Source organism: Cervus elaphus, chromosome 27, assembly GCF_910594005.1.
Source record: "Cervus elaphus chromosome 27, mCerEla1.1, whole genome shotgun sequence".
Taxonomy (NCBI): Eukaryota; Metazoa; Chordata; class Mammalia; order Artiodactyla; family Cervidae; genus Cervus; species Cervus elaphus.
In genome coordinates this window covers 29,272,680-29,406,956 of record NC_057841.1, presented here as the reverse complement: position 1 = coordinate 29,406,956, position 134,277 = coordinate 29,272,680, and the positions used below count along the sequence as shown (strand labels likewise).

The following is a 134,277-nucleotide window of genomic DNA, read 5'->3' as shown; positions in this document are numbered from 1 at the left end:
TGAGCTTGCTGGCCCCAAAGCCTGGAGATGGTCTGCACACCGCTGAGGTGGGCAAGTCCATGCTGCATTGTCTAAAACAACTCCAGTCAACCAATCTCTATGATAATTGAAGGTAGTGTGCATTGCATGGCCCTGCCCTATTTCACTACTTCAGGTGAGGCAGATGGGCTATTTCAGGTTCTAGAGTAGGGCATGCTTTCTCATAGCTGTCACTCTGCCCCACCCTGGCTCCTTAACTGGAAACCCTCTTCCCTCGCTTCATCTGCTCAACTTCTTCCTTCTCATCTCTCAACACCCACTTCAAGCATTGTCACTTCCCAGGAGCATTTCTTGATATCTCTTCCTATTGACCCAACCTACTTGCATGGCTACTTTTCTACTCCCTTCAGCAACTAAGATACTATATTTTTCCTATGCCTGCCAGTCTGTGAGCCCCCTGAGAATAAGGACAATTTTATTATTTCTGTTGGAGAAGGAACTGGCAACCCACTGCAGTATTCCTGCCTGGAGAATCCCATGGACAGAAGAGCCTGGAGCGTTAGAGTCCATGGGATTGCAAAGAGTTGGACACAACTGAGAGACTAGCACACACATCATTTCTGCATCTCCAGCATCAGCAGAATGTCTAGTCTAGCACATGCACACATTACTTTTGGAAGCGAAGAATACAGTCAAGTTCTCTCAAGCACCTATAAGGAAGTGCCTATATTTAATCATAATATATTTCTCAAAAGTGAAAGTTGCTCAGTCGTGTCCAACTCTATGTGACCCTATGGACTATACAGTCCATGGAATTCTCCAGGCCAGAATACTGGAGTGGGTAGCTTTTCCCTTCTCCAGGGGATCTTCCCAACCCAGGGATGGAACCCAGGTCTCCTGCATTGAGGGCAGATTCTTTACCAGCTGAGCCACAAGGGAAGTCCAAGAATACTGGAGTGGGTAGCCTATCGCTTCTCCAGAAGATCTTTCTGACCTAGGAATCAAACCGGAGTCTCCTGCATTGCAGGCGGATTCTTTACCAACTATCAAGGAAGCCCATGTTTCTCAAAACAACCATGAAAACCAAATAAATGAACCCTAAACATTACACCGACTAAACATGTTACACGAAAAAAATCCCATTCCCAGAAAGCCAATACTTCTTGTTCAGCAGTGTTGCCTCCAGACAACAGCCATTTGAATGACCTTTGAAAGGTTTGTGTAAATGCCACCCTTAGCAGGAAGACACAAATATAAACTCACGAAGACAATTACATTTTGGGAGAAATTCGCCATTTTACACAAGAGTAATAAAGTCATTGAAAGCAACCTCATGTGCTTTCTGAAAGGAGTTATGAGACAGATGAATAACATATTAATAAATTCTAATATGTTACAGAGAAGATGTATCTGGGAAATGTATTTCCTTGAAGACCTTAAAAGTGAGTGATGGTGAAGCACACCTGAAAGGTGGCCACCAGGAAACAACTGGTTTTAAAGCAATGACGGCAGACTTGTTTTTTTCTAGAGTATAAAGGTATTCTAGTTTAGCACCATGATTCTGTGATTGTATTCTGAATTTTTCTATTATAGTCCTCTTCTTCAATTTGATTTTCCCACATTATCATGAACATCATTCTTTCAAAATTCCGCAAAATATTCATAAATTTGTAGACACACACTTCTAACCATTCCCTGAATCCCAAAGAACTAAGCTGATTCCAATTTTTGCTGTTAACAAAGCTTCGATGAACATTTACATATATACACATACATACATACACACGTACATAAACACAGGAGCACATACTTATGTTGAAATATTTCTATAGACTAGACTCTTTAAAAAGAGGTTGCCATATCAAAGATACATGCAAATAATTTTTTTAGTTTTCCTAAATTTCCCTCTCAAAAAAGTGTATCAATTTACACTCCTGCCAACAGTTTTTAATAGGACTTCTTAACCACAAACTTAATAATTGCTAATCAGCTGATTTAATCAGTTTTTAAAGTTTTAATAATCTAGCAAGAATTATGATTACCTGATGTATACCCATCATCTGCACACATGCTGACAATCAATAAATATGAGTTCATTGAATCATAGAATGAGCCATTAAATTATTATAAATTACCATACGCTTAGATATATTTCTAGTCTATCCTTTATTACACTGACATATTAGTCAAGTATGCTGATAATCCTGACTATCGTTACAGGTGTATGACATTGTTTTTAGTATGCTTATGATATCTAGGTGTAGTCCCCATCCATTACTTAATTTCTTTTTAATTATTTTGACACTTCTGATGCACTCAATTTCGAAAAAAACAATAAACTTAATGGAATTTTGATTGAAAATAAAATTAAATTGAATTTATAGATGAATAACTTTGAGGCTTTCAAAATTAGCATTAATCTAATGCTTTTGCCTTTTCTGGTGTGATATTTTACATAGGATGAACATTTCAGAAAAAATGTAAAACTTCTGGAAATTTGAGACTGTTAATAATAAGATTACTTTTCATTATTGCCATTGATTGATTGACAGTTTTTATTTTCTTTCAAAACCATTTCTTCTATTTCTTATGTGTAAGTTCAGTAACCAAAAAAAGAAAAGAAAATCATACAGTAGAGGGTAAAATAAAGTTCCCAATAGTAAGATAAAAGTTCTTTACTTGTCATCATAATATATTTCACAAAACAACTATGAAAACCAAACAAACAGACCCTAAACAATACATTGCTAAACATGTTACATGGAAATTCCCAGAAAGCTAACACTTATTGTCACTAAACATGGTAAATTTTCTTGAATGTGACCATGTGTCCATGTATAAGTGGTTGTTGCAATATTTTAAACATGGACTAAATATTAAATACAGATGATGATAATTAATTTGCTCTTTAAATTCTATTTCAGCTTATTTGAAATAAAAATAAGAGCAAAAAAACAGAACTTGTATGAGGAAAGAATTATTGGTGGAGATCTGCCAGAACTTTTATGGATTGTTGTGAAAAGTGAATAAGCAAGAGATTTCATCTTAACATTTTCAAAAAAAATAATAAAATTAAGTGCAGAAAAAATAAAGGAAAAGACAATAAAAGCCAGTCCAATAATGATGCAAATAAAGTCTCCTTTCCAGATAAAGGTTGTGATTGGTACTGAACTGTCGGCATGAAGGTACCAGGTGCTGCTAATACAGAGTGCTTGTCCATTACTCACAGGCAGGCTGAATTGTGCAAAAGAAAAGTAATGCAAGGATACCAGCACACAATGTGGAGAAAGCGAGTCAAATTGAGTGGGAAAAATGAAAGTCGAGGACTACCTGTATTTACTGTTGTTGACACAAAGGATCAACCTTAAGTATTGAAAATGTTTTTCTTAAACAGAAGACCACACTCAGGTTAGAAATCCTACAGCTGAGTTTCCCTGTGATTAGTAAGATAACTGAGTTAAAGGTAAGAGAGATGCTGAGTGTGTGTTTAATAGAGGCAGTGAGTGTGTGTGGTGAGTGATGATGAGGTGTTAGTACAAAAGTCACAGCGTTTACATGTGATCAGCATAAATATTGGTTGACTGGGAAGTCTTGCTTATGTATTTAACAAGGAGGTACTGATAGGGTGGAAACTTTGGTACCAGTGAGGCATAACCACCACGTATGGGAAATCTGAAACCTTTACAACTCGTAGATAAAGAGTTGTAAAGAAAGAAGAGTGAAAGAACAAATATTATGCACCAAGCAGCATGGTAATTACTTTTCAAAAATTTTCTCATTTAATCTACTCTATGATCTTCCTTTTCAAGATGAAGTAAAGTAAGAAAAAGAAAAATGATATGGGAGCCATTGTGACCTATTTCCAATGCTCATTCATTCATTTACTAAAAATGTCTTTTTCTTAGTTGCTCAATCCTATTCAACTGTTTGTGACCCTATGGACTGTAGTCCACCAGGCTCCTCTATCCATGGGATTTCCCAGGCAAGAATACTGAAGTGGGTTGCCATTTCTTTCTCCAGGGGATCTTCCCGATCCAGGGACTGAACCCAGGTCTCCTGCATTGCAGGCAGATTCTTTACCATCTAAGCCACCAGGGAAGCCCTACTCAATCCTTTAGAGGAAACTAATGCTGTGTTACATTTGTATTTATCCCTCTAGTTCTAACTATAACCTGGATCTTCTACATTGCAGGCAGATTCTTTACCATCTAGGCCACCAGGGCCTATGGGCTGAGTGCTAGGAATAGAGAGGTTGAATTAGGGTCTTTGCCATTAAGGCCCTCACAGTCAAATGCAGGAAGTAGTAAGAGTTAAAATACAGTATGACATGGGACTTCCTTGGCCATCCAGTGATTAAGACTTTGACTTCCAATGCAAGGGGTGCAGGTTCAATTCTTGATTGAGGAGCTAAAGATCCCACATGCCTCACGGGCAAAAAAACACAACATAAAACAGAAGTAAGATGGTAAAAAACTCAATAAAGACTTTAAAAATGGTCCACATCCAAAAAAAAAAAAATTAAAGAAAAAAAATAGTATAACAAGTGTTTCATAAGGGGTATGAATGTGAGGACTAAAGGGGAAAGAGAAGGGTGCCAGCTGAGTAGAGTCAAGAAAGGCTTCTCCTAAAAAAAAAAAAAAAAAAAAAGAAAGGCTTCTCCTAAGAAATGACCTTTGAGCTGAGTCTGGCAGGACCACAGGAAATAGCCAAGTAAAGAAATGGGAATGGCATTCCAGGTCAATAGAACAGAATGGGGGAGAGACACGGGGTGGGGTCGGGGTGGGGGACATGAAGAAAGAGACGTGCTTTTTCTGAAACCTGAAACTAGTTTACTAAGGCTGGGAATGAAGGAAGATGCTTGCACAAACGAGAAGTCAGAGGCCTAAATATGTACGACAGCCTAAGGAATTTTAATTTTAATCCGAAAGTCAGAGTGAAGTGAAAGTTGCTCAGTTGAGTCTGACTCTTTGCGACCCATGAACTGTAGCCCACCAGGCTCCTCTCTCCATGGGATTCTCCAGGCAAGAATACTGGAGTGGGTTGCCATTTCCTTCTCCAGGGGATCTTCCCCTCCCATAGATCGAACCCATGTCTCCTGCATTGCAGGCAGACTCTAACGTATGAGCCACCCAGGGCTTTTTCAAGTTAGAAAGTTAAGGAGAAACTTTCTCTAAAGAAAGTTAAAAAGAGCCATTAAAATATTTAAAGAACAGTGACAGTGGAATCACTTGTGGAGTTTGCACTGGAGTAGACGGGAGGACCCACTCCAGTGTTCTTGCCTGGAGAATCCCAGGGACGGCGGAGCCCAGTGGGCTGCCGTCTATGGGGTCACACAGAGTCGGACATGACTGAAGCGACTTAGCGGCAGCAGCAGCAGCAGACAGGAGGAGGAGGAGGCTGTCGGAGAGGGGATAGAGGAAGCTCCTTCAATGAAACAAGGCAGTGAGGGCCTGCTTGGAGCTTCCTCTGCACATCCTGATCCTGGGGCTAGCTGAGTAATTCAAAATCCTATTTGAATTTGTGCATTTCACAACATCAGCCAGGGTGGCAACCAGTTATGCCAGCTCTCCCCCAAAGATGGCACTATAAGCTAAAGACATCGAGCCCATCAAGGCCTTGGAAATGGGGCAGCTCTCCCTGGAGAACCATCTGCAGAAGGAGCAGAACATGGACACAAGACTAAGCCTTTCACCTTGAGAATAACATGTTTTCTACATTTACAAGGAATAGAAATGAAATCAAAGCAAAGTCAGTATTAGGAGTTGAAGCCTTTTTTTTTTTTTTTGCTATTAGTGCACCATTGATTACTTTCCTTACTCTTGTTGTTGTTCAGTAAGCCGTGTCTGTCTGTTTGCAACCCCATGGCCTGCAGCACCCCAGGCTTCCCTGTCCTTCACTGTCTCCTGGAGTTTGCTCAAACTCATGTCCGTTGAGTCCTTGATGCCATCCAACCATCTCATCCTCTGTTGCCCCCTTCTCCTGCTGTCTATAAATAATGTGTTAGCCCTGATCTATTCTATGTACATATAACCCTACAACCAAAGTAATGGGTTACAGTTTTCTAAGAAAGTACCAAATTATCATCTAACAATTTAAACCCTGGAAAACGTCTCTTCCCACAAAAAAGTCACGAGAAAGTCTGAACCGCAATGCGCACCGGCACGCCCAGGTAGCACCTGTGGGCTGACTGACAGAACTAGGTTAGCCATCCATCAGAAAGGATCCTCAGATTTATGTATGTGCTTTAGAGAGAAAAAAAAAATTCCCAATAAAAACAGGACAGACAAGACCTGACATAATGATAGTAAATCCCATCCCATGATGGCACTTATTACTTACCTTTGTTCTGAATTTCAAGAAATTTGAGATTTTTACACCATCCAGAATGCATTAAACCCTGACTAATCTTTCACAATTGGTAGATTTCAAGCAAGTTCTCGCCTATTCCCTGTTACTTTCTATTTCCACAGTTTCAAACCAATGTTTTGCCCTCTCACCCTGCCTCCCTCAACTTAGAGCATTTACATCTTCTGCCTCACCTGCACTGAGATACTGAGAGAAGATACTGTGATAAATAACATTGAAAAATAAAGACAAAATGTTCAGCTCTTGAAGAGAGAGAATGGAAGACCCGGACCCGTGAGCAAACCTGGCCTCTATAGTCATTGCCTTCACAACAGTTACAGGCTGAAGTGCAAACCCCAGACAAGTGTCACAGGCTAACAAGATTCATTAACTGTTTCTGACGGCTGTTTTCTATTCACACAGAGCATAATCTTCATGTTCATACAGAGCAGAATCAAGATGCTTCCAATCAACTGCTAAAATCGAGCAGTACTTTTGGACCAAACCACACAGCAAGCGCTAAAACAGTTAACTGGAATCTTAACACTTTCCCACCCCTTGCAGTTTCATAAAATTTATCAGTGAAAAACAACTGATTATCTATAGAAATGGAAAAAAAAAAAAAAGGTTAAATTCTTTACCATATTCTGGTAATCAACTAGTTTAGGGAGTAAACGCGTTCCTCTCTGTCTTCAGATTTTCTGACGGGAGGCTCTGAGGAGTCATGTTTCCTGCTAAGAGGAAGCAAGCATGAGAAGCAGAGAGAGACCAGGAACTAGAGGGAACAGGACACATACCCTCCACTGACTCCGGCCTCTCCCAGTCTCTCTCTCCAAGTCAACAGTTCCTTTCTGCCTGCACCACAGGCTTCCTCAGACAGGAGGATCCAGGTCAGGAGGGCATCAGACTCCTCCCGAATTCCTCCCTCCATGCTTCTCCCTCCTCTAGAGAGAGAAGAAGGGAGGCAAGCAAAGACCACAGAAAATCCCACTGGCTTAGCAATTATGGTTTCTCGGGAATTGAAAGGGATGTCCTTTCTCTGAAGATAAGGGTGTGTTCAGCTCACTGCATGTTTTGGCAAAGTACTTGACAAGACAGAAAAGTATGTAGCTTAACAGGAAAAGAAGGGCTGAAAAATAGTACCTGAAATTGAAGCCACTAACCTCCATGACAGACTGATTAGCAGGGATAACTTAGAAAACATCCATCATGTTGTCAGCTGGAAAATCTGGGCAAAATGAACATTGCTTTACATTGAGTTTTGAAATCTGGAATAACTGGTGATTCTTAGGGTTGAGTACAATAATTAACAGTGACCATACCTCCTGGATTTCTAAGATGGGTTCATATTTATGACCAGTTCTTTTAGTCTTAACTTAAAATCATATGTCTGTTGCCCCCTTATGTACCCATTCTTTTTAGATAAACTGAGTTTTAGAAAATACAGTCGCTCTTGTAGGCATTCATTAAATATCTGTCAATTTCACATGACCAATTAGTCATGTAAAAACATTCACAGCATGAATTGAATTAGCTCAATTCTTTCCAAGCCTATGGATACACTTTGATCCAAGACTCCACAATTATCTCATTAATCTTTGTATCTCAAGGCTTAAATTGTGCCTGGTACATTAGACTCAATAAATATAAATAAATATATAACACATATGTGGAATGTATACTCATTGACTGAATTATCCTTATTCAGTCAATAAGGATAATTCAGTCAATTCTTAACAATCAAAATTGTGTCTTCTAGTAGCTGTAGGTTATGGGAGGATCTATGTTTCTAAAAGAAAAATCATGAAGAGATATTATTAAATTTCTACATTCCAAGGTTTGCAGCTCTCCTAACAGGTCTGAGAATTCTATTCATATTTGGATTCAGTTCTTGGACAAGTCATTTAAATTTGTCAACATACTTTTCTTATTTTTAAAATTAGAGAATTGGATTAAACCAGTGTTTTTTATAGGGCTTCCCAGGTGGCACTAATGGTAAAGGATCCGCCTGCCAGCACAGGAGACACAAGAGACTCAAGTTCAAGCCCTGGATCGAGAAGATCCCCTGGAGGATGAAATGGCACATACTCCAGTATTCCTGCCTGGAAAATCCCATGGACAAAAGAGCCTGGTGAGCTACAGTCCATGGGGTCGCAAAGAGTCAGACACGACTGAGCACTGACACAGTGTTTTTAATACTGCAGGTCACACTCCCCCAATAAGGAGTCATGACGTCAATTTAGCACACCTGTCTAGACAAATATTTTTATGGAACTAGATAGAACATAAAAGAAAAGGAAATAGGAGAGTATACCACACAGAGCCAGAGTACACATTTATATATCTATGTATTGGTTGTTGACATAACTCTATTTTTGTCCATGGTTAAAAGAAGTTTGAATACCACTAGACTAGATCATCTTAAGCTTCTTTAATTTCAAATGTTTGAATTTTAGGAATAGATTTAAGGAGAAACAAGAAGGGCTTTAGTAGGAGGAATGGGGGAGTAAGAGTGACAGATAGAGGACAATGCCTCTTGGAGCAGAACAAAAGTTGTGTTGGTGAGAGATGCTTCAGTCCCTTTAATATTATTCACATCACCTGAAGATAAGCAGTAGGTAAATCTTTTTATAGAATACCTCTTCCTGGAGAGCACTGGGAAAGTCAAGTCATCAAATCCCTGGAGGACTAGAGTTTGTAAAATGAGGACTCAGCGATCCTCAGTGACCAAAAGCCTATTATAGTGGTTACTAAGGAAAGGTGTGTGCGTCCTGTCTCTTAGTCATCTCTGACTCTGCGACCCCAGGGACTGTAGCCCATGAGTCTCCTGAATATCCTGCATTGGCAGGCGGATTCTTTACCACTGACTGAGCCACCTGGGAAGCCGGAAGAAAGATCATGTATATTCAAAGCTATTGTTTTTCCAGTAGTCATTTAAGAGTTGGTCCATAAAGAAGGCGGAGCACAGAAGAACTGATACTTTTGAATTATGGCGCTGGAGAAGACTCTTGAGAGTCCCTTGAACTGCAAGGAGATCACACCAGTAAATCCTAAAGGAAATCAGTCCTGAATATTCATTGGAAGGACTGTTGCTGAAGCTGAAGTTCCAATATTTTGGCCACCTGATGTGAAGAGCTGACTCACTGGAAAAGACCCTGATGCTGGGGAAGATTGTAGGCAAGAGATGGGAGCGATGGAGGATGAGATGGTTAGATAGTATCACCGACTCAATGGAAATGAGTTTGAGCAAACTCCAGGAGATAGTAGAAGACAGAGGAACGGGTGTGTTGCAGTCCATGGGGTCACAAAGAATCGTACACAACTTAATGAATAAACAACAAGGGAAAGACAGTTCAACTACATGGAAGAAAGAAAGGCTCCATGTAGGTTTTAGGTATATCCTATCTTCATTCATTTAAACTGAACCTAGCAAACCCTACTATGACTATCTTTGCTTTGATCTTCCGCTTTTGGAGTACGATATAGCTTGCCATTTGTAGATGATGAAACAGGTACCCATAAGTCCTGCCCACTGCGGTCCTGTCAACCTTACTTGGATACGGGATTGGTGCCCAGTCTTCACCACTGAGGAACCAGGGAGTGACAGGCGAGTCCCTTGCCTCTCTGGGCTTCACAGGCATCACCTTCAAAATGTCAATTTCCTGGACAACACATATTTCTGGGTATAAAATTGCCCCGATAGCATCTGCTCTCACTTAGCAAGATAATCCCTATAGATACTAAGTCCTTCCCTAAAAGGAGAGTGACCTGAGGCACTCCAGGCACTTGTTCAAGAAGAAACCAGTTTCAGAGAATCCCCTTTGTGAGTAAAGCCCCAGGTATGCAATTTCTAGGGTGTTTTATGGTCAACTGAGAAAATTAGGAATGAAGGCTCTTGGAGAGCAATGAACTGTTGTTCCCGAGGGATAAGTTTTCTGAAAGAAACTTCACAATTCCTTGAGATTTTGTGTTACCCCTCCCCTTTCTGCATGCTCCCCTTCTTAGTGGACCGAAGCGGGGTGGTCAGACTCAGTGCATCCACTTCCACATGCTCACTCCCTCCTCCACACACACAGAAGCTTGCTTTTCCTCAAGTTCTAGCAGAATGGGTTTTAATTAAGTCCCAATAAATACTGAGCAATTTTATTAATTGGATCTTCTTTTAAGAGTGAAAAAAAAATTGGGAGAGGGGGCAATTACATTTTAGAGTGAAAATATAGAACATAAAATTTCCTCTGATAAACAGAGTAACACAAATTTCAGATCTACACTTTGCCCAGAGGTAGTATGAAAAGGGAAAATTAATGGAAAGAAAAGAAAGAATGGGTTGGGGATGGGGCACTGCTGAAGGAGCAGGAAGTAAAAGGATGAGAGGGAGGGAGAGGGAATAATAATTAGGAATGGAAACAGCAAGCTACATCCAGACAGGCAAACTGGAAGGGCGATGTGCCTCGAAAGGCAGTCAGGAGCGGATGCTGGGTTCCCTAGCCCCAAGGAGCCTGCCACACTCTGGAACCTCACACACACACACACACACACACACACACACACACCCCTCCACACAACACACACAAACACACACACACACCTCCCACTCCTCCACCCCAACTTCTCCACCCCCTCACCCCCGGTCCAGCCACGGTGAGATCTCTGACCTCCTCACCAGGAAGCTGACATAGGACAGAGAAGAGATAATCCTTGTTCTAGGATAGACAGTCATTTCCTGGTTTGGAGCTTGTTAAACTGATTAGTTGCCTATTCTTATTCCTAATTTGTACTCCATCTCCATTTTTGTTGTTTTTCTCATCTTAGTCAAAAATGGCAACCTCTTTGACTTTTATTATGACTGCGTCTCCCTTAGACCTGACTGCGAGCATAACAAGAACTTTTTCAGACACTGAAAGGTGCCCACAGTCTGACTGGGAATCTCTGACCCTGGTCTCAGACTTTCTCCCAGGATTCCCGGATCTGTTCTTTCAGAGCAACACTCAGAGGCATGATTCCTAATGCACGTTTTGCTCACACTTTCAATTCAACAAGCACTTATTATCTGTCATGGACAGGTGAGGCATGGGGGCTACAAAGAGGTACCAGCCACAGCTCCACCCTTGCAAATGCTACAGACTAGTAAGAGGGATCAACACGTAAGCAAACATTTCAGGATAATCTTTAAGAAATTCCTACCCATGTGTTTCCCCATTGGCTCAGGGGTAAAGAATCCACTCACCAATGCAGGAGACATGGGTTTGAGAGAGGAGAGATCAGGCAGAGAGGAGAGATCCCTTGGAGAAGGAAATAGCAATCCAATCCAGTATTCCTGCCTGGAGAATCCCATGGAGAGAAGAGCCTATCAGGCTACAGTCCATGGGGTCACAAAAGAGTCAGATACAACTGAGCAACTAAACAACAACAAGCCATGTGTGGGAATGCAGACCCAGAGCACAGGCTAGTTTGGGAGATAGAAGATGGTGTCTGGAGAAGATGAATCCTCAGCTATTAATAGATTATATATATGCATGTATATGTATATGTATATATACTACTCTTCTTTGTCCATTCACCTTTTTTAATATTTATTTTTATTTATTTATTTGGCCATGCCTGGTCTTAGTTGCAGCATGTGGGATCTAGTTCCCTGACCACAGATCGAACCTAGGCCCCCTGCATTGGGAGCAGAGTCTAAGTCCCTATTCATTCATCTTTAATGGACATAGTTTGCCTCCATATGTTGGCAACTGTAAATAACGCTGCTATGTAGCTTTTTGAATCAATGTTTTTGTTTTTGTTTTCAGATAAATACCCAGGAGTGGAATTGCTGGGTCATATGGTAGCTCTATTTTTAGTTTTTTGAGAAACCCCCATACTGTTTTTCACAGTGACTGTACCAAATTATGTTCCAATCAACAGTGTATAAGGGTTCCCTTTTCTCCACATCCTCTCCAACATTTGTTGTGTTCTTTATGAACATAGCCATTCTGACAGGTGTGAGGTGATTATTTCATTGTAATTTTGACTAGCATTTCCCTGATGACTAGTGAAATTGAATATCTTTTCACATACCTGTTGGCCATCCACATGTCCTCTTTGGAAAAATGTCTATTAACATCTTCTGTCCATTTTTTAATTGAGTTGTTTCCTTTGATGCTCAGTTGTATGAACTGTTATATATTCTGGATATTAACCCCTTAGCAAGTATTTTCTCCCATTCAGCGGGTTGTCTTTTTGTTTTGTTGAGGGTTTCCTTTGCTATGCAAAACTTTTTAAGTCTAATGAGGTCTCATTTGTTTATTTTTATTTTATTTCCTTTGCTTTAGGAGATAGACTCCCCAAAATATTGCTTGTGTCCTGGGGTATTCTATGTTTTCTTCTAGGATCTTTATAGTTTCTGGCCCTTCTCTTAGGTCTTCAACCCATTTTTAATTTAGTTTTATATATGGGATGAGAAAATGTTCTAATTTCATTCTTTTACATTATCACGGTCCAGTTTTCCCACAATATTCTTGTTGATCATTCTTAATTGGCTGGTGGGGACATATATTTTTCTTCCATACAGACCTTAAGCTTTTTTTAATCTTTCTCCACCTCCATCATTCACATAGACTTTGGATCAAGTCTGAGAACTGCATTGAGAATTTATCTCTGAGGAATTGAAATAGTAATTCATTTCATCCTGGAACACATTAATATCTTTCTATTTTCTTAAGTCTTATTTTATGCCCTTCATTAATAGTCTTCTAATCATTCATAAGAAAGTTACTGCAAATATTTTACAGTTTTTCACTGAATCTGAATGGATTTTTATCTCACTTTCTAGGTCCTTTTTTACTACTAGGGTAAAAAAAAAATGTTACTAACTTATTATATAAAAATCCACCTTAAAATTTCTAAGATAAGTGCTACATGCAAATGTGTGATAGTCAAAGATGCTAGAAGATATGGATAATTTCCTTGAAAAATATAAATCATTGAAAGGTAGCCCCCAAAACAGAAAACTTCTACAGAGCAACTGACCACAGTGAAACTTGGAGTAACTGGAGATAAATTTCCTAAGCTCAAAATACTTCCTTAAGATGCAGGCTGACCAATCCAAATGAGTATAAACTACATCACTTCAAAGTCTAAAGGAATAAAAAGGTGTTCTGAAAATTTGTCAAACATGACTTCATGCAAAGAACTAAAGATTAATATTGTCACCATGTTGCACAAGTTAATCAACGTGTACAAACATCCATAAAATTGGCCGTGTGTCTAAGGCTTCAAAAATGAAGCCCAAACTGACTCATGAGCATGCTGTAAGAACAAGGGAGATGAGAGGTGGAGTTTTCTCGACTTTAATCTCTCTTGAGGTGTAGCCTTCCAGAAAACCAAATAGGCTCCACCTGTGCCAACACTGGATCAAAAACTATAAAATTACACTATAAATATTGTGCTTTGAGAAATGCTCAGCCTAAGTGAATCCACAGGAATCTTCAGAAGTTTCAATAAAGGAAAGTAAACTGAAATTATGTTCAAAAAAGTTAACATAAAATAATAGAAAACAAAATTCCATAGGCTAAGCAACATTTTCCTGTAAGACATAGATTTATTCCCTATTCAGGTACATAATGGATTCTGATCCTCTTCTTAATGTCAGCAAATAGAATAATGGTGTTTATTCAAAGGAAGGCCAATTAGACATGTCCCAAACTGCAGAAGAAACATGTTCATGTGTTTGAACAGGAAGTTAAGTGCCTTCCTAAGTCTTATGTGACTATAATACTGATCTGTACAATACGAGAATTATCGGGCCCCTGAAAAACACAAGCAACAAAATACACTTGCAATTTTTTTCCTCTCATTAATCTTTTCAGGAGGTTTTGTCACTCCTAGTCAGGACCCCAGTGCTTAAAATGCACAGGATGATCAGTTGTGCAAGTTTTACAGGTTTGCCAAACTTCCTTGCAATTTACTAATCTTAAAAGTATCAGTGTATGATGCCTCACTAGGTAAAATGTCAGCAACCCATGAGTCTTTGTAGAGATTAAACACATCTGTCTTTGACCCAGAGGAATGAAGAGTGATGGACTGCTCATTTTTCAGAAATATCCTTTCTTACTTCATTACAGCTAGTAGTTCTTAACTACAGTCATTACTAAAATCCTTGGAGATCATTTTCTCAAATGTTCCACGCTGTTTTCAGAGCCCATTTGAGGCAGAGCAGGGAGCAGGGAGCTGCTGGAGCAAATGATGCAGTGTATCCACTCCACCAGCAGCCCCGCCTCCTGATGTGTGGTTTGAGAAGCTGGTAGAACATTCCACATGGTATTGCTTCCCACGGGTGGAGTGGTGGCTTCAGCTTTATTTATTTATTTGACTCTGCCAGGTCTTAGTTGCAGCATGTAGGATCTAGTTCCTTGACCAGGGATCGAACCCCCGGTCCCCCTGCATTGGGAGCATGGAACCTTTGCCACTGGACCACCAGGGAAGTCCCTGGGTTGAGCTTTAAATTCTAAAAATTATACAAAAAAATTTTTCCTTCCTTAGAAATTACCAGTAATAATACTGGTACAATTTGACTCCTAGAAAAACATAAGTCATGGCCCTCACGATACTTAAAAATATTTGAGAACTTCTGTGAAATGTGCTCTTTATCATCAAAAGGAATATTAAAAATATACAAATATAGGGATGTAACAATAACTAAGGAGTATAGGAAATTAATACTTGACTTTGCATATTTCATTGTCCTATCTTTTCAAATCGTATCATTTTATCATCTGAGACAGTGAAAAATCATATCATTTTGTCACCTCCCCTAAAAAGGTCAGGATGAGGTTAGATCAAGGAGGGATGCCAGGTTCTTTGGATCGAACCAAGATCCAGAACTTACTTAGTTTTGGCTCCAGTTTCTTAGATTGCTATACTCAGAATCTTAACTTCATTTATTATAATCCAATAAATTATTATTTGCATTTACAGGAACCACATTTAAATCTCTTGAAAGTAGAAGTGAGAGTGTAGCCACTCAGTTGTGTCTGACTCGTTGGGACCCTATGGAAACCCTTCAGTCTCCTCTGTCCATGGAATTCTCCAGGCGAGAATATTGGAGTGGGTAGCCAATCCCTTCTCCAGAGGACGTTCCCCATCCAGGGATACAACTGGGGTCTTCTGTACTGAGGCAGACTCTTTACCACTGAGCCCTCAGGGAAGCCCCCTTTAAATCTCTTACTATAGATAATCCTTTTCTACTTCTTCTATGAGAAAATAGTACTCATATAATAATATATATTCTAGCTCTACTAAGAGAGAGTTTAGCTCTACTAGGAGATTTAAAGCTAAAATCTCTTAGTAGAACTAAAATATATTTTTTATACCAGTACTATTTTCTCATAAAAGAAGTAGAAAACGATTACCTACAATAAATGTTATGTCTCAGGGGGAGGGGGAAGAGGAGAGACAATTTCTTACACTATCAGTGGGAACATAAATTCACAGAGCCTTCTGGGATGATGAGCTATTAAAAATCTGAAGTATATGTGCCTTTTGATCTAGCAGACATACTTGCACAAAATTGTTAAAGATATGTTCATTGACTCACCCTGCAAAGTGCTGGGAATATGCTATTAAGTGAAACAGACATGATCCCTCCTGATAGAGCACAAAGACAAGTGGAGAAAGGTCATATAAGTATTTCAACTAAGAAATAACAATGGACACATGATACTGACCCCCGTGTGTGTGGGCATGTGTGCACTCAGCCACTCAGTCATGTTTGACTCTTTGTGACCCCATGGTCTATAGCCTGCCAGGCTCCTCTGTCCAAGAAATTGTCAAAGCAAGAATACTGGAGTGAGTTGACATTTCCTGCTCCAGGTAATATTCCCTACCCAGGGATCAAACTGGCATCTCTTGTGTCTTCTACATTGGCAGGCAGATTCTTTACCAATGAGCCATCTGAGAAGCCCCATTATGCCCTATACAGGCGGCAAATTGGGACAATGGATAAAATAATGGAGATGAGCAGGCCCATGTTACAGAGGAGGAAGAAAGGACCCCTCTGAGAAGGCCTCAGAAGCCACCACCTGATGAATGAGAAGTAGCCAATCAGGCAGGAGAGAAACTGAGTGATGACCTGAGACAGGAAAAGAGTTGATGATTTTCTAAGAACAAAAGAAGGTGCATGTGGGAAGAAGGGAGTTTGTGATTGTGGCTGGAGAGGAATACAAGGAATGAACCAGGCAGTTCCCTGGAAGCCACAACAGGCGGTTTAGATTCTCTTCCAAGTACACTGCAAGCTGCAATCCTTTTAAAAATAGCAGTCAGGTTGCTGACTGAGAGGCAGATTGGGTGAGAGGCGAGAAAGAAACAGGAACTGAGTCCTAGGCCCCTTGCCTAAGCTATCTTGAGAGATTCCAGGAATCTGGCAAGTGTGGGATGAATTCAAACATAGGTCTTATAAGTAGATTCCACCTTATGGCTTCTATGATAGCTCAGTTGGTAAAGAATCTGCCTGCAATGCAGGAGACCCCGGTTCGATTCCTGGATTGGGAAGATCCACTGGAGAAGGGATAGGCTGCCCACTCCAGTATTCTTGGACTTCCCTTGTGGCTCAGCTGGTTATGAATCCCCCTGCAATGTGGGAGACCTGGGTTCGATCCCTGAGTTGGAAAGATCCCCTGGAGGAGGGAAAGCTACCCACTCCAGTATTCTGGCCTAGAGAATTTTATGGACTGTATAGTACATGGAGTCGCAAAGAGTTGGACATGACTGAGTGACTTTCACTCACTCAAACACAAGAACCAAAGAAAAGTTTTTTCTAAAGAAACTGTTGAAGTGAACATGAGGTTCATTTGGAAAATTCCTCCCTTCTCACTCTTTATTACCTAACAGAAATATTTCCACAAATAAGCAATTGCCTAATCAGACTAAACAAAGCCAAAAGAAGTGGACCCTGGTCCACAACATAAGTGAAAATTTTTAAATGCACGTTCACCTGTATTTACTCTTCTGAAGTTTGGGTTTGAATCAGTATATGATAAAAATTACACAAATCTTTTGAAAAAAAATAATTCCAGGAATCACAGAACCATGGTGACCATGTTGCATACCATCTAATAGAAAATTAGATCAAAGCTCTATTTTCACTGATTTTTACAGTTGTAGGCTGTTCTCTCCAAATGCACGATTATGATGTTCTCTGACATTTCTGGATGCCTTCAAGTGATGATCTTAATGGAAGTGCATGATTCCCATTATCTTGAATAACAAAAAGTGATGCATCACTATGGTGACAGGCCATTTTGGGATGTGTGTAACATTTTGTTAATGCATAATTTGTGGAACCCATACTTTAATTCATGAATTGGTGGACATTCAAGAATATCAATATCAAAAAGTAGTGATGTCTGACATGTTAGATACATTATATACATTTCCAGTCATATCAAGCAAAAACCAATAAAGGCTTGACAGTGAAGGCAGTCTTATTAAGATTCTCTACTTGATGAAAAACAGAACTACTGTAGGAAATTAGGAACACTGGGGACATCATGGGAACCTCTGAAGCCACTGCCACTTAAATAAACACTCATACCTATTGCTTCACTTCTTATTTCACGTTCAGTTTTCAGCAGACTGAAGAACAGTTTCTTCTTTAACCTATGATGTATCTATTGTTCCATTCTTATATTTTTAATACGATGCATCAAATGAAGCACAATACACACGCACAATGAAGCTTCTTTTCCGTGATTATGATTATTATTGTTATGATCCTCATTTTCATTTCAGCTTCTTGAGTAAAAGCTAGCTTCAAGTTGGGGCTTATGTTTCCACAGCCATTATCTGGAGGGTAATAACATAATCTCTCAACAGAAACCACTGGAAAATCCTCCCTTCTTTCCTTTTCACAAACAAAAACAAACAAATTAGCAAGTGAAAACACGCTGAGTCCAGAAGGCAAAGGCACTACCCAGCAGGGGTAACCTCAGTCTCCCTTCCTGTTGCCTTGTAAATGTGGCCCCAATACCAGGATGTTTTATTACCTTATTGAGCTCCCCAGTCCTGCAAAGAAAAAGAAGTGCTAGCTTAAAGCATTATCTAGAGCGCCTAGAAGATTAGGGGAGTCCTGTCTGCCTACCAGTGGACAATGGGATCTGTCCTTCCTTTCCACAACTCTCCTTAACTTAGCCTGCATCAGGCTATGTATGATATATAACTCTCCTACAAGGCTGCCCATACTCTATTTTCACCACCCAACCAAGAATTTAATTACTGGTATTTCAAAATACAAAAAGGAAGTACCAGTTAAATCCTTAACCTGTGTTTAGGTGAGGAAAGAGCAAAGTGATAATTAATATTTTTAAGCCTAATTAATTAAAATTGTCAAAGAACTAGAATTTTAAGAAAGGCAAATCAGGAGGAAAAAAGATGAGCCATATCTAGAATTTAGTCCACAATGCAATTTATGGGTATTCCTAGGAATATCATAATTCACTGCTATCATTTTAAAATCTCTTCTGTCTTTAGCAGAATAACCGTTTTCTAAGTAATGTCTGACTCTTTGCAACCCCATGAACTGTAGTATAACAAGCTTCTTCATCCTCCACTAACTCTGCTTTGAAGAAATTGCAAGATATTATAGAAAAGGAAGCAACTGAAGTTCATTTCTTCTCTTTTTCCCTACCCCAAAGTTTAGAATGTTATACATAAAGACTTTCTGTGCTCATTTTATTTTTAAAGAACTTTCTTTTCTAATTGTAAAGCTAATAAGCTCTCTTTTAAAAAATTTTTTTAAATGTATACAATCATAATGAAAAAAGTTAAATACATTCATAATCACTTCATTCAAAAATAAGTTCTAGTATATTATGGCAGTCCATTCTACTTTACCCATATGCATTTCTTTTCATTATCTTATAAGAAAATGGCCCCAGTACACATACATCTAAACCCAAAGCTCTCACCAATGTTAAACAAATTCAGATGCTAAATTCACAAGTAACCAACATTTCAATTGCTGAATTCTGCATTACACAAATCAGGAATAAGTTCAATAAAGCTCATCTCAGCTTCTATGCTCCTAAATTTGTTAGCTAGTCCTGTCATGGAGAAACCACTTCCTAATTCAAGAAAGACTTTGCCTTGTGCTTCGGTCTTTCCATGTTAGAAAGGATTCAGTATTTGTTCACTTTATGATTCCAATCAAAAAGTGAATAAAATGCACATTATGAAACTCAGAGGGACTTCTACAAAGGATATCAAACCTGATCTTTGGAAAATTTCCAAGTTTTTAAGTTTAAACGATTCATTAATTATTCCTCCATTAGCATCAACACCCAACAGATTTGCCACAAATGCTATTTAAGGTATACAATGTTAGTCATCAGTCATCAAGTGTTTTCTGAAAGTAAATAAATAAAGCCAACATTTCTTATAAATTGGTGGTGGAACTTCAGTCACTAAGTTGTGCCTGACTCTTTGTGACCCCATGATATACCCACCAGGATCCTCTGTCCATGGGGTTTTCCAGGCAAGAATACTGGAGTGGATTGCCATTACTTTCTCCAGGGGATCTTCCCAACCCAGGATCAAACCTGAGTTTCCTGCCTTGAAGGCAGATTCTTTACTGTCTGAGCCACCAAAGAAGCCCATTTCCTATAAGTCAGTATTGAATAGTTTTGGCTTTGCAGCCATACAGTCTCTGTCCAGTTCTCAACTCCCCTCAACTTGGCCCTTTCACCACAAAGGCAGCCATTTACAACACATAAACAAATGGGAGTGGCTGTGTTCCAATAAAACTTTATTTACAAAAACTTTATCACAAAATCAAGATTTTTTTCTGGAAATGGGTGGTAGTGATGGCTGTACAACAATGTGAATACCTTTAATGTCACTCAGCTGTAACTTGAAAATAGTTAAAATAGTAAATTTTATTACATGTACTTTACCAAAATTTTTACAAATACACACACAAAACCCCCAAATGCACAACATCTCCCCTATAAGGTGTTTTTTCCCAACTCCTTGACTATGAAGTCCTTTCTGTCTGAAATACTCTCATTAAATGGTTTTTCTGAAACTAAAAAGCTTCCAAAACCTGATGCATAAATACTTATAAAGATAATATTGTTCTTCTACCAAACCTTTAAAAAAATCTGGAATGCTGGAAGCACAAAGGCGTCCGTACTAGTGGCACACAAGCTTAGTTGCACCACAGCATGTGGGATCTTAGTTCTCCAACCTAGGATTAAACCCACATCCCCTGCACCAGGAGGTGGATTCTTAACCACTGGGCCACCAGGGAAGTCCCTGCAAACTACGTTTTTTAAAATTTATAAATGAAAAGAAATACAGCAGAAAGATGTCAACTGAATATTATCAGATACCTTGATTTTGCAACACACAGTTTATAGATTTCAAATATCCAAGGCACCATTTGTGTTTAGTCTAATTTTATTTCTAATTGTTTTCACTCAAAACCTATCATTAATAACTGCTTGATGTGATGATTTTCTTCTTCAGATCTGCAGTTTCTTTCAAAAAATGTATATATTGCTTAACACCTAAAATATATTTTGCATGTGTGTGCTCAATTGCCTAGTTGTGTCTAACACTTTGAGATCCCCATGGACTGTAGCCCACAAAGCTCCTCTGTTCATGGAATGTTTCAGGCAAGAATACTGGAGTGGATTGCCATTTCCTTCTCCAGGAGATCTTTCCAACTCAGGGATCGAACCAACGTCTCCTGCGCTGGCAGACAGATTCTTTACCACTGTGCCACCTGGGAAGCCCCCCAAATATATTTTGCTCAACTTTAAATCTACTCACACATACTCAAGCTAAAAATAAGGCTCTTCCACAAGTTAGATTGGGGGAATTTTGAAGGTTTTGTTTTACTTTTCAGTTTTAATTGGCACCATGACAGCCAGCCAACTAGATCCTTTTACAGTGTAGTCAAGGCTAGCTTTTGCCCTTCCACACTGTGATTAATTTATTATTCATCTGGTACCTTCCTATTAAAACTGGTTTTTAGCCTGTGAACTTCTCTTTCAGCTTCCAACAAAGGATTTCATTGCTTCAGGAATTGAGGTGTGTCTAAGTTTTTACCTGGGAGCAAAAGTGATGCAAGCGTTTCTGGTGAGACCAATCCTTGGTTTAGGGCGGGGAGGCTCTGCATAACAGGCCATCTGCAGACTCCTGAAGACAGGAGAGACGCTGAGAAAAGGCTTTCCTGAGACAACGTATGCCGACGGTTGGAAGGACTAAAGCGGCAGCTCCCTTCGTTCACCAGGGAAATCAGAAACCATGGCTTGGCTCCCTTTCAGAACCACAGGGGCTCTGGCCATTTTAATGGTAAGTTTTTTTTTTTTTTTCCCTAATAATTGCAAACTTTCCCTCTTTCCCTCCTTGTTAGAAAATGTTAATTTGATTGCTGAATCCCTATTATAAATTCTAAAAAGAGTTCAGTGGAAATAAACATTTTAAAATGAAACTGCAAAGATTACCAATCTCCCCCTTTTGTTGCTTTTTATTTTAGTGCTGTATTTTCACGTGGAAAACTAAGCCAGATAGAAACGAATTTGAAAGTCACCATTTAGCATATTTAGTTGGTGAACTAATTAATCCTGATTGCATGTTTATTTTCCACAGTATCTTCACTTTCTTTAAAGTCATGCTTTTATTCTAGTACACAAAGGAAAATACATAAAAGAGAACGAGGTCTAGTTCCCAAGGTTATATATATCTCTTAAGCACATGGCTAAGAATTGTACATGCCTGGTCTTGATACCTGACATGTTTTTAACTAGTCTAAGACCATTGAATTAAAATCAAAGCAATGTTTGATTCTGGAGAAGTTGGGAGGGTTATTAAGAAAAGCATGTTTATGTTCAGCCATTATGTGCAAAAGATATCTAATCTTTAGGGAGAAAAAAATATTTTATAAGCCAGTTTTCCAGAAAAGTAGAACTTTTACTGACTGGGAAAGTTTTCTATAATATTAGATAAAAGAGGAGTGGAATCTGGAGAGCAAAGAACTAGACTGGATGTTACAGACTAGTGTGCTTTTTACCTGTGCTGTTTTAATGAAGAAAAAAACTGGTCACAATCAGTTCCACATAGATATAAAAATAGTGAAATATACCATAATGAATATTTTTTAAATCCCTAATACTAATTCCTCATTTTATCAACAATAAGTTGGGTTGGCCTAAGCATCAGTTTGCCTTACGTCCTCATCTAAAAAATAGAGATAATTGGACTTCAAGAAGTTACAGGGAGACAGAGCTCACCAAAGAACTTTCTAAAAATTAAATATGCTTAAAATTAGAATAGACCGCCTGTTACCCAGCGTTTCTTAGCCTTCTCTGTCATGGCAATGGTCAAGCAGAAAATTGGTATCACACCCTCCTGTTCGAGTCTGTTTCTATTATGACAGTGTAACTAATGAATGGCAATCTGATGAATTTAATTGACCCAAGAATGTTGTAAAGAGCAATCTGGCAGTTGTATGACTTCCCCGCCTTTCCAGATGGTCATTTCTGAACTAAAGGAACTGCAGGTAGCCTGATAAGCCGTGTGTCCCGACCAATGACCAGCCTGGGAAGCTAGGGGCAGGGATTGCTGGAATAGTGTTGTTGCAGAATCGGACTGCCACACGCTTAGGGGAGTTTCTTTCCCTTCTCTGACGTGTACCCCTCTCAGTTACCCTTCTGGTTCTGGAGTGGCTATAAGATCCTTACACAGAGGGCTGTTTTATTCCTCTTTGCATCCCCAACACCTACCATAATATCTACCTTACAGTGGACACACAGTTGTTCAAAAAAGAATGGGTAAATGAATGATTGAGGCCTCTCTAAACTATAACCCCCACCACAGTGCCTCTATAATGCCAGTCATGGGGGAAGCTCCCTCAGGAAAATTTTACAGGCTCATATACAAAAACACACAAGTTATTTACACAACAATATAGCGTCACATATAATTATTAAACTAAGTGGTCTAGAACTGCTCTGTCCATACAGTAGCCACTAGCCACATGTGGCTATTAACCACACGAAACGTGGTTGATCTGTATTGAGATGTGCTGTTAAGCATAAAGTATACATTTTATTTTGAAGACTCTGTATGAAAAAAAAGAACATGCATGCGTATGTGCTCAATTGCATCCAACTCTTTGCAACCCTATGGACTGCAGCCTGCCAGGCTCCTCTCCATGCAAGAATACTGGAGTGGATTGCCATGCCTTCCTCCAGGGGATCTTCTCGACCCAGGAATTGAACCTGTGTCTCCTGTGTCTCCTGAACTGCAGGCAGATTCTTTACCACTGAGCCACAGGGGAAGCCCAAAAAAGAACATAAAATATGTCATCAATAATCTTTATGTCAACTATATATTGAAATGACAGTATTTTGGGTACATTAAAATACTTGGGTATTCAACGTACTTTGGGTACATTGAAAAAATTAATTTCACCTTTTTAACCTTTTTTAATGTGAATATTAAAAAATTTAAAATTCGATATGTGATTCACATTCGTTACTTTATTTCAACTGGACAGGGCTGGTCTACTCTTAATCCCATTAGTGGAAGGCAGTGTCAGTCAGAAGTGAGCTAGGCAGGGACTTCCCTGGTGGTCCAGTCGTTAAGACTTTGCCTTCCAATGATGGGGGTGTGGGTTCAATCCCAAGTTGGGGAGCTAAGATCCTACATGCCTTGGGGCCAAAAAACCAAAACATAAAAAGTACAGAAACAGTATTGTAACAAATTCAATAAAGATTTAGAAAACAGTGCACATCAAAGAAAATAAAAAAAAAAAAGTGAGGTAGGCAAACCAGGCTCCATGGACCAGGAGAGATTCGGGCTGCTCTCTGATAAACATGATGGGCCATGGGGACATGTATTTCGTTGTCAGCCTAGCGTGAGCAAAGGCAGGCACAACAACAGCGCTTGCCTAGGGGCAAGGGACACACTAGTTTGGCTGCATTGGAGAACCCAGATGTGAGTTAGGATGGCAGATGAGGGTCAGACAGAAAACTGCATTCTGTGAAGGGTAGTGAAATCCTTTTAGAAGTGGGGAGCCACCCAGAATTTCGAAATGGTGTGGTGATGGGAAAAGAACAATGTTCTCAAAAGCATTGTGGGGTTGGACTGTACATCTTTTGTTATTGAAGGGTGGGGTATGAAAGCTGGAAGACCTGTTCGGAGGTTTTGAGTTAATTCCACCAACCTATGACCATACAAAGGTTGCCTAGAGAGGTAATACATAAAAGCTAAGTCACTGACTTCAATCTATGCCTGTACCACTGACTCACTCCAGGTTCTGCTTCCTCAGCTGTCAAATAAGAATAATCATATCCCCCTGACTAATGAGAATGACCATAGTAAAAATAAAACAGCAATGAATGCAAAAAAGTGTTCTGGAAAGTATAAAGTGCTTTGTAAGACTCTACTTCCTATTATTTGTAATATTTTAGTAATAAAGATGAAACTTGATAACGCCTTAATAGTCTGCCTTCCTATTTTAAACAACTACCAACATCAGTTTTAATGTCAAGAAAGAACCTACATTTTTCTTGAGTGAAAGGGCATATCAAAAACAGTTATGAGATTAATTTTTTGAAAATTGACAGAAAAAAATTAAACCTGAATTTTAAATAATTATGATAGTGCGTGTAGGGAAATAACAAAATTTTAAACTTGGAGCATTACCCCAAATTTTAACTGTTTAGTCTTCTAGATTCATTGAGAGGGGACTGTGTGAGGAACACCAGCCTGTTGTAAAATTTAACACTTATCTGTTTCCCATGTTTGCTTGATCTGTTTTACACAATACCAAGTAAACATTTTGGGGAAAGGTTTTGTGATTGAAAAATACTTGTCTTCAAAGATTTAAACTTTTCAAAACAATGTTTGTCTTCAAAGGAGACTACTGGTCAGTATTACAAAAGTCCATTAAATCTGAAACATGGTCTGTCAAATAACACTCCTATAGCATCTGGACAATAAGCCATTTAATTTCATGGTACAGTATTATGATGTAAAGATTTACTCATTACAAAACTAATACAGGCATTTGAAATCCAAAGATGTTTAAAGCAGGATGTTTTAAACAAGTTAATAGTGTTCATGCTGGAAAAAAAAGAAAAGTTTAAATACCAAGTTCTGAGTTAGAATGTGTTCTAAATACAGCAGTGGTGGTGATTTAGTCGCTAAGTCGTGTCCGACTCTTGGGATACCATGGACTGTAGCCTGCCAGGCTCCTCTGTCCATGATCTCCAGGCAAGAAGACTGGAGTGGGTTGCCATTTCTTTCTCCAGAGGATCTTTCCCACCCAGGGATCGAACCAGAGTTTCCTACACTGCAGGCAGATTCTTTACTGACTGAGCTATGAGGGAAGCCCCAAATACAGCAGAACACCCTTCAACCACTTTCTCCACAGAACATCCAGAAAGCAAATTGTTAAGAAAAGAATTGTATGCTAAGTGGCCCAGATTTTTAACAGAAGGAAAATCTTCGACATATCCTTCCTTCTCTTCATTGATGAAGCAATTCAATTTCCAATGCTGGTAAATATATAAAAATTAATTTCCTCCTGAGCCTCTCCAACAGTTAAAATTCTAAAATCAGAATAACCTTGCCAAGCGATTCCAGCCAGCCCTGACTGATGGGCAAACCTTAGGAAAGATGTAATTATTTACTTCCACCAATTACCACTCCCAGTTGCTTAATACTCGAAACCGGTTTTCATTTAGAACTGGAAGACTTGGTGTCCATGATGCTTCTCATAAACCTCTTAGCCTTTGGCTCTTCCTTTCCAGTTGAGAGTCAATCTGATAGCCTAAGGAGAGGGTTTGCTTTGTGAAGTTCATTACGAGAATTAGGGCCGGAGTCGGGCACGACTTGGCAACTAAACCACCAAGGAGACAGCTTGCTTTATGAAGTTCATTACAAGAATTACATAGGCAACTGGTTACTATCCATAATTACACTATGAATAATTGAATCCATGTAATGTGCACATTTTCCTTGTATGACCGCTGCACAGTTGACCAGGCTGTTCACTGCACAATTCCAGACAGCATATTCACATAAACTACAATGTGAACAATGTCCCCTGGAGCTGCATAGGGGGCAAATCACACAACTGGACAGTGGAACACAGGTTCTTATCTCTTTCTGAGGCTCAAGAATGAGTTATATGTGCCTTGACATGAGTAACAATAATAAAAGATCATATCACAGTGGCTCTTTTACATCTTTTTTAAGTCCAAACAGAGGTAATTAACACTTATTAAGCAGTTACTGTAGGCTAGGGTTCATCTATGTGTTTTAGACCTGTTAATTCATTTAATCCTCACAACAAATCTATCAAGTTAGAATTATTATACCTATTTTATAGATGAGGAAACTGAAAAATTAAATAATGTTCCCAAGTTTTTCAGCTAGTACATGAGGAGACTAGGATTTTAATTGAGGGATTCAGGATCCAATGTCCAGTTTTGTATTTCTACACTTAACTGCACCTTTGTTCCTGTTGTTTAGTGACTAGGTTGTGTCTGACTCTTTGTGACCCCATGGACTATGGCCCACAAGGCTCCTCTATCCATAGGATTTCCCAGGCAAGAATATTGGAGTGGGTTGCCATTTCCTTCTCCAGAGGATCTTCCCAACCCAGGGATTGAACCCACATCTCTTACATCTCCTGCATTGGCTGGCAGATTCTTTACCACTGAGCTACCTGGGAAGAAACTGTGTCTTACACAGTACTTAAAATGAGCTCCTGAAAAAGGGCTTAATTTTCTAAATTGAATTTACTCTAAACATCAGTTATTAAAGTGTTGAACTCTCCTAAATTAAATACTTCTTAAGTAATTAAATATAAGCCATTTTCATTCAATTAAGGAATTTTCCTTGATAAACACGAAGCTTATTAAAATACTTCTGGATTTTTTAAATCTTAATTTCAAAAAGTCAATACATATCTTTTGACCTCTTTAATCTGACACATAATCTTGCATCTAACCAATTATAAAAATAGTATCACCAACCTATATATATACATATATTTCAAGAACTTTTCAAAAATAATTATTAGTTTTAAAAATCAAGTTGAAAATTTGTAATGATTCCTTTGAATTACCCAGCTCTTTCTGCAAATTTCCCAGAGAGGAGTGGGTGTGATCTTATCCCATGCAGAGAAAAATGGCCATGCCTTATGCTGGCTAGAACTAGGTTCCTGAAACCAATGCATACTCAAACAGTCTGACCTTCCTTCCCCATGCTGAAGTTTCAGATTACTCTAAACAAAACCTTAGCCAAACTCAGTAAAAAGCAATTGTTATTATATAAGATTTTTAAAAATCCAGTCACCCACATCCTCAAAATATATTTATTACAAACCTACCATACTCAATAGGAATCTTAGTGATATAACTACATACATTTTAGTTAGCAAACAGGGCACATGAATATCAAGCCACTTTATGTCACATGCTTTTTATTAACTTAAAAATCTTATTTGCTTTTAATAAAACATTTCTAATTCTTATGTATACCAAGGCATTTAGACCATGTCGCTGCTTTATAAATCATACAGTCAAAATTATAAAACCATAACCAGGGAACACAGGGAAGAAAGAAAAATAAATTCACAAGATACAGAGTGTTTTCTCCACACTGCTATTTTCTAGACTCTAGGCCACAAAAAAGACAACTTAATTGATTTACATTGTCAAGAAGCTATTGAAATATTTATTAGATATTCAAAACAATTATACGAACAATGACACTAAAACAACTAAGTAGCTGCATGTAAGTACTAATTAACTCAAATAGTAACATTTTTTAAAAAATACTTGGGAATAATGTGAAGCTATGACTATGTGTCTAAATACTTATTTTAAAAGCACTGCATTATTCAAAAGTGTTCTTAGTAACCGTCCCCATATTCCTAAAAACACAACAAAGATTATATTTTCACAATATTTCTTAAAATTGGAAAACATTCCTGGTGGTCTGACTTTGAAAGAGAGGATGGGAAAGAGTAAAGGTTCGGCCGAGCAGCTTCTTTAAGGGTTCTGAGTCAAAGAAATGACTTAACAAGTAAGAAACACCTGTCTGCAATGCTCGTTTTCCACAGTTTAGGGTTTGTCCTTCCTTCACTTCCCAGAAAAACAGAAATCTTAATGTCTATTAGAAGAATCATTCTCCACAGGGCTAGTACAAACGTGATTCATATTTTCAGGATGACTCCAGTTTTCCTGTAAAAGGGATCATACCTGGTCCATCCCTCCCCTCATGTGTGGCTGAGTTGTTCTTAGGAACTGAGAAAGGTGTACAATGACTACATTGCCCTGGCCTTTTCTCCCACGTAATGCATGTGTGAATATGTACTCAGTCATGTCTGCCTCTCTGCGACTCCATGGACTGCAGCCCACTGGGCTCCTCTGTCCATGGAACTTTCCAGGCAAGGATACTGAAGTGGGTTGCCATTTCCTTCCTCAGGGGATCTTCCCAACCCAGGGTTCGAACCTACGTCTCTTGTCTCCTGCATTGGCAGGCAGATTCTTTGCCACTAGCGCCACCTGGGAAGCCCCCAGGTAACTCATGATACTGTTTAAAAAAGAGCAGCAATGCTCTTAAATCATTTTCAGACTTGTTATAACCACAAGTCATGGTTCTTTTCCGTGACAATTTTAACAAACATCCTTTGAAATAGATTTTACTGAAATGTTTAGAATGGAAGGGTCCTCGCATCCTACGTCTGATATCATTTTTCCTTTGGTTCAGACTGGGACTTGCCTCTTTATTATAGCCTTCCAAAATAAGCGATGTAATAAATCTACATTGTTTCAGGATTAACTGCAGCCTTTGCCAGGAAGAAATCTAAATTGACTACCACAAAACTTTGTTTTTATGACTCGTTTTTATTTTATCTTTATCTACACTGACTTAAGAATCTAGTGTAGTGGTGATGTGCACACTTTAGAGTCAGGCTGCAGAGATTCAAATCCGAGGCCTGTTAGTTGGGGCAAACTACTCATTTTCTCATGAGTGTTCTCCTTTTCTTCATCCCTGAGAGAGGGACTACAGCATCCTTCAGATGGCTACTGTGTTAAGTGAGATAGTAAACATAAAGCTCTATGAACAGCATCTGACACATAAAACAATTTCTTTTGTCCTGATTTATTTTTCATAATCTTTTCCCTTCCAGATTGTCTTCAAATCAGTGAGTCAGTGAGTCAGAAAACAGTTTTTAAACATCTGCTAAGGGATCAGTATTGTAAGGATTGCAAAAAACAATAATAATAATATAGAAGCACCGATTTGGAAAGTTTGCAATTCTCTTGGCTCAACACCATATAATGTACATAAAACCATAAGAAATAATAAATCACGGTAAACCATTATGGGCTAAATTGCACAGTACAGAATATGTGTTTTGCAAACTTAGAAAAGGAGACATCAGTAAGGACAGTTTCATGGAGACTTCACGATCTTCAGGGATGAGTAATACAGTATTCAAGTGTGTGAAGGTAAGAAGAATGCATTCCAGGTAGAAAACAACACTGAAAATCACACAGATGAAGGTCCTATATACTCTTGAGGAGGTGAAGACCTAGCCTGGCCTGGCTTCATCTTATCTTTATTTCTTTTAGATCAGTAGGAAAATTAAACTCAAATTTAAATTGAACTAGTAGAGCAGAGATGCACAAATCCACATTCCATAGCAAACAGTGCTTGTGATTGGAATAGCACGTCCCCATCTTTCACATTTCATTCTCTAAATTAGACTAGGTCCTTTCCAGTCTCTCAACTCTTACATGACTAAGAAAATGCCTTACCCTGGAATTGCAACTAACGAAAACAGCATTGCCAAGTCAGTAGAGTAGGTCATGGCTTTTAATAACCTCCTGTGGTACTTTCTGAAGCTTATTATAATAGTGCTCATCATTGTTTCCCAAAGCAGTAGCTTCCACAGCTCCTGGTAAGTGTTTATAGAGCAGACAGGTAAGAAATGTCTGGTTGTTCAACAATTGTTAGAATGTTGAAAAGTCCAATAGATTCTCCTGAACATCATTAAAATTCTATAATCAGATTAACAACTGATGGAACTGTTTACATGAAGACTATTTTTTTTGCTCTTTGAATACTGCTTGTCCAAATCTACTTCTTTCCTGTTTTTATTATTTTCAATTGGAGGATAATGGTTTTACAATGTTGTGCTAGTTTCTGCCACACATCAACATGAGTCAGCCATAGGTATACCTGTGTTCCTTCCCTCCTGAAACAGAAACAACTACAATATGAACAGCAGAATGTAAAAATCAGAATTATTATCTTATGTAATTACTTATTTGAGGAATTCATGTTTAATTTGACTTTATTTAAATGTCTACAGGTGGTTCTGTTGGTTCATGGAGAATTGAGAATACAGGTAAAGTATGAAAAAGTTTTTTGCAATTAAAATAGTTTAGTTAAAAAATTGTACTCAGGAAAAATAAATATTTATTTAATATTTTAAGTTACTAAATAATTTAATTGTGAAAATACAATTCTAACAACTAACCTAGTAATACTTAAATACAAGCATGAATCGATGTCATTTTTGTAATTTACCTCATGCATTCATTTGTCTTATCTTAAAAATATCAACAGGATTTCATTAAACCAGTATCATGTGCCCAGAACAGTCAGATGTTATGTAATATATAAAATATGATTAAATGCTAATATTAAAAAATCATATAGCTCTGTAGCTGTTTTAGTTATTTACTGTTTCTTCTTTGCATGATAGTGTAAGAGAGAGAAAATTGGGTATTTAACCATCTTAAATATCTTGAAACATAGGAGACTCCTCAACCTAGGTGTCTGTAATTAATACTCAAAAAAGCAAAATTTAAAGCAAATATTTCCAACAATGTGCATAATAAAATGTAACCCCTTTTTGAATAAGACAAAAGGACAATACGAAGAATATGAGACAGCAATACAACAAGGCAAAAGGAGATACAAACGTGAGTGGGTGAAATTCGCAAGACCCTGCAGAGAAGGAGAAGACAACTCGTACAGAAATCCAATTGCCAAAGTAAGTCTTATAAGCAGAAGCAATGTGAGTTTTGACAAAAAATGCACTAGGTGTAAATTAGAATAATGCGGAAATTCCAGTTAGCAAAATACAAATTGAGGAGTCCATAGAACAAATAACCTGGTATTTTCAACAACACAAAAAATACAATAATAATAGTATTAATAATATCAATATAAAATAGAAAGATGAAGGAGTTACAGCTTCCAGAGTAATTAAAAATAATTAAGAGCCATTTCAATATATTCAATGGATATGCCTTTTGGGATTCAGATTCTAGCAAACGAATAGAAAAATGTATATGGATAAGTTCTTTGTTTGGGGCAGCAAATTATCCTCAGAGAATGTGACTGTCTTTACCAATAATTTATTTAACATGGGTTCACTGCAGGAGTTAAAACAATTTCACAAGCCAAAAACATATAGGATAATGTCTCTCAATAAACCACAAAATACCATACTCCTAATCAAGTGTAGATTAATCACAGTACTGTTCCAGGCAAGAGAGGTTAAAGGAATAGAGTCCAGATTAAGTTAAAGTGGACCTTTCTACCAGTTGGTTCTTAGGAGAGTCAGTTGAGTCAATCACAAGCTGATGTCTGGCTACCAGTGCAAAAGCAAAAGTCTCTTATCACTAGAGCACGTTGCTAGGGAACAGAGGTAGTGGCAGGCAAGATTAGAGTTTTCACCACTGCCAGGCAAAAGATGCCTTGCCCAGGCAGGAGCGAATGCCCCAAGGTCTTCAGAGAGGCATTTAGATCAGCTAAGAGTTGCCTTGCCCAGACTGAACACTCTCAAGAAGTCCTCACAAACTCTTCCTATTTAAAGCTTAAATGTCTCCCAGCCATAGTGACTTCTCCACACGCTTGTATCAATAAGCCCCCAATGTTGCTCTGCAACAGCTGAGCTGAGTGGATATTGACAGCCACAGATGTCCACAACAACATTCTGACAGCTTCCTCAATGCAAACAACCACACTCTTAAAACAAAGCAACTCTATTCCTAGATAAAAATAAAAAAGTAGATTTGAAATCATAGCAAACCAATATACAGCAATAAGACAATTAAAGATGGTTGAGAGTCAACATTGGATTGGCCATGTATTCAGAACTGTTGAAGTTGGGTGATGAGATATATCAGGTTCATTATACCTTCTAACTTTATATTTGAAATCTTCCCTATTAAAAATTTAAAGATTAATAATAATAAAAGCAATTCATTCTAATATTTTTAATACTTAGTATATTATTCCCTTCCATTTTTTCTCCAGCTCCTCCTATTTAAAACTAAATGTCATTTTTTGTGTGTGTGTTATCTGCTAAGCAAGGAGGCATTCAGTAATAGCCTTGTCAACATTAGGTGTCCTTGACTTTCTCTCAACCTTTTAACATCACTATGGTGACCACAATCTGGGCAAATATTCTAAAGCTGGAAAGGTTAATGCACATTGGTCCATACTGGCCAACAGAGGAAACAATTTGAATTTATTTCATATTCCTAGTAGCTGCTGCTGCTACTGCTGCTAAGTCACTTCAGTCGTGTCCGACTCTGTGCGACCCCATAGACGGCAGCCCAGCAGGCTCCCCAGTCCCTGGGGTTCTCCCAGGCAAGAACACTGGAGTGGGTTGCCGTTTCCTTCTCCAATGCATGAAAGTGAAAAGTGAAACAGAAGTCGCTCAGTTGTGTCCGACTCTCAGCGACCCCATGGACTGCAGCCCATCAGGCTCCTCCGTCCATGGGATTTTCCAGGCTATCAAGGCAAAAAATAAACAACACAGTGTCAGAAAGCATGAATAAAATGAACAGATGACTTGAAAGTGTGGAGGACAGGGGGGAAGGAAGAGGCCTGAGTGATGATCACCTTAACATTTTGGGTATTTTGGGCTGCAGATTACTTCAGACTGCCAAGCAACCCAGAAAATTACCTACCGCATCTCTGGAATAGGAATTGATCAGCCCCCCTTTGGAATCTTTGTCATTGACAAAAACACTGGAGAAATTAACATAACGGCCATAGTTGATCGAGAAGTAACCCCAAGCTTCCAGGTAAGTGTGTCCTTGATATCAGCCACCCTTTCCCTTGTGGCAGTGACTTTAGAAGGTTAATCTAGAAGGATATCAGTGCATGAATCCATTCACCATCAAATAACAAAGAGCCTTCCTTGGACTTCCCTAATGATCCAGTGGTCAGGACTCTGGGCTTCCACTGCAGGGACCGCAGGTTCAACTCCGGGTTGGGAAACTAAAATCCCACAGGCTGCAATGTGCAGCGTAAAAGTAAAAAAATAAAACAAAGAGCTTCTGAAGGTTGTGCCCCTGAAGGAACAACCCAGGAGGGTGTATAAACACTGAACTCCAGCATGCTTCTGGCCAAGACCTTCTGGGTACTAGGAGACACAGTACCAGCCCCCAAGAAGGGGAAACTTGGCCAACTAGTCTACCCAGAGTAGACACTTTCCTACTTTGTCTCCTCTTTGGGAAAAATATTTTTCCTCTTTGCACAAAAGTACTATATATGCTAGGAGAGGCCTTATCTCGACAAGTTTTAATAATAAGCAAGCTGATGTTGTAGAACATTCATTAACATGTCCTCTCCTTTTCTAGATTACATGTCGTGCTCTCAATGCCCTAGGACAAGACGTAGAAAAACCACTTATACTAACAGTCAAAATTTTAGATATAAATGACAATGCTCCAGTATTTTCACAAAGCATATTCCAGGGTGAAATTGAAGAAAATAGTGCTTCAAGTAAGTCTTCTGCAGTAAATACCACTTTTAATTTTTTTTGTTTAACTTTCAGATATAAGCATCATTTATAGTACATCATTTTTACAAGCTAATTTATTCTCTTAGTTTCATCAGCAGTTTTGTAGAAAAATTCATGAAGACAGTCTGGGTCTCCCTTGCTAATATTTGTGATTGAGCTACTCATCCACTGCCACTGTATATCTAGGTTGTGGTTGTGTTATCAAGTCAAAGCTTATTCTAGTCACAAAGGTGAAGAGGTAGCTTTAGACAACCCAGATGCATCAGCTGGGCTTTCTTAGATTATAAGAGACAGAGACACACTCCTTACATGGATAATTGGGGGGAAAGCGAGAAGGGAAGCCATTCAGCAAGGGCAAAAAAATGAAGAGAAAACAGTCTCAAGCTCAACACAACCAACCAAGGCTTAGTGAGAAGTGGAGGATTTTTATGGGAGGCAGCAAGGGTCACCTGATTCAGTCACCTGACTGGGTAAGAGATATTGCATGTGACATGTAGTTTTTTAGCATACAGATAGTTTTAAGATCTTAAAACACAAAGATCAAATTGAAATTGTGTTGAATATTTAATGTGAATATAATGTCAATCTTTATATTGTCTTTAATGAACTTCTGTACTCCTAGACTCACTGGTGATGATCCTAAATGCCACAGATGCAGATGAACCAAACCACTTGAACTCTAAAATTGCCTTCAAAATCATCTCTCAGGAACCTGCAAGCACACCCATGTTCCTCCTAAGCAGACACACAGGGGAAGTCCGCACTTTGACCAATTCACTTGATCGAGAGGTAAAGCAAGGCACTTGGGAGCACTCAATAACTCAGGATTTAGTTGTAAGAAACCCAAGAGAGATGACTCCCTTCTACCTAAGAATGAAAGAGGGAAGGAAGAGGGGTTCCCTGGATTCAACTGACCCAATCAAGGGAAGCTCCTTGCATTCTACTGTGCTTTTGCTGGGGTGGGCTGTGTGTCTGAGACCTGCACAATCGATTGTACCTCAACAAATGAGTATCCCATATCCATGGAAGTTAAACTGAGGGAATAAGAGAAGGCATTGTATCCACAGGCAGAGACTGAACTGGGGCTAATCCCTCATGTGATGGAGGAAAAGGAAATTTCCTAGGGAGAAATTTGTATCTGGAATAAAGCCATCTCTGATGCCGTGCTTTTTCTCCTGACTTCTTTCCATGTTACTCCTGTTTCTAGAACACTAGAGAATCCCCAGGAATGACCTGATGGTCCAGTGGTAGGGCTTCATGCTCTCTCTGCTGAGCAACCCGGATTCAATCCTTGGTTAGGAAACTAAGGTCCCATAAATTACATGGAGCAGCCACAAGGGAAAAAGAAAAAAGAATCCCCTTACCCTCTCTTCTCCATTGTCCTACCAACACATCTCCAACAACACACAAGACCCCATCAGACTCTGTATTACTTTTACATAAATGATTTTCTGAACAGACCAGCAAGGAAGCTCTATAAAGGAGCTTCCCTCAGATAAACAGAGTACCATCCTCATTGTCCATTTTTGCTCTTAGTGCACCTTCCTGCCCTAAGAAGCTCACAAAAGAGAAAACTTGTATCAGCCCCGTAAAGACTTTCCCCAATGTGGGGCATGTGTTCCACATGCCTCATCTATGGTGGACAGTAAAATTGCATGCAGTCCTTCTAGAGAATGAACCATGAATTTAAATATTTTCACTTCCTTCCCATAGGAAGCAAGTAGTTGTCATTCGTATCCATGACACTAGAGATTAATCATTTTTCTTTATTTTTTCCTCCAAATTTAGCAAGTTAGCAGCTATCGCCTGGTTGTGAGTGGTGCAGACAAAGATGGAGAAGGACTATCAGCTCAGTGTGAATGTAGCATTAAAGTGAAAGATGTCAACGACAATTTCCCAACATTCAGAGAATCACAGGTGTGCCTTTTATTCCTTGAAAAATAATTATTTAAAACATAATTATATATATATATTATGTTATACCTTACCACCATAATTCAGGATTTGCTGGCTTGCTGACTTTTAGTTACATTCTCTGCACTTTTCTTTTAAAATAAGCTATTATAGAAATAAGAATTCAGGAACCAGCAAAAAGGCAATACATAATTTGAGAATTAATGATTAATGCCATTCAGAATGAATATAATTTTTCAGATAAAACCTGACATTGAAACTTAAATTCTGCCTTTTTTATTTTTTTAGTATTTAGCACGTATTGAAGAAAACACTTTAAGTTCTGAGTTGCTTCGATTTCAAGTAATAGATTTGGATGAAGAGTTCACTGATAATTGGCTTGCAGAGTTCTTCTTTACCTCTGGAAATGAAGGGAATTGGTTTGAAATACAAACTGATCCCAGAACTAACGAAGGTATCCTGAAAGTAGTTAAGGTAAGGTCTGATTTCCTTTCAGTGGGAAAAACATTCTGTATTAACCAAAACTGTTACTTTATGTTAGCCAAAACTGTCATAAATAAACTTTATTCACTTACAAATAATAATACCATTTCTCTACAGAAAATGTAAAAAACACACAAAAGTAGAGAGAATTTTGAAAACACAGCCCCATTTCCTAAGGAGACTTTTCTTAACACGTTGATTAATAAATCAATTAATAAATCCTTCCAAACTATCATCCTTTTTACAGAAACACAAACACACTAATAGACATATATTTATCAGTGTGCCTGTTTTAAGCACAAGAAAGTAAAACATTTCCTGACTTAAACTCAGGAACAGACAAGAATACATGGAATGGTGGCTTGCGAACTTGTCAACTTACTTTAAATGGATTAGCTACAGTCCTCAGAAGGGAAAGACTGCAACTTTTTCTAGAAAACGGGAATATATAAACTAAGTTTGCAAAATAAACAATTGAGTAAAACTTCCATTTAACAGGCTTGGTTACAGCAGACTCTTCATCTGAAATAACATAAACCTATTTATGTTTGGCTATTGTATAGACTAGAAAAATATTACCACTGTTTTAGGACATTCCTTGGCATAGGACATTGGACTATATGAGCTTCTCTCTTTAATTCCGTGAGTCCAGCAGAATGACAGACCTGTAATATTCCCTTAACAGGGCGATTGCTGCAATTCCGGATTGCTGGAAGCCCCATAAGAGTTCCTATTATTCTGCTTTTCAGAGAGTGAGCTACAGCCCTCCTCAGTTGCAAGGTTTTGTTATAAACTCCCAAGAATACCTGGGACCAGATGTTCCCAGTCTTCTGTATTGGTATCTCCCAGTCTCCCAAACTAGAAACCTGGGCCTTATCTTTCAATTGTGGCATCTTCTCACCACCTAGAGCCAGACATCAAACTCTGCCCTAGAAACCATATTTATAGTCTGCCCTGGCCTTCCTTCCTATGGCCGGTGGGGCCTGGTAATTCCTTCTGGTACACTTCCCCACCCCCACCTCCTGAGTCTACCCCCCCTTCAATCTCTTCTACCACATTTTTCTGAAAACCAGTTTGGACCAATTATTCTCCCTTAAAAACTTTCCTTGTTCTCATTGGCTGTGAAAATGGCCCTCAGTTAAGATTGTCCCGTTGAGTCCCCTGCAGCTCCTCCTAGCCTGTGGGAACACAGGAGCGGTTGGTCCAGTTTGTCTTCAGAGAAGGCTGAGCAGCTTCTCAGGGGGTTCTAATGTGCAGCCAGGGTTGATGACCACCTGCTGGCCTTGGGGATGACCTTCAACCCCCCAGAGTTGTACCCCCGGCCTCTCACGATCACCAGCTCTCTATCACCTTCTGCTAAATCTGGCATTTACTCTGCCTGAATGACTCCTTCTCACCCTGAAACGCTCACACGAAAACCTCTAGGAAGCCTTTCCTGATTTTTCTCAAGTACAAGTCTTCACTTGCCTTCACATAGAGACTCTACCATCTCTTTTGTCACTTAGCCCTTACATTATAATGACCAGTTTGAGCAGCTTTCTCTTCCTCTCCACTAGGAAACACTTGAGTCCCACAAAACCAGTCACTGCCAAATTAAAACTCAAATCTAGATCTCATACCTTATTTTCAGTTATACTCCAATGTAACCAAAATGAACATTTCCTTATCCCATCACCCTTAGAAAATTTACTAGTGAATGAAACAAGCTATCCTGGGATATCCCTGGCCTTGACTTTTGCCACTTCAATGTAAGAGTCAAACAAATAGTGAACACATAAGACCAGGTGAAAATGGTTCTATGAAGAGCTGGTGGGACACCCTCTCAAGGCTTTACAGAAGCCTATGTGCCAACCAAGTTTAGTAAGATAATTTGCCATTTCTGAATTTTTTTAAGTCAGGAAAGAGATTACTGCACATGAATCCACTATATCCACTGCACAGAATTCACTATTCTGTGAGTGGATGTAGCTACCATTTACAGGAATGTATTGTGGGTTGTAATTTGTTCAGTCCTTACAACAATCTGATGAGGTAAGAGGTTTTTTTTCTTTTTCAGAAGTAAATAGTTGACGATCAAAGATGTTAAATATTGTGCCCTGAGTCACACAGCTATTAAGTAGCAGGACCAGGATTCAAACCAAGCAACAACAACAAATTTGGAATTCTTTCCACTGCATCACACAGCCTAAAGAAACTGTAAAGGTGTTTTGTTAGTCTTAAAAGAGATAACTGTGCTTCCTAAGTATCAGTCACCAAACTGAAGTTTCATAAGCGAAGAATTCTGAAGGACCCTCATCAGAGCATTACAATCATCTGTGAAACCGTTTTGCTGTATAGAAATAAAGGATTCATTCATAGAAATAAAGGAGTCATTCATAGCACATAACATAGAGTTCTCTGGTCCTCTTACTTGATCATATTTTTGTGACACTTCTTTCTTTCTATTTTTATTTTTACTCTAGTCTCTAGATTATGAACAAGTACAAAGCATGCAACTTGGTATCGCCGTCAAAAACAAAGCTCAATTTCACCATTCCGTAATCTCTCAATATCGAGTCCAGTCAACCCCACTCATAGTTCAAGTAATAAATGTGAGGGAAGGAATTACATTCCGTCCTTCTTCCAAGACATTTACTGTCCAAAAAGGCATAAGAAGAAACCAGTTGATCAATTACATCCTGGGAACCTATCAAGCCATTGATGAAGACACTGGCAAAGCTGCTTCATTTGTCAGGTGAGAATAATTTTTTTAATATCTCTCTATTCCTTGATGAAATTTCTTTTAATTTTATTGAAGTGTAGTTGGTTTACAATGTTGTGTTTATTTCTGATGTATAGTAAAGTGACTAAGTTATACAGATATAATCTTTTTCATATTCTTCTCCACTTCAGTTTATCACAGGATATTGAATATAATTCCCTGGGCTGGACAGTAGGACCTTGCTGTTTACCTTGACTAGTTCTAATTTATAAACTATTGCAAAATAATATCTAAACTACTCTATGCCAATAATATAAAAGAGATACAGTGCTAACCAACTCAAGGACTTATATAACTCAAGAAGAGATGTGCTATGAGCTAAGGTAGTATAAACACAAGTGGAAGTGGAAATGAAGAATGACAGCCTGTCTAGTGAGATCAAGAAAAAGTTTCATGGAAACTTTCAGTTGAGCCTTAAAAAAGAGTAGAATTTCACCAGAAGATCGTAGTGTAGTCAGACATAGAACAGTACATACAAAGCATGGTGCCTAAAATAAAGCACCATAAAAAGTTACCGCTATAGTATAAAGAACAAGGACACAGTTATTTTACTGAGCAGAGCAGAAAATTTAAAAACCAGGCTAACATATTCTTAAGGCTTATGAAATACTCCTTGTCTAGGCTAATATGCTAATTTTCTGCTGCTTTTTAAAAAGCATGTTTCAGAGTCTTATGAAAATACATTAAACATAAGTCATTTTCATTAAATAGGTATCATCCCATGTTTGGAAAAAAACTTACTGTTTTCTTTTACAAAACAGATATGTCTTGGGACGTAATGATGGTGGTTTGCTAATGATTGATTCAAAAACTGCTGAAATCAAATTTGTCAAAAACATTGAACGAGATGTTACTTTCATAATTAACAAGACAATCACAGCTGAGGTTCTGGCCATAGATGGTAAGAAAAAATATTATTCAAATTGGCATTTCTTCATGAATAGATGCTTTTGATTACTAACATATTACCTTTATCACTGCATGTATATGTGCTAACTCACTTCAGTCGTGTCCAACTCTTTGCAACCCCATGAACTGTAGCCCACCAGGCTCCTCTGTCCATGAGATTTCCCTGGCAAGAATCCTAGAGTGAGTTGCCATTGCCTTCTCCAAGGGATCTTCCTGACCCAGGGATCGAACCCACATCTCCTGCATCTCAGGCAGATTCTTTACCACTGAGACACTAGGGAAGAACCTTTAACTAGATATTAACTAGATAAAGAATTAACTAGATAAAGTTAATTACCTTAGGGGCCTTGGGTGTTAAGTCTGAGGTGGCTAAATCTAGGCATCCTAGCTTCTCACTGGAGTTCGTTGCACCAGTGAATTCTGGGTTTAGTCCTATTGTTTGCTGTGGTTGGAGCAAGAAGTTCTTGATTTGAGAAAGTGGACAAAGATTGATACAGAAAGCCTATCAGGGAAGCTCAGCTCAAATGTGAGGTGCCTTTGTGAGTTATTTACACACAGAGTGAGTTACTTATAGAGACCTTATAAGCATATATCATGGAACAGTAAAAATCTTCTGAAAAATCTTCTAAATAAAGCACCTGGTCAAAGCACATTAACTATGTGCTTCTCTAAGTGTAAAATTAATTTATATGCAAGGCAATTTCAGCAAACATAAAAATAAAATAAAAAATCATATTATCTGGAAAAACAGAAAAAAGCACTAAGGGAAACAATAGAAATAATTCTTAATCTCACCACTGAGAGATCTTATATCTTAGGTAATAAAAATAAATCATAATTTATTCCAAATACTTTGGCTCAAGCTTTAAAAGCAGAAATCTTCCACATAGTCTGGGCTCGTGCAGTAGAATATATTTAAGAAAACTATTATTTTTATGTTGATTTCATTCATAATCAGTGAACTTATCACCTTAAAGGTCTTGGTTCCAATCACATTGAATTAATAGCTGATGCTACTAATTAAGGTGGCTCAGAGGTAAAGAATCCATCTGCTAATGCAGGATTCCATCTGTGGGTTGGGACAATCCCCTGGAGAAGGGAATGGCAACCCACTCCAGTATTCTTGCCCAGAGAGTGCCATGGATGGAGGAGACTGGCAGGCTACAGCCCATGGGGTCGCAAAGAGTCAGACAAGACTCAGTGACTGAACAACAAGAAGCTACTAATTAAAGACAGCAGCCACACTGATAATCAGATTTCCTTTTAACAAGGTACAGAAATTGGGTGATTTTTTTTGTAGGAATAACAGACACAATTTCATGAGCACATACACTAATCTGGTGCATGTGAGATAATTTTTCTCTAATATTTACTTATTTATTTCTTGTTGCACTGGGTCTTCTTTGCTGTATCAGGCCTTCTCTAGTTGCAGCAAGCAGGGGCTACTCTCTAGTTGTGGTGCACAGGATTGTCATTGTGGTGGCTTCCCTTGTTGTGGAGCACAGGCTCTCAGCGTCAGTAGTTGTAGCATGTGGGCTCAGTAGTTGCAACTCACAGACACTAGAGCACAAGCTTAGTAGTTGAGGTGCATGGGCTTAGTTACTCCACAGCATGTGGTGTCTTCCCGGACCAGTGATCAAACCCATGTCCCCTGTGCTGGCAGGTGGATTTTTATCCACTGTGCCACCAGAGAAGTCCATGCATGTGAGAGAAATTTTAAGGGCTTATTTATTTGTTTCTTTATTTTGCACAACTTGCTCTGTATAGTTCTCTAACTCTAAAATGTTATTCTTACAGAAAGCACCGGTAAAACTTCTACAGGCACCATATATGTCCAAGTACCTGATTTTCATGAAAATTGCCCAACCATTGCCCTGGACAAGGAAGAAGTCTGTAGTTCGTCACCTTCCGTGGTTGTCAGAGCTTTACCACTGGAAAAGGATAAATATGCTGGCCCCTATCAATTTTCGGTGGAAGGGCAAAGCGTAAAACTTCCAGTTTCGTGGAGTATCGCAGGAACAGATGGTGAGTAATTGTAAAGCTGCTTCCGCAAATGACAACTGCTGCTTCTTTATATTTCCAGAAAGTTAAGAGAGAGTCCATTTGGGAGCAGGTCCTTTCCAAGAGTAATTTTAAAAATTCTTTGCAATTAAAATGATGTCCTATCCTCATGAATTTCCTCTGTCTTCAGAAAAGGAACAATATAAGATATTAGTACTATTTAAAATTTTCTGTTTTTCTCATGTGGACTCTAATTGGATATGTTTATATTTTCAATTTTTTATCTGTATCTCCTCAGTATACCAAAAATAAATAAATCATGAAAAGATCACAGTCAGGCACCTATTTTACTGCTGAGCTGTTTAGATTTCTAAATACATAAACTTTTCCTAACTAGCCAGGCTGTCAGCAGACATGAAATACTGGAGTGGTCAGCCTGCTCAAGGCTGCCCCTAGTCTGTCACTAGTCAGGAATCTTGAAAGCATGGTAGGCTGAACAGGCCCTGTTCACCCAAAACAACAGGTAGTTCTAAGAGCCAGAGACACCTTGTCCTACTGCTGACGTGTTTGCCGGTCCCCCTACAGCCACGTCCGCGCGCCTCACGGCCCCGCAGCCAGTCTCTCCCGGAGTGTACAGAATCTCCGTCATGGTCACCGACAGCGAGGGCCGGCGGTGCAAGGCACCAGAGAGCTTGACCCTGGAAGTCTGTGAGTGTGACTACAGGGGCGTCTGCCGAAGTGTGTATCCGACCAACGTCCCTGACACCAGAATTGGAGAGCGGTCTGGGAGGATGGGGGCTGCCGCCATCGGCCTGCTGTTCCTCGGGCTTCTGCTGCTTCTGTGTGAGTACCCCAGGGCGCTCTCCGGCCGCCACCGGGATGGTGGCATGTGGGTGGACAAAGCATCTCTGCAGTTGTTTCAGAGGCAGAGCTCACGGGGCGACGTGGGGGCGGGGGGCGCGCTGACATTCTCAGGAAGGACCAGAAATGTTTCAAGTTAACACATGACTTGCCAACAATCTATATTTATAACATAGCAGAGCAAGTCGTGTATGTCAGACATACAGAAACCATCACCAGAGAACCAAAGAAAGCATGGATAGTCTACACACTGCCTGTGATGTTCATGGTCAAAAGAATGACTTTACCCAGGATCGCAGCACTTTCTAAAATGTCTTTTCCCTCTACAAGTCTCATGAAATTCTAAAATACAGTAAAGTCCTGACCAAAAAAATTTAGGAAAAATTCTAAGATAGTATAAGCTTTGAGATTTACAATGCAGATAAATATATCGCACTTAAGAAGTTGTTGCTTAATCAAGAATTTCCTCAAAAGAGCTTTTCATCTGAAAATATACTCCTTTAAGGCTCAAACTTAATATGATGAAGTTTACTGAACACATTTAGGGAATTTACATACATGTATTTTTTTCTCTTTCTTTTTTATATTTTTAAATTATGAAAGTATGATAACACATTTACAGGAGAGAGTTGGAAAATACAAAGTTATTTACAGTTCCACTATATGACAATTATTTTTTAAGTAGGTAAATGAAGATTTTTAGAGTTGCAATATCAAACTCTCAAAAACTAACAGAATGTACAGAAATGTAGAAGGATAGAGTAGACCTGAAAAGTACTATGAACCAATTCAACATAATTAAGATTTATGTAATTTTCACACAATAGTAGGATACAAATTCTATTCAAGTTCCCATAGACTATAAACTAGGAGACACTGGACCATACCCAGGGACATAAGTTCCATTCCGAGAGGGAAAGCTGCTGAGAATATCTGAATAAAAGACCAACATGATCTTATTTGTATTTTAGAAAGATGACACTGACAGCAGTGTGTACTGCAAATTAAAAAGGGAAGAACAGTTAGGAGGTTATTGTAATATTATAGCTCCCATGGGATGATGGAGGCCAGGTTTCGAGTCACAACATAAGACTGGAAAGGAACGAATAGGTATGGGAGGCACAGTTGGAGTAAATGGAGAAGATCTGGAGACTAACGGATAGAATGAATGGACGAAAAGTCCAGTTGAACCACTAAATTCAGTTGCTACTGAAACCATTAAATGAAATTGACAATATCAGAGAAAGTGCAGACATGTAGGGTAGCAATCATAAATCTGATTTTGTAATGTTGAATTTTGAGGTACAGATATATCCTCTAGACTACTGTGCATTTGGGATTGTGGCTCAGGATGGCAGTCAGAGAAAATATACAGTGTTATTCCCACAGTCATATTTGCTTCATGTGATCCTACCATTTTCAAAAGATCATATCTTGAATTTTGTGGACAGAACATAAACATGTTTCTGTGAAAACACAATCAACACTTTGAAAAACTTTCTCTGGATGCATATATAAAAATCGAATACATATTGTACATACAATGATCAACAAGATTTCTAAAAGACTGTTATACTCATCTAAAAATACTGACCATACATATATACATATTCATCACTTTTCAAAACAAATTTGCCCACTTAAAATATTCAACCCTTCCCATATATTTACTTAAGTCATAGAATTGAGAATGGCAATAAAGCAAGCCTTTAGAAGTATCACTTATATGAACATTATGGTAAATTCTGAGAAAATGTGCTTTGTCCAACTTATTTTATTTTATATACTTGGCCTAATTTTTTCATCAAATAATATATATATATGTGTGTGTATGTGTAACTGACCTAATTTGTATAACTGATGTAGCTCATTCAAACAATACTGGGGAGTCCTCACGGCACTCAGTACCATCCTTTATCTCCATTAACTCATAATCCTCACAACAATCTATGATACTATATATTCTCCCATTCTTTGGATAGTTAATGGAGGCAAGAAAAGATGATGTAATTTGTCCAGCTGGTGAATGGTGAAGCCAAAATTCAAACCCTAGAAGACTGACTCCAGCGACTATATACTCTTAAACCCCTCACTAAGCTGCCAGTAAGTGAAAGAATTCAAACTAGGATTTAGTGCCTTCCTTCCTCAGGGCAGGACTTCCCTCACAGCTCAGTAAAGAATCTGCCTGCAATGCAGGAGACCCAGGTTAGATTCCTGGGACGGGAAGATTCTCTAGAGAAGGAAATGGCAACCCACTCCAGTATACTCGCCTGGAGAATCCCATGGACAGAGAAGCCTAGCAGGCTACAGTCCATGGGATCACAAGAATCAGACACGATCAGACTCAGTGGGACATGAACATCCAGCATGCAGGGCAGAGGTGGAGGTGGGGTCATCGACCACCCAGCCTGGGAAGTGTTTCATTTCTCTCTTGGCCTATTAGCCTGAGAATGATGCTAATCTTTATTGCCAAGATGTGACCTATCTGCACAGAAAGAATGATAATTACCCAGGCAGGAAGGCCCCTCCAAGCTAAGGATTCCTAAGTCACCATTAAGAGTGTAATGATACTAGATCATCAGTTGCATAGGGAGTTTGCAGGTTAATGGCTGTTCTATAAAGAGCTGTTTACCAGATTACCATATCATTATAATGCCCACCTAAAATCTTGACTATTCAGGTGTGTATTCACCCAACATCATATACTGAGCTGAAATATGTACAAATAAAAGCAATAATAATAAAAGTATATTATAGAAAATAATTGAGGAAATGAATGACCACTTTTATCATTCATCAAACAGTGCCTCTTTTAAGAAAATATATGGGTCACAAGAATAACCTGATCTGTCTCCTTCAGTTTCATAATTATGTGAAATTTTAGTAAGCTTAATCAAATTTTACCTTGTAGAAATTAATTTTGCTTTCTATTAGATTTTCCATAAGCATTAAAGCTACTGTATTTCTTTGTAATGTTTCCAACAATTGCCCTGTCAAATCATTTCCAAGTGATTCAAATGTTCTGATATTTTATTTTCCTTCATTCTAGTGGCCCTCCTCCTGCTTCTGACCTGTGATTGTGGGGCAGGTACTATTGGGGGAGTGACCGGTGGATTTGTCCCAGTGCCGGATGGTTCAGAAGGAACAATTCACCCGTGGGGAATCGAAGGTGCCCAACCTGAAGACAAGGTGAGGATCCACTTTGTAAAACATTTACTTCACTCATACAGAGCAAATTCGATTTACATACTAGATAGAAAAGGGGGTAATGGGGTATAAAAAATAAGACTCCTGACCATCAAGGACCTATGAGAGTCAGTGCTGAAGTGAATGGAGCCTTTTAAGATCTTAGCTCTTCAGATGTCAAATCATAAAAATGGTTACTCCTGTAAGAATTTGAAATTCTTGTAATGTCTCCATTTAAAAGGGAGCGTATTTCACTTATATTGGTGAAATCTGGTTAATTTTTAAATATATTTTTTGCATATTGTTTGTAGGAAATCACAAATATCTGTGTGCCACCTATAACTGCCAATGGAGTTGATTTCATGGAAAATTCTGGTAAGTGAACATCAAATTTATTTTTGAAAGGAATAATAGGTTAAATAAGAAATATTAAAAACTAAGAAATGTTCTAAATTCTTTTCTTAATAATTTGTGCACATACTGAGAGATGTTACCACTGAAACAGGGTTTCAGTGAATTGGTTTACTGTTAGTATAGCAGTCAATTTTGTGACCTAGTTCTGACTTCAATAAGTTCATTGTCTACTGATATCACCATTTTTACTAGCAGAAGATTTGTTATACTTTTCGAAACTTCAGTAAACTGAAGTATAGCTCTCTGATAGTTGATTACTAATTTTTTAATAAGTTAAGGATTTTACATATATAGAAAAATGTAAAGGAAAATATAAAACACACTATGTACCCAGCATCCAACTCTGCCTGTTAACACTGGTAATATTTGCAGTTAAAGTGTCATGGGTGCCTATCCTAGATCTTGTTGCCCTTCTTTCTTCCCCAGAACAGGAACCTGATTTCAATTCAAATAACCAATTCCTGTATTTAATCATGGGCTTCCCTGGTGGCTCAGTGGTAAAGAATCTGCTTGCCAATGCAGGAGTTGAGGGTTCGATCCCTGGGTCAGGAAGATCCCCTACAGCAGGAAATGGCAACCCACTCAGTATTCTTGCCTGGAAAATCCTATGGACAGAGGAGCCTGGTGGGCTACAGTCCACGGGATCGAAAAAGAATTGGACACCACTGAGCAACTAAACAACAACAATAATATATTTAATCATAATGGGACAAGGATCGCTTGTGTTGTCATATAGGTGAAATTATTTATTTCTGTAGTTTACCAAACGACTATTTCATTCATCTTATCTCAGTGCCACACTAAGGTATAAACTAGAACGCCAAGCATGCTAAGTTATTTCAGTCAAACCCAAATCCCCATGTCTCCTGCATTGGCAGGCTCATTCCTTATCACTAGCACTACCTGGGAAGCCTATAGAACAATAAGATCTAATGCCTAATATTCAAATTGTTCTTAATTCCATGCTTAGCAATAAATTGTTTTTAAATGTCCAGCCTGAAACATCTACATAAGATCGCCCCCAAAATGTAACTATCTGTCTTTATCAGTTACCTTAATCCTTATTTGCTTCTCCCATTACAATTACATCACTAAAACAATATTTTGAATTCTCTAGGAAAAATAGCTTTCCATGAAAATGCATTGTAAAGGTAACAGGCAGAATAGTCACAGCTCATTAAATTTTCATTAGGCACTAAGACACCTAATTAGCATTTGCTAATTTGCATGATTACATTATGTATGTTTCCTCTTCGGTTTCCATATTGAGCCAATATGACAGCTAAATTACAACTTCTTTTTTCTTGAAAACAAGCATCGCATTAGCAGCTTTCCATGGCTGTGTGCTGAATATTTCGTTCATACTTTTCCATTTCTGGCTGTTGTCACTGAAAATCTACTTTTTTTTTTAATTGGTAAGTTTTCAGAGCTATTTCATCTGTTAATACCCTCTGTTACTCCCTCACCTCCTCTGTTACTCTCACATTACAGACTGTGGGGTGTTCTCACCTTGAGTCATAAAATCATATTTTCTCCCACAAGCTGGCTTTACTTGGCGGGTGCTCTCAGATATCAAAGATCAGTAAAAACCAAAACAAAACAAATCACAGCATGAGATGTCACGGCACTTTCTCCCCTGTTTTTAGAAGTCTGTACGAATACATATGCTGGAGGGACGGTGGTAGAAGGAGCTTCGGGAATGGAACTGACCACCAAGCTTGGAGCAGCTGCAGGATCTGGGGGAGCCGCGGGGTTCGCAGCAACCACTGGTCTGAGCAACTTTTCCATGGGGCAGTCCGGGACGATGAGAACAAGGCATTCCACGGGAGGAACCAACAAGGACTTTGGGGAAGGGGCAATAAACATGAAATTCCTGGACTCCTACTTTTCTCAGGTAATCTGGTGGAAAACGCTGTGGCTTTGTTATCTTGTTTACATTAGAGATCTTTCTACTTGACTGTACTTCAGTTTTACAGTTCGGTTCTTTTGCAACTTGGTAAGACAAGAAAAAAGAGGTAAAAGCTCCTTGTTAAAATAACAAGGATAACCTAAGGTGGCTGCCAAAATCCGGCTACTGGTCAAAAGAAAGAAGGGATGGGTAGACACAAAATCAGAGAATATGGCACCTCCTTCCTCCCACTGGGATAACAACAGAAAGCAAAACTCTTTGCTTTTCAGATCAGTGGCATCCTCTTTAGACATACAAAGCAGTTTATTTCTCATTTCCTGTACCATGAAGTATGTCAGAATACATCAGCATACATTTTTCCGAGAGGGTTATAGTATTCTTCACATTGTCAAGGAGTCCATGTCCAAAAATGCTGAAGAAACATTAATGACCCAAACATGAAAGGGGAAACAAGGATGTGGTCCAAGATGAGGTGAAGTGTCAAGAAGCAGAGAATCTACAAAAGGACAGGGATGCAAGGACAGAGAGGACGCTGGGAGGCAGGTAGCTTGCCTCCTGGTTGGTGCATCACCAGAACGGATCTCACCTACAGCTGCGCTATCAGAGCCGTAAGTGATGGCATTTGGCCTGGTGGCCACGCAGATGAAGGCTGACACAGTGTTTGAGGACAGACTGACAGGAAGGATCAGACTCCCAGTTAGGAATCAGACTCTCACGAGGGTTACGGTGTCTGGGTCAAGGCCCCAGGCTGGTGAGAGCTGCCTCAGATGGTGAGGATGCCTGCACCCTGCCCCACACAATGACCCAAACACACACAGGGACCCTCACAGATGGCCCAGCAAATAACCTCCAGGCTCCGTACACATTTGCTCTGTATGGCTAAGTCCATGTCAATGCAAGTCTTAAAATTCAAGAGTTCAAATATGAGCCTACAACAGACTCAAGTTGAAAGGAATGTTAATTGCATCCTTCTCCAAACACAGAAACTTCTGTAACAAGATTGCTGGTATGGAGTATGCCCTCACTTCTATTGTTGTTGTTGCCATTCAGTCGATAAGTCATATTTGACTCTTTGGGACCCCATGAATTGCAGCACGCCAGGCGTCCCTGTCCATCACGATCTCCCTGATTTTGCTCAAACTCATGTCCATTGAGTCAGTGATGCCATCCAACCATCTCATCCTCTGTCGCCCCCTTCTCCTGCCCTTAATCTTTCCCCAGCATCAGAGTTTTTTCCAGTGAGTTGGTTCTTTGCATCATGTGGCCAAAGAGCTTCTTCTTCAGCATCAGCCCTTCCAGTGAATATCCAGGGTTGATTTCTTTTAGGATTGACTGGTTTGATCTCCTTGCTGTGCAAGGGACTCTCAAGAGTCTTCTCTAGCACTGCAATTCAAAAGCATCAATTCTTTGGCACTCAGCCTTCCTTATGGTCCAACTCTCACATCCGTACATGACTTCGATGGATTACCTCAATCACAGTCATGATCAAATGCTGAGTTTTACAAAAGGTATTACATCCTTCCCCTGAGTGTCTCTTACAGCTCATTTTCTCCTCTTCTCTCCACCTTTAGAAAGCATTTGCCTGTGCAGACGAAGACGATGGCCAGGAAGCAAATGACTGCTTGCTGATCTATGATAATGAAGGAATCGATGCCCCCAGTTCTCCCGTCGGCTCCCTGGGTTGTTGCAGTTTTATTGCCGACGATTTTGACGAGAGCTTCTTGGACTCACTTGGCCCCAAATTTAAAAAGCTGGCCGAGATAAGCCTCGGGATGGATGATGAAACCAAAAGCTCTCAGCTGCATACCAAAGACAGCAGTTCTAGGGTTGACGCCTGTGGCCAACATGTTCAAGTCCAGCAGTCAGAGTCTGTTAGGTACCAGACTTTGTCAGGCAGCCAGGGAGCATCTGCGCTGTCAGCTTCCAGCTCTGTCCTCCAGCCTGCCGTTCCCATCGCTGACCCTTTGCAGCATGGTAGCTATCTGGTAACGGAGACTTACTCAACTTCTTCTGGTTCCCTTGTGCAACCTCCCGCTGCTGTTTTTGATCCACTTCTCACGCAAAATGTGATAGTGACGGAAAGAGTGATTTGTCCGATTCCTAGTATAACTGGCAACCTACATGGTCCTACAGAGCTACGAGGATCAGGCAGTAAGATCTTTACAGAAGATCCTTGTTCCCGTCTGATATAAGCAGAGTGAACTGGAATTACATACTGGCCAAATACGGATACTTGAACCAAATTATTCAAAATAGCACAGCAAATCTCACAGTATTGGTCTGATTTGGCACTTATTTGCTACTCTTACATAAACTGGTCATGATTACAGTCTAAATTGTCTAGTTTATGTCCCCACACTGGATGTGTGGTCACTCTTACTTCTCAAATTCAAGTCCTAGTAGATCTTAAATGTTTTCCGAAATATCTTAAGATCATATTCAGTGGGAAAATTTCCTAATAATTTTTAAACTTCAAATGCAGTGTGTTTTAGTGGATTAAGGACTTGGAGTCAAGACCCCCAGTTCTTGAATTTTTCACCTTTGCTTACATCATTAGTAATGATGTAAGAATCATAAAGTCTTTGCTAAAGCATTTTGAACTGCTTGGGAAAAAGAAAATAGTTGCATTTAAACTTCTGCCATCTTCTTGGTGTTGGGAGACCCTAGGGACATCTTTTGCTCAAGCTAACGGTACTGGTTTACACATTAAACTTGCTGCATCTATATTCCTCATACTCTCACAATAAGACAGTTTTGAAATAGAAGTATCATAGGAAATTTAGGAAAGTTCAGTATGGTGTAAATATTTTTGTGTTTTTTTAAATCACCTTGAAAGGATCTACCTAAAGAAAATATTTTACATTAAGCCCCTCCCTATACTTCTCAATAACAAGCAATCCTGTGTTAATAGTCTTTGAAAATTACTCTTTATTTTTTAAATGTTAGGAGGTAGATGTAACTTACATATGACGTGTAGTGATATTTATCATGTTAACAATGTCTACAGACTTCCTAGGAATACAAAATACGGCTTGTCTCACAAGCAAAAGAGGCCTCTGACTAGAGTAACACATAGTGTAATTTGTGAATGTGTATTATATGCCGTGTTTCAGGTCAAAAAGGGATATAGAAAGAGATTATGAGTAACTTAATTTTATTAAGCCTCACTCCTTTTAAATGAAGCTGCTACCACAATTTAATCCTTGAGTAAAACCATGTTAGGTTAGTGATGGCTTAGAATATGTCATTTCACGTGTGTTACCCTGATGACAATGTAGTTCTTCAAATCATTTCTGATAATTCAAGGTCCTCATCCTTTAGCCCGTAGACATCACCCTACCTCTCATTAACATTATTGTCTTAGCCGAGTCTCTACAAGGTCATTGTTTGGCTCTGTTATCTCTAATTGTATATAAAATACTCTTTTCTGGTTTTTGCCATATTCAAATCTGTATTTGTTTTCAGATGAAAGACAAAGTATAAAGTGTTTGTGTTTTAACCCAGAAGGGGGCACTCCTGAGGATTCCTGGTGGGGAAGAGACCCCCTAAAATGTCCTTACATCTAGAATTCTTCCCTCTCCCTGGTGTCATGACTACCAGGAAGCCCAAGAAGCACAGGCAATCTCTTCTTCCAAGGCAAGGTTGCTCTAGCAACAAGGTCTGCAGGGTGCCGTCTTGAGGCGAGAGGAACTAGACCCTTTGGAGCAGCCTTGCAGCTCCTGAGGAAGCTGCCTGGCTATTACCTCTGGGGCCTATTCTCAACAGAAGCTTGCTCTGGGGTCTAGAACACACAGAGTTGACTTGTGACTCTGTTTATGCATGAGAATTAAACTAATAATCAGAATAACCCTTGTTCCAAGTTCAGAAGTGTTTTCAGGATCCTCAAGGTATTCTAATATTTCCTCTTAAAATCCAACTCATGAAATGGGAATTTTGCTGCACTGCCAAAGTGCAGAGGAAACTACGCCACAGTAGTAAAGTCAAATAAGGGGGAAAGTGAAATTAAAGCAGTTTTGAAAGAAAAGTAGATCACTCTTATCTAAGAGGACCTGTAATTTTAATCTGCCATGTAAAATTAAATTCAAAGCAAAAATGTATCTGTATTTTTTCACTAAAAATAAAAAATGTTTTAAGCAGAAAAACTCTTTAAAAACTATCTTTTTACTTGATGTATTATAAATTTTAAACAGTATATATTAAAACTTATAGAGTGGTAACATTGTTATAATAAAACTGTTTGGCAACAAACTTATGAGTTCTTCCTTAACCATTTAGCAAAAACTGAACTACTCTCTGCAGTTAATAACTGTTAAGAAATATGATGTAAGAAAGTGATTGCATGTGTATTTTTATCAGTATTTTTCCTTTTTTTTTTTTTTTAAAGCTGACACTTTTTCTGAATCCTCCCCAACAGGAAGTACATGGGGACTTGGGATCTCGTCTTCAGGTGGAAATAGATGTTGGATGAGGTCAGGGCAGATTTTTATTAACTGGATGACTTAACTCATTTATGATCTATTGGGTAATTTGGAATGGTCTCTCAGGCAAAAATGTTGACACCCTATGAAGACTCAAGAGAGAAAAGGTGGAGAAGGAGAAGGTAAGGTTTCTAGCCTAACGTGATGACAAAAATGTACAATGACTTTGGTGACAGCCATTAGCCCCTGCAGTGAGTCTGTCTGCCAGTAAATGTGTGAGGTGGCTCAGTGGCAAAGAATCTGCCTGCCAAGCAGGAGACACAGGTTTGATCCCCGGGTTGGGAAGATCCCTGGAAAAGGAAATGGCAACCCACACCAGTATTCTCACATGGAAAATCCCATGGACAGAGGAGCTTGGCGGGCTACAGTCCACGGGATCACAAAAGATCAGAAACAACTTAGTAACTGAACAACAACAACAACAAACGTCTGTTATTTTTGTCTTCCTTTGAAGGGATACCACAAAACAAGCCCCTTCAGAGCCTCACATCTTGGTTTTGCTGACCCTCCTCATTCTTAAATACAGACAATTCAACTTGGACCTGGGGTAAGGTAAGCAGAAACTGGATTCCAGTGAATGTTGAGTGAAGAAAAGTGGATGGCTTAACTCAGATGTCCTAGATCAACCCCAGGAAAATGAAAACCATGCAGGTAAATTCCAAAAATATCACCAGTTCCTCTTATTCCTAGGAAGGTGAAGGAATAAAAATAGCAAGATCAGTTTCTCTTCTCTAATTTTCAAAAGTCAAGTAAGGTGTAAATTAATACATTCAACTGACTAGCTTCGATGTAACTGGTGATTAAGAAACAACTAGCAATTAAGTAAAAGTTAAGGATCTTTCCTTCCTGTTATTGGCAATCCAGTATTTTCCCAACTGCTTTACTGAGTCTACAAGAGTAATTGTGAATCAGAGATCACATGATTTAGCGCTTGCTCAACAACATAGTCTGAGACCTTTTTTTTACATAAGGGGGATATTTGATGAGAAAAGAAGGTAATCATTTAAATTTCAGGTGCCAGAAACAACACATCTTCCACAAAGAATACTGAGATTCTTTCTGCTTTGCCTGATCCAGAGTTCACCATGATCCCTTCCAAGACAAGACACACGCCATTCCACAGGTTGGTGTCTTTGCTTTCTTTTTCTTTTATACATTGCCTTTTTTTTTTTTTTAACAAATGCAAAACAAACGAAAAAATCTAAGTACAGTGCAGGTATAATTAAAACTCAACATAATGATGGTCTAAAATGCAAAAGGATGCAGTTACCAAAAAAGGAAGAATGACACTTTTGAGGTCTACCAGACAGCCAAGAGAGTTATATTCTAATTTATCTCTTATGGTAACTTTGAGATTACAGCCACAAAAACAAAAACTCAGAGAATCAAAGTAACTTCCTTAAGACCATAGAATAAGTGACACAAATGTAAAAGCTGGTTTATATCATTCAGCAATATTAATACTCATTAGTTTCTCAGAATAATCTGTTTATTTTCAGATCTAAGACTTAAAGTAGAACATGAAAAATGGGAAAGAAAACAATGAAAATTATAAAATAAAAAGATCATAAATCCAAATATAATTCTAAAGATTAAAGAAGCAGTACAATGTTGGCATATATATATATTATGACTGAAAGATACAGACAGAGAAATAAAAAGGTAGGGACAGATGAAAGAATGCACATACTTGATTTGCCACTATTTTGAAGACTATGTGAGTTTATTTTTCAGGTCACAGCTTTCCTCCACATTTAATAACAGAAACAAGCTACCTGGAGGTCACGGAACCTCTTTCCCAGTAAACTCCTTAAAAATTACTTTGATAACACACTTTAACAGAAGAGGTAATGTGACTTGCATCTAGATATAAAAATAACTTTATATGTTAAACTTTTTATTTGATATTTATGTCTATTGCAAAATTATTATAATAGGTCTAGTTAACATCCTTCACCATACAAAAAAATCTTTTTCCTGTGATAAGGACTTTTAAGGTTTACTCTTTTAGCAACTTTTAAATATGCAGTTCAATGCTGCTAACTATATGACCCTGCTGTACCTTACATCCCCAGAAGTTATTTATTTTATAGCTAGACGTTTGTACCTTTTGATTCCACCCATTTTGCCCATCTCCCAACCACTTCACCTCTGGCAATCACCAGTCTGTTCTCTGTATCTGTGAACTTGGTTTTTGTTTTATTTTTTTAAAATAATAACTTTAAATGAGTCCTTCCACCTCAGTGTTTCCATGATTTGTGGGAAACAACACATTTTTAACAACTACAGCAAATATTTACTACTTAAAGCCAATTCTACTTATATCTTTATTCCCATGAAAGATATGGGACCATCTTATTTTTAATTTTATGCCTCAGGATATCCCTGATGTTTTATGTGGGCTGAATTTGTCACTATTAAGTTAGCAAGCAATAAATTTTGTATAAAAACAGAGCATCGAATTATGATAAAAGCAAAATATTGATACTGAATAAGTCTGTCCTCATTTCTGTAGAAGGTAGAGGAAATATTTATATTCTTTCATAATCAAAAGAGGATTGCAAAGAACTTTCTTAATTATAAAGCAGTACAGAATCAGGTAATCCTGGATTTATGTAAATGGCATAATGATATGGTTTATGCTCCTGCAAGGAGGCATTGTTACTAAACCAAAATTGGGTTATTAAACACAAAATGTGAGATTAACTTAGTCATGCCTTCCAAGTCCTACTCACTAGTACTGATTGCTACGGTCCTAACTACAAGGAGAAACATACATACATACACACACACACATACACATGCACCACAAGCACATGTATTTGCCACCAGTAACCATGTAGCTTGGTATAGCTGAAGCAGTGTCTTTCATTCTTAGACCCATGGACCAAATACTAATGTTTAGTGGTGCTGCAGACACAAAATTTTTCCATACAAGGAATCTGCTCTCTAGATGCATAATTAAAAAGAAAAGAATCACCTAGATTTTCCACCTAAATTTCTTTCAGTAAGACACAATGACCAATGACCTTGTTTGACCAAACTTTTATCTTTTTTTAACTAATCTTAACTATGCTTATCCAGGGAGGACACCCCCTTTTGATTAGTAAAAACATGTGTAATATAGGAAATGAAGATATTAGTCTCAGTTGTTGTACCAGATGAATAAGTTCTACAGACTAATGTGTAGCATAAAGCTTTTTTTTTTTTTTTAGCATAAAGCTTATAGTTAACAACTCTGTATTGTATACTGAAAATTTTATTAAGAGGGTAAGTCTTACGTTAAGTATTCTTGTCACATGCACAAAGTAACAGTAATAAAAAGAGTGTAGGAGGAAACTTTTGAAGGTGATACATAAGTTTATGGTATAGATTATGATAATGGTTTCATGGGTTTATACTTACCTCAAACTCGTCAAGTTGTATATATTAATTATGTACAACTTTTTGTATGTCAAAAATGTTTAATATATAATAAACCCTTAGTCCAACATCTTTTGACAATATTTTTCTGTATCTTCCCTTTCCTCTCAGTTGTTATAAACTGCTATGGATACTTCCTCAGAAGACATTTATGGTTGCTAGTGGTTGAAATCTAAGCTGATTTTCTAACTAGCCACTCTTTCTGTACACACTTTCGTGGGCCCTCTTTGTGTTGGTCTTTGAATATTCTTTCAAATTGCAAACTAACAACAAAGGCATATGCTGTCAGGATGACATAAGACGTTCTATTCTAGGAATCAAAGATTCTCCCAGGCCTTCCAGAACAAGCCAATGCACGCTATTACCATTTTGCCAACCTTGGTTAGAGAAGGATGTCTCCACTGAAAGAACAAGTCGGGAGATGTTGTTGAATATTTTGATAGGAAACTATGAGTTGTCAAGCAAAGACAATCTGCTAGTAGTGAAAAATCAAAACTTATTAGGAAGGTCTAAGAGAAAATTTTAAAATTTCATTCCATCTAGTCAATCAATAGATGGAACATAAATTTTAATAACTAACAAAAGATAAACTTAAAACGTTTTTGTTTTGTTTTCAATTGTATGTTTAAGTTAATGGTTAAGAGTTCAGGTTTTAGAGACAAACTACTTGAGTTTAAATCCCATCTTCACCACTTACTAGCTGTGTCTTTGGCAAGTTACTTCAACTTTTCACACCTCTCTGGACTACTCTTATGGAGACAGTAACCATCCCTACTTCATGAAATTTTTGTCAAGAAATAATAAGAATGTACTTAGAAAAAAAAAAAAAGAATATACTTAGGGCCAGTGGCTAAGACTCCACATTCCCAATGCAGGGGGCCTGGGTTCGATCACTAGTCAGGGAAATAGATCCCCTATACCACAAACACACACACACAACACAGAATGCCCTTAGGACATGTTAACAGAAGTACTCATGGAGAACTGACATAAAAGAATTTTTTTTCAATCTTCAAAATGAACTAAACTCAGAAAGTTATGAGGGTGACATACAAAACCACTGAAACCAAACAAACTCAAAACTTCTAGATTACCTGATCCAAAATCCTGTTTTACAGATGCTCAAACAGGCTGAAAAGTAATCTGTTGATCAAAGGTAGAATTAGGAACTAACTAAGCCAATTCTCTTCCTGTGACTCCAAACTGCGAGTGCACGATTTCTTTTTCGCTAATCTTTCACCTTAGCCACAGAGCCTGTCCTGTCTACCCTACATGGCACTAGAAATTCCTCTGAATACACAAATAGAGATGAATTCATTCATATCAAATTGCGATCTTGTAGCCAAACTGATGAGAATCACCAGATTCTTGGAATTTTTCAGCTGGGCCTCCTTAGAAAAGGACAGAATGGAAGGCTTTTTTTCCCATAAGAGTTCTAACTATGTCATTTCCACCAAGTAGAACAGGGCAGCCAGGTAGCTTTAGGTGGGAAAAAAAGTAGTTATACTTGAAAATCAGCAATCAGCATAAAAAGAATCCTGCTACTGACCCAACCTCCAGTAGGAGACATGTGAGGAGATGCTGGTAGAACAGTAATTACTGTATGAAGAAAATGACCTCACTTTACAGTTTTACAGGATTTATGGAGCCAGGTGAAAAGGAATTTTATTTACAAAAGCCAGTTGACTCAATATAAAATAGAAGGAAGTTAAATTGTTTTTACCTTTGCATATTTTATTACCTTATTTCCAGAATATAATATGGGAGATGGTGAAGGACAGGGAAGCCTGGCGTGCTGCAGTTCATGGGGTCACAAAGAGTCAGATACAACAATAAAGGTTTTCATAATTACTTCCTATTTCCTTTAAAATGTGATCATGACTAGTTAATAAAGTTTTTAATTGTTTTAAAAATTAATTCACAGCAAAGTATAAATCACAGAAAATGCTTTGTTCTCCTCCTTGGAGTATGTATCTTAAATACTTAAATATCTGCTGACTTAGAAAACAAAATGAAATTTCATTATCATTAGGTCATAGGTCAGGAGGTGGAGTGTTTCCTGCAGGGACATTTACCTTCCAAATCACATATGTGGGCATCTACCTGTCCATTAGGACCAGCCAGGGCAAACCCAAGACTCAGGTTTCATATTCTGACCAACTGACCTAATGCATCATCTCTAGAAATAAAAGTAAATAAAATGTTCCTTAGAAATCCCATCATCTTTTTATTCCTGAAAGCCTTAGAATAGAAATCTTCCTCTGTTTTTTTTTTTTTCCTGTATGTATTTGGTTTTAGATGGCTTATTCACACTTCTAGAGGGAAAATCGCAGGTATAAAGAACAGTAAATCATACTCTGTGGACTTGAGATTCTAATTACTGAAATCTCAAGGTCCAAACAATGGAAACTCACAACCGCACTTTATCAATCATAAAACAACTCTCCACATGAGCTCTCATTTCAATGTTCTAATCCTAAAGTTAAGAAAGAAGTACAAGGATACACTCTCTTCTTCTTTCATACTCACAGAAGAATTAGTCACAAGAAGTCTTTATTGGCTGACTTACCTTTATTGTAGCTGATTCTGCATGAAATGGGCGTGACTCTCTCTCCAAAGGTATGACTCATTCAGATACTGTTTCAGTAGAAATTAAGAGAAGTTCACCTAAAATAATATGTTAAAGTAAATTAGCAGACAATTGCCTTGTAAAATAAGAAGTCTGCTTTCAAGGGCATACAGTAATGTTCATAATAAATATTATGTTTTTTTAAAAAATCTTTAACCACAAATGTTCTCAGACAAGCTGGTAAGGGTCACTGTGGTCATTTAAAATATCAGGAGGAAATTCTTTACTATTGCCTTTTTTGTAACTAAATTTTGCTTAACTGGTTTGATAATGTTTGAACACATTTCTATCTAATAAAATCCCTAAATGGGAGCTAGAGAAGGTGATAAAACCCAAACTAAATGAGTCACATCTAACTCCCTGCGACCCCACGGACTGTAGCCTACAAGGGTCCATGGAATTCTCCAGGCAAGAATACTGGAGTGGGTAGCCATTCCCTTCTCCAGGGGATCTTCCCAACCCAGGATTCGAACCTGGATCTCCTGCATTGCAGGAAGATTCTTTATCGTCTGAGCCACCAGGGAAGTCTGAAACTCAAACTAAGTCCACTGCAAAAACAAAACAAAACAAAAATGTACAGTTCAAGCAAAACAGCTTTAAGAACACTTTTCTAAAATGCTCAGGCACCAGGGACATTTTTGTTTTCTTCTGTTATGATAGCTAAAGGACCGCTTCAACTTTCCAATTCCCTGGGCACATATAGATGTAAGTGAGTTAATTAAGCTATTATTTATCATATTAAGAAACTTTCAGTCATTTTTGTTATAAAGTTACTGCATTAAAAACAATTTGCAGTCATAATATCAAATCCGGGATTCAAGAATAACAATATCCTAACATGCTCTGCAGAGCAGTGGTTCCCAATATTCTGTGTAACTGTGACAAATGACCTTCACAAGGTCACACCCTCCCTTGGATAAGTTCACCCTCGGGCACCGTTTGCCTCCCCCACTGGAATCAAGCCTCCTTTTCCACCTGAGGGGATGTCAAAAATGCAAGTAAATAACATCATTACTAAATAACTTTAAATGTGCTCTAATCATTTTATAACAAGTAAATCAATCACAGATTTCAGAACTTGATACTTAACAAGTCACACCAACAAGGTTAGTTCGGAAAGTAAATCAAAATGAGTTAATTTCTCTAAATCCTTGCTTTCTCTTTAACATGGAAATTGTTGTTTATTTTTGAAATTCTGCTCTCTGCTAAAGTATTTATAATCATCCATTGGACCGCTTTGAAAAGATCTTCAAAGCCAGTATTTTACATCCACCTTTTCCAAAGCCATTATATCACTTCCTTCTCATTTTTTCTTGATATGCAAGAATGTTACTTGTCCACGTGTGAATGACTGAAGTATGCTGAGAAACCAGTATTCTTTTCTGTCTCCTGAGGGTTTTTTTTCTGGTGGGTCTTCCCTCGGAGGCTCATTAGTCACATTTGGGTCAACATGTCTGACACTCTCAGTAAACACTCCTGTACTGCCCATAAGCCCTACAGCTCATATCTCACAGGCGATGGACACCACTTCAGTGCTATTACCAACCAAACTCTCCCCCCTTCTTCTCCAGCCACTTCCCTTATCTTTCCAAGAATTCTTATAAACAAACCCTAAGGTGAAATCAAAGCTAGAGATTTATTCTGAGATTTTTTTCAGAAAACGTAGGTGAGGAGATAAAATCAACATTCCCAAGTGCCAGCTCTGGAAATGAATGCTAGCTTTGTTCATCTCCAGAGGGAAAAGGGATTTTCCATGTGGTTTATGGTTTGGCACTTTGTCCCTCCTGTAAGGAAGGGAGTCTCGAAGAAGAGGAAGAACACAGAAACACTCTCCACTGGCCTCTGAACTCCTCCAACTTGACATGGTTCAAGAAGCCTTAGCAAGCTTGTCCGGGATAACTTTGCATGGTAGGGAGAGGTTGTCCATGGTATTGGAGACCTTCCAGTACACCCCCACCTCAGTTTGGTGAGATTTACATCCTTCCAGGAATATTAGTCTCTTTTCATTTTACACGTACACTCACACACACACACACACACATATCCTTTCTTCCAAAATAACCTTGAAAATATATTTGCTATTCTTTCATTCACACATTCAACTAGAATAAACCAAAGACTTATAATTGATCAAGCACTGTTTAGGTGATCTAAGTTTTCTGTGTGTTAGTCACTCAGTCATGTCTGACTCTTTGCAATCCCATGGACTGTAGCCCACCAGGCTCCTAGGTCTATGGAATTCTCCAGGCAAGAATACTAGAGTGGGTGGCCATTCCCTTCTCCAGGAAATCTTCCCCAGCCGGGAATCGAACCCAGGTCTCTTGCATTGCAGGCAGATTCTTTACCATCTGGGGCACCAGAACCATCAGTTCAGTTCAGTCGCTCAGTCGTGTCCGACTCTTTGCGACCCCATGGGCTGCAGCATGCCAGGCCTCCCTGTCCATCACCAACTCCCAGAGTTCACTCAAAAGTCACGTCCACTGAGTCGGTGGTGCCATCCAACCATCCCATCAATTTGGCTGTGCTGAGTCTTAGTTGCAGCATGTGGGCTCTGTTTCCCAACCAGGGACCGAACCCAGGCTGCCTGCATTGGAAGTAACGAGTCTTAGCCACTGGACCACCAGGGAAGTCCCCACCAGAATCCATAGCAGTTCACAGATAAAGACCTCAGCCTTCAGGAAGTTTACATTCTAATGAATGGTGACAGGTAATAAATAAGTAAATGCACAGCCTTTTAAGTTGCAATGTGCAAAGAAGAAAAATAAAGTAAGAGAAGTGGGTGGGGAGCTTTGGGGGTGGGAGTTTTATTATAATTTTTATACGGGTAGCCGAAGAAGATGTCACTGAGAAACGAATATTTGAGGAGAAGTGAAGAGAGAAGGAGTAACCCTTGTATGTGGCTGGAACAGAACCTCCTCGAGAAAAGGAACAGAGAGGACAAGGGCTCTCAGGTGGAGCTTGCCTGGTGTGACTGTGGTGTCAGGCTATGATGTAAATGATTGAGAAGGATCAGCAGGCCACCCTCCCAGGAATATGCACAGAGCAGTCAAGGGAGCCTTCAGCTAAGGGAATTCAGATCTTAGGAGGGTGAGGCATTCTAATGGGCCATCAAGACCTTGCCAAGGTTTTCTAGACAATCCCTGTTTTGGACACACCTCAATTTAGGACTATTATAGTCTCATCACCTTGTAAAACTAGTGTGTGATGTATTTCAAAAAAAATCTCTTATGATGTCGGTTCAGCACTCTACTTAGACCCCAAAACACACAACTTTGTTTTCTCTGCTGAGTCAAGTCTTCATTTTGCCACTGTTGTGTCTTCCTCTAATTCTCTGGTCCACAAACACCGCTGACAATTTCCTGAAGTCATCCCAGTTCAGAACTTTGCATGCAAGGAGTCAGTCCTCATCTACTGACTCACAGGAGGAGCCTGCGGCAAACAGCTCAGCTACAGCCCATGACTCACCACCTGCGGCTCTATCTCTCGGGCAGGGTGTTGGCGTCTGTGGCTGTGTTCCCAGGGCTGACTGTTGCTGCCACACAGAGTGGTGACTGTTCACGAAGGACGCGTTGGTTTCTCTACAGTAGACTATGGGGCTTGCAGTCCGCTGGGCTTTGATTATTACTCTGCAAGTCCCAGCTCAGAAAGGCAGCAAAGCTTTTTTCCCACCCTGTTATTAAGAGATCATCCCCCACCTGCAAGTCACCCAGTTCTCCCCTCTCACTGCCTAAGGTTCTCGGTCCAGCTAAGCCATGAAAATTTCAACACCCAGACATCTAATGTCTGTGATGTCACTCCTGCTTTGGCTTCTGGGGAAAAGGACCACACTCCTCCAGGATTAGGTGGGTGGACAATCCCTTGCCATTTCTCCACCCCCAGCTAACACATTCTCTTCTCAACCTGTGCCTGAACTTCAGCTTTGCTCTGTCCAAACCCCTCCTGCCACACTCAACCCTGGAGACACCACATCCCTGACACTTACACCTCTATCAGTCAGGCCACTCTGAAACTCTGACTCACACCCACCATCTGCCATTCCTCTCCTGCTCCTGGACTGTAGTTTCCTTGGGGGAAACACACAAACATCCACCAACACACCTGCATGTATGTTTGCATGCCTGTATGCATGTGCATAACTCCCGCCCACACAATCCCAGACTGTTTTCTGGCCAGATCCACTATTAATACACCCGGAGTGGATATATTCAAATACCTGCCCCTGTAATGCTCCTTTTTCACTTGTAATTAATCCCTTCCATGTGAACTTGGTTCAACAACTCTTTATTGATCATCTTATATGTGCTGGATACGGAAGTCTGGGCCCATTACGGATATGATATTGCCTCTGCTCTTAAAGAAGTAACCATCTTGGGAAAGAAGAGGCATCACAGCAGCAGACAGGAATGAATTAACCATACGTCACAGTGTGACGCTGCGATGCACATTGTGTGAATCATCTTGAACAGAGCCACAGAGAATAAAAGTACAGCAATTGCAGAGAATACAACAAGAAGAATTGAGAATGACTCTCAGGTGCCTGGCTTGAGTGGTCAAGTTGACCAAGCACAGGAGGAAGCAGCAAGCTTGAGCTGGAGAGGTGTAGAGGGATGGGGAAATCTTTTTTATCAGTACGCTGTTTGAGACAAACAGTATGCTGTTTGTCAGCATTCTGTTAGGGCTTCCCTGGTGGCTCCGCTGGAAAAGAATCTGCTTGCAATGGGTGAGACTTGGGTTCGATCCCTGGGTTGGGAAGATACCCTGGAGAACGGCATGACAACCCACTCTGGTATTCTTGCCTGGAAAATTCCATGGACTGTATAGTCCATAGGGTCGCAAAGAGTTAGACATGAATGAGCGACTTTCACAAAGTCAGGATGATAGTTTGAGATCCCTATGAGATATCCAAATGGTAATGTCCCATGTTTGAAGCTCAGGAGAGAAGGCTGTGAAGGATTTGCATAATGGGAATGGCTACAGAGTCATGCTGGGTACCAAGTAAGAAAAGACGGAAAGGAAAGAATTCAAGAGGCGTAAGCATTTAGCAGGTAGGCAAAGAATAAGAAATATATTGAGAAACAACAGCCAAAGAGAAAGAAAATTAGGCAACTTTTTCTGCCTCCTAAATCGACCTGTAGTTGTATTCTCATTTCAAACTACTTGCGAGACTTTTCTCATTGGACACTGCTCTAATATCTCAAATTCAATTTTGTCAATGTAATAAAAAAAAAAAATTTTTTTTTTTTTTTTTTCAGATAAATCTGAAACTCTTGACTCTTCACGAATCCCCGACTCTTCACCAGCGGCATTTATGCTTTGAGTGACTCTATCCTGACTGGTGTCATGTCTCCTTTACAATTATTCATCCTTTAAGAACCAGCTCACCACACCACTCCACCCCAAGCTCACCGTCCAAAGCGTGAGTTCATTACTCTCTTCCCTCTGTTTGCTTCATACCATGCAAAGAGTTCTACCACTGCATCGATAAGTTTATGTTAGTTATAGCTATACTATTTCATAAGCATCCATTTTTGTTTCTTGGATTACTTATTTGTATTGCCAATAAAATGCAAATTAAATGCTTGGCAAACAAACTCAGTGTTGAATAAATGAAGAAACAGATGAGTATAACTAAACCAGAAAACCACCTCCTCCTTTTTTCACCTTTCTTACTTTATTTATCTAGATGCATGTCATAAATTTTCCCTGTATCCAAGTAACCTTTTATTTTTTTTTAACTGAAGTACAGTTGATGTATTATATGTTACAGGTATACCCTACAGTGATTCATAATTTTTAAAGGCTATGCTCCATTTATAGCTATTATAAAATATTGGCTATATTCCCTGTTACACATACCGTTTATTAATCAATGTCATATGAGTAAGCCTCCCATCCATGATAACCATTTCTTATGTTGGAACAGCCACATATTTCTGTTCTTTGCTTCTGAGGCATGTTGTAGGATAGCACCAGATTCAGCATGTACCTCTAAGACGTTAATTCTAATACATACACTCATTGGGATTTTCAATGGAATTAATGAGTCAGTCATCTATCAAACCATTAGCCATTTATACCATGATGATTTATAAAGTGATTTTTTTAATGCTGGAGTGGGTGGGGAGTAAGGAAGAGGTGATGGTAGAAAGGGGACATGTTAATTTTTGTTGGTCTTTATGAAGTCTTTTTTTTAAATAACATTTTTGTTTTAGATAATACTAAGAAATGATTCTAATAAGCTAATCACCTATGTGTACATGTGAGACAAAATATGCTGGGAAATATAACACAGATATTTTGAATATATATAAATGCTAAAGCCAATTATTTGCACAAGGTACAGTTTTTAACTGATGTATTGCAAATATGTCTTAAGAAAATTAAGTCTTAAGAAAAGTATATTTACCATAACGTTCAACTAATTTAGAGGAAGAAAAACCTGTAAGTAATCTTTCACATCTTGTTCATTCATTTTAAGGCAATCAGCACGTCATTGGTAATGGCATCTGATGTTGTACAAAGAGATTTATGAAATAGATTGACTCTCGTGCCAGCAGAAAGAAGTCAGGAGTGAGAGAATGAGCTGTGTATGATCTAACTTCCAAGTGCCTTCAGCTCACTGAGTCATAGGTTTCAGTCATAGGTTTTTAAAGAGGAGCTAATTCAAGAACGTCATCCAATGGCACCGGATTGTACATCTTCTCTCAAAGCCTTGCAAAACATGTCTCACAGAGGAACATTATCCTTAAACTGCCTTTGACAGCCTCCAGCGGAGAGTAAATAATCCAACAGAAATACAATTTGCATTAGCTTTTCTCATTCTGGAAGCTACAATTATCTTCATTACTGAACAGAGATCAAATTCTAGATAATGAGGCATAAATACTTGCCTATAGGACTCAGTTACAAGAGCACTCATTTTGGGTAGGGCTTATGTATAGTTTCCAGGGATGATTTGAGAGTGTTTTGGTCAAGTCTGCCTCGTTTAATTAGGAATCCTCCCAGCAATGATGGGGAATGAGAATTATCACCAAGGTTACCATCCACAGTAATTCAGAGAAAAAGGTGTGGAAACTAGAAGACATTCTTCCCTCCTGACTCAACTATGTGACCAGTATTTATTGAGAGGCTATCATGGTACTCAGCACTGTTCTAGGCACTGCAAACAGAGTGAAAAATTAAGCAGACACTCCTAGACATTCAGTCCTCTGTTTAGCTACTGACAGTTAAGTAACACTATCAGAAAAGTTACTGGCCAGTTAATCCCTAAACAAACAAAGTAAAAGGTGGTTCTCAGCTCAAAGAGGGAGTGGTCCTCGGCAGCTGAGGAAGAAAGGGATTAAGGCCATTGTACTGGATCTTGAAAAGTGGCCAGATGAGAAATGAAGAAGAGTAGGAGACACTGGGGAAGAGAGAGGGAGGCACATTTAATCACAAAGGGAACTCTGCCTTGTCGATCAACTTTGATGCCAAACATCTCCTTCTAGTAGATCAACCCTTTATACTATTACAGGCTCTTCCAATAGGTCAGTGTCAATAATTAGCCTTTCTTATAAGTCTCCTAATCTGGTGCTTATTCCAGAGCTTCTGTTTTTCAAGAAAACGTCAACTTAATATTTACGCTTGCAAAAGTAATCACACTATCACTCTTAGTTGAACCCGGTGCGCTAGGCACTAGACACTACAGAATACATCATAAAGACTTTTCTGATTTAATCTTCATAGCAGCCCTGTTTGCTGGTGGTCGAGTAGCCAAGTCGTGTCCAACTCTTGCGACCCCATGGGCTTTAGCCCACCAGGGTCCTCTGTCCATGAAATTTCCCAGGTAAGAATGCTGGAGTGGGTTGCCATTTCCTTCTCCAGGCGGACCTTCCCGACTCAGGGATCGAACCCAGGGCTCCTGCATTGCAGGCAGATTCTTTAACCGACTGAGCTATGAGGGTAGTCCGTCCCCTCTCTGCGGTGGGTGGTATCTATTCTCCAGGTCACACAGCTAAATAACTATGGGCTAGAGGATTCTGACCCCTAGTGACGCTTTGTCATTTTGTAAATATAGGGAAGAGTAAGTCTCTCCCTTAACCCTTCTAGACTTTTCTCCCAGTCGAGGTTAGTTAACAAGGGGTTTAAAAAAAAAAAAACAACAACCGTTCCTTGGGATCCTTTGTGATTCTTCTAATAACTGTTTCTCCCGGAGTCAGACAAGCGGCAAACCTGTGGGAAGGGGCCGTGGGAAGGAGGTGAGACGCCTTCACGGAGACCACCCCCGGAATCCGGCTCCAGAACCTTCGCTCCCGGGGAGCTGGCGCCGGCCAGCAGGCCGCGCGGAGGACGCGGGGAGGACACGGGTCCGCGCGTCGCTCGTCCTTCTCCTCGGCGCCACCTGGGCCCCGCGCGCGGCCACCCAGCGCACGGTCCCCGCGGCGGCCCGGGGCGCAGAGAGCCGGCCGCCCTGGGCGGAGAGGGGCTCGCGGAGGGAGGCGGCGGGGCGGGGCCGGCCGCTCGGAGTCCCCAGCCCGGGGGCCGTCACGGCTCCAGGTGCGCGTGCGGCGGGGGGCGGGCGTCCCCCGGGCGCCTCCCTCCTCCGCGCCATTCCCACCCCGGCCCCAGCCGCTCGGCCTGGCTCCGGGCTCCATTTTCTCGCGGAGGCCACACCTGGAGCCGCCCCGCTGGGCAGGGCGGTGCGGCCGCCGCCTGGGAGGGGACCCTTGGGGCGGGGGCGCCGGGGAGGAGCCGGCGCGCGCGTGCGGGGACGCGGGGAGCCGGCGGCGGAGGCGCGATGGCGCGGGGCGCGGAGGGCGCGCTGCTGCTTCTCCTGGTAAGTGCGGGGAGCCGGCGGCACGGAGCCCCGGGCTGGCCGGGGCGGCGGCGGGCGCCCGGCCCGCGCCTCGACCTGCCCGCTTCCGCCGGGGGAGGGCCGGCCCGCCCGGCGATCCCTCTTTTGTGCGCCGAGGTGGGAGACGGCCGGGCAGGCGGCGGCGAGCGGGGACCCTGCGGCTCCGTTGGGGCCGGGCGGCCGGTGGGAAGCGGGCTGCTGTTCCGTTTCTCTTGCGATCGCACACAGGCCCCAGCGCGTTTCTGGATCTGCGATCTGCGGGTGCAGGGAGACCTGAGGCGGGGACACCTTTCCTGGAGACGCGGGCTTTGTCCCGATTCTCCTTCGACCGCAACATGGAGGCGGCGGCCGCGCCTACCTCCCCGGGCTCCCGCCGCCCGAGCGCGGCAGTGACCTGGGGACACACCTGTATTCTGAGACTGCAGAAGGGGGCCCAGAGAGTTTCTCTAATGTATTTTACAAAGTTTAATTTTTTTTGTTAAAGCCACGTTACGCTTCAAATCACCCACCTACAGCTCAAGCTTAAAGTTCACAAAGTTGATGTTTTAAGACATCGCCTAGTATTAAAGGTAATGAGCATATGTAATCGTTTTAAGGTTTTTTTCACTTTAAAAAAGATTACAGAAAGGCGACATGCAGCGCAACAGTAAAATGGGGTTTTCAGAGGTTATTAAGCTGGCAAACAGTGTTCGCTTTCTAGATCTGCATTTCTTAATGCTTTACTTCTTATACTCGGATTGGTTTTTAGATACGTTTGTTTTCTGTTTGTTGAGGGAATTGAGCATAAGTAAAGGGTTTGGCTTCTCTGGTGGTTTAAACGGTAAAGAGTCCGCCTGCAGTTCAGGAGACCCTGGTCAGAAAGATCTCCTGGAGGAGGGCATGGCAATCCACTCCAGTATTCTTGCCTGGAGAATCCCATGGGTAGCGGAGCCTGGCGAACTGCAGTCCATGGTGGTCGCAATGAGTCGGACAGGACTGAGATGTACTTGACTCTGGAAGAGGCTTGCCAAATGGGTTTTGATAAAGTAACAGTTATCCACCTAATGTAGGTTTGCCTTCAGCTTCCAGAGACTTAAATGTGTGTTCAGAGAGATTAGGTACAAAATCATATTCTGTATTCTTACATAATAGTAAAAGTAAGAAATACTAGTACATTCCCTGTATTGAAAGTTCTAACTTCCAAAAGATTGCCTTCTCTCTATCCCAGAATTACAATGAAGGGAGGACATTTTCCCCTGTGGGTTTTGTATGTATATATTCTTACAAAAGTCGGACACAATTTAGAGACTGAACAACAAAGGCACACATATTTATCACATAAGAAGAAACATGGCTAATACAATCTAGGAATTTCAGTGAATTCTCACTTGTGAGCGGTTTAGGACCTGCAGACCTTTGTCACACCTGTTAATTTTCCTGCTTTTTGTTTCATTTTGCCTAAGTCATTGAGGTCGTTGAGGTGATGTTCAAGTTTATTTTGTTAGTAAAACTTTTCAAAGATAATTTGCAATTTCCTTTCTGACCTCCAGAATAACAGAGCATCTAGTTTCCCCCTCGTGGTATTTCCTAACCAAAGGAGGTTATCACGCTAGCATAGCACCTGGCTCAGTTTGAAGTTTAAATATTAAATCCTAGAAAAGAAATTGCCTTTATCCTCAAGTGGTTTAACAAGCAGGCCGATTAAAGTACATTTACAGAGAAATAGGTACATAACTTCGGCATATGTTTTACTCTAGCAATTCAGTACTTTTTGTTTACTGGGCATGAACTGACCGCCTCTTTAAAAAGTGATTATAACTAACTGAATAAGCAAACTCTTGGACAGGTCTTTGTATTTTCTGTAGTACTTTAAATGATACGAATTTGAGTATGTTTATTTTTGATCAGAGAACAGTGGGCAGTTCAGCATTTTGCCCCTGATGTGTTTGAAGTTGGAATTCTAGATTTCAGGGAAGAATATTTGAAAAACTTCTATTCTGACAGAAGTAGTTCTCCAGAACACAGATCTTTTATGGAAGGGAATATAAACTGTAGTGTCTGTGAGTCAGAGTTCAGTTGCAGATCACAAAATTCACTCTAGCTAGTTAAAGCAGAAAGGGCATTGTGTCCATTGCATCTGTGTGCCAAAGACTGAGGAAACACTCCATTTTGAGCTGTCAGTAATGGCTTCAGAGCCATCCAGCCAAGCCCAAGCACTTAGGGACCTGCTGCCTCTCCTGTGATCAGGAACCCACACTGCCACCCCACAATGTGAAAACAGACAAATCGGGTGTTACTTCTGTTGCCAGCTCCAGAACCACGCCACGTTTGCTAGGATGTATAACACTGATACGTACCGGGACCCTACATCTTGGCACTCAGGAATCTAGTGTGGATTTTACTAGATGGACCCTGGAGCTAGAGAAAGATGACTGCAAAGACCCAGCTCCATCCACATCTGTGCTTGCCAGCAAGAAGAGCAGCCACACGGCTTCTGCTCCACTTCCTTCTTTCAAATCTCATGTAAATGCTGATTGTTAATGTTAAATCGTACACTGAGCCTTAGCTGCTGAGCCTGTGATATGTGGTCTCTAACTTTCTTCTGAAGTTCCAGGAGACAAACCAGAAGCAACATGCTGAGAGGCACTCACAGACCTAGCACACAAATAGAGCCCAACTCTGTCAAATGGGAAATAGAAGCAATTTTGTAAATGTCAGAGAACCTTTGCTTTCTGTGAGTTCTTTACATGGGACCTACCAATTCCCAAATGGTCGGTGGATAGAATTCAGAAGGTTCTTAGTCATGGCTGGGAATAAATTCTGTGTCCACCCTCATTAATATCTAACTGAAATTTAGTATTCCTTTAAATTACAAATGTAGGAAAGACACAGCAATAGCTTAGCCATAGCATAGCTTTAGGGCTTTCCTGGTGGCTCAGTGGTAAAGAATCCGCCTGCCAATGCAGGAAAGGCGGGTTTGATCCCTGGGTTGGGAAGATCCCCTGAAGAAGGAAATGGCAACCCACTCCAGTATTCTTGCCTGAGAAATCCCATGGACAGAGGAGCCTGGTGACCTACCGTCCATGGGGTTGCAAGAGTCAGAAACAGCTTAGCAACTAAGCAACAGCAACAATTATATTAGGACTCACGCTAATGACCTCAACTTGGTTAAACCCGCAAAGACCTTGTTTCCAAATAAAGTCACATTCTGATGTGCTGGGGTTAAGACTTCAATATGTCTTCTTTTAAGAGACATAATTTAACTCATAACAAGTAGGTGCGACTATTTATAAAATTTTAGTAACACTAGAGTTGTGCTTCAGATTCTAATACGCAAGTGGATGACAGATTTTAGAAGAAATTAAAATCTAAGTGAGATGGTAAGTATTGAAGCTTATAAGAGTAAATTATCATATCCAGGGACTTTTAGAAATGTATGATTTCACATCTGTTTTTGTTCCTAAAAATTAATGGGAAATGTCAACTCATTAACAGAAATTTCTTTAGGTATAAAATTAGGGGAAAGTACTTTGCAAAAAGACATGAGAATTGAGTTTAAATTCTCCCTGATTATTAGAAATATCTGATGAGATATATTAAAATCCCCAAGGCTAAAGTCCAGAAATATATATCGCTAGAAAATTTCATTTAGTTGTATCTGAGTCTTTGTGACCTCATGGACTGTAGCCCGCCAGGCTCCTCTGTTCATAGGATTTTTCAGGCAGGAATACTAGAGTTGGTTGCCATTTCCTCCTCCAGGGGACCTTTCTGACCCAGGGTTCAAACCCAGGTCTCCTGCATTGCAGGCAGGTTCTTTACTGTCTAATCCATCAGGGAAGCCCTTAGAAATTTCCCAGTAAATTTAATTATCAGACACGTGTAAGAGTGAGAATTACCAGTCTCAATTTTGAAAAATAGTTTATTGACCAGTGATGCACACAAATATTTATTTGGAAAAGAAATTACACATTGAATAAGGGTTTGTATTTTTAAAACTGCAAAATTGCAGTAAAAATCAGAGACCTTAATTAAAATTATAAATGTGCTTTAGATCAATTTTAGTATTTCTTAATAAACAGCAGCAACAAAAAAAAAAAAACCCAGCTATTTCTGTCTTTCCGTGTGCCACATATTTTAACTGATAACACTTTTCAAACATATAGCCCAAATATGACAAAAGATTATTTTCTTAGTTAAGTTTATCTTAAAGTTTCAAATGTATACCACATATGACATTGCACTATTTTGTTGATTTCAAATTATTTTTTAAATTTTCTGAGATTTTTATCTTATGCAAAGCTTGGTGATTAGAATTACGGAAGCTGGAACATCAAGATTTATACCATAGTCTAATGGTCAGATGAACAATGCCCTCAAGAAAATAAACTAGCTAAGAGATAACCACAGATGACCACAGTTTAGCAACTCCCTGCTTAATCTAGACAATGTATCAGATGTTGGGAGACAATGAAAACTCCAGAAGTGTTCTGCCCTCATGATGCATCAGTTCAGTTCAGTCACCCAGTCCTGTCTGACTCTTTGCAACCCCATAAATCGCAGCACGCCAGGCCTCCCTGACCATCACCAACTCCCGGAGTCTACTCAAACTTATGTCCATTGAGTCGGTGATGCCATCCAACCATCTCATCCTCTGTCGTCCCCTTCTCCTCCTGCCCTCAATCTTTCCCAGCATCAGGGTCTTTTCAAATGAGTCAGCTCTTCACATCAGGTGGCCGAAGTACTAGAGTTTCAGCTTCAGCATCAGACCTTCCAGTGAACATCCAGGACTGATCTCCTCTAGGATGGACTGGTTGGATCTCCTTGCAGTCCAAAGGACTCCCAAGAGTCTTCTCCAACACCACAGTTCAAAAGCATCAATTTTTCGGCTGTCAGCTTTCTTCACAGATGCTTACACATGATGCTTACAGTCTAGTAAAAAAGTAAATGGCAAAATCCCAGACGGGTGATGGTAGAAAGAGTAATGATAAAAGAACACACAGTGCCATGGAACCTACAGAAGGGGCTCCAGCACTGAGTGTCCCAGCAAAGACCTGAGAATAATCATAAATTATTAAGATGATACGAAGAGAAGAAGGGGGAAGAAGTTTTTAGGTAGAGAGAAGAGCATATGCAAAGGCCTGAAGACAAGGGCGCATGGTTTCTTGATCGGAGTCCATGTAGCTGGAACACAGCTTGCAGGACAGAAGGGCATGCAGAAAGATGAGCCTGCAGCCTTCTTGGTACCAAGGAAGCCTCAAAAGTGAGTGTTTTTAGGGAGGTGTTCAAATCATTAAGAAAATGAAAAAATGAGTGTTAGTTGAGTTGGTCATGAAAGGGTGGAGAAAGAAGAGACTGTAGTCGACTCATTTAATAATGAGGCAAAAATAATTTTGCCTCATTATTTTAAAACAGAGCTTTCAGAATTTGGGATGCTGTGATCTAAGACTGGCAGAAAAGCCCAAACAGTACAGGGGAGGGAGTGTGCAGCATGGCAGGAGGCTTGGTTTGGGAACAAGGGCCTCCCCAGGTGGCGCAGTGGCAAAGAATCTGCCTGCTGATGCAGCAAACACAGGAGACACAGGTTCAATCCCTGGGTCAGGAAGATCCCCTGGAGAAGTAAATGGCAACCCACTCCAGTATTCTTGCCTGGAAAATCCCATGGACAGAGGAGCCTGATGGGCACAGAATGCTGTATTTACTACTCCAAAGGCAGGATGCTAAACTTCCAGCAATCCACAGAACCTTCAAGAAAAAAACTAGCCACTCAAAAAGACTTTCCCTATCAGAAATGCCAATAGCTCCCCCAGTGAGAAACGGTGATAGGCAGATTGTGAGAGATTCTCATTAGGGATTCATCTTACCTCTTTTTAAAATGCAAATATCCTCTAGGCTGATTAAGCCTTGATACATTCATTTACTCAATGGGTATTATTGAGCACCTACCTAGTCTGTGCCAAACACTTCCCTAGGTCTTGTCTCAAAATCACACCTTCATGGGAATTCCTTTCGTCAGTCCAACAGGTGCTGTCTGGCTGATGGGGAAATGAGAAGGCAGATTTGGGTGAAGAGAAGAAGTGAGAGGACCAATTTTCCCTATTCTAAAATAGCTCCATCCCACTATTCTTCCAAGTTCCCTACGATGCAAACTAAATCAGCTGAAATAAATGGCCCATAAACTGCCTCGTGTTAGAGATCCAGTCTCCTTAGACCCCAAGAGTGCTAACTGGGAAATGGCACCAGTGGCCTGGCTCAGTCATCTTTTTTTTTTTTTCTTATTTTTTAAAATTTGTTTTTAACGAGGATTATTGCTTCACAATGTTGTATTGGTTTCTACCATACAACAGCGTCGTGAACCAGTAGGGATACATCCGTCCCCTCCCTCCTGGACCTCTCCCCACCCCCTCTAGGTCGTCACAGAGCACCGGGTTGAGTCCCCTGTGTTATACCCGAAACCTCCCATTAGCTCTTTTGCATATGGTAATGTATGTTTCATTGCTACTGTCTCAGCTCCCACCCTCCCATTCCCTCACGACATCTGCAAACCCATTCTCTTTCTGTGTCTCTATTCCTGCCCCGCAAATAGGTTCATCAGTCCCATTTTTCTCGATTCCACATGTATACACTACTATACAATATTTGGTTTTCTCTTTCTGACTTCAGTCTGTATTACAGGCTCCAACCTATCAGCTCTTCTTTCAATTTCCTCCCTCCCTTATTTGCATAGTACGCTGCCGGGCGTCTGTTCACCTCCAGGAGGCTATAGTGGTTTTCTGACCAAGCACGGAAGGACACGCTGGACCCTCGTCACCAGAAGATACAGGTGGGAGGCAGAGAGTGGGCGGCGGCAGTGGCTGGCGGGGGTGTGCCCCTGGGACCCTGCGCGTAACCCCTGCCTCCCTTTGAGCCGCAGCGCTGTATCTTCCGGTGTCTGCTATCACCTCCCTACTCAGAGGATTTCCTCAGGATGCTGCCTCAGCGTCTCTGCAACCTGGGCTCTGAGAACTGCATCCTTCTAGTTACTCACACTTAAAATGTTGATACCATCTGCCCCCTTCTCCTGTCCTTCACACGCAGGGTATTGCCGGGGGTTCATGTTGTCCCCATGAAGACTCTGACCCTACCCATCCATCTGGGCGCCATGACCATATTCCAGGTCCTCCCTGCATCTCCCTTCGCTTACTACTTTAACCCTCAAGCTGTCTCCTGCCTTCCACCCTGCAGTACTGCCAAAAACATCTCCTCAAAGCTCTGAAGGCATAGAATCCCTCTTGGGAAGTTCATCCTTAGAGGATCTGTGACGATCCGTAGCACAAGGCTTTGTCCTTCTTTTCTGCTCATATGATCTCCGTGTCAGAATCCACCCCTTCTTGTTCTTCTTCACTCTCCATGTTCTGACACCTACAGTCCTTACAGCAGATCGTTTCCTTCCTCCTCCCATCTGCTCCCTCCCCTAAACCTCTCCTGAATTCTCTAGAGGAGATCCTTTCTGCCTTTTCGGAGCTCCCCAGAACCGTTTTTGCAGCTGTCATTCACACAATGAAGTTGTCCTGCCTCTTATAGTAATAAAGTTGGAGAAGGAAATGGCAACCCACTGCAATATTCTTGCCTGGGACATCCCAGGGACAGAGGAGCCTGGCGGGCTAGAGTCCAGGCGGTCACAAAGCAACTAAACAACAGCAACCCATTATAGTAATGTGTGTGTTAGTCACTCAGTCGGGTCTACCTCTTTGGGACCCTGTGGACCGTAGCCCACCAGGCTCCTGTGTCCGTGGTATTCTCCAGGCAAGAATACTGGAGTGAGTTGCCATTTCCTTCTCCAGGGGATCTTCCTGACTCAGGAATCCAACCCCATTCTCCTCCATTGCAGGCAGATTCTTTACCGTCTGAGCCACTAGGGAAACCCTTATGTCCACTTTATCTCTCCTGACAAACTGAACCTCTTTGAAGTAGAATCTGTGTACCATTTATCTATAAACTAGCTCAATGCCTTGGACACAGAAGAATCCTTTAAAAACCTAAGAGTTAATGTATCTTTCTATGTTTGGAAAAAGTTGGAATAATAATCTGAATTTCATTTGTTTAGAAGAAATCTTTAATGTCTGGGTGGAGGAGGGGTAAATTTATGTTTGACTTGAACACATTCAGCAGTAACTAGCTGTGCTTCCACTATGTGCCAACCAGGCTTCTGGATGCTTGTGAGCAGTCCCACAATCATGGAGCCTACAGTAGGGGAAAGGCAGGTGTAGGGAAAATATTTTGACGTTTTTGGAGCAGCCACAGTGTGCCTTTTCATACTGAACACAGTGGGCGCTCCAAAAGTGTCGAATTCTTTTCGGATGAGATGATTGGATGGCATCCCCGACTCAATGCACATGAGTTTGAGCAAGCTCTAGGACATGGTGAAGGCCAGGGGAGCCTGGCGTGCTGCAGTCCATGGGGACACAGAGTCGGACACGACTTAGTGACTGAGCAGCAACACCACCATGTGCCAATAGCTGGATTTGGTGATTGTTGTTAATGGATGAAGCTGAGGGGAGCCCGAGTACCCCCGACACCAAATGCCTCTCTGTCAATCCAAAGGCGAGACCACCACCTCCAATGTAGCAGCTTCCTATAGTTCCTTAGACCACCACCTCCAAAATAAGCAGTTTCCTATAGTTAATCATATGAAAGGCCTGATGAATTTATGGAATTACGTAATTGGTTTCGTTTCATTACAAGGTAGAGTCATTCAAGAAGCAGCAAAAAGGAGAAACATACATTGAAATTTGCCTGATTTCACAGTCCTGCAGAAGTATTCTCACAGCTTTCTAAAACCATTGCTTTTCACTATTAGATTTTGCCAGTTTGCTTATTTGAAGTCAATTGAAAAGCCTGTTTAAAAAAAAAAACAAACAAGAAAAGCCTGTTTACCACTTTGAACTTTGGAGTCAAGTTGTTGGTCAGTTTTTGGCAATTCCTGCAGCTTGACTTGGAGAAGCCAATGGCACCCCACTCCAGTCCTCTTGCCTGGAAAATCCCATGGACGGAGGAGCCTGGTAGGCTGCAGTCCATGGGGTCGCTAAGAGTCGGACACGACTGAGCGACTTCACTTTCACTTTTCACTTTCACACATTGGAGAAGGAAATGGCAACCCACTCCAGTGTTCTTGCCTGGAGAATCCCAGGGACGGGGGAGCCTGGTGGGCTGCCGTCTATGAGGTCGCACAGAGTCGGACATGGCTGAAGTGACTTAGCAGCAGCAGCAGTTTGACTTACTGACAGAACAGTGCCATCTAGTGATGAAAAAGGAAAACTTGAAGCTCTTGGTTTTCTTAAGCTTCTGGGCGTGAGGGGTCCGGGAAATCTGGTTTTCTCCATTGTATTTTTTAGTGTCAATTTCAGGAGTACATTGCAGCCTAAAGGTCAAAACAGCCTGTCACTTTTGTCTAAGAAATTATGTATTATATAGATATATCTGAAAAGATGCATTATACAGTTTCCCTTATATTGTGCTGATCCTCAGAGCATTTGTAGCAACTATAGAAAACACCAATACAATGGTAAATAAAATATTTCAAAAATGATAAGTTCTCAGGGTCAGTAAAACGTAAGCCAGAAAAAGAGGTATGAATTGAGAGAAAGGTGTGAACACCATTTAAGGCAATCTTGTAGTCTATTTGATTACTGCTTGTGAAGTGGAAAATCTTGTGGTGGGAATAGTTCAGTTGCTGAATGTCCTTATTTGGAATATATCGTTGCATGCATCTCTGTAATTAAGGGCTCCTTATCCAGGCTATGAATTATGCAGGCTCTCCTTCTCATTCCCCTGCTACTCTGTGATTTTACACAGTTGTTTTCACAAGTGTGGTCCCTAGACCAGCAGCATCAGCATTACCTGGAAACTTGTGTAAGAAATACAGATTTTTATACCCCACTCCAGACCTGGGTGTGTGCATGCTAAGTTGCTTCAGTCCTGTCCAACTCTTTGCAAACCTGTAGACCATAGCCTGCCAGGCTCCTGTGTCCATGGGATTCTCCAGGCAAGAATACTGGATTGGTTTGCGATTCCCTCCTCCAGAGGACCTTCCTGATCCAGGGATGGAACCCGAGTCTTCTATGTCTCCTGCATTGGCAGGCATGTTCCTTACCACTGTGCCACTTGGGAAGCCCCATCCCAGATCTACTGACTCAGAAGCTCCCTGGTGGGGCCCGGAAGTCTTGTGTTTTAACAAGATGATTCACATGCCACTCATACTTGAGAATCACTGCTTATTAACATCCCCCTTGGAAAATAATTGGGAATGGAAAAGAAAGTTAAATATTAAAAAGCATATTTAGATATTTGTTAGTAACTCTAATTTTTTTAAAGATGTTTTAGGGGCCAAGGAAATTGACACTAAATAAAATAATGGCTTTTTTGGGTCTTCATTTTGTCTATGCCAAGTTAAAAATAGGAGCTGTCCAAGATGACACAACTTCTCTTGAAATGATGGTTCACAACATGATCTAACAACTCAAGTGTAGCACAAGCATTGTTAACTCTGTGTTTTAACATTCTTGGTGTCATAAATGTTTCCAAGGAAAATATCTTCCCCTTTAAAGCTAAGTTCAATACAACTCACTCCAAATCATATTTGTTACATTAAGATTAACCCAAACATCTAAAGAGTGGGCAAAAGATTATGATCGATCATAGAGTTTAGAAAATTCAAATTCAGAACTAAAAATTAAAGGTCAAAATATTGCTTTTCTTGGTTGCTGAGTTTTTTTAAACAGCATCCATGAAAACAAACATATGTTTAAACTAGCTATTGAGTGAAGCTGCCTTAAGAATTGTACTTACGTATGAGTTATTTTTAAGTTGGATCTTTAAGTTGGGAATGTCTAAATAAGGTAAGATGTTTAGCCAGAAAATAAGAAATTTTAGACATCTCGCCTCCTTCAGGGAAAAAAAAGAAAATACCAAGAGGAAAATAGTATGATAGATGAAATTCTAACATAAACCTAACATCAGGCTTATCAGACCTTCTGTGGAGTCTACAGAGGCCCAGTTCTGTCTGTTGTTGTTCAGTTGCTAAGTCTTGTCCAACTCGTTGTGACTCCATGGACTGCAACATGCCAGGCTCCCCTGTCCTTTACTGTCTCCTGAAGTTTGCTCAGATTCATGTCCATTGAATCAGTGATGCTGTCTAACCACTTCATCTTCTGTTGCCTGCTTCTCCTCTTGCCCTCAATCTCTCCCAGTATCACGGTCTTTTCCAATGATCGGCTCTTTGTATCGGGTGGCCAAAGTATGGGAGCTTCAGCATCAGTCCTTTCAATAAATATTCAGAGTTACAATTAGAAAATCTAGGATGTGTGATCAGAGGAACCTAGATCAGACAAACCTAGACAGCATATTAAAAGCAGAGACATTACTTTGCCAACAAAGTTCCGTCTAGTCAAAGGTTTTGTTTTCCAGTAGTCATGTATGGATGGATGTGAGAGTTGGACCATAAACAAAGCTGAGTGCCAAAGAATTGATGCTTTTGAACTGTGATGTTGGAGAAGACTCTTGAACTCTCAAGGAGATCAAACCAGTTAATCCTAAAGGAACTTGGTCCTAAATATTCATTGCAAGGACTGATGCAGAAGTTAAAGCTCCAATACTTTGGCCACCTGATACAAAGAACTGACTCATTGGAAAAGACCCTAATGCTGGGAAAGATTGAACGTGGGAGGAGAAGGGGACAACAGAGGATGAGATGGTTGGATGGCATCATCGACTCAATGGACATGAGTTTAAGCAAGCTCCGGGAGTTGGTGATGGACAGAGAAGCCTGGCATGCTGCAGTCCATAGGGTCTCAAAGAGTCGGACACAACTGAGCGAGTGAACTGAACTGATCAGAGGAAACAAACAAATGTCAGACGTGGCCTTTATTTATCTCATTTTATTTCCCTTAAATTATTTTAGCCAAAGCTGAACACTCTTTAAGAACGGGTTGGGTGTAAGCCAGGGACCCTAAGGGCAGTTTCTGATTCTGCCTTCTGTTCAATGAAAGGAAACAGAATTTATAAAACACTCGTTCGGTCTGCTTGGAAGGGTGGATAAGAAAGGGAAGTAACAGGTGTTTCTGTGACTGTCGGATGGTGGGCATGAGATGGAAGAGCAGCAGCAGACATGTTAGGTCACCTCTATTTGGGTCCCCAAACATCATCCATTGACCACCCTACTAAAGCAGGCTACAGTTCTTTCTGGCTGAATGGAAATAATAAGCCATTATAATGCCTCAAAGTTAAAACAATATTTTAAACTTCTTTGTACTCCTCCACATCTCATCTGCAATAAGTTATCGGTTAGTCTGAGGTATTAAAGTTAAGGGGTCATTTAACAGTGGACTCAAAGACTCACAACAGAAAGCTTGAAAATCATCTGCCTAAGGCTGATAGCCTATTAGCAAGGAGCAGTTGTCATCCAGTGACTTGTAAGTCTCCAGCGCTCTGTTTGTTAAACTTGTCCTCCTGAACAAGTTTGTCCTCCTGTTTGTTAAACTTATCAAGGTGACTTCAGAAAAGGAAGTCTTTTCTAAAGGTGCCGACCTCGGGAACAAAGAGTCATTGATTGATTGTAAAACTGACCTTCCCTCATTCCTTTGCCACAAAAAAAAAAAAAAAATTATTTCCAGTTACCAAGAAGGCCAGTTTTTACAAGATTCATAGGTTCTTCTAACGATAGAATTTTTTTTTTTTTTAATTTTTCTAAACCAGTAAATTTGGAATCTTTTGAAGGATTTGTCTGGTTCATCTAAAAACACTACTTCTTTGGCTACAGAAACGAGAAGCTTACTTTTCTTCTTAAGTCTTAAAGGCTGAAGGCATGTCATATATGACATTTTTCAATCACCAAGTTCCTTGTGAGAAAAAGTTACAGATTTCATAGTTGAGAGAAATCATAAGGTTCGCTTTGTCCAGACTTCCTTTTAATGCTTGAAATCCTTTCATACCGTCCCCACAGGCCATCACTCAAACTTACAGAACTGAAACTATTCAAAGAGAAGTGGGAAGGAGTAGAAATGCGGGACAGAAGACAGCGTGTATCAGTTACTCCATTTATATTGTCTGCACCAGTTTGGAAATTTACATCAATTCATGGTCCTCCAGAACTTATATGACCTTCTTGACCCTAGTTATCGCGGTAACTTCGAATTAGAAACACGTGGTCTAAGTTAGGGTTTCTCAGCCTTGGCGCTCTGCCATTTAGAGCCAGAGAATGCCGTGTTGGCGGAGGGACCGTCCTGTGCATCCAGGATGTTGAGCAGCTTCCCTGGTCTCTTCCCAGTAGCTGTCAGCAGCACTCACTTCCTCTACTCCCCACCCCACCACCCCCAACACGGAACTCCGCTTCGATAAAAATATCTCCAGACTTTACCCAATATCCCAGGTGACCCCAGGGAGGTGGGGGCGGGTTTGGGGAGTGTGTGTGCACAAAATCTCCCCCAGCTGAGAATACTGTTCGAACTAAGAGTGTGGTCTGTGAGGTACACAGCCCTAAGGAAACATCCAAACCATCTCCTTTAGGAAGGAGTCGTTAAGATCTCAGCTATCTCCTTAGTCACATAAAGAGTTCCACAGTTGACAAAACGTCCCTTGGGGGTTTTGTACCATGAATGTGGAGCAAATGTTTCAGTCTGTCAGATTTTTATTAAGTGTCTGTGAAAATAGGCTCCTGCAGTCGATGCTCTAAAATGCCGACAGCAGAACTAAGGTTGATTCCAAGAAACCCTCAGTTTTACGTGTTAGTCGTTTGGCCGTGTCTGACTCTTCATGACCCCATGGACTGTAGCCCACCAGCCTCCTCTGTCCATGGCGTTCTTCAGGCAAGAATACTGGAATGGATTGCAATTTCCTTCTCCAGGGAATCTTCCCCACCCAGGGATCAAACCCCGGGTCTCCTGCTTTGCAGGCTGATTCTTTACCTTCAGAGCCCCCAGGGGCTTCAGAATCTATTTCGCTGAGTTTTTAAGGAAGCATACTGAATTACTGGATTTTCACAAGTTGAGTCTACCTTGTAAACAGCAGCCAGATCAAGAAATATAACCAGCACCGCGACACCGTTTCCACTGACTCCCTGCCCCAGCAGCGCCTCCTTGACCACGCTGCTCTCTCTCACACTCCTGGCCTGGCTGTTCCTTTTGCAGGAGGCTCTGTCTGACTTGCTCTCTCATCCCATTCCAGTCTCTCTAAAGATATAACCTCTGAGAGCCTCCCTGAAGCCCTAAATCCCTCTCTACCATCCTGAACCTGCTTGAATTTTCCTTATCACTCCCTGTTTGTGTCCATCTCCCCAACATGTAAGAATCCAAGAGGACAGAAACACTCTAACTTAGCATATGGTGGGAGCTTGGAAAATTAAAGGCCTGGGTAAATCCAAATTTCTGAAATTTTAAGGTGAGGAAAATTCATTCAAGTCTTAGAAATGAGGAAATAGCATCATAATTCTGTTCACTGAGTGCCTGCTATGTGCCAGTTGTTGCAAAATTTGTGTAATAACTCTGCAAAATAGATGTTATTAGGCTGCTTTCAGATAAAAGTACCAAAAGCCAACTAAAAGATTAAATAAAAAGAATACTTACTATCTCATAAGAAATGGCCCAGAAATAGGGGGCTGGTTCCGTATTTGAGCAGTCCTATAACTCAAAGATGGTTTTGCTTTCAGTTTGGCTTCTCTGCCATCTTATAAGCTTTCTGCTCATGGTCACAGGTGGCCCTCGCCATTCCACATGTCACATCCTTGCTCAGCAGTCTGCAGAAGCCGGTACAAAGAGAGGCTATGCATTTGCTTTTCTTCTTATCAGAGGGAAGAATCTTCTTCCCGGAAGCTCCTTGATATCTCATTGGCTGAATTCTCTTACACGTTGTTGTGAACAGAATGTTTGTGTCCTCACCTGAATTCACATAGGAAGCCCTAACTTCCAATGTGATAGCATTTGAAGGTGGGGCCTTTGGGAGGTAATTAGGTTTAGATGAACCTTTTGCTACTCCAAATAATTAAAACAGCCTCTAGTAATAACAAAGTTCAGAAGAAAAGCCCTATCTTTATTCCCTCTCCTAAAAAGTGGCGAGGAGACTAGAAACAATATTGTAAGGTACTACACCTACACACCCAGATCTTGGCTTCTGAATACCATTCAGTATCAGAAATCAAGGCTTCTTGATGAAAATGGTTCATTCTAAAGCTGGGACAGAGAAAATACAAGATGGGTCTGGAATATCTGGTAATGCTAGACAATAAGAAAGTTCAAAAACCAAAGCATGGGGATGTGTCAGAGGGACATAGAATTTAACCGTCAAGATCTTCCAGTGGCCACAGCTGGAACTATTTGAACAACAAAGTAAATAAAATAGTATTGGACTATAACCCACAGAGTAAAATCAATATGTATGAGTCCAAACTGATAAAAATGATTGAATTAGTAAATGAGAGAAGAAGAGACAAATCTTTCTCACAAAAGAACTCCAAACAATAAGCATGGATGCCCCACTCCTCTGAAGCAGAGCTTAACCTCTCTCCTCCCGGCATATGCCCATTCAGCATCTCCACTCTGAGGTGAGCTTGACTTAATGACTCACTTTAAAGAATACAGCAGGTGAAGGGAAAGTAGCAGCTTTATAGAGGAGAAACCTACAAAGGCTGCTTTAACAGATCCTGTCGCGTGGGTATCGTGTACTGCTGATATGCTGTGATGAAAAGGGCACTTCACCACCACTCTGGTATTCTTTACAAAAACACACCGCCCAGCTCTAAATGTCAGAAGAATAACAGATACATCCAAGTAAGAAGATACTCTGCAGGATAATTGGCCAGTAGTCCTCAAAGCTCTCAAGGTCGTAAACAAGGAAAGTCGGATAAATGGTCACAGACTAGAGTAGATTAAGGAAGCATGGCAACTTCATGCGACATGGGGCATTAATGGAGGAAATACTGAAATCTGAATGAAGTATGGAATTTAGTTAACTGTATCAATTTTGAGCTCTTAGGAATGAAGTATGGAATTTAGTTAACTGTACCAATTTTGAGCTCTTAGTTTTCACAAATGTACCACAGTTATTTAAAATGTTAACTTTAGGCGGAAATGAGGAAAGGCACTTGGCACTCTCTTTACAATATTTGTGTAAATCTACAAATACCCCTGAATTAAAAATTCAGTTAAAAAGAAATGTGTGAGGAAACCAATATTGTATGTCAGATAATACTTCAATTAAAGAATTCAGAGAAATTCTCAAAACTCAAATGCTGCAAAAGCACGTAACAACAGTAAAATGTAAATGGGGTAAAACCCCTTGAGAAGCAGTGGGCAATGAAAAAAACAAAGTGTGTGCTAGTCAGCTGTTGAAGCTGGTTATGCGGATGTTCATTGTCCTGTTAACTCTGCTTTTGTAAATACAGTCATAGTGCATCTTACTCCATACCTATAATTTCTGTATCCAAAGTTCTCCATTCACAGAGTGATGAGTAAATTGCAATTTAAACGTTTTAAGCAGTTAAAAATAAGCAAATTCATGAAATGATTCTCTGCTTTCAAGATAATTAGCAATCAAGAGTGACAAAGTTTCTTGTGTTAACTACTGAGATAATCATGAATAGGTGAACTTTGTTGTCTGTATCCCTCAATGAATGAATGATGTTGCATATCACATTTATACAACTTTGCTACTTAAAGTGCGGTTTAGAACCTGCAATTAGGCGTCATCTGAGAGCTGGTTAGAAATGCCAAGGGTAGAGCTTAAATTCAGGCATACTGAAATGAAATCATCATTTTAACAAGAACCCCAGTGAACAAAATACAGATTAAAACTTACGAAGCACTTTATAGTCTTGTGGTTTTCTACATTTCTTAACAAGTAACATTTGAAAAGGTACACTCCAATAAAAAATGAAAATACTTTTATAACTCTTTACATTTGATTGAAGACTATAAATTGCCCCCCTTTACTTATATCCTGGAATAGATACTTGGTCATAATAGCATTTACTTAAAATTACATATATCACACCTTTGCTAGGCCCAGTAACATTCTAAGGAAGAGTAAAAGTGGTGAATATATTACCCAGCCAACTCCTCAGGAGAGTTTGTACGGAAAAAACAATGGTTAGGAGACTGGGCAAAAAATATATCACATTTTAAGAATGTCCCCCGATGATTTGACAATGTCCCCTGATGATGTGACAATGAGGAATCCTGAATCTCATCCCTATTCTTTGCCTTCGAAAATACCCAGGAGAGAAACATGCAGAGAGGAGTAATCCATTCAGCATTGCTTTCCCTTTTTTGTTACATCATACCACCTTTGAAAGTACATAATTTGGGGAGCACGACTTTGGTGGATGAGGAAGAGATAATATTCTGACTACAAAATAGAAAATTAGCCATGGTTGTTCATCTGCACAAGGGAAACTCATACTAGAGGCTCAACAGCCACTATCCTTAGGTATCTCTCTGCCAGATCGTGGAAACAAGAACACGTACTGCGAGGTAGAGGAAATAAAGGAAGATGAAAGATCGACGTGTAGAACAGACCCTGCAAGACGCTTCAAAAGGATATAAGCGAAAGAGACTTAGGGATTTTAGGGAAAGCCCTGCTTTCCATGATTTACCAATCAAGGCTTCATGTATCCATGTGACCTGAGATGCCACATGAAAAAAGGCAGGAAAGACAGAAAAATCCAAATTTAAGACAGATGACAAAGAATACATAAATAGCAGGTGGGAAAGTAAAGGCAATAAATAGAGATTTCAGTTTGGAATTATAGTGGAATCAGGATATGGAACAGTAGATTAAATGTTAGCAGAAACAAGGAAAAGTTTTGATTATTTTTAAGATGGTGAAGATCTAAATATATTTGGCCGCTATTTGGGAAGGAAATAAACATGTTTGACTAGCAAATGAAGTAGCAAATCCAGGTAAAAGATTAGTGGGAGGAACAAGGTTCTTGACAAGGTTAATGTGGGAGAGTAAATGGAAAAGTTGCAAATAAAGCCCACAGATGATGGTTAACCTTGAGAAGGCATTAGGACGGCTCTTCCTTGGGGAAAGAAGGGAAGGAAAGGGGAATCGGAGATACAATCCGTCAAATAAAATGTGGGGTCATTTCCTAAGAGTGAGTGGGCTCAGGAATGTGGTCAGTGTGAGGGATGCAATACAAGAAGCAAAGATAAGGGGATTGTATAATTTATGGTCTGAATGAGCACACTTTAGAGAATGAAAGAGATGCTCACAGACAGCATGTCTGCACAACAGGACTCTTCTGAACAAACGTAAACATACCCTGGAGACAAACATCACTACTGTGAAGGAAGCGTGGATGTGTGATGGGTCCGTTCAGCCCCTCTGGCCCTCCCCAGCAATGTTGCCAGTACAGGGTCAAAGAGAATCATAGTCAGGCTTCCAGAGTTGGGGAAAAAGTGAGACCGGAATATTAGAAGATCAAGAGACTGAGAATCCCTGAGTCATAGACAACAACTTTGGAATGGCTGCAGTCTTGTGCTAGCATTGTCCAATAGAATTGTCTGCAATGACGGAAGTGTTCTTAAGCCTCTTGCCTCCTGTGGCAACCGGGCAAATGAATTATTAATTGAAAATAATCAGCTTCCCTGGTGACTCAGCGGTAAAGAATTTGCCTGCCAATGCAGCAGACACGGGTTCGATCCCTGGATGGGGAATACACCCTAGAGAAGGAAATGGCAACACACTCCAGTATTCTTGCCTGGGAAATCCCATGGACAAAGGAGCCCGATGAGCTACAGCCCATGCGGTTGAAAAAGAGTCAGACCCAACTTATTAACTAAAGAACAGCAACAAGCTGCATGAAGCTGCCCTACTAGAAGTGCTGGTTTATATTAAGCCAAGAAAAGAGTGAAGCCAAGAGATTAATGGACTGTAAAGAATGCAGCAGGTGTCAGAAGGCAAGATGGGAGTTTGTTGTGAAGATTGAGGGTAAATGTAACTATATTTAATTGTGAATGATGATGTATTTAGTTGTGAATAGCAATGAAGTCCCGAGTGTGACAGTTCTTGATGAGAACCAAAGAAAACAGCTAGTGGGACTGGGGGGGGTGGGGGGTGGTGAGGAATGAAGTCTGAATATGGGCAGTCATGTGTGACCTACAGGGGATGATGGGAGTGAGTAGGGGGCAGGGCTAGGGGGGCGCATCTCACACTAAAGACCTTGAGGAAAGCTGCGTGGGTCCCCGAGAACATCAGGTGAAAACCACCAGGTAAGGAGAGAAGGATCAAGATGAGAGTTTTTGTCTTTGTTTTTCAGATGTTAGCTGTGTTCTTGAGTTTCCTGGGGGAGGCAGTAGGCATCTAAAAGAAGCTGGATTTGGGTTCTGCTCTCTGGCTCTGGTCATGGTGGGGACCAAACAGGAGAATTAAAATGTGTTTCCTTTTGGCAAAGGAGGAGAGTTGTGGTTAAACACACATCGTTTTTTAATGTCTATAATATCTTAGGTGGTAGATTATTCATTAGCAAAATATTTAAGCTGAGTTGACTGTTGTATTAACAAATAATTTTTATTTTCTAGATCTGCTTTGACTTTGGAAATGGACTCCATTTTGAGGTAAGAAACAAAGGGGGTTATTCCTATCTTGAAGTTTATAGAAGACAGTTGTGCCTTTACCAGATTGAAAGCACACACTCCCACTGAAACCGCTAGGTGACATTTTGAGGGGGTGCCAAGGAGCTGCAGTCCTTTATGTCTCAGCACAGGAAAGAATTCAGCGAGAGGCATAGTGATAGGTAGGAGATTTATCAGAATAGGATGATTGTGAGGCTTCCAGGCAGGTGGTCAAGTGTTGTGCTGCCCCGAATATTTAGTGGGTTACATTTTTATAAATAAAAGGAAGAAAAGGGATGGAAAGATCACCTTGTTTTTCATTCTTTGAGTCTTCCATCATTAACTCCTGTGTGTTGGGTGGTGGAGTTATTGACCCTATATGGTGCATCCCTCATGGCACTTTGGAAAAATTATATCAGGTCTCAGTACAGTGAGGGTCTTTCACTTTGAAATGTCACCTTCCCATAAATTATTGTTTTTTGTGTTTGCAGAGAGTATGTCTTAGGGGTCATTAACTTGTTGATGTCACTGGGCAGGTTTCAGGTCTTATTTTCCACTATTGTTTTTTTGTTTATTTGGGGACATGTCTCTTGCTTCTGTTACATGGTTTTGTTGTTAAGCAAGTTAACTTGGTTTTGTTGTTAAGCAAACCCATCTAGCTTCAATGCTAAGCGACTTGTTCAACTTTATGAATTAAGTAAGCCCACACTGTTTCGGGATTTTTCCATTACTTGCTTGAGTGATTATTTATTTACTGTGGTCTCCCAAAGCCCACTAAAGTTCCCTCTCTATTAACAGTCTCCTAATGGGATTTCTGAGCTAGCTTTTGATTATCCTACTCTATCCCTGGGGCTTCCCAGGTGGATCAGTTGTAAATTTCAGGTGGATTCAGGTAGATTTCGGGTAAATTCCCAGGTGGATCATTTCTTGCCTACCAAGAAGGAAATGTGGGTTTAACCCCTGGGTCAGGAAGATCCTTGGAGAAAGAAATGACTACCCACTCCAGTATTCGTGCCTGGGAAATCCCATGGACAGAGGAGCCTGGTGGGCTACAGTCTCGGTCAGGTCAGTCGCTCAGTCATGTCTGACCCTTTGCGACCCCATGGACTGCAGCACACTGGGCTTCCCTGTCCATCACCAACTCGACAGTCTATGCGGTGGGCTGCAGTCTATGGGGTTGCAAAGAGTCAGACATGACTTAGCAACTAAACAACAACTCTATCCTGTCACCTCAGACTCAGCCATCCCCACTCAACCACATGCACAGGGACCTCTGCCCAGGGATGATTATGCTGCATTTTTGACAATCTGAATATCCACCAGTGAGAGAATGGTAAAACAACTCACAGTACATGGAAGAATGTCCATGATGAGGTACTGAATGAAAAATCAAGGGACAGAATGTGATGTATAGTATTGGACTGGCCATGAAGTTTGTTTGGGGTTTTCCATAAACTGTTTCAGAAAAAAACCTGAATGAACTTTTTGGCCATCCTAATATAATTCCATTTTTATGGGAGAAAAAAAAAAGGAGACCTTTTTACATGTGCAGCTGTATGATCATAAGAAAATATCAAAGCTGTTAACAGTGCATATTCCAAAGTATGAGTGAAAAACTGGGAGGATGTTTTACATTTTTGCATTATAAACTTTAATATTATTCTAATGTTTTGATACATAATTAATTTTTTAGTTATAGAAAAATTTTTCCGCTGAAAACAAAGGAAAAAAATCAGTGACCTAGTGATATCCAGTGTAAATATTTTGAAATAAAATACAAGTTATATAGAGCAATAAAATGAGTAAAATGGTAAACCTAGTATAAAAATCATCTCTGATCTTAAAATACTAGGTCAGCTGCATTAAAATTTTCCTTGGATAAAATATATATTCATCTATTAAAGCCCAACTGAAAACTTATAGATTAGTTTTCTGCCTAGTTTTTGATAAACCAGAGATGGGCCATTTAATCCTTTAACCTCATTCTTAAAACAATAAATTCATTAACTGACACTTTCACTAGTTGTAGTTAAGTTGATATCAACAGGTTACTGATGATTTTGTCTTAAAGCATTAGTAATTCATTTTTAAATTATAAGCCACCACAGAAAAATAAGACTTTATTTTCAGTTAGAAACATTTCTTGACTTGCTGTGTTAATTGTAATTTGCCCATTTGTAAGGTCACTAAATTACTCTAGCCTTTTTAAGTCTTCCCTCTGGGAGCTCTTTCCTTACTGATAAAAAAAAACAACAAAACAAAACCGCTTTACTGGTTTGGAAACAAGCTCTTCAGGTAGATGGTGTTTGTTCCCAGTGTATATATTTTCCCTTTGAAAATGAAACCTGTGTGTGAGTGCCAAGTCGCTCGTCATGTCCAACTCTGTAACCGCATGGACTATAGCCCACCAGACTCCTCTGTCCATGGGATTCTCCAGGCAAGAATACTGGAGTGGGTTGCCATGCCCTCCTCCAGGGGATGTTCCTGACCCAGGGATTGAACCCGTTTCTCTTATGTCTCCTACATTAGCAGGTGGGTTCTTTACCACTAACACCACCTGGGAAATCCAAAGCCTATATTAAAGCCATGTCAAAAAGTGTGAACTAATTTATACCTTAGAATTTGCACAGCTCTCTTTCAACTTTTAGTACATTTTATGATTCCATACTAATGTTTTACTAATTTTTTGGCAACATTTTATTGCTTTAGGCCTTACACTCAAGAAATGAAAGCAAGCTGCTTCTTAAACACACTCACCCAGTGAGACAGAAGCGCGCCTGGATCACCGCCCCTGTGGCCCTCCGGGAGGGAGAGGACCTGTCCAGGAAGAATCCGATCGCCAAGGTACTGTCTGAAGAGGAAAAGGAAGTACATGCACGAAATGTGGTTGGAGATCATCCATGTTCCCTGTAAAATTTTAAGAATGTTACATGATGTATTTATTCACTGAACTTTTTAATATTCTAGATGTCACCTTGAAGATCCACTTTCCTATTCTAGAAGATGCAGCATTAGTATTTCACAGAGGGCTTTGATTCAACTGGGCCTCCCTGGTAGCTCAGCTGGTAAAGAATCCATTTGCAATGCAGGAGACCCCGGTTCAATTCCTGGGTTGGGAAGATCTGCTGCAGAAGGGATAGGCTACCCACTCCAGTATTCTTGGGCTTCCCTGGTGGCTCAGATGGTAAAGAATCTGCCTGCAATGAGGGAGACCTGGGTTCGATCCCTGGGTTAGGAAGATCCCCTGGAGAAGGGAACAGCTACCCACTCCAGTATTCTGGCCTGGAGAATTCCATGGAGAAGTCCATGGGGTCTCAAAGAGTTGGACATAACTGAGTGACTTGCACTGTTTAATTCAACTAAGGGTGGACTCAGGCACTAGTTGAATCCTTTTTTAACAGAGTGTTAACAGTGCTGAAAAGGAGATCCCATCATCTGTTTTCCCTAGCACCTACAGGTTCTCTGGCAGGAGCCCTGTAAATTGGACTGACAAAAAACAATTAACAAGAGAAAAACAAGCTTAGGAACGTGTCTGTACGTGCTCTGTGCTCAGTCACTTCAGTCCTGTCTGACTCTTTGCTGCCCAGTGGACTATAGCCTGCCAGGCTCCTCTGTCCATGGGAGTCTCCAGGCAAGAATACTGGAGTGGGTTGCCATGCCCTTCTCCAGGGGATTTTCCAGACCCAGAGATTGAACTGCATCGCCTATGTCTCCTACATTACAGGGAGATTCTTTACCCATTGAGTGACCTGGGAAGCCCCTAAAAACTTGTCTATCCCACATGTAACATGTGGGAGTACCCAGAGATGAGTAAATCAAAGGTTTGGTTAGGATTTGGGTTTATATAAGCTACTTAGTTGGAGAAGGCAATGGCAACCCACTCTAGTACTCTTGTCTGGAAAATCCCATGGACGGAGGAGTCTGGTAGGCTGCAGTCCCTGGGGTCGCAAAGAGTTGGACACGACTGAGCGATTTCACTTTCACTTTTCACTTTCATGCATTGGAGAAGGAAATGGCAACTCACTCCAGTGTTCTTGCCTGGAGAATCCCAGGGACAGTGGAGCCTTGGTGGGCTGTCGTCTGTGGGGTCGCACAGAGTCAGACATGACTGAAGCAACTTAGCAGCAGCAGCAGCAGCAGGCTACTTAGTAGAAGGACAATAAGTTTTTAGAAAAATGACAAGACAGACAAGAAAGACCTTGAATCCCCAGGGGCAGCAACCTGGGAAGGCAAATAGATGGGCAACTAACAATAGAAAAAGCTAGTTAGTCAGGTTTGTTTTGTAGATTCTTCTGGTCCTGTCTCCAGGCTGATAGGAATCTAAACTCCCCTCCAATGATTAACCTTTTTGTCCTTCCTATAGAGAGGGGTAGAAAAGGCACGTTTACAAACTTATGTCCTGCTCTTAGGCAAGTGGGACTTCCCAGGTGGCTCAGTGGTAAGGAACCCACCTGCCAATGCAGGAGATGTAAGAGACGCGAGTTCGATCCATGAGTTGGGAAGATCCCTTGGAGAATGGCATGGCAACCCACTCCAGTATTCTTACCTGGGAAATCTTATGGAAAGAGGAGCCTGGCGGGCTGCAATCTATGAGGTCGCAAGAGTCAGACGTGACTTAGTGACTAAACCACAACAGTCTTAGGCAGATAGGGGGAGGGCAGAGAGTTTTTCTGGTATCTGCTGCTTCTCAATCACTTTCAGCTTGAAACAATTCTTATATCAGAGTTACACATTCTGCCACCTTACCCACGAAAATAGTTTTCAAAATGAAAAGAACTGATATCTAACTTGCAGTAGGACGACCACACATCTTGCCTGAAACAGTCTGGGTTTACAACCATTGTCCTGGCCTAATTATTAATAACTCTCCTTTCACCTCTCAAAATGTCCTATAAATTGTATGGTAGTTCCATTCATTTGTATCTCAGACTTAGCATGTGCAAAGTCTGAACCCTTGATTTTTCCAAAAGCTCTTCTCCCCAAGTTCTATCCATTTCAGTAAATGGTACTATAATTTTGTCCAGTATTTTCAAAACTGCAGCAGATACTGTCAGTTCTATGCCAAAAGTGGATTCCGAATCTGCCCACTTCTCTCTACTGCTACCCTCCTCGTTCCCGAGTGTCAGCTCTGACCTGTGTTACCAAAAGCACCCTGACATGGTCCCTCTGACTTCACTCTTTCCTGCCTCTCCCCCACCACAGTCCATTCTTCAGAAAGCAGCCAAAGTGATCTTTTGAACCGAAATTTTCATTCCCTTCATGAGGCCCTTTCAACAGCTGCCCATTGCAGTGGAAGAAATACACTCCTCACCTCAGCCAACAAGAGCTCTCTTAGGATTTGTTGACCTTGACCTCCTCTCTGACCCCAGCTCCTATCAGCCCTCATGCCACACTCTGCCACCTCCCTAAGCTGACACAAGCCCAAAGCCCATGCCAGGCTCCCACTCTTGTTGTTCAGTTGCTCAGTCGTGTCTGGCTCTTGGCAACCCCATGGACTGCAGCACTGCAGGCTTCCCTGTCCTTCGCTGTCTCCCAGAGTTTGCTCAAACTTGTGTCCATTGAGTCGGTGATGCCATCCAACCATCTCATCCTCTGTCTTCCCCTTCTCCTGCCCTCAATCTTGCCCAGCATCAGGGTCTTTTCCAGTGAGTCAGCTCTTCTCATCAGGTGGCCAAAGTGTTAGAGCTTCAGCATCCGTCCTTAGCACTTGCTGTTCCCTCTGCCTGGAACCCCCTCCCCATAGGTATTTGCAGTATGTCAAAGTATAAAGCCTCTGGCCAAGAATTCCCTTCCCAGCCTCACCCCATCTCGATCCCCTCACTCCATTCAGCTCATTCACCTCCAGGACATTACGTCATAAGTTGCTTGCTTGTTCTCTGGTTCCCTCAGTACAGTGTAAGCTCCCTGAGGGCAGGGGCTTGGTCCTCAGGGCTCACAGCTCACGCAGCCCCTGTGCCCCGAGCAGAGCCAACATCCTGAGGTGCTCAGTGAACATCTGTGTGAATGAATAAGTGTTCACAGGCAAGTGGTACCTTCATCTTTCCAACCTTATAAACAGCACACACGACAAGCTCCTTTTAACAAAAAACAGCCAGGAACAGAAGACACTTTCCTTTTTCCAGCAATATATTATTTTGATAAAAGCCCTCTTAAATCTAAACGTTTGATTATGGCTTTACATAAAGTGAGTGAAAGTCACTTAGTCGTGTCCGACTCTATGTGACCCCAAGGACAATAGTCTGTCAGGCTCCTCTGTCCATAGGATTTCCCAGGCAAGAATGCTGGAGTGGGTAGTCATTCCCTTCTCCAGGGGATCTTCCCCACTCAGAGATCAAACCCGGGTTTCCTGGAGTGCAAGCAGATTCTTCACAGTTTCAGCCTCCAGTGAAGCCCATGACTTTACATAATAGTTTGTATTCAAGCAGTTAAGCTTTCTGGTTTGGTTAGTGCTGGTTTGATGAGATATCTGAGTCATTCACTCATTCTTTCAATAGGTTTCCCTAAAATACTTGGATTTTTTGGGCTTCAGTAGGCATTAGCTATTCTTCTTAGTCATTTTAATTATAAAAGTTGTTAAGAGTAAAATTTACCTAAAAAGCAAAACATTCTGTTGTATTTCCCCAACTTTATAGATTCTCTGTCTAAAAGTAATACTGTCATACTGTCAACAGCTTCGTATCTTCCATATCTTTTGAAATAAGTATGTATATACGTACATACTCTTATGTGCATACATATGTATATGCAAGCCAACTGCTAGGTCCACACACAGTTTGATTTTATTTTTAACATAAGTGAGATTATATAATATATATAGTCAGCACATAAAGATCTAGAATGTTCTCTATAAATACTGATGTATGTGTATACACATTCACATGGGTTGTGTGTGTATATGCATGTACTTGGCAAAAAAAAGAAGAGACAGAAACACAGAAAGGGAGAGACAGAGAAAGGCTCAGTGAGAAGTGATCACGGGACTGCCCCAGGGTCCCCACTCCTCCAGGAGCAGAGCAGGTGTGGCAGGAGGTTGGAGCCGCATCTCATTCTCAGCAGCACCCTCAGCCCCAGAGCATGTTGGAAATCCTTTGGGAAGCATGTGTAGCTCATTCTGAGATTTCAGGATGAAGAACTGGTGGTGCAGAGGTGGGGTGATGGCTTCAGTGATGTCTGAAAAGAGAAATTGAGGATCCAGTAGGGGGCGACAGAGATACACTTACCGATGAAGAGGTAGAGATAACAGAAATGGCAAACAAACAAGTTAGAGAGACAAATAGAGCTCTTTCTAGAGAACGAAGGTGTTAACTACAGAAGTCCCCCAGGTTAGAAACCCCGATCTGCAAGAGCATTTCAAGGAGGAGAAGCACTTGACTCTTTTAACCCTCCTGTGAAAGGATGCCTTACTCATACCTTCCTGATGATCAAAGTTATAAAGGTGATTTTGAGTCTGCAGGTTTTACTTTACCTAAATTTAAAATCCACTCCCACCAAGATGTATCCCCCTAATGATATCTTAATTTCATAACAACCCTAAGAGGTAGGCAGAAGTGTCTCTTCATGTTACAGGTAAGAACACTGAAGCGTGGGAGGGTAAATAGCCATTAGCATCACACCTAGTAAGTAGCTGTGACACGACTAGGCCCGGGTTCTCTGACACCAGCACCTCTGCTGTGGATCACCTGTGTCCTCCCACCTCCCTCCTTTCAACAGCCAACAGCTTCCGAGCGAAATTTTCAATTCAAAACAATTACCTGTAAGTTAGAGTTTAACTTGAAGCATTCCTTTCTTATTTTTATGTTAGATTCACTCTGATCTTGCAGAAGAAAAAAAACTAAAAATTACCTACAAATACACTGGAAAGGGGATCACAGAGCCGCCCTTCGGCGTGTTTGTCTTTAATAAAGACACCGGAGAACTAAATGTTACCACCATTCTAGATCGAGAAGAAACACCATTTTTTCTGGTAAGAACAGTTTTACATTATGCATTTGTAGCTTTTCTTGGGTAATAGTTATGTTTTATTATTTTTTGAAATGATGCTACTTGAATGATCTCAGCCTAAATTCCTTCTATTATGTATGTCATGATTTCAGCTAATTGGTTACGCTTTGGATGAAAGAGGAAACAACTTAGAGAAACCAATAGAACTCAGAATTAAAGTTCTTGACATAAATGACAACGAGCCAGTGTTCACACAGGACGTCTTTGTTGGGTCTGTTGAAGAGCTGAGCGCAGCAAGTAAGAGTTTATTGTTTTTATGAATGAGTACCCAAGATCATCATATCCCCAGCATGTCACTGAACACTGAAACCTCTGTCTTAGTGGAGGGTGAATATTACCCACAGGAAAAATAATAATAAACTGATTGATCTAGGTTTGGAACTGGTTTTTCGTTGTAAGTTTTTTACCCTCAAAACAGATATGGTAGATTGATGTGATAGGTTAGGTCTGTGTAGCAACTATTCAGTTTCACCCTGTGTCAGGAAAGCAGCTGTAGATATTGTGTAAACAAATAGATATGGTTGTATTCCAATAAAATTTTATTCACAAAATCAGGTGGCTGACTGGCTTGGGCCCACTGTCCATAGTTTGCTAACATTAGACATATTATTTCTAACTCCAGGCTTCAATACAAATGTTAAATGCAGCTTTCTATTTGGGTCTTGCAGGAGAAATTTCTTTTTGATCAGAATGTAAAGAATAGCTATGCTTCTTCTGAATTGCTTGTATTTTAATAAGCATGTATATGTATCTGTTCATTTTTCTTTCTTTGTATTGGTTATTAGAAATGTGATCAGCAAATCTGTGGCCCTCCTATAGCGTGTCCAGAACTTCATCTTTAAAATTGTATATACTAACCTCAGCCTCACTCTCATCTTATTTTTCCTATTCCTACCTCCATTCACACTTACCCCCAAACAATTAAATTCTTTAATCTTAGTAAACTGAATTTGATAAATACCTAAAATCCTTTCTGGAACAAGCTGATGTGATAAATAAAATAAATCACATACATAAGTGTGCTAAAAGTTGTGTTTCATCTTGGACCTCTTCATTTCTGCTGCCAGATACACTTGTGATGAAAATCACCGCAACCGATGCAGATGAGCCCAACACTCTGAATTCTAAAATTTCCTATAGGATCGTGTCTCAGGAGCCTGCTAATTCTCCAGTGTTTTTCCTAAATAAAGATACAGGAGAGATATATACAACCAGTATTACCTTGGACAGAGAGGTAAATTAATATTTCATGTCATTCATCCTTTCTGCTCTCCTCTCTTTCCAGTTGATTCTCTCTAATTTTCTGACTGTTTTGTGTTACTCACTCATAGGATAACTCAGAATCGTCCTCCTCTAGGGATGTGCTGTCTGGTATCGTAGCCGTCAGTCGTATGTGGCCATTGGCCACTCAAAACGTGACTAGTCCTAGTTGAGATGTGCTATAAGTGGAAAATATACACCAGACTGGGAAGACATAATATGAAAAAAAAAAGAATGCTAAAATATCACCTTAATAATTTTTGGTTGATCACTTGTTGAATTGATAACATTTCGGATACCGTGGGTTAAATGAAATATCTTTGTTTAAAATTAGTATCACGTGGTGTTTAAGCAATCCTCTGTCATTACTGTACGTAGGAATCATGGTAAAGGAACAGAAAACCCCCCAAATGTTTTTATAAATGAAAAGGCAAACCAATATACTTCTACTCTCCCAAAGCAAAAATAAAATTAGTATCAGCTGTTTCCTTTTACTTTTTTTTAAAATGATTTATTTATCTGGACACACCATGTGGTTGTGGGATCTTAGTTCCCTGACCAAGGATTGAACCCAGGCCCCAGCAGTGAAGTGCCAAGTCCTAACCACTGGACCACCAAGGAATTTCCTCTTTATTTTTTTTAATGTGACTCCTGGAAATTTTTAAATTACATAAGCATTGACCTAGGGCCTCTCCAGCCTGTTTGCTAGAGAGTTCTAAAGCAATGTTCCTTACTTTGTGGTTCTGTAATGAAACTTCAGGAATCTTTCCTACTGCATATACATTTTCAGAGGGAGGAAAAGAGATTGAAATAGAAGTCCTGTTTAGAGTAATAGAAGTATTTGTAAAGGAAAGAGTTATTGTGAATCCCAAATTGGAGGAAAATTTGAGTTGTTTCCTAAAAGATATTTTCTCAAACATTTCATTTTTTTATTTCTAAGTCAAAGGGAACATTTTGAACAGTTGAAAAGGGAAGATTTTGTAAATGCTACACACATAAAGATGTTAACAGCATGCATGGTAAAATGTTGATGATCCCTAGGAGCACTGTATTGTCATCAAATATAAATCATCATCAGACACAATCAGCGTATTTTGTAATGCTTAAAAAAATGATTTAACTCTGGCCAGAGAAGAAGAGGATGCTGGTCAACATTCCTGTGATATCTTTGTAAAGGATAGTGAAAGTGTTAGTCGCTCAGTTGTATCTGACTCTTTACAACCCCATGGACTGTAGCCAGCCAGACTTCTCTGTCCGTGTGATTCTCCAGACAAGAGTACTGAAATGAGTTGCTATTCCCTTCAGGGGATATTCCTGACCCAGGGATTGAACCCAGGTCTCCCGCATTGCAGGCACATTCTTTACCATCTGAACTACCAGGAAAGCCCTAAAGGATATTATTATTCCTAGAATTCTACTCTACCTTTTCACATAAAATGAGAATGGAAAAGTACTATTTTGAAGTAGTAGTGTGATTCTGTATCTGAAACATTTAGCAAAAAAAATACTGGCTGTCACTTGCTGGGCAAGCCATGTGCCCAGTGCTATTCCAAGCCTTTTACGTGGATTAACTCAGTTAATGAACTTGTAAACCCTGTGAAGCAGATCCAGTTATTATCCTCATTTTATGTAGAAGGAAACCAAGGGTCAAAGGGATAATGTGTGGCCGACATAGCTAGCATGTCAGAATTGGAACTCAGGCAGCTGGTCCCAGGGTCTCTGCCATCCTGCCTTTCACTGAGCAGGTTTGCTCTGTGCAGGGTCCTGGGCATGGGCACTCGCTGCCTCGCTCTGTCTTAAACTTCAGCCACATTGATGGAGCCGTCAGAAGGGACCATGTGGAAGAGACGGGTCCCCTTTGGAGTAACATCTGAGATGTTGTTCTCTAGGACATGTTCTCCAAGAATCTTCTCTCCCGGGGATAAAAAGTGTACCAAGTTTTGCCTTTACTGACCCAGTGTTCTTGGGGGGTTAAGTCTTCACGACTTAACTTTTAACCTAAAATGAAGTGTGGGCTCGAAAAAACTAATTCCTAGAGTCTCATCACTTCCAGTGTAATGCTGACTACCTTTTGAAAGCACTTTTTTTTGTGCTCAGACTATTTTAAGGAGAGATTCATCTCCTGATAAATATCACCAATGACGTAATTAAGAATTTGATGTCAACAACTGCTCTGGGCTTTTCTGCCCTTTTAAAAAAAGCTCTGATGGCAAACAAACAACATCTTCACAGAATTAACAGCAGGTCATGAAACTTTTTAAAATCTTTATTTATTTTTGGCTGCTCTGGGTCTCTGTTGCTGTACTGGCTTTTCTTTAGTTGTGATGTGCAGACTGCTCATTGCGGTGGCTTCTCTTGTTTAGCACAGACTAGGGCCCTCGGGCTTCCGTAGTTGCAGCTCCTGGAGTCTAGACTACAGACTCAGTAGTTGCGGTGTACAGGCTTACTTGCTCCGAGGTATGTAGGAACATCCCAGATCAGGGATCGAACCTGTGTGTCCTGCATTGGCAGGCAGATTCTTCATCACTGAGCCACCAGGGAAGCCCCCATGAAACTTACTTATGAATAAAATGTACTGTGGTTCATTCCCCTGATGATAAAGTGAACTCAAACCAGAAAGACAGATTTCGGAGCAGTTCATTTTCACCCCAGCCGGATCTTTTTCATTGCCCTGCAGGAATACAGCAGCTACACTCTGACAGTAGAAGCAAGAGATGGCAATGGACAAATAACAGATAAACCAGTAAAACAAGCTCAAGTTCAGATTCGTATTTTGGACGTCAATGACAATATACCTGTAGTCGACAGTAATGTGGTAACTACTATTTTTATAACATTTGTGCCTACTTACATGTCAGTCGTAACTAAAAATATATCACTTAAGTTTGTGTTCCATCAGATTAAAAACCTCCTGTTTGTGTTTTGCAGTATGAAGGATCAATTGAAGAAAACCAAGCCAACGTAGAGGTTTTACGCATAAAAGTGTCCGACGCAGATGAAGTAGGCTCCGATAATTGGTTAGCAAATTTTACTTTTGCATCAGGAAACGAAGGGGGTTATTTCCGCATAGAAACTGATACTCAAACTAATGAAGGAATCGTGACCCTGGTTAAGGTAAGGACTTAGTGTTCAAACCTGGAATGAGAGAAGTTGGTCCAGAGGAGGATACTGATGTATTTTGAGCTCCAAATATTTATAAGTACTGGTGCCAGAATGTTATAGATAGGTGCCATCCATATTTGCCCAAGTTCTGTGGTTGTTAAGTGGTCATACTCTTTGTATTTCTAATGTCAGTGGTGTGAGGGTTACATTTTGAAACACAGTGTATAATTCTGCTTAATTGAATCAATGAAAATTAAATAGTGTTATAAGTATATGGGTCTTAAACATTTAAAACCCTGACTCCTACAGAATTTTTTAAGCAAGTTAGAGGATGGATTTTTTTTAACAAAATTAAAAAGGAAGAATACCACTATATGTTAAGTGGTTCATGATAGAATGTCAAATTTTAAAATAAAATGCAAAGCTAAAGCTTTCAAAACATTTCATTAAGTCACAGACAAAAATTGATTCCAGAAGCATCCACATTTTTACAAAACTTATTATAGAGTAAAGTAAGTAAACCCTAATAGAGGAATAACGATAATATAATGTATAACAGAATAGAGGAAAATTAACTTGAAGTTTCATTGTAATAATTATGGATACCATTTATCAATAGACTACTGTATGTACATAGACCTCTTTTTGTAAAGCAGAGGAAAACAGAATAAGATTAGCTCATGTTTAAAGGGAAGACAAATTTTATGATTACTGAATAAATGGATAATGGCATTAGAGACAAAATCAATTTACCTGCTTGTGTAGCACTAAGCATCCTTTTTTAGTCCTAGATTACAGGTGCAGCCATCCTCAGTGCTTGAGATTAAAAGCCAATACTGCACGGAAGGAGAAGCAGTCACATAGTGATGAACATAGTGATGAATAATAAAAACACCCTTAATGCACCACGGTAGCACAAAAAGGGACAGAGTTACTGTAAATTTAGTAGTAAAATGACAGCACCAGGTTAAGAAAATTATGAATTTACTTTCTCAATTGTATAAAGAATCGCTCCGAAAGTATAAGGGCAACCGTCAGATTCCATTCACAGGAAGTTAGAGAAGATACACAAATAGCAAGTGTGCACATAAAGGATACCCGGCATCGTTAGACATTAGGGAAGGTGCAGATTGAGTCTATGTGGGCTACCGCTGCTCACCTGGCTAGAAAGAAGCTGTAGTCAAACAAGACTGGCACCACCAATACCAGCAAGCATATAGAGAAACCAGACCTCCTGTACATTGACAGTGGAAGCATTAAATGGTAGACCCAGTTTGGCAGTTTTGTAAAAAAGTTAAATAGAGTACTAATCCAGTGACCCATCAATTTAGTCCTAGGTGTTCACCCAAGAAAAAGTAAAAACATTTATAGTATCTAAAACAAAAACTTGCATGCAGATGTTCAGAGCAATGTTAATTGCAAATCGTCCAAATGCCTAATAACAGAATAGCTAAGTAAATTAAGTGTATCTAAATAGTAGAACACTATAGAAATGTTTTTAAAAAGAAAATGGACAAATTGGAAAATATATAGAGAGTGATAAACTGATCAAATCAAATGTAATACCACAATTCGCAAAGAACAGAGTATTTGAAGAGGGTTAATCTTTTATGGCATTAATAGCAAACCAGTTATTAATAGACATCATGGTATAAAGAAGGGGGTTAGATTCTCTGTTTAAACAAATTTGAAAACCCCTTCCTGGGTTTAATATAGTCCAATAATTTTTTTTCTCCAGGAGGTCTCCTTTTATTTTTTTATACTAATATAAACAAACATAAATAGAAAATATGCAGAGAAATGGGGTACTTAAATAGTTTCAAAGTACCACCACACAAAATACACGTGAATTACAAAGGCCAAAAAATAACTTTACAGTGGGGAAGCCTCAGAGACAGCACCTTGATCAAATGATCAAAATGAACATCATTAATAAAGAGACAAATTAATATTATGTGCTACCTAATAAGATGCAGTGAGGTCTCAGCTTTATGATATGCTATGGGACAGAGCTGGCAGTCTGCTGCTACGTAAGTAGCCGTTTTTGCCAGAACAAACCCATGGAACACTTTTTAAGGAATATTAACCTATATTGAATGTCCCATAACTTTTTTTTAATTAAGCAAAGAATCACTTCAGATTGCTAAAAATAAAAATATATATATTTGAAGTGATTTTGATCTTAACTAAAATTGGGGATGCTTCCTAAACATCCTTAGGCTTCCCAGGTGGCGCTAGTGATAAAGAATCCTCCTGCAAATGCAGGAGATGCAAGACTCATGGGTTCGATTCCTGGGTCGGGACTATCCCTTGGAGAAGGAAATGGCAACCTGCTCCAGTATTCTTGCCTGGGAAATCCCATGGACAGAGGAGACTAGTGGGCTGCAGTCCCAGGGGCCGCAGATTTTTAATGACATGGTATCAATATAAGAGTGCCCTGTATATGAGCCTTCAAGTAGTGAACCTTCAAAAATGAGAACGTATGTTTGCATGTTAAACTATGAGTGAAACTGCAGTTCGCCCTCCATCTCCTATTGCTGACCATCCTTCAGCTCGACCACCTCCCTCCCCCTCTCCCTCCTCCACTCCATAACTCTTCTTGCCTGTTCACTGGATGCCAGCCCCTGGATGCCATCTGCTGTATGGTACTACTGTACTTCTCAAGGTACTGTACTGTAAGATTAAAAATGTTTTATTTTTTGTGTTTGTTTTTTATGTATTATTTGTTTGACAGTATTATAAGTCTATTACAGTACAGTACTATATAGCCAATTGTTTTAGTTGGATACCTAGGCTAACTTTGTTGGACTTAATGAACAAAGTTGGACTACGAACATGCTTTCAGAATGGAATTCATTTATATATTGGGGATTTCCTATAGTCAGTATTACTGTATTTTTCATGTTTTAAATGATTATATAATATCTGACACTGAAACCACATGCGTGTGTTCTATTGTTTTCCCTTTTAAAAGAATTCCCTCTGATTTTGCCTTTCTAGGAGGTAGACTATGAAACAATGAAGAATCTTGACTTGAGCGTTATCGTCACTAACAGAGCAGCTTTTCACAAATCAATTAAGGATAAATACAAGCCGACATCCATTCCCATCAAAGTCAAAGTAAAAAATGTGAAAGAAGGCGTTTATTTTAAAAGCAGCACAATCCGATTTCACACGAGCGAGAGCATGGAGAAATCAAGCCAGGGCCAAATACTGGGGAAATTTCAGGCTTTTGATGAAGACACTGGAAAGGTAGCCCATGTAAGGTAAGAGATGGTTGTGAATATTATTTCCTCATTCTAAGTTACTTTGAATGCCTCTTTTCAAAAATCATAATGGAATTTGGACACTTCAGTCCTTTGAACCCTGCTTGGGGGGCCTACAGACCCCAAAAGGCCTGTAGATGAAATTCCTGGAGTTGTGTTGTCACTGAGAGGCCAAGCGTTTCCCCAAGAACCCCTTCCCTCCATGACCCAAGTATGAGGCAAAGGCTGGCTGGGTTCAGAAAAGTGATGCCGGGGAGGAGAGGAAATGTAGATATGGAGAAGGGACTTGTGGACACAGTGGGCGAGGGAAAGAGTGAGAAGAATGGAGAAGGTGGCATCACCGTACATAGACTATCGGGTGTAAGATGGATAGCTGGTGAGAAGATGCATGTAGCACAGGGAGCCTAGTTTGGTGCTCCTTGATGACCTGGAGAGATGGGATTGGGGGAGGGGAGGGAGACTAGGGAGGGAGGGAATGTATGTATAATTATGGCTGATTTGCATTGTTGTATGACAGAAACCAATGCAACATTGTAAATTTTTTTTTTAATTTTTTAATTAAAAAGTTCTGGGTTGAGAAGGCTAAAGAGCAACAAAGAGAAAGTTCAGAAAGAAACTTTTTAAAATCTGTCTTTAGAGGTAAGAAAGTAGCAAGTAAAATTTACTGCAAGTTCACTTTACATAATTTTGATTAAGAGGGGAAAAAAAGCTGCATAATGCATTAAAATTTTAATAATGGGGAAACCAGTTTTAATTGATCATCAGCCTTGAAAATTGATCTTCATTCAAACTAGGCTCTTTGGTCCAGGGGATGATGAAACTTGTAATGTTTGTCTTGATCCTGGTGATCTTTATTCAAAATATATTTATGAAGAACCTACTTGATGCCTGAAAAGAAATGATACAAACGAACTTCTTCACAACAGAGAGAGACTCACAGACTTTGCGAACCAACTTACGGTTGCCGAGGTGAAGAATGGTGGGGACAGGATAGAGTTGGGATCAACATGTACACACTGCTATGTTTAAAATGGATAACCAACAAGGACCTACTCTATAGCACAGGGGACTCTGTTCAATGTTATAGAGCAGCCTGCATGGGAGGGGAGTTTGGGGGAGAATGGATACATATCCGTGTAAGGCTGAATCCCTTTGCTGTCCACCTGAAACTATGGCAACATTGTTAATGGGCTATGAAAGTGAAAGTGAAGTCGCTGCGTGATTTCCGACTCTTTGCGACCCCATGGACTGTAGCCTACCAGGCTCCTCTGTCCATGGAATTTTCCAGGCAAGAGTACCGGAGTGGCTTGCCATTTCCTTCTCTAGGGGATCTTCCTGACCCAAGGATTGAACCGGGGTCTCCCGCATTGCAGGCAGACGCTTTACCATCTGAGCCACCAGGGAAGCCCGAAAAATTTAAAAAAAAAAATTTTTTTTTAATTTTTAAAGAACCCATCATATGCCAACCCTGTATTAGACCCATTCTGTAGCAGCACCTTAGGTTTGCATGGTCCATTCACATCTGCAAAGTGAGTTTACATCTTGGCTCTCAGAGCCTTGCCATCAAGAGATGACTCTACAGGGCTGTAATTTATGAAGCTCTGCTTACCTGTAGTTATTTGGTTGAAGTTAAGCTTCCCTGGTAGCTCAGCTGGAAAGAATCTGCCTGCAGTGAAGGAGACCCTGGTTCAATTCCTGGGTTGGGGAGATTCCCTGGAGAAGGGAGAGGCTACCCACTCCGGTATTCTTGAGCTTCCCTGGTGGCGCAAGACAGTAAAGAAGCCGCCTGCAATGTGGAAGACCTGGGTTTGGTCCCTGGGTTGGGAAGATTGCCTGGAGGAGGGCATGGCAGCCCACTCCAATATTCTTGCCTGGAGAATCCCCATGACAGAGGAGCTTGGTGGGCTGCAGTCCATGGGGTCACAGAGAGTCGGACACGACTGAGCGCCTAAGCACAGTACAGCACAAGGATCCTCACCTGCCACCCAAGATGACCGTCAGGGGGCGCTGCAAGCATCACGCTTGGCGTCCTTGAAGGTCTTGCAGTGGCCGGCCGGAGGCAGCCGTGTTCTTCAGCAGGTGCTCCTGATGTCTTCAGCCTCCGTGGAATCCTGGATGTCCATCACATGGCTCCTGTTTTCCTGCTGTCAGTACCAGAGTTGTTCGGTTGCTTCACTCTGCTTGGGCCTGTGTCCCTGGGTGCCAGCACTTCATGAAACACTGCCAACCATAGCACGAATGGGGATATGGAGGAACCTTTTCAACAGTCTCTTTTGTTTTGGAGAATCTCATAGAATTCATCAGCCAATAGTAGCAAATGACCTTTTTCTAAAATAATATTAGCAAACAGTTTCCATTGTGTTTTCTGCAATGTCTTGGTGATCCTTTTTTGTGCAGCTTACCTTCAGGCCCCAGTCCAGCTTCTTTTGAGTTTTGTAGCCTAATTTTTATTTCTGTGGCTCTAAACCTGAGGATGCGCATTCCTTATGACTTCTCAGACTGTCCGCTGAGAGGCTTAAATGTTCTGATTTATTACTCTTCAATAATACTGTGGCCATCTACTGGAACTTCTGTTTTCATCTACCTATTTAATTTTGGTCATTGTTTTCAGTAAGAGTTATGACCATATCAAAAGATGATGTGTGCTACCTTGAAAAATAATGAAACATGTTTCTTGTCAAAAGTACCTTATTCTTTTGCATACAACTTTATAATGAGAGTGATCTTAAAGATTAACTCAAACCTTATTTGTAAAATCATTATTTACAGATAAGGAATGAAAGGCACAGCTAAGTGAAATAATTTTCCAGTATTCACCTGATTGAAATGTTGATGAGAACAGTAGAAGAAACACTCTCAACTTTGTCATGATTTACTTTGATTATCCATGTGCATCAGTTGTTACGGATATTTGACATGACATGTGAGCCACTATCCTGCCTTGAATGGTGCCTAATTTTAACAATAGAAAACAGAACATTCCTTAAATGAGATCACACAAAGCTTTCCATTGTGAAATGTGATTCTTATCACTGTAACTGTCTTGGTTATAAGTATAATGTGGGAAAACATTGAGCTAAGTTCAAGCTTTAAAATTCCAGCCATGAAATTCAAAAATATTTGTGAGTATCCAAAGGTATCATCATTCACTGGCAAAAGTATTAAAAGGCAGGAAAATTTAATTCAAGTGTATAATTGGAACTTTTTAATAGTAACGATAAATAAATATTGCTCTATGTTAGCCACTCATTTTTATATGCCTAAACTGCCACTTAATACAAAATAATAATCTAATTGCTTGAACCAAATACTCATATGTTTATTTAGTTTATGTTTGTATTTGGATATGTTTTAAACTCGATGGGATTAAATTAACGTACTTTTGTGAAAATATACTATGAAAGTTCTACTTGCCTTCCTGAAGCTGTCTTTCCACTCTATAATTTTCCTTTGCTTTGAGAGAAGAAAACCAGAAATCATCTTATCAGCTTTGTTTTCACTTTTAGCTGTTTCTAACCAAAAGAAGACTGTTGCTCCTAACAACCAAAAATATCCTGCAAATTTATTTATTTATTTTTTAGTTGAAGGATAATTGCTTTACAGAATTTTGTTCTTTTTTGTCAGACATCAACACGAATCAGCCATAGGTGTACATGTGTCCAGCAAATTTAAAGCACTTCCATTTAAGGCATTGATTTTTTTTTTTTAACTGTTATTTAAAAAAAAAAAAAAAAACCTGTTATTTTTAAATATTGATAATATGCCAAGAAACAATAGGATGTAAGGTAGCTTTTCTCCACGAGTTCTTGTTGGATGACTTAAGTTATCCTCAAAAGGTTAACTCCAAATTTAAGGGAAACTAGATTGAAAGCTGTAAGACAGGCTAAGAGCAACTCATAACCCTGCAAGGTGAGTAGGCAGGGGGTGGTTGCCCTTGTGCACATGTCTGAGGTATGTTACAGAAATAAGGAGGATTCCAAAGTAGGTGTGAGACAGTGATAAACAGAGGGGCTTTTAGGATAGTCTCAAGAAATTTAAAAACATTCCAAACATGCCTGTAATAAGAACATACATAATAAAGCAGAAATTAAGCTTAAAAGAGTTGTAGATATTAGTTATAAATAGTCTCAGTTTATCCAGAGTTCAGAATTAATTTTCTCTTTTCTAACAGATATGCCAAATTTGATGATATAGACAATTGGATCTCTGTGAATCCTGCCACCTCTGAAATTAAACTCGTGAAGATTCCTGATTATGAATCCAGATATGTCCAAAATGGTACATACACTGCAAAGATTTTGGCTATGACAGAAGGTAAGTTATTAAAGAAACATCTTTTCTTGGTTATATGTATTTAGATTTTATTTTCCAACCACGGAGACCTTTGTTTTGGCTTTATAGAAAGGTCAAATGGGTAAACCCTCACATTTCTACGTATTTAGTGGATTAAAAGACATTACTTGATCTGAATATGAAAACATATCTAAGATAAGCAGTGTCCTAATTGGATACTATTTCTCCTTATGAAATTGACTAGAGAATTCAGACCGTGTCCATTTTGAGCAGTATGACCAGAATGGTGTTTTTTTTTTTTTCCTATCTTTAAGAATATCCTAGGAAAACCATCACTGGCACTGTTGTTGTCAATGTTGAAGACGTCAATGACAACTGTCCCACGCTGGTGGAGCCTGTGCGGACTGTCTGTGACGACGTGCCGTTCGTGAACGTGACCGCTCAGGACCTGGACGGGCCTCAGAACAGCCGGCCTTTCCGTTTCTCGGTCACTGATAAACCAGCCCGAATGGCAGAAGGATGGAAAATAGTACGCCGGGAAGGTAAGCAGACATCTCCAGACTATATATTTAAATGTTAAACACGATAGAATTCTATTTGCAAAGCAAATAAAATCTTCATAATGCAGTTACTTATTTGCTTTGCATAAATTGTGTTTCCAATACAGTCGAGTTTATAAAATGAAGTTCTGAACCTCAGGCGTAGTGTGTTTGATCTGCCTGATGATAAATAATCTACCCGGAGGGAAAGAAGAAAAATAGATGTCTAATACCTCTCTCTCTTTTTTTTTTTTTTTTTTAATTTTTATTTATTTACTTGGTTGTGTCAGATCTTAGTTGCAGCATGCAGGATCTTCCTTGTGGTATATCGACTCTCTAGTCATGGTGCCAAGCTCAGTAGTAGTTGTCAGGCTACCCGGGTGGTGCTAGTGGTAAAGAACCCGCCTGCCAATGCAGGAGACATAAGAGACATAGGTTTGATCCCTGGGTTGGGAAGATCCCCTGGAGGAGGGCATGGCAACCCACTCCAGTATTCTTGCCTGGAGAATCTCATGGACAGAGGAGCCTGGTGGGCTACAGTCCATGGGGTCGCAAAGAGTTGGACTTGACTGAAGCGACATCAGGTGCACGCACACACGCACGCAGTAGTTGTAGTGGGCTGGATCCTAGTTCCCAGACCAGGAATCAAACCCACATCCCCTTCATTGCGTTGTGGATTCTTAACCACTGGACTACCAGGGAAGTCCCCTCTAACATTTTAAAAGTAGCTGGGTATTCCCCAAATCACTCTTGAAGTAGTTGTCTCATAAGCTTGAAGAGTACTTTGCCTTTCTAAGCACAGTAATCCTAGTCTAAGGTGCCTTCTAGAAATCTTGAGGTATGGTAATGATGATTCCATTAAAAATAACACTTACGGAGCATATACCATGTGCCAGACACTCTGCTAACCCTTCTTATGCTTTATCACATTTATTCCTTACCCCATACCATCATTCCCTGATCACAGCTGAGAGAGCTTTGACTTAACTAGAGTTAGGTAGCTTGTCTGAAGTCACGAAGCTGGTGAGTGATGGATATAACATGAAAAGGAAGCTGTCTGTCCTGCTACCCCCATGCCAGAAGGACATGAGCATATATCCAGATCTTGGGACATGCTCCCTTATTGACATGTTCTTTTGGATTTCAAATGCTGAAAAGTAATCTCCAGAAGACTCTTGCTTTAAACAGTTGGTATTCATTTCAGAAGAGTTTTAGATATAATACCCCAATTTTTCCTAACTTACAAGTTCACTGGTTTTTTAGGCTTAGCAAATTTAGGCATGCAGTAATTTTAAGAGGCTTTGATCTGTGTTTGGTCCAATTTACAAAGTAAACACCTTCAACGTTTTAATACATTTATACATTTAGTATATTTGGCTTCCTTTTTTTGTATTTCAATGATCTGAATTAAATAAAACTTTCTTATGATTCTTAATACTTTAAAATTCCAATGAATTTAACTTCTAAGTATATCACACCTGAAATCCTCTTTTGTGGTCCCCTCCAACAAACCAGTGATATTTCAACCTAAAACCATGAATCTAAATGAGTAACATAATTACACGTTTTAAACTGGACTTACAAAGCTATCGTGTCAATAGGGCTAATTTTCCTTAAAATATTGTAAGTGTAGAAATACAATAACATGTGCAAGTAATTTCTTTACAAAAATACTAAAACTTGTCTTTAGTTTGCTTAAATATTCCTATACTTAATTCTGAATCTTTCTTAGGGTTTATGATTCACTTGCAAAAGATAGTTACATTGTTGATTAACTCAAGTTGTCTCCCCAGTAAGGGAAGACAGTCACAATCCTGATTAATTCAGGTTAGTTAAGATCAAGTTTTCAGCTATCATGAGCCTTGGGATGTAGACATCCAGATGATTCTTCTTAATGGTAATTAAGTCACAGACCCCAGGACTCAAGATAGGTTGGTCCCCTGGTTCACATTATCTCCTTCTGTACTCACAGAAGTCTGATACTCCCACCTAGGTTGACTGCTTGATTGGAGTTTGCTTTTCTTTGACTAAGATATGTAAATGTGTTTTGCATGGGATCTGCTGGGATTCCAAGATGTATTTATTTTATCTAATGAACATGATGTTTTGAGATGCCAGGCACTAGTCTAAGCACTTTACTAATATTATCAATGCTAGAAGTTTGGCATTACTGTCATCAACATCTTACAGATGAGTAAACAAATGTTCAGGAAGTTTTACTAACGTTGTCAAAGTCACAGCTAGTTAAGAGCTGATGGAATAGGATTTGAACCCACGTAGTCTGGCTGTGGAGTCTACTCTCTACCTTTATGTTCTGTTGCCTCTCCAAATACACAGTGAATTTTCTATCTAAAGATAAAAACATCTGAATTTGATGAGCTCTTGAATTTTTTCCTAGCCTGAGGAACGTAAAGCGCTTTAGGATACACATAGGTGTTAGAGTGTTATACCAGAAAGTCACTGAGATTATACTTTATTTATCTCGGCAATTGGGAGAGACATGATGCTGTGTCCCAGGCTTTTTGCCTTTTTTCTCCTTGGTTATATAATGAGTGAGTGAGCGAGTATTAGTGGCCTGGTCGTGTCCAACTTTGCGACCCCATGGACTGTATCCTGCTGGTCTCTTCTGTCCGTGGAATTCTCCAGACTAGAATACTGGAGTAGGTAGCCACTCCCTTCTCCAGGGAATCTGCTCAACCCAGGGGTTGAACCCAGGTCACCTGCATTGCAGGCGGGTTCTTTACCATCTGAGCCACCAGGGAAGCCCTATATAATGAGATGTGTGACCACCTGTCATGATAATAGATGTTGTTGTTGTTCAGTCATGTCCCACTCTCTGCGACCCCATGGACCATAGCACACCAGGCTTCCTTGCCTTTCACTCTCTCTCGGGATTTGCTCAAACTCATTCCATTGAGTCGATGATGCCATCCAACCATTGCATCCTCTGTCGCCCCCTTCTCCTCTCCTCAGTCTTTCTCAGCATCAAGGTCTTTTCCAATGAGTTGGCTCTTCTCATCAGGTGGCCAGAGTATTGGAGCTTCAGCATCAGTCCTTCCAGTGAATAGTCAGGGTTCATTTCCTTTAGGATTGACTGGTAACTATTTTATTTACTTGAGAAGTTTTTTAAGTACAGACAGTTACAAAGGGCTTCCCTGGTAGCTCAGACGGTAAAGCCTCTGTCTACAATGCAGGAGACCCCGAGTTCAATCCCTGGGTTGGGAAGATCCCCTGGAGAAGGAAATGGCAACCCACTCCAGTATTCATGCCTGGAAAATCCCATGGACCGAGGAACCTGGTGGGCTACAGTCCACGGGGTCGCAAAGAGTCAGACACGACTGAGTGACTTCACTAATAAGGCAGACACCTTTGTACTTCCCACTTAGAATTAAAAAATATTAACAATTTGTCATATTTGAATCAGGCTTTTATTTTTTAATGATCGCTGATAAAGTGGACGACCCTTCTGTACCCTTCCTTCCGCCTCCACCTTCCCTAACCCTCAGAGCCAATTGTGAATTTAATTGTATTCTTCACCCATGTTCTCCTAGATTGCTTTTAACAACCTCATATTCCTCAAATGAATGACTAGATGCTTTCCTCACTTCTACAGAACTTTGGGGATTATCTATAAGTAAATTTCTAGCTATGGTTATCAGATTCTGTAAAATTTGCACCTTAAGATGTAAAGAGGCTATCTCTTACTTCCAAAAATAAATAAATTTGAAAAACCCCAAATACCTCATTTTTATTTTGGTATTTATCCATCTTTACATGTCTTGCAAGTAAACTTTTTAAATATTTGTTTATTGATTTGTCTGCATCAGGTGTTAGTTGGGGCACACAGGATCTTCATTTTAGCACACAGACACTCTAGTTGTGGCCTGCGGGCTTCAGTAATTGTGGGCTTCAGTAGTTGTGGTAAGTGGGCTTGGTAGTTGGGGTGCATGGCCTTAGTTTCTCTGAGGCGTGTGGGATCTTAGTTCGCTAACTAGGAATCGCTATCCTGTGTTGCAGGGCATATTCTTAACTGCTGGACTGCCAGGGCAGTCCCCAAGTAAACTATTTTTTAGTGAGTTAAACATATATCAAGAAAAGTTTTAAGCTATTTTAATTGATCAGTCCTTTTACTCGTGAAAACTGGTCATGATTTTTATTCAGGTTGAAAGAAAAAATTTTAAATAATCAGTCACATTTTTTAAACATATGATTAAAGGTCATTTGCACAACACTTTCTGTGTAATATTCTTGCCAAGAATGTATAACCTGAATCCAATCAGGAGGAAACAGATTCAAACTGTGGAGCATCCTTTAAAATAAGTGGGCTTCAACAAGGTCAAGATCTTAAAGGGCCAAAAGGAAGGTGGTACTCTTGTAGATTATTAACAGAGACTAGGGTGACAACTAATTGCAGGGCATAATCTTCAGTTGAATCCAGGATTACAAAAAAAAAAAAAAAAAAAGCCATAGAGAGAGAATTATGCAGGATGTTTTTATAACAGTTGAAAAGTTTGAATATGAGTTATCTGTTAGATTTTTATATCAATAATAAATTCTTAGAAGGACTTAATATCCTTTGGTGTTAGAAGGTATATGCTGAAGAAGGTCATGAGATCTGCAACTTACCTTAAAATAGAGGAGTGGGATGGGGAGGGAGATGGGAGGGAGGTTCAAAAGGGGAGGGGATATACATATACCTATGGCTGATTCATATTGAGGTTTGACAGAAAACAACAAAATTCTGTAGAGCAATTATCCTTCAGTTTAAAAAAAAGTGTGCATGTAGAGAGATAGTATTGTTATAAAATGTAAACAGTTCATGAAGAGTATATCAAAACTCATTGTATCAGTCATAGTCTTTCAAGTTTTCTGTAGATTTGAAATTTTTCAAAATTTCAAACATACCATGTTGGGAACAAAAGGGATGGAACTGGATGAAATAAGATTGGCCCATTGTTGAAAATTATTAAAGCTGGAGATGAGTACCATGAGGGTTAATTATGTTCTTTCCTTGATCACCCTCTGTTTGAAATATGCCTTAATAAAATTCTTTTAAGAAATGGTAGGATAGGAACTTCCCTGCTGGTCCAGTGGCTAAGACTCTGAGCTCCTGATGCAGGGAGGCCGGGTTTGATCCCTGCTCAAGGGAACTAGGCCCCACAGGTCACAACTAAGAGTTCGCATGAAACACTAAGATCCCAAATTCCACAGTGAAGTTCAGAGATCCTGCAACTAAGACCCACTGCAGCCAAATAAATAAGTAGTTATTTTAAACAGGAAAAACTAAATTTTAAAAAAATGGTCATTCGATGGAAATATCATTTAACTCACCACTTGTTTGTCACTGTATCCCAGTAATGGAAAGAGTTCCTAGCATCAGGTAGATCACGCACATTTGTTAACGTTAGTCATCATAAAAGGAAGGTGTGTTCAGAAACGATGCTGTGATCTTCACCTGCATATTTGGACTAATCTCATCGAGCACACTGTGAATTCAACAGAGAAGTTATGGAATAATAAAACTAACTGAAGCTAAATATGATTAGCAATTAAAGAATGTTTTTGTAGACTCAGAGATGCAGTGAACAGACTGATGGTTACCACTGGGGGAGGCAAGTGTGGAGGGACCAGATGGGGGTAGAGGATTAAGAGGTACAGTCTACTCTGTTAACATAAATAAGCTGCAAGGATATATTGTATGTCACAGGGGTTATAGCCAATATTTTACAGTAACTGTAAATGGAGTATAACCTTCAAAAAGTGTGAATTGCAGTGTTGTATACCTGAAACTTACATAATACTGTAAATTAAATATACCTCAATAAATTGGGGGAAAAAAAAAAAGAATGTTTCTGTAATTTAATCTTGCCCCTTTCTCGGTAGCCACTCACTTTATTTTCTTGTCCCTTACAGACACCAGTGTGCTACTGCAACAAACCAAAAGACAGCATGGGAGAAGTGAAATTCACTTCCGGATCGCAGATAGTCAAGGCTTCAGCTGTCCTGAAGAGCAGATCCTTACACTCACAGTCTGCAAGTGTGTGGAAGGCAGTGGCTGTGTAGAAATGTGGGCTGACTCCTACGTTGGCCTGGGACCTGCCGCAATTGCACTCATAATTCTTGCCCTTCTGCTCTTGCTTCGTAAGTACTTTAAAAGCTGTACGTTCCCTTTTGGGGGGACTTCCCAGGTGGCTCAATGGTCAAGAATCTGCCTGCCAAGCAGGAGAGTCAGGTTCAATTCCTGAGTCAGAAGGATCCCCTGGAGGAAGAAATGACAACACACTCCAGTATTCTTGCCTGGAAAATCCCATGGACAGAGGAGCCTGGTGGGCTACACAGTCCATGGGGCTGCAAAGAGCTGGACATCACTGAGTACTTCCTCTTTTAGTAATTTCTAGTGTCTTTTTAGGGTGTTTTTAGTATTTTGTTACTATAGTACTCATTGATTTCTTTAGTTTTTCTGTAATCACACTAGAATGCTATTGAGGGTGAGAAGGGAAGCAAGAATTGATCATTGATCAATTTACCAAAAGCTATCAGAGCTCTCTTCAGAATTTTGTTTTATAAAAATGTATCATTTCCTGATTTCAGTAACCAAGATTATTAGATATACGTTTCAACCTTGTGGGTGTCCCCATTTTGTTAAGCTCTGTGAGGGAGGTGAGTTATCTGTTCTTCCCCACACAGTGCCTTGTGCATGGAAAACTCTCAGAAAAGACTTGTTGCATGGTACAAGGTTATTTTACAAACTGATCTGATTCCCATCAGTTCTTGCTTTTTGCACCCTTGACTTGTCAGAGCTCCACCTCCCCCCAGGCTCTGCTTGGCTTGCCCCTCCCCTGCACCAACAGGAGCCAGACCCTCTGAGCACTTATATGTTTCCCAGCAGTGACAACTGGCCATCCCTTCCTGCCTGCCCTCCAGTGCCCTCCAATGACTGTGGGTTTCCTTTCATGGAAGAACAGAAGACTGCAGCCTGGGGGCACATGGGGCCACTCCACTTGCCCACTGCTCATGGGCAGACCCCCGCCTCCAAGGCAGCCTCTGCTGTTTCTCTGTCAGAAGAGGGGTGCATCCAAGCCATTAGCATATGTGCAGTTGAATACAGCACTCAACAGTTTGCAGTGCACTTTTATATCATCATCTCCATTTAATGGGTTAAAATACTGACCTGACGATAATAACTTGTTTCAGCTGACCCACCTGGGATGTCTTGCACTACCATTTCACCTCAGATTTCCCCGGGTTTAATGGGGGTGCTTAGCACATGGCAGACACTTGATAAACGTTTGCTGTCTTCAGTCTTTTTATTACACACAGTAACCATAGTCTGTGAAAGTATTAGTCACTCAGTCGTGTCTGACTCTTTGCAACCCCACGGACAGTAGCCCGTCAGGGTCCTCTGCCCATAGAATTCTCCAGGCAAGAATACTGGAATGGGTAGCCATTCCATTCTCCAGGGGATCTTCCCGACCCAGGAATCAAACTCGGGTCTCCTGCACTGCAGGCAGATTCTTTACCTTTTGAGCCACCACAGAAGCACATGTTAAAAATTAAAGTGGTTTTTAAAAAATTAAGCTATTAAATTGGTTTTGATGATTTGGATAGTGTCAAATCCAGTCTTGATGTTCCACTGAGTGACCACAGGCAGTGACCACAGTCTTTGTGATGGACAGGAACTCTGAATCTGTAAGACTCCTTCATCCTGCCTTTCGGCTTTGGTATGACTCACCCAAAACACACTTGTTGAGTTTGGATCAGGGGAAGAAAAGAAAAACAGAAAAATAGGGCTATAAGTAAGTGAAGACCGAACTCTAGAAAGTGATATGCAAATTCCAAGACTATGCAAGATAAATTTGGAGATCTGTCGAGACTAATCTTCTCTGTACTGGATTTTGTTTCTGTTCAGTTATACCACTTCTACTGCTGGTGTGCCATCGTGGAAAGGGCGCCAAAGGCTTTACCCCCATCCCGGGTACCATAGAGATGCTGCATCCGTGGAACAACGAGGGGGCGCCGCCTGAAGACAAGGTCAGATAATCCAGTGTCTTCTTTGCTGCTTTAAAGGAGTCTTAGGAAGTGTCTCTGACATCATAAGTCATGAGAGTAAACCAGTTCCTACAGATTTCATTCACGTGCCTTCGTTAAACACTGCCTACTTTATATTTGTTGCCAGGGCCGAGTTGGGGTGGTTTTGCTCTACTGACACAGGTCAGGTCCTGAGTTATAGAGAACGTAGACAGAGGGTCAGGTAGTGACACCAGGAACGTCAAACAAAGGCTAAATAGAGCAAGAGTGTGTAGGGGTTTAGGTAGGAAGGTTTGTCCCAGTATTTACATGGGCAGTCTTTCACAACCAGGTGCTTCTCCATTTCCAGTCCACACAATACATAACGTCTGCAGAGGTGCACCCACAGCCCCCGTGACATTTGTAAAATGTCACAAAATCCCCTTCCCTACCCACTTACTGGGCATCCCAGGTGGCACTAGTGGTAAAGAACCCGCCTGCCCATGCAGGAGACATAAGAGACACAGGTTCGATCCTAGGGTGGGGAAGATCCCCTGGAGAAAGAAAAGGCAACCCACTCCAGTATTCTGGCCTGGAGAATTCCATGGACAGAGGAACATGGTGGGCTACCATGCATGGGGTTGCAGAGTCAGACATGACTGAAGTGACTTAGCACACAAGAGAATGAAGAAGATAGAGCGGAGATCTTCAGAAGACTCAAAGAGAAGTCATTCAAAGTTTTTGCTAATTTGCCTTGGGCAAATATCTTACTCCCTTCCTATGCTTGGGCTTCCCTGGTGGCTAAGATAGTAAAGAATCTACCTGCAATGCAGGAGACCCAGGTTCGATCCCTGGTCAGGAAGATCCCCTAGAGAAGGGAATGGCAAGCCACTCCCTGGAGTGGAGAATTCCATGGACAGAGGAGCCTGGCGGGCTACAGTCTATGGGGTCACAAAAAGTGACTGAGTGCCTAACACTCTCACCGGCTCACTTAGCTCAGACCCTCCACCAGGCGTACTGACCGTCCGCGACTCGCGGTGTGTGCTCCCACAGGTGGTGCTGCCTCTTCTGGGGGCGGATCTCAGAGACGGTGCCGCCGTAGGCGCTGGGGCAGGCGGAGGTGTGACGGCCAAGGAAGCTCTCGTGAAAGGAGGCAGCTCCGCCTCCTTCACCAAAGGGCAGCAGGAGATGTCCGAGGCGGAAGGCCGCTGGGAAGAATACAGAAGCCTCGTCTCGGGCGGAGCCACCCAGGTTACTGGGACGACCGGGGCCATGGTGACCTCGGACACCTTCAGGACCACGAGAGCCGCGGGGGCGGCCAGAGAAGTGGCCGGAGCGCGAGCAGGCGCGGGGGCGGTGAGCGAGGCGTTCCTGAGAAGTTACTTCACTGAGGTAAGCGCTGGTTTCTCTGTGTGGGGGAAGTTGCATTTATATGTGGACGTGATGTTATTAGCGAAATCATGTTCTTGGATCTGAATGGGACTGTGTTCCTTTGAAGAGGGTGCTCACAGGCAGTGAGGAAGGAGAGATGGGACCAAATTAGTTCAGTGTGTGGTGGTGACAAGTGACCTCACAGTCTTACTTCTCACCAGGGCGTATTTCTCACAGTCATGCTCTTGCCATTCAGCGCACCTCTGCTCAGGTTGTGCCCAGGAAGCGCCCGTCCTCGGGGTGCAGAGACCAGAGCAGTGAGACCCCTGAAGCCACTGCCTTTCCCCACTCGCGTGTCATTGGCCAGAGCAGGTCACGTGGTCGGGCTGATGTGGGTGGGTCCGAAAGTGCGGTCCTCTGCAGAGCCGGTAGGGTGGGAGGGGAGAGACTATGTGACCTAAAAAACACAATCTACTACGCCTGTTTAAGTGTTTTCTTTTGAAGGCAAGTACTTGGTTCATCTTTGAGGCAGTTCACATAAAATTAGGAGGAAAGTTGCAGGAAGGATGATGCAATGCAGTCAGGAAGTTGATTCCTGGAATTAGGAATTAGAAGCCTTTCTGGAGAACACGATCATGCCTGGGCATGGGATGGGCAGAGTCAGATTGCTGGGGACCCAATGGGCTTCCATAGAGGCCACTTTATTCCTGCCACCTCCTTTCTACATGGCCACAAAGTACCCGAGTGCTTCCCTGCTTTCTGCTTTCACCCCAGCTGCCCATCCCCAAGGATCAGCTAGACCCCAGGGAGATGGTGGTTTGGTCAGTTTCAAGGAAAAGTGCTTCTCATCCTTTTTCTGTCTCATGGCCAGGCTCCATTCTGCTACCCTGTTTGTTTTATTTCAGTATCTTTTTCCCACTCTGCTCTAATCCTGTGTGAGTCAGTCTTGATTATGTATGTGTGTGCAGCTTTTAATTGGGAAATAATTTCAAATTCATCTGGAAATTTGTAAGAATAATATAAAGTTTGAACTCCTATGTATGCTTTGCTCGGGGCTTCCCAGGTGGTGCTAGTGGTAAAGAACCTGTCTGCCAATGCAAGAGACATAGAGATGCGAGTATGATCCCTGGGTTGGGAAGATCCCCTGGAGGAGGGCGCGGCAACCCACTCCAGTTTTCTTGCCTGGAGAATCCCATGGACAGAAGAGCCTAGTGGGCTACAGTCTATGGGGTTGCAAACAAACAGACACAACTGAAGCGACTTAGCATGCACACACACACCCTTTATTCAGATTACCCAAATATTAACATTTTGCCACATTTGCTTTTGCTTGCTTTCTCTGTCACACACACGCACACACATCCTCTTACGTCTCCATGGTACAGAGAGATAATAACACATTCCATGTCTCAGTTTAGCCGATTATCCCAATAATGTCTTTTATAGCTGTTGTTTTTCCCATCTCAGACCTACTCCAGAGTGCTGCTTTCCATTTACTTGTCATGACCCTTGTGTCTCCTCTTAATCTGAAACCATTCCCTCTGCCTTTCTCATTTATTAATACTATTTTAAGAATACAGGCCAGTCGTGTGGTAGGATGTCCTTCAATTTGTGTTTCTCTGATGTTTCCTTATAATTAGAGGTTTCACATTTTGAGCAGGAATCAAGAGCATTGTCCTTAAACGAAGTGTGTCACTGGCTATATGCCTGTTTCTCTTTCTGTTTCAGAAAGTGGCCTCTTACACCGAGGAAGATGACATCCACACAGCCAAAGATTGCCTTCTGGTTTATTCTCAGGAAGAAACAGAGTCTCTCCGGGGTTCCATTGGCTGCTGCAGTTTCATTGAAGGAGAGCTAGATGACCGCTTCTTAGATGACTTAGGATTGAAATTCAAGACCCTCGCTGAAGTTTGCTTGGGTCGAAAAATAGAGATGGATGCAGAAACTCAGCAGAGGGCAAAACCCACAAGAGAAGCAGATGAGAAGGTAGTTTCACAGTCCCTCTATGAGCAAACCAGGCTTAACTCCAAGAACGCTTATGCCTCAGGTGGCAGCTTTCAGGGTCCCAAGCCTTTGCATGAGGCAGACACAGAGAAGATAACTCAGGAAATAGTCACTGAAAAGTCTGTTGTATCCGCTAGGCAGGCTCAAAAGGTCACTGCACCACTTCCTGATACACTGGCTTCCGGCGGCATGATAGTGACTGAAACGTCCTATGCCACGGGCGCCACGGGGCCCCCAAGCACAGTGGTCCTGGGCCCCCAACAGTCCCAGGGCCTGATCGTGACCGAGCGGGTCTATGCCCCGGCGTCCACCCTAGGGAACCAGCAGTACGCTAGCGGGGGGCACGTGGTGGTCACCGAGAGGGTCATCCAACCCCACGGGGGCACGTCTGACCCCCTGGAAGACACCCCGCCTCTGCCCGACGCTCAATATGTCATGGTGCAGGAAAGAGAGCACTTCCTCACCCCAGGCTCCAGCCTGCAGCTCCCGCTGGCTGCGCCCAGTGTAGCCTCAGGTCAGAACGTGACAGTGACCGAAAGAGTGCTGACGCCAGCCTCCACGCTGCAATCTAGTTACCAGATCCCTGCCGAAACCTCGGTAACGGCCAAAAAGACTGTGGTTTCTGCAGCTGGAGTCCCGGGTCCCCTGCCAGACTCAGGCTTAGAGGAGTCTAGTCATTGTAATTACACGATAACCACATCTTCCACCAGGGTCTCCAAGCAGAGCACCATGCAGCAGTCCTTCTCTTAAGCAGCCATCAGCCACACCAGAGTTTAGCCAGCAGTGACTCATGTCATGTTCTCAAAGGACCTGGCTTTTCAAGAGGCACATATCCTATGGGCCTCAAATTTTTCTCAGTCACTAATATGCAAAGAGCTTCACTGTCTCAGCTTCTAGGATTGCACTTCAGAGATACCCTGGGACTTCCTGAAGGGACAGAATGATGAAGCTGGTCTTAGGTGCCTTTGAGTGACTTATGGCCAAATAATACTCACAGGAAAAGTTAAGTAGAGAGTAAATCTGGCTTCTGATTTATCAGATTAGCAGTGTCTCTAGTGCATGAGCCTTCTGGTAGAGCCATCCATGAAACTGAATGGGTTCTTGGCCTCCCGTGTTAACATTTAACTTTGCTGTTCTGTGTTCCGTACTTCTTGCACCTAGCAGACTACCAACAGCTTTTTTATCCAAAGATACTTGTACAGTCTGAATGACCTGTTTTGCTTGTTTGGATTCTTTAAAACTAGATGCCCTTCAATCCATGTAAGGTTAATTGAATTTTGGAACATGATATGGTAAAACATTATGTGTTCTGTGCATGTGAGTGTGTGTGTGTGTGTGTGTGTTGTATGACCTTAAAAATAGCATCATTCCTTCCCTTTGTCTCTCAGTAATCATGAAAATATTAAATACTTCAAGTTCAGTAGAATAATCCAGCGTGAAATTCATAAATATAAAATCACTTTATTTTTATAGCAATAATAGACTATTAAAAAAACTCAGAAAAAAAAAAAAACTCAGGATACATTATCTTCTAATTTAGTAAAACACAGTAAACCATATGCACTGTGCTCAGAGCCCTTTTCACTGCTGTATATCCTCAAGTGCCTGCCGTGGGTGCCAAGTCGATATGTGTACAATTAGGCAAATTTTAAAACCCACTCTCTTTTATCTACGATTGCAGAACAAATATTGGAAGACCTTATAATTGCTGTAATTTTGAGTTTGAAATTATGATTTATTCCGTGTCTCAAAGTCATTGGCTAGTTGGCCATGGCTGACTACATGGACTATTGAATATTGTAGAGCTGACCTGAATTTCTACAGCATCTTGCCTTTCTTTCTGAAAAGTGATCTGGATGTTTTGGCCAAATAAATAGGTTGTATTTTTATTCCTCCTTGAAGAAATGATCCATTTCAAGTTTCAAAGTATAAGTGCCTATCAGTCATCAATTATATAAATATTCTCCACAACAAAATAATTTCCATAAGCTTTAAAGGCTGTAATTTTGTGAATTTTGAGTATATTTTACTAGGAAAATGAAATCTCAAAAAATTCATTTTGTATCACATTTTTTAAAAAAATATTGATGACCTGTGTTATGCAAAAGATTTATACTTTTCTACTCCCACTAATATGTACGAAGAAAAAGCAAATATCTTTAGACTCCTTAAACCTGTGGCCAAAATAAAGGTCTCTCTTTGATACTCTAAATTTTGTACTCTCTACTTGTAATTGTTGCTTTTGTCTTTGCATTATAGACTTAGTAGTTATTGTTTGCCAAGTCTGCAACAAGACTATCACTACTGTGTGAACTTGTGAATGTGACCTGCATACTCCAAGCAAAACCTGGTCTTAAACTTCCTCTACATAAAGTCATCACATTCTCTAGATGATTTTCTTTGTTCCTGAAAGGGTGATAATTTGTATTAGTTTTTACACTTGTTCTACAGAAGAAACATTATATTTGTATGTATATCATCAAAATATTTAAATAAAAAGATGATCTTTGTGCAGCCCTCTGCCTGTATCTTTTTATTGCCCCCATCATATTTTACAAGGAATACAGTCCGTCGTTAGGGAGGAGGCAGATGTTTGTGGACCTTGGTGTTTTAATTATTAACAGAACTGCTTACATCCTGCTCAGCCAGACTCCTTGGAAGAATATATTTCCCTTCCTAAGTAGGGTAGAACACAGAAGGCCCATCTGAAACTTGAGTTTCAGATCAATAATGAATAGTATTTTTAGTGTAAATTATGTCCCTTAGTAAAAAATTACATTTTATCTGAAATTCAAATTTAACAGGGAGCTCTGTATTTCTATTTGCCAAGTGTGGGAACCTTGTTCTAAGGGGCCGAGGTTTGCTCTCTGCCCAGAAAGTAACAGTGCAGGAACCAGTGGATTTGGCTGAAGAAGTCTTGTGTTTTTGACTCCAAGAGATGAAATCGTTCAACCATTGTAGAGAGGCTGTTTTAATTGCTTATAGCTTACAAGAGAAAGGATGAGTTTCTGCCTATACTGAAGTGTCACATCAGTAAGCATTTCATAACACAGATGCGTTAACACATCCTAAAGGGTGAAACCTGCTCTGCTGTAACCCCCGGACTCCTATTCTGAGTGGCACATGGGAGCAATTCTTCACTGATTTCATGAAACACTGCAGACATATGCCAGTCACCATGACATCAAAATTTATACAGTAAACATTGCTGATTTATCAAGTGTCATCTAGAAATGAGGGGTTTTCACATAACAACTATCAGTTAAATATTCCTTAACACAAATTTCTCAGTTTCACTATATTGGTGTATCTAAAATCCTCTGTATGATCATTGATTTTTTTTTTTTTTTTGTCTACTTTTTCCATTAATTGTTGAGGGAGGAAAGTTACAGTCACCAATTGATTGTGGTTTTCCCTGTTTCCTCTTTATTTCTTTCCGTTTATTTCATACAATACCTTGAAACTTGTTACACCTGTGTTATTAGATACAAATACATTTAGAATTATTGTCTTTCCAAAAAACTGACTCATAGAAAGTCTTTTCTCTGGTTATATTTTTTGTCTTGAATCTACTTTTCCTAATATTAATGTCACCACACCAGCTTTCTGATGCCTTCTATTAGCACGGTACATTTTTTTGACCCTTCTACTCTAAGCCTGCCTATGCCTTTATATTTCTAATGTGTGATTCTTGTAAATATCATACAGGTAGATCTTGCTTTCTTAGGGGAAATTTTAATCTACTTAACAGCAGTTATTCACATGGATGACTTTAAACCTGCCATCGTGGTCTTTGTTTTCCCTTGGTCCCGTCTGTCCTTACATTTCTTTGCCCCTTTTCTACCTTTTGTGTGCTGTGTGTTCTAGAATTCCACTCATGGTTCTTCTACTCACCTTTCAACTATACTTCTTTGTGTTTATTTAATAACCGGTTGCTCTTGTGGAAATCTAATTAAAACCAAAATCTCCTGCCCACCTAGAAAAACTGTCACAAAAATAGAAAAGAGTTTTATTATTGAATAAGCGCCAAGTCAGAATGTGATGAGCATCACAGGCAACCCATAAGGAAACTGCAAAGATGGAAAGAAATCACCAGGCAGACACAACTGATTACATACTTGTTCACAAAATAAACGATAGGTTGTCTGTCCTCAAGCAAGGCTTACCAGCACCATTTTCATACACAGCTCATCTTACATTCAGCTGATAACTGAGGTGGCCATTGTGTTTGTTGATGACCTTTATCCAAAGAAATAAAACTTCTAATATCTATGACAGGTAGTTAGTTACAATTTGGAGCCAGGCACCAGGTGGTGATAAAAAGTGATAAAAAGAACCCACCTGCGAGTACAGGTAGATGGCGGAGACAAGGGTTTGATCCCTGGGTCGGGAAGATGCCCTAGAGGAGGGCATGGCAACCCACTCCAGTATTATTGCCTGGAGAATCCCATGGACAGAGAAGCCTGGTAGGCTATAGTCCATGGGGTCGCAAAGAGTCGGACAGGACTGAAGTGACAGCGCACACGCATGCACACACTCATAGAGAAGGAGAGAAAAGGGTCCTTACTTCCTTGATGTTCAGAGAGATGGCTCCCGAGTCCTTGAGAAAGATATCCTTGCTTGTAAAGCTGGCAAGAGGCTCATTTAGTTTTTAAAAGATCAATTTAACAATGACAAGTTTTCTAAAGAGGAGTCAGGGAGGGTGCATTTCCTTTTCGCATCAGGAAAATTCCATTTTTTCATTTTTAAGATTTCTACTTGCCCTTAAATTCTAGGGCTGCACTGTAAGTGGCAAATGACTTATCAACTGAACAATGCAAATATAGACCATTTATCACCGTGGGAAGGTTTTTGGCACCATAGCTCTAGAATTACAGTGTGCATCTTTATTGTAGTCTGCCTTCAAATATTCTACTTCACGATGTACATAAGCTTTGAACTTGCACTTCGTGGATTTTGAAAGTCACTAGTCTCTGACCTTCACAGCCGTACTGTCATTCGGAGACCCTCAAACGTGGTCTTCTGTCCCCCACCCCTTCCTTGATACACCTCAGTGACTGTTATGCGTTATTGGCATGAAGATTCTGAAACTCCATCAAGCGCATTTATGAGTGGAAATGGACTCAAAAGTTCACAGATTATAGACGCTCCACACACCCAGGAATCAAGTGGAGAAAATGAGTTGAGGAATGTGTACCTCTTATAAATCCACACATAGCTGGAGTTGTCGATTCTTCAGATGTCCCTTCATGTTGTTCTCCGCCCTTCCTCGCCTGTTTTAACAACAAATGCTTCACCGGGCATCCTTGCCCCCTGATTTGTAAATGAGTTTGGCCAGTGCGAGGCATTGGCTGGGATTGGAGAGGAAGAAAAATAAGATGTGGGCATTTCTTCCCCATCTCCTACTTCCTGCACCAGCCAGGCGTCTCTCTAGCACAGCAACTCCATCTGACTTCCCTTCTGCATCTGGAGGCCTGCTGGTGTGATCATCTCCTCCTCAAATGTCGCCAGACTTGAAGTACTGGACCATTCCATGAGGATTCCCCCACCTGCCCCACCTTTTGTATCCGATGCATTAAACCCCCTCACGTCTGCCTGCTTCCCAAGGGGACTCTCACTGACTCAGGTATTCAGCAGCTAAACGATGATTCATTTATAAAGTCATAAGAGGGACTTCCCTGGTGGTCCAGTGGTTAAGAATCAGCCTTTGGATGCAGAGGACCCTCGGGTTCGATCCCTGGGCAGAGAACTAATATCCCACTTGCCGCAGAGCTACTGGGCCTGCGGCCAAAACTGGAGAGTCTGCACGTGCCAAAACGGGAAGATCCCACACACAAAGACACAGAACAGCCAAACTAACTAACAAAAGACCATAAGAACCCCCGTTTCTAACACTATTATGTCAGTCGTCTTGGACTGCCAATACAAGCACCTCAGACTGGGGGGGCTTAAACCATAGACATTTATCTTCTCACACATCTAGAGGCCAGAAGGCTAATGTCAAGGTGTCAGCAGGGTTGGTTTCCTCTGAGGCCTCTTTTCTTGGTTGTAGACAGCTGCCTTCCCCTATATCATCACATGATCTTCCCTCTATACGTGTCTATGTCCAAATTTTTCTTATAAGGACACAGGTTATACTGAATTAGGCCCATCCTGATGACCTCATTTTAACTACCCCATTTTAACTTAACCACCCCATTTTAACTTAGCTCCACATGTAGTCACATTCTGGGGTTCTAAGAACTAGGATTTCAACAGATGAACTTTGAGGGAACAGAACTCAGCTGGTAACACCCAGTAAACAAACAGCATGCATGCATGCTCAGTCGCTTTAGTCATGTCACCCCATGGACTGTAGCCCGCCAGACTCCTCCATCCATGGGATTTTCCAAGCAGGAATACTGAAGTGGGTTGCCATGTCCTCCTCCAAGGGATCTTACCGACCCAGGGATCAAGCCCATGTCTCCTGTGACTCCTGAGTTGGAGGCGGAATCTTTACCTGCAGAGCCATCAGGGAAGCAGTAGACAAACAGACTTAGCTTGAAAAGCTGCACTGTTTTTTTCCCATGTAATCCAGGAGTTTCTTCATCCAACTATTTGGTTAATAATTAACACAGATTGCTTGAAACAGTAATAAAATTTAAAGCTGGCTTGAAAGTAGCCTGAATGAAGAGACTGCAGAGTATCTATTGAATCTTTAGAGAAAACTTCAAAGGCAATCAAAGCAAAAGTACACTTGTAATATGTACAGGCTCCAGAGTCTAAGACCCACGATTGTTGACACCCCAGTTCAGTGGCATCAGACATGGGCTTTATGTAGAAAAGTTCTGCTTCCTCAGAGGCTGTCGCAGCACCACAAGTGATTCTTCAGCTAATCGAAGGGAAGCACAATGATCCTCTCCCATGGAACTCATTCTAAGGATTAATTTTTTTTTTCACTTGCTTCTAGGGCTTCTATACATAGCCCATGGGGCCTTTTTATCTTGTAGTCTAAATTTAGGTCAGTACAAATTACTCTCCCTCTATCTTGCCTTCTAGTTTTACAAAATGATGTGTGCTCAGTCACTCAATCATGTCCAGTTCTTTGTGAGCCCCTGGACCGTAGCCCAACAGGCTCCTCTGTCCACGGGATTCTCCAGGCAAGAATACTGGAGTGGGTTGCCATTTCCTTCTCCAAGGGACCTTCCCAACCCAGGGATCAAACGCCGGGTCTCCTGCTTGGTATGTGGATTCTACACCACTGTGCTAACTGGGAATCCACTATAGTCACTATGCTGTGATAAATCATAATGGAAAAGAATATCTAAAAAGAATGTGTGTGTGTGTGTGTGTGTGTGTGTGTGTGTGTATAACTGAATCAGTACAGCAGTAATCAACACATTGTAAACCAATTATACTTCAATTAAAAATATATTTTAAAAACTCCACATTGGAAGATTTGCTAATTAGTACAAGGGATAGAAGTTCGTTAATTGGTGAAATAAGTGGTAACTCAATCTTAAGAGAGATCAACCCTGAATATTCACTGGAAGGGCTGATGCTGAAGCTGAAGCTCCAGTATTTTGGTTATCTGACTGTGAACAGATGATTCATTGGAAAAGTCCCTGATGCTGGGAAAGATTGAAAGCAGAAAGAGAAGAGGGCATCAGAGGATGAGATGGCTAGATGGCATCACCGATGCAATGAACATGAACTTGGGCAAACTCCGGGAGACGGTGAGGGACAGGGAGGCCTGGCGTGCTACAGTCCATGGGGTCGCAAAGAGTCGGACACTACTGAGCGACTGAACAATCTCAAGTGGTTTTGAGACTGGTGATTGTCGAGACATTGGGTACATCACCCCCCAACATGCAAGATCCATGAAGGAAGCATGAGAATACGGCAGCCCCAAGACTCTGATGGGTCCACTGAAGCACTGGAGTTTCACCAGCCGTGTGTCCTTCTTCTGGGAGATTCCCGCCATCTAGCCAAACAATGCTGGCTCATCCTGTCATCTGAACACAATTCCATCCATCTCTCATCAACTGCTAGTCAGAAGGGTTAGGACAGAGAGTAGAAATGCCCTGAGTTACAAAATCAGGTTGTTTTGACTTTCTGTGCTTGTCTGCTGATAAATATTTGTACATTTTGTTGACTTGGTTTAATATTTACTTGCTTTGTAATAAACCCTTGGTATGGCCCCCTAATTACCTCCAACTAGCAGAAATATCAATATTTAAAATCTTAAACAGTTGTCATTTGCTAAACAGAATATTCATTTAATCCAATTATTTTTCTTTGAAGATGTACTACTGCCTGGGTTCAACCTCTTTTCTCTGTCACTCCAATTTTCTCACTTTTAAAGTATCATTTTACCAAAATGTTTTATTGTATTATATGTACTTTGTTGGGGAATGAAAGGCAAAATACAGATTAAAGAAGCAAAAGACAAACTATTTTGTGTATATTATTCTTGTTTCTTATCTCTATCCACCCTAGGAATTGAGATCACTGAAGGCAGAAATGGGCCTTTTTGATGTGTCTTCTCGTGATGCACTCAAACAACTGTGAATTTTGAAAATCAAACAAAATTTTGAAAGTGGATTTCCTAAATCTGTTTGTTCCATGATCTCACTGTCTCATCTGTCGATCCTTCATTTAACTTAAAACCTCTAACTCGCTGCATCCAAAACTCAAGTTTGTTCTCATTGCAGAGTCTTATAAGTAAATTCTGAGACGGGACCAAGGGATTTTGATATAAAGAGAACTATGCAGACGTCCCTGGCGGTCCAGTAGTTAAGACTTCGCCTTCCAATGCAGGAGGTGCAGGTCTAGGTTAGGGCAAAGAGTAGAAATGCTGGTGCTGGTCGGGGGGCTATGATCCCACTTGGGGCCAAAAAACCAAAACATAAAACACAGCAATATTACAATGAATAAAGACTTTTAAAATGGTTCATATAAAAAAATCTTTTTAAAAAAACTATAAAGGTTTCAGTGCACAGTGGGAACTGTTTGCAATGACTCAACAAGTCTGTTTATTTCAGAGTTTCTTTCTATAATCTGGTTGCTCAGATGGTCAAGACATTTTACTCACTGTATTAAAGACTCGTTTCATTGTTCTGTCCTCTTACCCACAGCTGACGTTGCGATGGAACCCAGATGTTCTGTTTCCCTTCATCTACTGCATTCAGCTTTTTCTAGCAGGAAGTGGTTTCACAACCCTCTTTGAGCTGAACCCAGTCAGAGTATTCTCCAGCTTTGTTATTCCCAATCCCTCCAAGGACCACACCTACCATCGGCCCAGTTTTACAGGACTCTTTCTCAGAGGAAAACTACTGGGGTGAGAAGCGAAAAACATGCCTTGGAGCACTGCTATGAAATGGTGAGAAAACACACAAAGTACAAACACCATAAATCCTTCTAAAACTACTTTCATTAGATGAAGCAAGCTGATTTGGCTTAGCACTCAATTATGTGTACATTCCTAGTGGTAGATCACCTGTTTCTCCGTTTGGAGATCCCCTGGCCCACAGAAAGAGATGGAATAGCAGAGCATAGAGTCGTGTCCAACTCTTTGCAACCCCATGAACCGCAGCACGCCAGGCCTTCCTGTCCATCACCAACTCCCAGAGTTTACCCAAATTCACGTCCATTGAGTCGGTGATGCCATCTAACCACCTCATCCTCTGTCGTCCTCATCTCCTCCTGCCTTAAATCTTTCCCAATATCAGGATCTTTTCAAATGAGTCAGCTTACCATAGTATTTATTGGAATAAATGGGTGTTATATGCATCTTGGCCACAGGATGGCACTATGCATGCAGCAAAGGAAGCAAAGTCAATCAGTCCCAAAATTTGTCTGGGGAAAAAAATTAAGCAATATGTATGGATGCAATCTCAAAAACGACAGAATGATCTCTGTTCATTTCCAAGGCAAACCATTCAATATCACAGTAATCCAAGTCTATGCCCCGACCAGTAATGCTGAAGAAGCTGAAGTTGAATGGTTCTATGAAGACCTACAAGACCTTCTAGAACACCCAAAAAAGATATCCTTTCTATTATGGGGACTGGATTGCAAAAGTAGGAAGTCAAGAAATACCTGGAATAACAGGTAAATTTTGCCTTGGAGTACAAAATGAAGCAGGTCAAAGGCTAACAGAGTTTTGCCAGGAGAACACACTGGTCATAGCAAACACCCTCTTCCAAAAACACAAGAGAAGACTCTACACATGGATATCACCAGATGGTCAACACCGAAATCATATTGGTTACATTCTTTGCAGCCAAAGATGGAGAAGTTCCATACAGTCAGCAAAAATAAGACTGGGAGCTGACTGTGGCTCACATCAGGAACTCCTTATTGCCAAATTCAGCCTGAAATTGAAGAAAGTAGGGAAAACCACATTCAGGTATGACCTAAATCAAATCCCTTACGATTATACAGTGGAAGTGACAAATAGATTCAAGGGATTAGATCTGATAGACAGAGTGCCTGAAGAACTATGGATGGAGGTTCGTGACATTGTACAAGAGTCAGTGATCAAGACCATCCCCAAGAAAAAGAAATGCAAAAAGGCAGAGTGGTTGTCTGAGGAAACCTTACAAATAGTTGAGAAAAGACACAAAAGGCAAAGGAGAAAAGGAAAGATATACCCACTTGAACGCAAAGTTCCAAAGAATAGCAAAGAGAGATAAGAAAGCCTTCCTCAGTGATCAGTGCAAAGAAGTAGAGGGAAACAGTAGAATGGGGAAGACTAGAGATCTCTTCAAGAAAATTAGAGATACCAAGGGAACATGTCATGCAAAGATGGGCACAATTAAGGACAGAAATGGTATGGACCTAACAGAAGCAGAATATATTAAGAAGAGGTGGCAAGAATACACAGAAGAACTATACAAAAAAAGATCTTCATGACCCAGATAACCACGATGGTGTGATCACTCACCTAGAGCCAGACATCCTGGAATTCGAAATCAAGTGGGCCTTAGGAAGCATCACCATGAACAAAGCTAGTGGAGGTGATGGAATTCCAGTTGAGCTATTTCAAATCCTAAAAGATAATGCTGTGAAAGTGCTGCACTCAATATGCCAGCAAATTTGGAAAATTTAGCAGTGGCTGCAGGACTGGAAAAAGGTCAGTTTTCATTCCAATCCCAAAGAAAGGCAATGCTAAAAGTATGTTCAAACTACCACACAATTGCACTGATCTCACACACTAGCAAAGTAATGCTCTAAATTCTCCAAGCCAGGCTTCAACAGAACATGAACCATGAATTTCCACATGTTCAAGCTGGATTTAGAAAAGGCAGAGGAACCAGAGATCAAATTGCCAACATCCTTTGGATAATCGAAAAAGCAAGAGAGTTCCAGAAAAATATCTACTTCTGCTTTACTGACTATGCCAAAGCCTTTGACTGTGTAGATCACAACTAACTATGGAAAATTCTTAAAGAGATGGGAATTACCAGAGTACCTGACCTGCCTCCTGAGAAATCTGCATGCAGGTCAAGAAGCAACAGTTGGAACCGGACACGGAACAACAGACTGGTTCCAAATCTGGAAAGGAGTACATCAAGGCTGTATATTGTCACCCTGCTTATTTAACTTATATTCAGGGTACATCATGCAAAATGCTGGGCTGGATGAAGCACAAGCTGGAATCAAGATTGTCAGGAGAAATATCAATAACCTCAGATATGCAGATGACACCACCCTTATGGCACAAAGAAAAGAACTAAAGAGCCTCTTGATAAAAGTGAAAGAGGGGAGTGGAAAAGTTGGCTTAAAACTCACCATTCAGAAAATGAAGGGCATGGCATCTGGTCCCATCTCTTCTTGGCAAATAGATGAGGAAACAATGGAAACAGTGACAGACTTTATTTTCTTAGGCTTCAAAATCACTTGCAGATGGTGACTGCAGCCATGAAATTAAAAGACACTTGCTCCTTGGAAGAAAAGCTATGACCAACCTAGACAGCATATTAAAAAGCAGAGACATTACTTTGCCAACAAAGGCCCATCTAGTCAAAGCTATGGTTTTTCCAGTATGGATGGTTTTCAGTATGAAAACCAGTATGGTTTTCATGTATAGATGTGAGAGTTGGACTATAAAGAAAGCTGAGTGCCAAAGAATTGATGCTTTTGAACTGTGGTGTTGGAGAAGACTCTTGAGAGTCCCTTGGACTGCAAGGAGATCCAACCAGTCCATCCTAAAGGAAATCATTCCTGAATATTCATTGGAAGGACTGATGCTAAAGCTGAAACTCCAATACTTTGGCCACCTGATGGGAAGAACTGACTCGTTTGAAAAGACTCTGATCCTAGGAAAGGTTGAAGGTGGGAGGAAAAGGGGACAACAGAGGATAAGATTGTTGGATGACATCACTGACCTGATGGATATGAGTTTGAGTAGGCTCAAGGAGTTGGTGATGGACAGGGAAGCCTGGCGTACTGCAGTCCATGGGGTCACAAAGAGTTAGACATGACTGATCGACTGAACAGAACTGAATAAGTTCATTAGTGATGCAAACTCACAAATGCCCATACCTGCCTTTGCTTGCTAACTGTGCTCCTCCCAGGTAAAGTGTGCTCTCCTTCAGAAGTGCCTGGGAAACAAGGCCCAGCTTATGGAAGTCTGACGAAACCTGTAGGCTCCTTTGGTGTCGAAATACGAAACTCCTTTCAGAAGGTCAGTCATGGGATTTTGGCTCTGTTAAAAACGCTGCACTTTGGAGGAAGGATTGGCCAATGGATTTACATGTAACACAGCCTGGTGTGGGCTGATTTTAAGAAGAGATGTTGACTTTTTCTGCAAAACAGGATTCAATTAAACCAACATTTGTCATCTTCTCACGACGTGCAGAGCATTGTTAGGTGACTTCAAGTTTATTCAAAGGTGAGTAAGGCCCAGAGTTTGCCCTTCAGGGGCCCACACAGTAGTGGATGTGCTGGTTACAAACACCTTATTCTGAAAACCAAGACGGTCTGTAACAAACAAGACTTCAAAGATCGAAAGCCCCAAAGCTGCTGGGCAAGATTAATTCTTCTATGAGGTTGGGGATGGGAATATTTAAAGAGCCTTCTGAGAGAGGAGGGCTTTTCATGAAAAGTAAGGATTGAGTAACAGGGATCAGCTGGACCAGAGGCTCATCTCACAGAGCTGTGGGTGGTTAGTGTTTGGGAAATGCCATACAGAGGATGCATTGGGCTTCCCTGGTGGTTCAGTGGTAAAGAATTCGTCTGCCAATGCAGGAGATACAGGTTCGATCCCTGGGTCGGGAAGATCCCCTGGAGGAGGAAATGGCAACCCACTCCAGTGTTCTTGTCTGTAGAATCCCACGGACAGAGGAGCCTGGGGGGCTACAGTCCATGGAGTTGGAAAGAGTCTAACACAACTCAGCGACTAAACAACATGTAGAGGACTCAGCAGAAGGTATGAACGAAGGAATCCATATAGAACAAGGTGAAGACCATGGGACCAGACTCTGTAATTGAAAGCCACAAGAAATTTATGAGCAGGAAAATCTCATGATCAGGGTTTAGAAAGAGCCCTAGGTTGTTGTGGCGGCTGGGCTGCAGGTGGGAAATCCTAAAGCAAGAGAGTGGGGGAAAGTTGAAAATAACTCCAACCCAAGTGAACCTTAAATAGTAACCTTATTTTTCTCTGACGTTCATTGATTTTTCCATGTATTCCGGCGCCTGTTTCCTTGGTGTAAAGTAAATTTTAAATGTCATGTCAACAAGGTCCCTGAACCAACAGAGAGGCCAGATACAATTATAGCAAAAAAACTTTTTCCTAAACAAAATCAGCAGACAGAACTTGACAAAAGATTTTTTCCTGACTTCTGAATTTGTTTATATACAAAGTCTTCAAAGTTAAGCAATCAAAAGAACACCGAGTTATTTATTAATGAATCCCTTATTTTTAAAAAAATAATGAAAGTACTTGCAATTAGACTATTCCAGAAAGTCACTGACCTGTGTTTGTCCCCATGACAGTTTGGGTTGGGTTTGGTCTGCCTTATGAAATTTCACTGGAAGGACTGATGCTGAAGCTGAAGCTCCAATACTTTGGCCACCTGAAGGGAAAAACTGACTCAATGAAAAAGACCCTGATGCTGCAAAAGACTGGGGGCAGGAGGAGAAGAGGGAGACAGAGGATGAGGTGGTTGGATGGCATCCCTGAATCAATGGACATGAGTTTGAACCAACTCCAGGAGAAGGTGAGGGATAGGGAAGCCTGGCGTACTGCAGTCCATGGGGTCAAAAAGAGTCGGGCATGACTTAGCAACTGAACGACAACAAAAATGAAATTGTAAGCTTTCTGAGCCACGTACTTTGTCTTTATTCTTATATTCTTAGTATAATACATAACACTGCTTTATAGATGACAGGTGCTCGATTATTTTTTGTTGTTATTGAATTCACCTTAAACTGAGGACTAATGAAATTATTTCAAAGGCATTACTTGTGAGATATTTCCCTTATATTTTATTGAGAAATTTTTTACATGCAGTGAATTTGAAAGCATTTTCAGAGAATACCCAAAATCCCATCACCAAACTCCACCACTAATATTTCATTATTCTTTCTTTATCACATAGCTATTTACCCACCCATTTCTCTTTCCATCCATCAATCCATCTTATTTTTTAGTCAATTTCAAATTACAATATAGCCATAAGTAAACTTCTGCCTATATATGTCAGTGTGCATATCTTTAACTAGAATTCAAGATTTGCTTACATTTTTCCCCCTCAGATGTAAAATTACAGATAATGTATCAATTTTAAGTGTACATTTGCTAAGTTTTGACAAATGCTTATACCTGTGCAACTCAAACCCCTTTCAAGATGTAGAAATTATCATCACAACAGAAAATACTAATGCCTCTTCCTGCCAAAGCCCCACTCCCAAACATTTTTTAAAAT

General features: G+C 40.6%; 2 protein-coding genes across 2 annotated transcripts; both read left to right on the top strand.

Moving 5' to 3' along the window:
* Positions 1-21,431: 21,431 nt before the first annotated feature.
* Positions 21,432-52,848, top strand: DSG3 (desmoglein 3). Its single transcript, XM_043888772.1, has 16 exons — positions 21,432-21,657; positions 30,707-30,742; positions 31,262-31,393; positions 33,285-33,440; positions 33,999-34,143; positions 34,785-34,951; positions 35,951-36,079; positions 36,365-36,550; positions 39,022-39,293; positions 40,082-40,221; positions 42,027-42,254; positions 42,816-43,073; positions 46,141-46,280; positions 46,589-46,652; positions 48,338-48,585; positions 50,172-52,848. The coding sequence occupies exons 1-16, from the start codon at positions 21,610-21,612 to the stop codon at positions 50,790-50,792; spliced, it is 2,970 nt and encodes a 989-aa protein (XP_043744707.1). The 5' UTR covers positions 21,432-21,609; the 3' UTR covers positions 50,793-52,848.
* A 14,929-nt stretch (positions 52,849-67,777) lies between these two features.
* On the top strand, positions 67,778-120,878 carry DSG2 (desmoglein 2). Its single transcript, XM_043888768.1, has 15 exons — positions 67,778-67,945; positions 87,490-87,525; positions 90,232-90,366; positions 95,324-95,485; positions 95,616-95,760; positions 96,591-96,757; positions 99,461-99,598; positions 99,712-99,897; positions 102,886-103,151; positions 107,323-107,465; positions 107,759-107,986; positions 113,897-114,124; positions 115,893-116,014; positions 117,044-117,382; positions 119,090-120,878. Exons 1-15 carry the CDS (start codon positions 67,907-67,909, stop codon positions 120,113-120,115), a joined length of 3,360 nt encoding a protein of 1,119 aa, XP_043744703.1. The 5' UTR covers positions 67,778-67,906; the 3' UTR covers positions 120,116-120,878.
* Positions 120,879-134,277: the final 13,399 nt, after the last annotated feature.

Coding starts and splice junctions, on each gene's coding strand:
- DSG3 (XM_043888772.1), top strand. CDS start 21,610: ATGGCTTGGCTCCCTTTCAGAACCACAGGGGCTCTGGCCATTTTAATG. Junction 40,222..42,026: donor TGAGGTTCTGGCCATAGATG/GTAAGAAAAAAT, acceptor TTATTCTTACAG/AAAGCACCGGTAAAACTTCT. Junction 46,653..48,337: donor TGATTTCATGGAAAATTCTG/GTAAGTGAACAT, acceptor CCCTGTTTTTAG/AAGTCTGTACGAATACATAT.
- DSG2 (XM_043888768.1), top strand. CDS start 67,907: ATGGCGCGGGGCGCGGAGGGCGCGCTGCTGCTTCTCCTG. Junction 67,946..87,489: donor GCGCGCTGCTGCTTCTCCTG/GTAAGTGCGGGG, acceptor TTTATTTTCTAG/ATCTGCTTTGACTTTGGAAA. Junction 114,125..115,892: donor TGCCCTTCTGCTCTTGCTTC/GTAAGTACTTTA, acceptor GTTTCTGTTCAG/TTATACCACTTCTACTGCTG.